Source organism: Macaca nemestrina, chromosome 6 (genome assembly GCF_043159975.1).
Source record: "Macaca nemestrina isolate mMacNem1 chromosome 6, mMacNem.hap1, whole genome shotgun sequence".
Lineage (NCBI taxonomy): Eukaryota > Metazoa > Chordata > Mammalia > Primates > Cercopithecidae > Macaca > Macaca nemestrina.
The window spans coordinates 127470269-127614447 of record NC_092130.1 but is presented as its reverse complement, the minus strand read 5'-3'; positions in this window follow the sequence as shown (position 1 = coordinate 127614447).

The window sequence follows — 144179 nt, the reverse complement described above, 5'->3', positions numbered from 1 at the left end:
AAATCATCTCACAGAGTTACAGCTTTCCCCTCAAGAAGCCTTTCGCTAAGACAGTTCTTGTGGAATGGGCAAAGTGATATTTGGAAGCCCATAGAGGGCTATGGTGAAAAAGGAAATATCCTCAGATGAAATCTGGAAAGAAGCTTTCTGAGAAACTGCTTAGTGTTCTGTTAATTCATCTCACAGAATTACATCTGTATTTCGTGGATCTCTTTGCTAGCCTTATTTCTGTGCAATCTGACAACAGATATTTTGCATACCTTTGAAGACTATAGGGCCAAAGGAAATATCCTCCGTTAACAAAGAGAAAGAAGCTTTCTGAGAAACTTCTTTGTGTTCTGTGAAATCAACTCACAGAGTTACAGCTTTCCCCTAAAGAAGCCTTTCGCTAAGACAGTTCTTGTGGAATTGGCAAAGTGATATTTGGAAGCCCATAGAGGGCTATGGTGAAAAAGGAAATATCCTCAGATGAAATCTGGAAAGAAGCTTTCTGAGAAACTGCTTAGTGTTCTGTTAATTCATCTCACAGAGTTACATCTTTATTTCGTGGATCTCTTTGCTGGCCTTATTTCTGTGGAATCTGAGAACAGATATTTCGGATCCCTTTGAAGACTATAGGGCCAAAGGAAATATCCTCCGATAACAAAGAGAAAGAAGCTTTGTGAGAAACTTCTTTGTGTTCTATGAAATCATCTCACAGAGTCAGAGCTTTCCCTTCAAGAAGCCTTTCGCTAAGACAGTTCTTGTGGAATTGGCAAATTGATATTTGGAAGCCCATAGAGGGCTATGGTGAAAAACGAAATATCCTCAGATGAAATCTGGAAAGAAGCTTTCTGAGAAACTGCTCTGTGATGTGTGACTTCCACTCAAAGAGTTTCATCTGTATTTCGTGGATCTCTTTGCTAGCCTCATTTCTGTGGAATCTGAGAACAGATATTTCGGATCCCTTTGAAGTCTAAAGGGCCAAAGGAAATATCCTCCGATAACAATGAGAAAGAAGCTTTCTGAGAAACTTCTTTGTGTTTTGCGAAATCATCTCACAGAGTTACAGCTTTCCCCTCAAGAAGCCTTTCGCTAAGACAGTTCTTGTGGAATAGCAAAGTGATATTTGGAAGCCCATAGAGGGCTATGGTGAAAAAGGAAATATCCTCAGATGAAATATGGAAAGAAGCTTTCTGAGAAACTGCTTAGTGTTCTGTTAATTCATCTCACAGAGTTCCATCTGTATTTCGTGGATCTCTTTGCTAGCCTTATTTCTGTGCAATCTGACAACAGATATTTTGCATAACTTTGAAGACTATAGGGCCAAAGGAAATATCCTCCGATAGCAAAGAGAAAGAAGCATTCTGAGAAACTGCTTAGTGTTCTGTTAATTCTTCTCACAGAGTTACATCTATATTTCGGGGATCTCTTTGCTGGCCTTATTTCTGTGGAATCTGAGAACAGATATTTCGGATCCCTTTGAAGGCTATAGGGCCAACGGAAATATCCTCCGATAACAAAGAGAAAGAATCTTTCTGAAAAACTTCTTTGTGTTCTGTGAAATCATCTCACAGAGTTACAGCTTTCCCCTCAAGAAGCCTTTCGCTAAGACAGTTCTTGTGGAATTGGCAAAGTGATATTTGGAAGCCCATAGAGGGCTATGGTGAAAAAGGAAATATCCTCAGATGAAATCTGGAAAGAAGCTTTGTGAGAAACTGCTCTGTGATGTGTGACTTCCACTCACAGAGTTATATCTGTATTCCGTGGATCTCTTTGCTAGCGTTATTTCTGTGGAATCTGAGAAGAGATATTTCGGATCCCTTTGGAGACTATAGGGCCAAAGGAAATATCCTCAGATAACTAAGAGAAAGAAGCTTTCTGAGAAACTTCTTTGTGTTCTGTGAAATCATCTCACAGAGTTACAGCTTTCCCTTCAAGAAGCCTTTCGCTAAGACAGTTCTTGTGAAATTGGCAAAGTGATATTTGGAAGCCCTTAGAGGGCTATGGTGAAACAGGAAATATCCTCAGATGAAATCTGGAAAGAAGCTTTCTGAGAAACTACTTAGTGTTCTGTTAATTCATCTCACAGAGTTACATCTGTATTTCGTGGATCTCTTTGCTAGCCTTATTTCTGTGCAATCTGAGAACAGATTTTTCAGATCCCTTTGAAGAGTATAGGGCCAAAGAAATATCCTCCGATAACAAAGAGAAAGAAGCTTTCTGAGAAACTTCTTTGTGTGCTATGAAATCATCTCACAGAGTTACAGCTTTCCCCTCAAGAAGCCTTTCGCTAAGACAGTTCTTGTGGAATTGGCAAAGTGATATTTGGAAGCCCATAGAGGGCTATGGTGAAAAACGAAATATCCTCAGATGAAATCTGGAGAGAAGCTTTCTGAGAAACTGCTCTGTGATGTGTGAATTCCACTCACAGATTTACATCTGTATTTCGTGGATCTCTTTGCTAGCCTTATTTCTGTGGAATCTGAGAACAGATATTTCGGATCCCTTTGAAGACTATAGGGCCAAAGGAAATATCCTCCGATAACAAAGAGAAAGAGACTTTCTGAGAAACTTCTTTGTGTTCTGTGAAATATTCTCACAGAATTACAGCTTTCCCCTCAAGAAGCCTTTCGCTAAGACAGTTCTTCTGGAATTGGCAAAGTGATATTTGGAAGCCCACAGAGGGCTATGGTGAAAAAGGAAATATCCTCTGATGAAATCTGGAAAGAAGCTTTCTGAGAAACTGCTTAGTGATCTGTTAATTCATCTCACAGAGTTTCATCTATATTTCGTGGATCTCTTTGCTAGCCTTGTTTCTGTGTAATCTGAGAACTGATATTTCGGATCCCTTTGAATACTATAGAGCCAAAGGAAATATCCTCCGATAACAAAGAGAAAGAAGCTTTCTGAGAAACTTCTTTGTGTTCTGTGAAATCATCTCACAGAGTTACAGCTTTCCCCTCAAGAAGCCTTTCGCTAAGACAGTTCTTGTGGAATTGGCAAAGTGATATTTGGAAGCCCATAGAGGGCTATGGTGAAAAAGGAAATATCCTCCGATGAAATCTGGACAGAAGCTTTCTGAGAAACTGCTTAGTGTTCTCTTAATTCATCTCACAGAGTTACATCTATATTTCGTGGATGTCTTTTCTAGCCTTATTTCTGTGGAATCTGAGAACAGATATTTCGGATCCCTTTGAAGACTATAGGGCCAAAAGAAATATCCTCCGATAACAAAGAGAAAGAAGCTTTCTGAGAAACTTCTTTGTGTTCTGTTAAATCATCTCACAGAGTTACAGCTTTCCCATCCAAGAAGCCTTTCGCTAACACAGTTCTTGTGGAATTGGCAAAGTGATATTTGGAAGCCCATAGAGGACTATGGTGAAAAAGGAAATATCCTCCGATGAAATCTGGAAAGAAGCTTTCTGAGAAACTGCTCTTTGATGTGTGACTTCCACTCACAGAGTTACATCTGTATTTCGTGGATCTCTTTGATAGCCTTATTTCTGGGGAATCTGAGAACAGATATTTAGGATCCCTTTGAAGACTATAGGGCCAAAGGAAATATCCTCCGATAACAAAGAGAAAGAAGCTTTCTGAGAAACTTCTTTGTGTTCTGTGAAATCATCTCACAGAGTTACAGCTTTCCCCTCAAGAAGCCTTTCGCTAAGACAGTTCTTGTGAAATTGGCAAAGTGATATTTGGAAGCCCATAGAGGGCTATGGTGAAAAAGGAAATATCCTCAGATGAAAACTGGAAAGAAGCTTTCTGAGAAACTGCTTAGTGTTCTGTTAATTCATCTCACAGAGTTACATCTGTATTTCCTGTATCTCTTTGCTAGCCTTATTTCTGTGGAATCTGAGAACAGATATTTAGGATCCCTTTGAAGACTATAGGGCCAAAGGAAATATCCTCCGATAACTAAGAGAAAGAAGCTTTCTGACAAACTTCTTTGTGTTCTGTGAAATCATCTCACAGAGTTACAGCTTTTCCCTCAAGAAGCCTTTCGCTAAGACAGTTCTTGTGGAATTGGCAAAGTGATATTTGGAAGCCCATATAGGGCTATGGTGAAAAAGGAAATATCCTCAGATGAAATCTGGAAAGAATCTTTCTGAGAAACTGCTCTGTGATGTGTGACTTCCACTCACAGAATTACATCTGTATTTCGTGGATCTCTTGGCTAGCCTTATTTCTGTGGAATCTGAGTACAGATATTTCGGATCCCTTTGAAGACTGTAGGGCCAAAGGAAATATCCTCCGATAACAAAGAGAAAGAAGCTTTCTGAGAAACTTCTTTGAGTTCTGTGAAATCATCTCACAGAGTTACAGCTTTCCCCTCAAGAAGCCTTTCGCTAAGACAGTTCTTGTGTAATTGGCAAAGTGATATTTGGAAGCCCATAGAGGGCTATGGTGAAAAAGGAAATATCCTCCGATGAAATCTGGAAAGAAGCTTTCTGAGAAACTGCTTAGTGTTCTGTTAATTCATCTCACAGAGTTACATCTATATTTCGTGGATCTCTTTGCTAGCCTTATTTCTGTGGAATCTGATAACAGATATTTCGGATCCCTTTGAAGACTATAGTGCCAAAGGAAATATCCTCCGATAACTAAGAGAAAGAAGCTTTCTGAGAAACTTCTTTGTGTTCTGTGAAATCATCTCACAGAGTTACAGCTTTCCCCTCAAGAAGCCTTTCGCTAAGACAGTTCTTGTGGAATTGGCAAAGTGATATTTGGAAGCCCATAGAGGGCTATGGTGAAAAAGGAAATATCCTCAGATGAAATCTGGAAAGAAGCTTTCTGAGAAACTGCTCTGTGATGTGTGACTTCCACTCAAAGAGTTTCATCTGTATTTCGTGGATCTCTTTGCTAGCCTCATTTCTGTGGAATCTGAGAACAGATATTTCGGATCCCTTTGAAGACTAAAGGGCCAAAGGAAATATCCTCCGATAACAATGAGAAAGAAGCTTTCTGAGAAACTTCTTTGTGTTTTGCGAAATCATCTCACAGAGTTACAGCTTTCCCCTCAAGAAGCCTTTCGCTAAGACAGTTCTTGTGGAATAGCAAAGTGATATTTGGAAGCCCATAGAGGGCTATGGTGAAAAAGGAAATATCCTCAGATGAAATATGGAAAGAAGCTTTCTGAGAAACTGCTTAGTGTTCTGTTAATTCATCTCACAGAGTTACATCTGTATTTCGTGGATCTCTTTGCTAGCCTTATTTCTGTGCAATCTGACAACAGATATTTTGCATACCTTTGAAGACTATAGGGCCAAAGGAAATATCCTCCGATAGCAAAGAGAAAGAAGCATTCTGAGAAACTGCTTAGTGTTCTGTTAATTCTTCTCACAGAGTTACATCTATATATCGGGGATCTCTTTGCTGGCCTTATTTCTGTGGAATCTGAGAACAGATATTTCGGATCCCTTTGAAGGCTATAGGGCCAAAGGAAATATCCTCCGATAACAAAGAGAAAGAATCTTTCTGAAAAACTTCTTTGTGTTCTGTGAAATCATCTCACAGAGTTACAGCTTTCCCCTCAAGAAGCCTTTCGCTAAGACAGTTCTTGTGGAATTGGCAAAGTGATATTTGGAAGCCCATAGAGGGCTATGGTGAAAAAGGAAATATCCTCAGATGAAATCTGGAAAGAAGCTTTGTGAGAAACTGCTCTGTGATGTGTGACTTCCACTCACAGAGTTATATCTGTATTCCGTGGATCTCTTTGCTAGCGTTATTTCTGTGGAATCTGAGAAGAGATATTTCGGATCCCTTTGGAGACTATAGGGCCAAAGGAAATATCCTCAGATAACTAAGAGAAAGAAGCTTTCTGAGAAACTTCTTTGTGTTCTGTGAAATCATCTCACAGAGTTACAGCTTTCCCTTCAAGAAGCCTTTCGCTAAGACAGTTCTTGTGAAATTGGCAAAGTGATATTTGGAAGCCCTTAGAGGGCTATGGTGAAACAGGAAATATCCTCAGATGAAATCTGGAAAGAAGCTTTCTGAGAAACTACTTAGTGTTCTGTTAATTCATCTCACAGAGTTACATCTGTATTTCGTGGATCTCTTTGCTAGCCTTATTTCTGTGCAATCTGAGAACAGATTTTTCAGATCCCTTTGAAGACTATAGGGCCAAAGAAATATCCTCCGATAACAAAGAGAAAGAAGCTTTCTGAGAAACTTCTTTGTGTGCTATGAAATCATCTCACAGAGTTACAGCTTTCCCCTCAAGAAGCCTTTCGCTAAGACAGTTCTTGTGGAATTGGCAAAGTGATATTTGGAAGCCCATAGAGGGCTATGGTGAAAAACGAAATATCCTCAGATGAAATCTGGAGAGAAGCTTTCTGAGAAACTGCTCTGTGATGTGTGAATTCCACTCACAGATTTACATCTGTATTTCGTGGATCTCTTTGCTAGCCTTATTTCTGTGGAATCTGAGAACAGATATTTCGGATCCCTTTGAAGACTATAGGGCCAAAGGAAATATCCTCCGATAACAAAGAGAAAGAGACTTTCTGAGAAACTTCTTTGTGTTCTGTGAAATATTCTCACAGAATTACAGCTTTCCCCTCAAGAAGCCTTTCGCTAAGACAGTTCTTCTGGAATTGGCAAAGTGATATTTGGAAGCCCACAGAGGGCTATGGTGAAAAAGGAAATATCCTCTGATGAAATCTGGAAAGAAGCTTTCTGAGAAACTGCTTAGTGATCTGTTAATTCATCTCACAGAGTTTCATCTATATTTCGTGGATCTCTTTGCTAGCCTTGTTTCTGTGTAATCTGAGAACTGATATTTCGGATCCCTTTGAATACTATAGAGCCAAAGGAAATATCCTCCGATAACAAAGAGAAAGAAGCTTTCTGAGAAACTTCTTTGTGTTCTGTGAAATCATCTCACAGAGTTACAGCTTTCCCCTCAAGAAGCCTTTCGCTAAGACAGTTCTTGTGGAATTGGCAAAGTGATATTTGGAAGCCCATAGAGGGCTATGGTGAAAAAGGAAATATCCTCCGATGAAATCTGGACAGAAGCTTTCTGAGAAACTGCTTAGTGTTCTCTTAATTCATCTCACAGAGTTACATCTATATTTCGTGGATGTCTTTTCTAGCCTTATTTCTGTGGAATCTGAGAACAGATATTTCGGATCCCTTTGAAGACTATAGGGCCAAAAGAAATATCCTCCGATAACAAAGAGAAAGAAGCTTTCTGAGAAACTTCTTTGTGTTCTGTTAAATCATCTCACAGAGTTACAGCTTTCCCATCAAAGAAGCCTTTCGCTAACATAGTTCTTGTGGAATTGGCAAAGTGATATTTGGAAGCCCATAGAGGGCTATGGTGAAAAAGGAAATATCCTCCGATGAAATCTGGAAAGAAGCTTTCTGAGAAACTGCTCTTTGATGTGTGACTTCCACTCACAGAGTTACATCTGTATTTCGTGGATCTCTTTGATAGCCTTATTTCTGGGGAATCTGAGAACAGATATTTCGGATCCCTTTGAAGACTACAGGGCCAAAGGAAATATCTTCCGATAACAAAGAGAAAGAAGCTTTTTGAGAAACTTCTTTGTGTTCTGTGAAATCATCTCACAGAGTTACAGCTTTCCCCTCAAGAAGCCTTTCGCTAAGACAGTTCTTGTGAAATTGGCAAAGTGATATTTGGAAGCCCATAGAGGGCTATGGTGAAAAAGGAAATATCCTCAGATGAAAACTGGAAAGAAGCTTTCTGAGAAACTGCTTAGTGTTCTGTTAATTCATCTCACAGAGTTACATCTATATTTCGTGGATCTCTTTGCTAGCCTTATTTCTGTGGAATCTGATAACAGATATTTCGGATCCCTTTGAAGACTATAGTGCCAAAGGAAATATCCTCCGATAACTAAGAGAAAGAAGCTTTCTGAGAAACTTCTTTGTGTTCTGTGAAATCATCTCACAGAGTTACAGCTTTCCCCTCAAGAAGCCTTTCGCTAAGACAGTTCTTGTGGAATTGGCAAAGTGATATTTGGAAGCCCATAGAGGGCTATGGTGAAAAAGGAAATATCCTCAGATGAAATCTGGAAAGAAGCTTTCTGAGAAACTGCTTAGTGTTCTGTTAATTCATCTCACATAGTTACATCTGTATTTCGTGGATCTCTTTGCTAGCCTTATTTCTGGGGAATCTGAGAACAGATATTTCGGATCCCTTTGAAGACTATAGGGCCAAAGGAAATATCCTCCGATAAAGAGAAAGAGCTTTGTGAGAAACTTCTTTGTGTTTTATGAAATCATCTCACAGAGTTACAGCTTTCCCTTCAAGAAGCCTTTCGCTAAGACAGTTCTTGTGGAATTGGCAAAGTGATATTTGGAAGCCCCTAGAGGGCTATGGTGAAAAAGGAAATATCCTCAGATGAAATCTGGAAAGAAGCTTTCTGAGAAACTGCTCTTTGATGTGTGACTTCCACTCACAGAGTTACATCTGTATTTCGTGGATCTCTTTGCTAGCCTTATTTCTGGGGAATCTGAGAACAGATATTTCGGATCCCTTTGAAGACTATAGGGCCAAAGGAAATATCTTCCTATAACAAAGAGAAAGAAGCTTTCTGAGAAACTTCTTTGTGTTCTGTGAAATCATCTCACAGAGTTACAGCTTTCCCCTCAAGAAGCCTTTCGCTAAGACAGTTCTTGTGGAATTGGCAAAGTGATATTTGGAAGCCCATAGAGGGCTATGGTGAAAAAGGAAATATCCTCAGATGAAAACTGGAAAGAAGATTTCTGAGAAACTGCTCTGTGATGTGTGACTTCCACTCAAAGAGTTACATCTGTATTTCGTGGATCTCCTTGCTAGCCTTATTTATGTGGAATCTGAGAACAGATATTTCGGATCCCTTTGAAGACTATAGAGCCAAAGGAAATATCCTCCGATAACTAAGAGAAAGAAGCTTTCTGAGAAACTTCTTTGTGTTCTGTGAAATCATCTCACAGAGTTACAGCTTTCCCCTCAAGAAGCCTTTTGCTAAGACAGTTCTTGTGGAATTGGCAAAGTGATATTTGGAAGCCCTTAGAGGGCTATGGTGAAAAAGGAAATATCCTCAGATGAATTCTGGAAAGAAGCTTTCTGAGAAACTGCTTAATGTTCTGTTAATTCATCTCACAGAGTTACATCTGTATTTCGTGGATCTCTTTGCTAGCTTTATTTCTGTGGAATCTGAGAACAGATATTTCGGATCCCTTTGAAGACAATAGGGCCAATGGAAATATCCTCCGATAACTAAGAGAAAGAAGCTTTCTGAGAAACTTCTTTGTGTTCTGTGAAATCATCTCACAGAGTTACAGCTTTCCCCTCAAGAAGCCTTTCAATAACACAGTTCTTGTGGAATTGGCAAAGTGATATTTCGAAGCCCATAGAGGGCTATGGTGAAAAAGGAAATATCCTCAGATGAAATCTGGAAAGAAGCTTTCTGAGAAACTGCTTAGTGTTCTGTTAATTCATCTCACAGACTTACATCTATATTTCGTGGATCTCTTTGCTAGCCTTATTTCTGTGGAATCTGAGAACAGATATTTCGGATCCCTTTGAAGACTATAGGGCCAAAGGAAATATCCTCCGATAACAAAGAGAAAGAAGCTTACTGAGAAACTTCTTTGTGTTCTGTGAAATCATCTCACAGAGTTACAGCTTTCCCCTCAAGAAGCCTTTCGCTGAGACAGTTCTTGTGGAATTTGCAAAGTGATACTTGGAAGCCATAGAGGGCTATGGTGAAAAAGGAAATATCCTCAGATGAAATCTGGAAAGAAGCTTTCTGAGAAACTGCTTAGTGTTCTGTTAATTCATCTCACAGAGTTACGTCTATATTTCCTGGATCTCTTTGCTAGTCTTATTTCTGTGGAATCTGAGAAGAGATGATTCGGATCCCTTTGAAGACTATAGGGCCAAAGGAAATATCCTCCGATAACTAAGAGAAAGAAGCTTTCTGACAAACTTCTTTGTGTTCTGTGAAATCATCTCACAGAGTTACAGCTTTCCCCTCAAGAAGCCTTTCGCTAAGACAGTTCTTGTGGAATTGGCAAAGTGATATTTGGAAGCCCATAGAGGGCTATGGTGAAAAAGGAAATATCCTCCGATGAAATCTGGAAAGAAGCTTTCTGAGAAACTGCTTAGTGTTCTGTTAATTCATCTCACATAGTTACATCTATATTTCGTGGATCTCTTTGCTAGCCTTTTTTCTGTGGAATCTGAGAACAGATATTTCGGATCCCTTTGAAGATTATAGGGTCAAAAGGAAATATCCTCCGATAACAAAGAGAAAGAAGCTTTCTGGGAAACTTCTTTCTGTTCTGTGAAATCATCTCACAGAGTTACAGCTTTCCCCTCAAGAAGCCTTTCGCTAAGACAGTTCTTTTGGAATTGGTAAAGTGATATTTGGAAGCCCATAGAGAGCTATGTTGAAAAAGGAAATATCCTCCGATGAAATCTGGAAAGAAGCTTTCTGAGAAACTGCTTAGTGTTCTGTTAATTCATCTCACAGAGTTACATCTGTATTTCCTGGATCTCTTTGCTAGCCTTATTTCTGTGGAATCTGAGAACAGATATTTCGGATCCCTTTGAAGGCTATAGGGCCAAAGGAAATATCCTTCGATAACTAAGAGAAAGAAGCTTTGTGAGAAACTTCTTTGAGTTCTGTGAAATCATCTCACAGAGTTACAGCTTCCCCTCAAGAAGAATTTCGCTAAGACAGTTCTTGTGGAATTGGCAAAGTGATATTTGGAAGCCCCTAGAGGGCTATGGTGAAAAAGGAAATATTCTCCGATGAAATCTGGAAAGAAGCTTTCTGGGAAACTGCTTAGTGTTCTGTTAATTCATCTCACAGAGTTACATCTTTATTTCGTGGATCTCTTTGCTGGCCTTATTTCTGTGGAATCTGAGAACAGATATTTCGGATCCCTTTGAAGACTATAGGGCCAAAGGAAATATCCTCCGATAACAAAGAGAAAGAAGGTTTCTGACAAACTTCTTTGTGTTCCCTGAAATCATCTCACAGAGTTACAGCTTTCCCCTCAAGAAGCCTTTCGCTAAGACAGTTCTTGTGGAATTGGCAAAGTGATATTTGGAAGCCCATAGAGGGCTATGGTGAAAAAGGAAATATCCTCAGATGAAATCTGGAAAGAAGCTTTCTGAGAAACTGCTTAGTGTTCTGTTAATTCATCTCACAGAGTTACATCTGTATTTCGTGGATCTCTTTGCTAGCTTTATTTCTGTGGAATCTGAGAACAGATATTTCGGATCCCTTTGAAGACAATAGGGCCAATGGAAATATCCTCCGATAACTAAGAGAAAGAAGCTTTCTGAGAAACTTCTTTGTGTTCTGTGAAATCATCTCACAGAGTTACAGCTTTCCCCTCAAGAAGCCTTTCGCTAACACAGTTCTTATGGAATTGGCAAAGTGATATTTCGAAGCCCATAGAGGGCTATGGTGAAAAAGGAAATATCCTCAGATGAAATCTGGAAAGAAGCTTTCTGAGAAACTGCTTAGTGTTCTGTTAATTCATCTCACAGACTTACATCTATATTTCGTGGATCTCTTTGCTAGCCTTATTTCTGTGGAATCTGAGAACAGATATTTCGGATCCCATAGAAGACTATAGGGCCAAAGGAAATATCCTCCGATAACAAAGAGAAAGAAGCTTTTTGAGAAACTTCTTTGTGTTCTGTGAAATCATCTCACAGAGTTACAGCTTTCCCCTCAAGAAGCCTTTCGCTAAGACAGTTCATGTGGAATTTGCAAAGTGATACTTGGAAGCCATAGAGGGCTATGGTGAAAAAGGAAATATCCTCAGATGAAATCTGGAAAGAAGCTTTCTGAGAAACTGCTTAGTGTTCTGTTAATTCATCTCACAGAGTTACATCTATATTTCCTGGATCTCTTTGCTAGTCTTATTTCTGTGGAATCTGAGAACAGATATTTCGGATCCCTTTGAAGACTAAAGGGCCAAAGGAAATATCCTCCGATAACAAAGAGAAAGAAGCTTTCTGAGAAACTTATTTGTGTTTTGGGAAATCATCTCACAGAGTTACAGCTTTCCCCTCAAGAAGCCTTTCGCTAAGACAGTTCTTGTGGAATGGGCAAAGTGATATTTGGAAGCCCATAGAGGGCTATGGTGAAAAAGGAAATATCCTCAGATGAAATCTGGAAAGAAGCTTTCTGAGAAACTGCTCTGTGATGTGTGACTTCCACTCACAGAGTTACATCTGTATTTCGTGGATCTCTTTGCTAGCCTTATTTCTGTGGAATCTGAGAAGAGATGTTTCGGATCCCTTTGAAGACTATAGGGCCAAAGGAAATATCCTCCGATAACAAAGAGAAAGAAGCTTTCTGAGAAACTTCTTTGTGTTCTGTGAAATCATCTCACAGAGTTACAGCTTTCCCCTCAAGAAGCCTTTCGCTAAGACAGTTCTTGTGGAATTTGCAAAGTGATACTTGGAAGCCATAGAGGGCTATGGTGAAAAAGGAAATATCCTCAGATGAAATCTGGAAAGAAGCTTTCTGAGAAACTGCTTAGTGTTCTGTTAATTCATCTCACAGAGTTACATCTATATTTCCTGGATCTCTTTGCTAGTCTTATTTCTGTGGAATCTGAGAAGAGATGATTCGGATCCCTTTGAAGACTATAGGGCCAAAGGAAATATCCTCCGATAACTAAGAGAAAGAAGCTTTCTGACAAACTTCTTTGTGTTCTGTGAAATCATCTCACAGAGTTACAGCTTTCCCCTCAAGAAGCCTTTCGCTAAGACAGTTCTTGTGGAATTGGCAAAGTGATATTTGGAAGCCCATAGAGGGCTATGGTGAAAAAGGAAATATCCTCCGATGAAATCTGGAAAGAAGCTTTCTGAGAAACTGCTTAGGGTTCTGTTAATTCATCTCACATAGTTACATCTATATTTCGTGGATCTCTTTGCTAGCCTTTTTTCTGTGGAATCTGAGAACAGATATTTCGGATCCCTTTGAAGACTATAGGGCCAAAGGAAATATCCTCCGATAACCAAGAGAAAGAAGCTTTCTGAGAAACTTCTTTCTGTTCTGTGAAATCATCTCACAGAGTTACAGCTTTCCCCTCAAGAAGCCTTTCGCTAAGACAGTTCTTTTGGAATTGGTAAAGTGATATTTGGAAGCCCATAGAGAGCTATGTTGAAAAAGGAAATATCCTCCGATGAAATCTGGAAAGAAGCTTTCTGAGAAACTGCTTAGTGTTCTGTTAATTCATCTCACAGAGTTACATCTGTATTTCGTGGATCTCTTTGCTAGCCTTATTTCTGTGGAATCTGAGAACAGATATTTCGGATCCCTTTGAAGACTATAGGGCCAAAGGAAATATCCTTCGATAACTAAGAGAAAGAAGCTTTGTGAGAAACTTCTTTGAGTTCTGTGAAATCATCTCACAGAGTTACAGCTTCCCCTCAAGAAGCCTTTCGCAAAGACAGTTCTTGTGGAATTGGCAAAGTGATATTTGGAAGCCCCTAGAGGGCTATGGTGAAAAAGGAAATATTCTCCGATGAAATCTGGAAAGAAGCTTTCTGAGAAACTGCTTAGTGTTCTGTTAATTCATCTCACAGAGTTACATCTTTATTTCGTGGATCTCTTTGCTGGCCTTATTTCTGTGGAATCTGAGAACAGATATTTCGGATACCTTTGAAGAATATAGGGCCAAAGGAAATATCCTCCGATAACCAAGAGAAAGAAGCTTTCTGAGAAACTTCTTTGTGTTCTGTGAAATCATCTCACAGACTTACAGCTTTCCCCTCAAGAAGCCTTTCGCTAAGACAGTTCTTGTGGAATTGGCAAAGTGATATTTGGAAGCCCATAGAGGGCTATGGTGAAAAAGGAAATATCCTCAGATGAAATCTGGAAAGAAGCTTTCTGAGAAACTGCTCTGTGATGTGTGACTTCCACTGACAGAGTTACATCTGTATTTCGTGGATCTCTTTGCTAGCCTTATTTCTGTGGAATCTGAGAAGAGATGTTTCGGATCCCTTTGAAGACTATAGGGCCAAAGGAAATATCCTTCGATAACTTAGAGAAAGAAGCTTTGTGAGAAACTTCTTTGAGTTCTGTGAAATCATCTCACAGAGATACAGCTTTCCCCTCAAGAAGCCTTTCGCTAAGACAGTTCTTGTGGAAATGGCAAAGTGATATTTGGAAGCCCATGGAGGGCTATGGTGAAAAAGGAAATATTCTCCGATGAAATCTGGAAAGAAGCTTTCTGAGAAACTGCTTAGTGTTCTCTTAATTCTTCTCACAGAGTTACATCTATATTTCGGGGATCTCTTTGCTGGCCTTATTTCTGTGGAATCTGATAACAGATATTTCGGATCCCTTTGAAGACTAAAGGGCCAAGGAAATATCCTCTGATAACAAAGAGAAAGAAGCTTTCTGAGAAACTTCTTTGTGTTTTGCGAAATCATCTCACAGAGTTACAGCTTTCCCCTCAAGAAGCCTTTCGCTAAGACAGTTCTTGTGGAATGGGGAAAGTGATATTTGGAAGCCCATAGAGGGCTATGGTGAAAAAGGAAATATCATCCGATGAAATCTGGAAAGAAGCTTTCTGAGAAACTGCTCTGTGATGTGTGACTTCCACTCACAGAGTTACATCTGTATTTCGTGGATCTCTTTGCTAGCGTTATTTCTGTGGAATGTGAGAGCAGATATTTCGGATCCCTTTGAAGACTATAGGGCCAAAGGAAATATCCATCGATAACTAAGAGAAAGAAGCTTTCTGAGAAACTTCTTTGTGTTCTGTGAAATCATCTCACAGAGTTACAGCTTTCCCCTCAAGAAGCCTTTCGCTAAGACAGTTCTTGTGGAATTGGTAAAGTGATATTTGGAAGCCCATAGAGGGCTATGGTGAAAAAGGAAATATCCTCCGATGAAATCTGGAAAGAAGCTTTCTGAGAAACTGCTTAGTGTTCTGTTAATTCATCTCACAAAGTTACATCGATATTTCGTGGATCTCTTTGCTACCCTTATTTCTGTGGAATCTGAGAACAGATATTTCGGATCCCTTTGAAGACTATAGAGCCAAAGGAAATATCCTCCGATAACTAAGAGAAAGAAGCTTTCTGAGAAACTTCTTTGTGTTCTGTGAAATCATCTCACAGAGTTACAGCTTTCCCCTCAAGAAGCCTTTCGCTAAGACAGTTCTTGTGGAATTGGCAAAGTGATATTTGGAAGCCCATAGAGGGCTATGGAGAAAAAGGAAATATCCTCCGATGAAATCTGGAAAGAAGCTTTCTGAGAAACTGCTTAGTGTTCTGTTAATTCATCTCACAAAGTTACATCTATATTTCGTGGATCTCTTTGCTAGCCTTATTTCTGTGGAATCTGATAACAGATATTTCGGATCCCTTTGAAGACTATAGGGCCAAAGGAAATATCCTCCGATAACAAAGAGAAAGAAGCTTTGTGAGAAACTTCCTTGTGTTCAATGAAATCATCTCACAGAGTTACAGCTTTCCCTTCAAGAAGCCTTTCCTTAAGACAGTTCTTGTGGAATTGGCAAAGTGATAGTTGGAAGCCCATAGAGGGCTATGGAGAAAAAGGAAATATCCTCAGATGAAATCTGGAAAGAAGCTTTCTGAGAAACTGCTTAGTGTTCTGTTAATTCATCTCACAGTGTTACATCTGTATTTCGTGGATCTCTTTGCTAGACTTATTTCTGTGGAATCTGAGAACAGATATTTCGGATCCCTTTGAAGACTATAGGGCCAAAGGAAATATCCTCCGATAACTAAGAGAAAGAAGCTTTCTGAGAAACTTCTTTGTGTTCTGTGAAATCATCTCACAGAGTTACAGCTTTCCCCTCAAGAAGCCTTTCGCTAAGACAGTTCTTGTGGAATTGGCAAAGTGATATTTGGAAGCCCATAGAGGGCTATGGTGAAAAAGGAAATATCCTCCGATGAAATCTGGAAAGAAGCTTTCTGAGAAACTGCTTAGTGTTCTGTTAATTCATCTCACAGAGTTACATCTATATTTCGTGGATCTCTTTGCTAGCCTTATTTCTGTGGAATCTGAGAACAGATATTTCGGATCCCTTTGAAGACTATAGGGCCAAAAGAAATATCCTCCGATAACAAAGAGAAAGAAGCTTTCTGAGAAACTTCTTTGTGTTCTGTGAAATCATCTCACAGAGTTACAGCTTTCCCCTCAAGAAGCCTTTCGTTAAGACAGTTATTGTGGAATTGGCAAAGTGATATTTGGAAGCCCATAGAGGGCTATGGTGAAAAAGGAAATATCCTCCGATGAAATCTGGAAAGAAGCTTTCTGAGAAACTGCTCTTTGATGTCTGACTTCCACTCACAGAGTTACATCTATATTTCGTGGATCTCTTTGCTAGCCTTATTTCTGGGGAATCTGAGAACAGCTATTTCGGATCCCTTTGAAGACTATACGGCCAAAGGAAATATCTTCCGATAACAAAGAGAAAGAAGCTTTCTGAGAAACTTCTTTGTGTTCTGTGAAATCATCTCAAAGAGTTACAGCTTTCCCCTCAAGAAGCCTTTCGCTAAGACAGTTCTTGTGTAATTGGCAAAGTGATATTTTGAAGCCCATAGAGGGCTATGGTGAAAAAGGAAATATCCTCAGATGAAATCTGGAAAGAAGCTTTCTGAGAAACTGCTCTGTGATGAGTGACTTCCACTCACAGAGTTACATCTGTATTTCGTGGATCTCTTTGCTAGCCTTATTTATGTGGAATCTGAGAACAGATATTTTGGATCCCTTTGAAGATTATAGGGCCAAAGGAAATATCCTCCGATAACTAAGAGAAAGAAGCTTTCTGACAAACTTCATTGTGTTCTGTGAAATCATCTCACAGAGTTACAGCTTTCCCCTCAAGAAGCCTTTCGCTAAGACAGTTCTTGTGGAATTGGCAAAGTGATATTTGGAAGCCCATAGAGGGCTATGGTGAAAAAGGAAATATCCTCCGATGAAATCTGGAAAGAAGCTTTCTGAGAAACTGCTTAGTGTTCTGTTAATTCATCTCACAGAGTTACATCTATATTTCGTGGATCTCTTTGCTAGCCTTATTTCTGTGGAATCTGAGAACAGATATTTCGGATCCCTTTGAAGACTATAGGGCCAAAGGAAATATCCTCCGATAACAAAGAGAAAGAAGCTTTCTGGGAAACTTCTTTGTGTTCTGTGAAATCATCTCACAGAGTTACAGCTTTCCCCTCAAGAAGCCTTTCGCTAAAACAGTTCTTGTGGAATTGGCAAAGTGATATTTGGAAGCCCATAGAGAGCTATGTTGAAAAAGGAAATATCCCCCAATAAATCTGGAAAGAAGCTTTCTGAGAAACTACTTAGTGTTCTGTTAATTCATTTCACAGAGTTACATCTGTATTTCGTGGATCTCTTTGCTAGCCTTATTCCTGTGGAATCTGAGAACAGATATTTCGGATCCCTTTGAAGACTATAGGGCCAAAGGAAATATCCTTCGATAACTAAGAGAAAGAAGCTTTGTGAGAAACTTCTTTGAGTTCTGTGAAATCATCTCACAGAGTTACAGCTTTTCCCTCAAGAAGCCTTTCGCTATGACAGTTCTTGTGTAATTGGCATAGTGATATTTGGAAGCCCATAGAGGGCTATCGTGTAAAAGAAAATATCCTCAGATGAAATCTGGAAAGAAGCTTTCTGAGAAACTGCTTAGTGTTCTGTGAATTCATCTCACAGAGTTACATCTGTATTTCGTGGATCTCTATGCTAGCCTTATTTCTGTGGAATCTGAGAACAGATATTTCGGATCCCTTTGAAGACTATAGGGCCAAAGGAAATATCCTCCGATAACAAAGAGAAAGAAGCTTTCTGAGAAACTTCTTTGTGTTTTGCGAAATCATCTCACAGAGTTACAGCTTTCCCCTCAAGAAGCCTTTCCGTAAGACAGTTCTTGTGGAATGGGCAAAGTGATATTTGGAAGCCCATAGAGGTCTATGGTGAAAAAGGAAATATCCTCAGATGAAATCTGGAAAGAAGCTTTCTGAGAAACTGCTTAGTGTTCTGTTAATTCATCTCACAGGGTTACATCTGTATTTCGTGGATCTCTTTGCTAGCCTTATTTCTGTGCAATCTGACGACAGATATTTTGCATACGTTTGAAGACTATAGGGCCAAAGGAAATATCCTCCGATAACAAAGAGAGAGAAGCTTTCTGAGAAACTTCTTTGTGTTCTGTGAAATCATCTCACAGAGTTTCAGCTTTCCCCTCAAGAACCCTTTCGCTAAGACAGTTCTTGTGGAAATGGCAAAGTGATATTTGGAAGCCCGTAGAGCGCTATGGTGAAAAAGGAAATATCCTCCGATGAAATGTGGAAAGAAGCTTTCTGAGAAACTGCTTAGTGTTCTGTTAATTCATCTCACAGAGTTACATCTGTATTTCGTGGATCTCTTTGCTAGCCTTATTTCTGTTGAATCTGAGAACAGATATTTCGGATCCCTTTGAAGACTACAGGGCCAAAGAAATATCCTCTGATAACAAAGAGAAAGAAGCCTTCTGAGAAACTTCTTTGTGTTCTGTGAAATCATCTCACAGAGTTACAGCTTTCCCCTCAAGAAGCCTTTCGCTAAGACAGTTCTTGTGGAAAGGGCAAAGTGATATTTGGAAGCCCATAGAGGGCTATGGTGAAAAAGGAAATATCCTCAGATGAAATCTGGAAAGAAGCTTTCTGAGAAACTGCTTAGTGTTCTGTTAATTCATCTCATAGAGTTACATCTGTATTTCGTGGATCTCTTTGCTAGCCTTATTTCTGTGCAATCTGACAACAGATATTTTACATACCTTTGAAGACTATAGGGCCAAAGGAAATATCCTCCGATAACAAAGAGAAAGAAGCTTTCTGAGAAACTTCTTTGTGTTCTGTGTAATCATCTCACAGAGTTACAGCTTTCCCCTCAAGAAAACTTTCGCTAAGACAGTTCTTGTGGAAATGGCAAAGTGATATTTGGAAGACCGTAGAGCGCTATGGTGAAAAAGGAAATATCCTCCGATGAAATGTGGAAAGAAGCTTTCTGAGAAACTGCTTAGTGTTGTGTTAATTCATCTCACAGAGTTACATCAGTATTTCGTGGATCTCTTTGCTAGCCTTATTTCTGTGGAATCTGAGAACAGATATTTCGGATCCCTTTGAAGACTATAGGGCCAAAGGAAATATCCTCCTATAACTAAGAGAAAGAAGCTTTCTGAGAAACTACTTTGTGTTCTGTGAAATCATCTCACAGAGTTACAGCTTTCCCCTCAAGAAGCCTTTCGCTAAGACAGTTCTTGTGGAATTGGCAAAGTGATATTTGGAAGCCCATAGAGGGCTATGGTGAAAAAGGAAATATCCTCAGATGAAATCTGGAAAGAGGCTTTCTGAGAAACTGCTCTGTGATGTGTGAATTCCACTCACAGAGTTACATCTGTATTTCGTGGATCTCTTTGCTAGCCTTATTTCTGTGGAATCTGAGAACAGATATTTCGGATCCCTTTGAAGACTATAGGGCCAAAGGGAATATCCTCCGATAACAAAGAGAAAACAGCTTTCTGAGAAACTTCTTTGTGTTCTGTGAAATCATCTCACAGAGTTACAGCTTTCCCCTCAAGAAGCCTTTCGCTAAGACAGTTCTTGTGGAATTGGCAAAGTGATATTTGGAAGCCCATAGAGGGCTATGGTGAAAAAGGAAATATCCTCCGATGAAATCTGGAAAGAAGCTTTCTGAGAAACTGCTTAGTGTTCTGTTATTTCATCTCACAGAGTTACATCTGTATTTCGTGGATCTCTTTGCTAGCCTTATTTCTGTGGAATCTGAGAACAGATATTTCGGATCCCTTTGAAGACTATAGGGCCAAAGGAAATATCCTCCGATAACAAAGAGAAAGAAGCTTTCTGAGAAACTTCTTTGTGTTCTGTGAAATCATCTCACAGAGTTACATCTTTCCCCTCAAGAAGCCTGTCGCTAAGACAGTTCTTGTGGAATTGGCAAAGTGATATTTGGAAGCCCTTAGAGGGCTATGGTGAAAAAGGAAATATCCTCAGATGAAATCTGGAAAGAAGCTTTCTGAGAAACTGCTCTGTGATGTGTGACTTCCACTCACAGAGTTATATCTGTATTTCGTGGATCTCTTTGCTAGCGTTATTTCTGTGGAATCTGAGAACAGATATTTCGGATCCCTTTGGAGACTGTAGGGCCAAAGGAAATATCCTCAGATAACTAAGAGGAAGAATCTTTCTGAGAAACTTCTTTGTGTTCTGTGAAATCATCTCACAGAGTTACAGCTTTCCCCTCAAGAAGCCTTTCGCTAAGACAGTTCTTGTGAAATTGGCAAAGTGATATTTGGAAGCCCATAGAGGGCTATGGTGAAATAGGAAATATCCTCCGATGAAATCTGGAAAGAAGCTTTCTGAGAAACTACTTAGTGTTCTGTTAATTCATCTCACAGAGTTACATCTGTATTTCGTGGATCTCTTTGCTAGCCTTATTTCTGTGGAATCTGAGAACACATATTTCGGATCCCTTTGAAGAGTATAGGGCCAAAGGAAATATCCTCCGATAACTAAGAGAAAGCTTTCTGAGAATCTTCTTTGTGTTCTGTGAAATCATCTCACAGAGTTACAGCTTTCCCCTCAAGAAGACTTTCGCTAACACAGTTCTTGTGGAATTGGCAAAGTGATATTTCGAATCCCCTAGAGGGCTATGGTGAAAAAGGAAATATCCTCAGATGAAATCTGGGAAGAAGCTTTCTGAGAAACTGCTTAGTGTTCTGTTAATTCATCTCACAGAGTTACATCTATATTTCGTGGATCTCTTTGCTAGACTTATTTCTGTGGAATCTGAGAACAGATATTTCGGATCCCTTTGAAGACTGTAGGGCCAAAGGAAATATCCTCCGATAACAAACAGAAAGAAGCTTTCTGAGAAACTTCTTTGTGTTCTATGAAATCATCTCACAGAGTTACAGATTTCCCCTCAAGAAGCCTTTCGCTATGACAGTTCTTGTGTAATTGGCGAAGTGATATTTGGAAGCCCATAGAGGGCTATGGTGAAAAAGGAAATATCCTCAGATGAAATCTGGAAAGAAGCTTTCTGAGAAACTGCTTAGTGTTCTGTGAATTCATCTCACAGAGTTACATCTGTATTTCGTGGATCTCTTTGCTAGCGTTATTTCTGTGGAATCTGAGAACAGATATTTCGGATCCCTTTGGAGACTATAGGGCCAAAGGAAATATCCTCAGATAACTAAGAGAAAGAAGCTTTCTGAGAAACTTCTTTGTGTTCTGTGAAATCATCTCACAGAGTTACAGCTTTCCCCTCAAGAAGCCTTTCTCTAAGACAGTTCTTGTGAAATTGGCAAAGTGATATTTGGAAGCCCATAGAGGGCTTTGGTGAAAAAGGAAATATCCTCAGATGAAATCTGGAAAGAAGCTTTATGAGAAACTGCTTAGTGTTCTGTTAATTCATCTCACAGAGTTACATCTGTATTTCGTGGATCTCTTTGCTAGCCTTATTTCTGTGCAATCTGAGAACAGATTTTTCAGATCCCTTTGAAGACTATAGGGCCAAAGGAAATATCCTCCGATAACAAAGAGAAAGAAGCTTTCTGAGAAACTTCTTTGTGTGCTATGAAATCATCTCACAGAGTTACAGCTTTCCCCTGAAGAAGCCTTTCGCTAAGACACTTCCTGTGGATTTGGCAAAGTGATATTTGGAAGCCCATAAAGGGCTATGGTGAAAAAGGAAATATCCTCAGATGAAATCTGGAAAGAAGATTTCTGAGAAACTGCTCTGTGATGTGTGAATTCCACTCACAGAGTTACATCGGTATTTCGTGGATCTCTTTGCTAGCCTTATTTCTGTGGAATCTGAGAACAGATATTTCGGATCCCTTTGAAGATTATAGGGCCAAAGGAAATATCCTCCGATAACTAAGAGAAAGAAGCTTTCTGACAAACTTCATTGTGTTCTGTGAAATCATCTCACAGAGTTACAGCTTTCCCCTCAAGAAGCCTTTCGCTAAGACAGTTCTTGTGGAATTGGCAAAGTGATATTTGGAAGCCCATAGAGGGCTATGGTGAAAAAGGAAATATCCTCCGATGAAATCTGGAAAGAAGCTTTCTGAGAAACTGCTTAGTGTTCTGTTAATTCATCTCACAGAGTTACATCTATATTTCGTGGATCTCTTTGCTAGCCTTATTTCTGTGTAATCTGAGAACAGATATTTCGGATCCCTTTGAAGACTATAGGGCCAAAGGAAATATCCTCCGATAACAAAGAGAAAGAAGCTTTCTGGGAAACTTCTTTGTGTTCTGTGAAATCATCTCACAGAGTTACAGCTTTCCCCTCAAGAAGCCTTTCGCTAAGACAGTTCTTCTGGAATTGGCAAAGTGATATTTGGAAGCCCACAGAGGGCTATGGTGAAAAAGGAAATATCCTCTGATGAAATCTGGAAAGAAGCTTTCTGAGAAACTGCTTAGTGATCTGTTAATTCATCTCACAGAGTTTCATCTATATTTCGTGGATCTCTTTGCTAGCCTTGTTTCTGTGTAATCTGAGAACTGATATTTCGGATCCCTTTGAATACTATAGAGCCAAAGGAAATATCCTCCGATAACAAAGAGAAAGAAGCTTTCTGAGAAACTTCTTTGTGTTCTGTGAAATCATCTCACAGAGTTACAGCTTTCCCCTCAAGAAGCCTTTCGCTAAGACAGTTCTTGTGGAATTGGCAAAGTGATATTTGGAAGCCCATAGAGGGCTATGGTGAAAAAGGAAATATCCTCCGATGAAATCTGGACAGAAGCTTTCTGAGAAACTGCTTAGTGTTCTCTTAATTCATCTCACAGAGTTACATCTATATTTCGTGGATGTCTTTTCTAGCCTTATTTCTGTGGAATCTGAGAACAGATATTTCGGATCCCTTTGAAGACTATAGGGCCAAAAGAAATATCCTCCGATAACAAAGAGAAAGAAGCTTTCTGAGAAACTTCTTTGTGTTCTGTTAAATCATCTCACAGAGTTACAGCTTTCCCATCAAAGAAGCCTTTCGCTAACATAGTTCTTGTGGAATTGGCAAAGTGATATTTGGAAGCCCATAGAGGGCTATGGTGAAAAAGGAAATATCCTCCGATGAAATCTGGAAAGAAGCTTTCTGAGAAACTGCTCTTTGATGTGTGACTTCCACTCACAGAGTTACATCTGTATTTCGTGGATCTCTTTGATAGCCTTATTTCTGGGGAATCTGAGAACAGATATTTCGGATCCCTTTGAAGACTACAGGGCCAAAGGAAATATCTTCCGATAACAAAGAGAAAGAAGCTTTCTGAGAAACTTCTTTGTGTTCTGTGAAATCATCTCACAGAGTTACAGCTTTCCCCTCAAGAAGCCTTTCGCTAAGACAGTTCTTGTGAAATTGGCAAAGTGATATTTGGAAGCCCATAGAGGGCTATGGTGAAAAAGGAAATATCCTCAGATGAAAACTGGAAAGAAGCTTTCTGAGAAACTGCTTAGTGTTCTGTTAATTCATCTCACAGAGTTACATCTATATTTCGTGGATCTCTTTGCTAGCCTTATTTCTGTGGAATCTGATAACAGATATTTCGGATCCCTTTGAAGACTATAGTGCCAAAGGAAATATCCTCCGATAACTAAGAGAAAGAAGCTTTCTGAGAAACTTCTTTGTGTTCTGTGAAATCATCTCACAGAGTTACAGCTTTCCCCTCAAGAAGCCTTTCGCTAAGACAGTTCTTGTGGAATTGGCAAAGTGATATTTGGAAGCCCATAGAGGGCTATGGTGAAAAAGGAAATATCCTCAGATGAAATCTGGAAAGAAGCTTTCTGAGAAACTGCTTAGTGTTCTGTTAATTCATCTCACATAGTTACATCTGTATTTCGTGGATCTCTTTGCTAGCCTTATTTCTGGGGAATCTGAGAACAGATATTTCGGATCCCTTTGAAGACTATAGGGCCAAAGGAAATATCCTCCGATAAAGAGAAAGAGCTTTGTGAGAAACTTCTTTGTGTTTTATGAAATCATCTCACAGAGTTACAGCTTTCCCTTCAAGAAGCCTTTCGCTGAGACAGTTCTTGTGGAATTGGCAAAGTGATATTTGGAAGCCCCTAGAGGGCTATGGTGAAAAAGGAAATATCCTCAGATGAAATCTGGAAAGAAGCTTTCTGAGAAACTGCTCTTTGATGTGTGACTTCCACTCACAGAGTTACATCTGTATTTCGTGGATCTCTTTGCTAGCCTTATTTCTGGGGAATCTGAGAACAGATATTTCGGATCCCTTTGAAGACTATAGGGCCAAAGGAAATATCTTCCTATAACAAAGAGAAAGAAGCTTTCTGAGAAACTTCTTTGTGTTCTGTGAAATCATCTCACAGAGTTACAACTTTCCCCTCAAGAAGCCTTTCGCTAAGACAGTTCTTGTGGAATTGGCAAAGTGATATTTGGAAGCCCATAGAGGGCTATGGTGAAAAAGGAAATATCCTCAGATGAAAACTGGAAAGAAGATTTCTGAGAAACTGCTCTGTGATGTGTGACTTCCACTCAAAGAGTTACATCTGTATTTCGTGGATCTCCTTGCTAGCCTTATTTATGTGGAATCTGAGAACAGATATTTCGGATCCCTTTGAAGACTATAGGGCCAAAGGAAATATCCTCCGATAACTAAGAGAAAGAAGCTTTCTGAGAAACTTCTTTGTGTTCTGTGAAATCATCTCACAGAGTTACAGCTTTCCCCTCAAGAAGCCTTTCGCTAAGACAGTTCTTGTGGAATTGGCAAAGTGATATTTGGAAGCCCTTAGAGGGCTATGGTGAAAAAGGAAATATCCTCAGATGAATTCTGGAAAGAAGCTTTCTGAGAAACTGCTTAGTGTTCTGTTAATTCATCTCACAGAGTTACATCTGTATTTCGTGGATCTCTTTGCTAGCTTTATTTCTGTGGAATCTGAGAACAGATATTTCGGATCCCTTTGAAGACAATAGGGCCAATGGAAATATCCTCCGATAACTAAGAGAAAGAAGCTTTCTGAGAAACTTCTTTGTGTTCTGTGAAATCATCTCACAGAGTTACAGCTTTCCCCTCAAGAAGCCTTTCAATAACACAGTTCTTGTGGAATTGGCAAAGTGATATTTCGAAGCCCATAGAGGGCTATGGTGAAAAAGGAAATATCCTCAGATGAAATCTGGAAAGAAGCTTTCTGAGAAACTGCTTAGTGTTCTGTTAATTCATCTCACAGACTTACATCTATATTTCGTGGATCTCTTTGCTAGCCTTATTTCTGTGGAATCTGAGAACAGATATTTCGGATCCCTTTGAAGACTATAGGGCCAAAGGAAATATCCTCCGATAACAAAGAGAAAGAAGCTTACTGAGAAACTTCTTTGTGTTCTGTGAAATCATCTCACAGAGTTACAGCTTTCCCCTCAAGAAGCCTTTCGCTAAGACAGTTCTTGTGGAATTTGCAAAGTGATACTTGGAAGCCATAGAGGGCTATGGTGAAAAAGGAAATATCCTCAGATGAAATCTGGAAAGAAGCTTTCTGAGAAACTGCTTAGTGTTCTGTTAATTCATCTCACAGAGTTACGTCTATATTTCCTGGATCTCTTTGCTAGTCTTATTTCTGTGGAATCTGAGAAGAGATGATTCGGATCCCTTTGAAGACTATAGGGCCAAAGGAAATATCCTCCGATAACTAAGAGAAAGAAGCTTTCTGACAAACTTCTTTGTGTTCTGTGAAATCATCTCACAGAGTTACAGCTTTCCCCTCAAGAAGCCTTTCCCTAAGACAGTTCTTGTGGAATTGGCAAAGTGATATTTGGAAGCCCATAGAGGGCTATGGTGAAAAAGGAAATATCCTCCGATGAAATCTGGAAAGAAGCTTTCTGAGAAACTGCTTAGTGTTCTGTTAATTCATCTCACATAGTTACATCTATATTTCGTGGATCTCTTTGCTAGCCTTTTTTCTGTGGAATCTGAGAACAGATATTTCGGATCCCTTTGAAGATTATAGGGTCAAAAGGAAATATCCTCCGATAACAAAGAGAAAGAAGCTTTCTGGGAAACTTCTTTCTGTTCTGTGAAATCATCTCACAGAGTTACAGCTTTCCCCTCAAGAAGCCTTTCGCTAAGACAGTTCTTTTGGAATTGGTAAAGTGATATTTGGAAGCCCATAGAGAGCTATGTTGAAAAAGGAAATATCCTCCGATGAAATCTGGAAAGAAGCTTTCTGAGAAACTGCTTAGTGTTCTGTTAATTCATCTCACAGAGTTACATCTGTATTTCCTGGATCTCTTTGCTAGCCTTATTTCTGTGGAATCTGAGAACAGATATTTCGGATCCCTTTGAAGGCTATAGGGCCAAAGGAAATATCCTTCGATAACTAAGAGAAAGAAGCTTTGTGAGAAACTTCTTTGAGTTCTGTGAAATCATCTCACAGAGTTACAGCTTCCCCTCAAGAAGCCTTTCGCTAAGACAGTTCTTGTGGAATTGGCAAAGTGATATTTGGAAGCCCCTAGAGGGCTATGGTGAAAAAGGAAATATTCTCCGATGAAATCTGGAAAGAAGCTTTCTGAGAAACTGCTTAGTGTTCTGTTAATTCATCTCACAGAGTTACATCTTTATTTCGTGGATCTCTTTGCTGGCCTTATTTCTGTGAAATCTGAGAACAGATATTTCGGATCCCTTTGAAGACTATAGGGCCAAAGGAAATATCCTCCGATAACAAAGAGAAAGAAGGTTTCTGACAAACTTCTTTGTGTTCCCTGAAATCATCTCACAGAGTTACAGCTTTCCCCTCAAGAAGCCTTTCGCTAAGACAGTTCTTGTGGAATTGGCAAAGTGATATTTGGAAGCCCATAGAGGGCTATGGTGAAAAAGGAAATATCCTCAGATGAAATCTGGAAAGAAGCTTTCTGAGAAACTGCTTAGTGTTCTGTTAATTCATCTCACAGAGTTACATCTGTATTTCGTGGATCTCTTTGCTAGCTTTATTTCTGTGGAATCTGAGAACAGATATTTCGGATCCCTTTGAAGACAATAGGGCCAATGGAAATATCCTCCGATAACTAAGAGAAAGAAGCTTTCTGAGAAACTTCTTTGTGTTCTGTGAAATCATCTCACAGAGTTACAGCTTTCCCCTCAAGAAGCCTTTCGCTAACACAGTTCTTATGGAATTGGCAAAGTGATATTTCGAAGCCCATAGAGGGCTATGGTGAAAAAGGAAATATCCTCAGATGAAATCTGGAAAGAAGCTTTCTGAGAAACTGCTTAGTGTTCTGTTAATTCATCTCACAGACTTACATCTATATTTCGTGGATCTCTTTGCTAGCCTTATTTCTGTGGAATCTGAGAACAGATATTTCGGATCCCATAGAAGACTATAGGGCCAAAGGAAATATCCTCCGATAACAAAGAGAAAGAAGCTTTTTGAGAAACTTCTTTGTGTTCTGTGAAATCATCTCACAGAGTTACAGCTTTCCCCTCAAGAAGCCTTTCGCTAAGACAGTTCATGTGGAATTTGCAAAGTGATACTTGGAAGCCATAGAGGGCTATGGTGAAAAAGGAAATATCCTCAGATGAAATCTGGAAAGAAGCTTTCTGAGAAACTGCTTAGTGTTCTGTTAATTCATCTCACAGAGTTACATCTATATTTCCTGGATCTCTTTGCTAGTCTTATTTCTGTGGAATCTGAGAACAGATATTTCGGATCCCTTTGAAGACTAAAGGGCCAAAGGAAATATCCTCCGATAACAAAGAGAAAGAAGCTTTCTGAGAAACTTATTTGTGTTTTGGGAAATCATCTCACAGAGTTACAGCTTTCCCCTCTAGAAGCCTTTCGCTAAGACAGTTCTTGTGGAATGGGCAAAGTGATATTTGGAAGCCCATAGACGGCTATGGTGAAAAAGGAAATATCCTCAGATGAAATCTGGAAAGAAGCTTTCTGAGAAACTGCTCTGTGATGTGTGACTTCCACTCACAGAGTTACATCTGTATTTCGTGGATCTCTTTGCTAGCCTTATTTCTGTGGAATCTGAGAAGAGATGTTTCGGATCCCTTTGAAGACTATAGGGCCAAAGGAAATATCCTCCGATAACAAAGAGAAAGAAGCTTTCTGAGAAACTTCTTTGTGTTCTGTGAAATCATCTCACAGAGTTACAGCTTTCCCCTCAAGAAGCCTTTCGCTAAGACAGTTCTTGTGGAATTTGCAAAGTGATACTTGGAAGCCATAGAGGGCTATGGTGAAAAAGGAAATATCCTCAGATGAAATCTGGAAAGAAGCTTTCTGAGAAACTGCTTAGTGTTCTGTTAATTCATCTCACAGAGTTACATCTATATTTCCTGGATCTCTTTGCTAGTCTTATTTCTGTGGAATCTGAGAAGAGATGATTCGGATCCCTTTGAAGACTATAGGGCCAAAGGAAATATCCTCCGATAACTAAGAGAAAGAAGCTTTCTGACAAACTTCTTTGTGTTCTGTGAAATCATCTCACAGAGTTACAGCTTTCCCCTCAAGAAGCCTTTCGCTAAGACAGTTCTTGTGGAATTGGCAAAGTGATATTTGGAAGCCCATAGAGGGCTATGGTGAAAAAGGAAATATCCTCCGATGAAATCTGGAAAGAAGCTTTCTGAGAAACTGCTTAGGGTTCTGTTAATTCATCTCACATAGTTACATCTATATTTCGTGGATCTCTTTGCTAGCCTTTTTTCTGTGGAATCTGAGAACAGATATTTCGGATCCCTTTGAAGATTATAGGGTCAAAAGGAAATATCCTCCGATAACAAAGAGAAAGAAGCTTTCTGGGAAACTTCTTTCTGTTCTGTGAAATCATCTCACAGAGTTACAGCTTTCCCCTCAAGAAGCCTTTCGCTAAGACAGTTCTTTTGGAATTGGTAAAGTGATATTTGGAAGCCCATAGAGAGCTATGTTGAAAAAGGAAATATCCTCCGATGAAATCTGGAAAGAAGCTTTCTGAGAAACTCCTTAGTGTTCTGTTAATTCATCTCACAGAGTTACATCTGTATTTCGTGGATCTCTTTGCTAGCCTTATTTCTGTTGGATCTGAGAACAGATATTTCGGATCCCTTTGAAGACTATAGGGCCAAAGGAAATATCCTTCGATAACTAAGAGAAAGAAGCTTTGTGAGAAACTTCTATGAGTTCTGTGAAATCATCTCACAGAGTTACAGCTTCCCCTCAAGAAGCCTTTCGCAAAGACAGTTCTTGTGGAATTGGCAAAGTGATATTTGGAAGCCCCTAGAGGGCTATGGTGAAAAAGGAAATATTCTCCGATGAAATCTGGAAAGAAGCTTTCTGAGAAACTGCTTAGTGTTCTGTTAATTCATCTCACAGAGTTACATCTTTATTTCGTGGATCTCTTTGCTGGCCTTATTTCTGTGGAATCTGAGAACAGATATTTCGGATACCTTTGAAGAATATAGGGCCAAAGGAAATATCCTCCGATAACCAAGAGAAAGAAGCTTTCTGAGAAACTTCTTTCTGTTCTGTGAAATCATCTCACAGAGTTACAGCTTTCCCCTCAAGAAGCCTTTCGCTAAGACAGTTCTTTTGGAATTGGTAAAGTGATATTTGGAAGCCCATAGAGAGCTATGTTGAAAAAGGAAATATCCTCCGATGAAATCTGGAAAGAAGCTTTCTGAGAAACTGCTTAGTGTTCTGTTAATTCATCTCACAGAGTTACATCTGTATTTCGTGGATCTCTTTGCTAGCCTTATTTCTGTGGAATCTGAGAACAGATATTTCGGATCCCTTTGAAGACTATAGGGCCAAAGGAAATATCCTTCGATAACTAAGAGAAAGAAGCTTTGTGAGAAACTTCTTTGAGTTCTGTGAAATCATCTCACAGAGTTACAGCTTCCCCTCAAGAAGCCTTTCGCAAAGACAGTTCTTGTGGAATTGGCAAAGTGATATTTGGAAGCCCCTAGAGGGCTATGGTGAAAAAGGAAATATTCTCCGATGAAATCTGGAAAGAAGCTTTCTGAGAAACTGCTTAGTGTTCTGTTAATTCATCTCACAGAGTTACATCTTTATTTCGTGGATCTCTTTGCTGGCCTTATTTCTGTGGAATCTGAGAACAGATATTTCGGATACCTTTGAAGAATATAGGGCCCAAGGAAATATCCTCCGATAACCAAGAGAAAGAAGCTTTCTGAGAAACTTCTTTCTGTTCTGTGAAATCATCTCACAGACTTACAGCTTTCCCCTCAAGAAGCCTTTCGCTAAGACAGTTCTTGTGGAATTGGCAAAGTGATATTTGGAAGCCCATAGAGGGCTATGGTGAAAAAGGAAATATCCTCAGATGAAATCTGGAAAGAAGCTTTCTGAGAAACTGCTCTGTGATGTGTGACTTCCACTGACAGAGTTACATCTGTATTTCGTGGATCTCTTTGCTAGCCTTATTTCTGTGGAATCTGAGAAGAGATGTTTCGGATCCCTTTGAAGACTATAGGGCCAAAGGAAATATCCTTCGATAACTTAGAGAAAGAAGCTTTGTGAGAAACTTCTTTGAGTTCTGTGAAATCATCTCACAGAGATACACCTTTCCCCTCAAGAAGCCTTTCGCTAAGACAGTTCTTGTGGAAATGGCAAAGTGATATTTGGAAGCCCATGGAGGGCTATGGTGAAAAAGGAAATATTCTCCGATGAAATCTGGAAAGAAGCTTTCTGAGAAACTGCTTAGTGTTCTCTTAATTCCTCTCACAGAGTTACATCTATATTTCGGGGATCTCTTTGCTGGCCTTATTTCTGTGGAATCTGATAACAGATATTTCGGATCCCTTTGAAGACTAAAGGGCCAAAGGAAATATCCTCTGATAACAAAGAGAAAGAAGCTTTCTGAGAAACTTCTTTGTGTTTTGCGAAATCATCTCACAGAGTTACAGCTTTCCCCTCAAGAAGCCTTTCGCTAAGACAGTTCTTGTGGAATGGGGAAAGTGATATTTGGAAGCCCATAGAGGGCTATGGTGAAAAAGGAAATATCATCCGATGAAATCTGGAAAGAAGCTTTCTGAGAAACTGCTCTGTGATGTGTGACTTCCACTCACAGAGTTACATCTGTATTTCGTGGATCTCTTTGCTAGCGTTATTTCTGTGGAATGTGAGAGCAGATATTTCGGATCCCTTTGAAGACTATAGAGCCAAAGGAAATATCCTCCGATAACTAAGAGAAAGAAGCTTTCTGAGAAACTTCTTTGTGTTCTGTGAAATCATCTCACAGAGTTACAGCTTTCCCCTCAAGAAGCCTTTCGCTAAGACAGTTCTTGTGGAATTGGCAAAGTGATATTTGGAAGCCCATAGAGGGCTATGGAGAAAAAGGAAATATCCTCCGATGAAATCTGGAAAGAAGCTTTCTGAGAAACTGCTTAGTGTTCTGTTAATTCATCTCACAAAGTTACATCTATATTTCGTGGATCTCTTTGCTAGCCTTATTTCTGTGGAATCTGATAACAGATATTTCGGATCCCTTTGAAGACTATAGGGCCAAATGAAATATCCTCCGATAACAAAGAGAAAGAAGCTTTGTGAGAAACTTCCTTGTGTTCAATGAAATCATCTCACAGAGTTACAGCTTTCCCTTCAAGAAGCCTTTCGCTAAGACAGTTCTTGTGGAATTGGCAAAGTGATATTTGGAAGCCCATAGAGGGCTATGGAGAAAAAGGAAATATCCTCAGATGAAATCTGGAAAGAAGCTTTCTGAGAAACTGCTTAGTGTTCTGTTAATTCATCTCACAGTGTTACATCTGTATTTCGTGGATCTCTTTGCTAGACTTATTTCTGTGGAATCTGAGAACAGATATTTCGGATCCCTTTGAAGACTATAGGGCCAAAGGAAATATCCTCCGATAACTAAGAGAAAGAAGCTTTCTGAGAAACTTCTTTGTGTTCTGTGAAATCATCTCACAGAGTTACAGCTTTCCCCTCAAGAAGCCTTTCGCTAAGACAGTTCTTGTGGAATTGGCAAAGTGATATTTGGAAGCCCATAGAGGGCTATGGTGAAAAAGGAAATATCCTCCGATGAAATCTGGAAAGAAGCTTTCTGAGAAACTGCTTAGTGTTCTGTTAATTCATCTCACAGAGTTACATCTATATTTCGTGGATCTCTTTGCTAGCCTTATTTCTGTGGAATCTGAGAACAGATATTTCGGATCCCTTTGAAGACTATAGGGCCAAAAGAAATATCCTCCGATAACAAAGAGAAAGAAGCTTTCTGAGAAACTTCTTTGTGTTCTGTGAAATCATCTCACAGAGTTACAGCTTTCCCCTCAAGAAGCCTTTCGTTAAGACAGTTATTGTGGAATTGGCAAAGTGATATTTGGAAGCCCATAGAGGGCTATGGTGAAAAAGGAAATATCCTCCGATGAAATCTGGAAAGAAGCTTTCTGAGAAACTGCTCTTTGATGTCTGACTTCCACTCACAGAGTTACATCTATATTTCGTGGATCTCTTTGCTAGCCTTATTTCTGGGGAATCTGAGAACAGCTATTTCGGATCCCTTTGAAGACTATACGGCCAAAGGAAATATCTTCCGATAACAAAGAGAAAGAAGCTTTCTGAGAAACTTCTTTGTGTTCTGTGAAATCATCTCAAAGAGTTACAGCTTTCCCCTCAAGAAGCCTTTCGCTAAGACAGTTCTTGTGTAATTGGCAAAGTGATATTTTGAAGCCCATAGAGGGCTATGGTGAAAAAGGAAATATCCTCAGATGAAATCTGGAAAGAAGCTTTCTGAGAAACTGCTCTGTGATGAGTGACTTCCACTCACAGAGTTACATCTGTATTTCGTGGATCTCTTTGCTAGCCTTATTTATGTGGAATCTGAGAACAGATATTTTGGATCCCTTTGAAGATTATAGGGCCAAAGGAAATATCCTCCGATAACTAAGAGAAAGAAGCTTTCTGACAAACTTCATTGTGTTCTGTGAAATCATCTCACAGAGTTACAGCTTTCCCCTCAAGAAGCCTTTCGCTAAGACAGTTCTTGTGGAATTGGCAAAGTGATATTTGGAAGCCCATAGAGGGCTATGGTGAAAAAGGAAATATCCTCCGATGAAATCTGGAAAGAAGCTTTCTGAGAAACTGCTTAGGGTTCTGTTAATTCATCTCACATAGTTACATCTATATTTCGTGGATCTCTTTGCTAGCCTTTTTTCTGTGGAATCTGAGAACAGATATTTCGGATCCCTTTGAAGATTATAGGGTCAAAAGGAAATATCCTCCGATAACAAAGAGAAAGAAGCTTTCTGGGAAACTTCTTTCTGTTCTGTGAAATCATCTCACAGAGTTACAGCTTTCCCCTCAAGAAGCCTTTCGCTAAGACAGTTCTTTTGGAATTGGTAAAGTGATATTTGGAAGCCCATAGAGAGCTATGTTGAAAAAGGAAATATCCTCCGATGAAATCTGGAAAGAAGCTTTCTGAGAAACTCCTTAGTGTTCTGTTAATTCATCTCACAGAGTTACATCTGTATTTCGTGGATCTCTTTGCTAGCCTTATTTCTGTTGGATCTGAGAACAGATATTTCGGATCCCTTTGAAGACTATAGGGCCAAAGGAAATATCCTTCGATAACTAAGAGAAAGAAGCTTTGTGAGAAACTTCTATGAGTTCTGTGAAATCATCTCACAGAGTTACAGCTTCCCCTCAAGAAGCCTTTCGCAAAGACAGTTCTTGTGGAATTGGCAAAGTGATATTTGGAAGCCCCTAGAGGGCTATGGTGAAAAAGGAAATATTCTCCGATGAAATCTGGAAAGAAGCTTTCTGAGAAACTGCTTAGTGTTCTGTTAATTCATCTCACAGAGTTACATCTTTATTTCGTGGATCTCTTTGCTGGCCTTATTTCTGTGGAATCTGAGAACAGATATTTCGGATACCTTTGAAGAATATAGGGCCAAAGGAAATATCCTCCGATAACCAAGAGAAAGAAGCTTTCTGAGAAACTTCTTTCTGTTCTGTGAAATCATCTCACAGAGTTACAGCTTTCCCCTCAAGAAGCCTTTCGCTAAGACAGTTCTTTTGGAATTGGTAAAGTGATATTTGGAAGCCCATAGAGAGCTATGTTGAAAAAGGAAATATCCTCCGATGAAATCTGGAAAGAAGCTTTCTGAGAAACTGCTTAGTGTTCTGTTAATTCATCTCACAGAGTTACATCTGTATTTCGTGGATCTCTTTGCTAGCCTTATTTCTGTGGAATCTGAGAACAGATATTTCGGATCCCTTTGAAGACTATAGGGCCAAAGGAAATATCCTTCGATAACTAAGAGAAAGAAGCTTTGTGAGAAACTTCTTTGAGTTCTGTGAAATCATCTCACAGAGTTACAGCTTCCCCTCAAGAAGCCTTTCGCAAAGACAGTTCTTGTGGAATTGGCAAAGTGATATTTGGAAGCCCCTAGAGGGCTATGGTGAAAAAGGAAATATTCTCCGATGAAATCTGGAAAGAAGCTTTCTGAGAAACTGCTTAGTGTTCTGTTAATTCATCTCACAGAGTTACATCTTTATTTCGTGGATCTCTTTGCTGGCCTTATTTCTGTGGAATCTGAGAACAGATATTTCGGATACCTTTGAAGAATATAGGGCCCAAGGAAATATCCTCCGATAACCAAGAGAAAGAAGCTTTCTGAGAAACTTCTTTCTGTTCTGTGAAATCATCTCACAGACTTACAGCTTTCCCCTCAAGAAGCCTTTCGCTAAGACAGTTCTTGTGGAATTGGCAAAGTGATATTTGGAAGCCCATAGAGGGCTATGGTGAAAAAGGAAATATCCTCAGATGAAATCTGGAAAGAAGCTTTCTGAGAAACTGCTCTGTGATGTGTGACTTCCACTGACAGAGTTACATCTGTATTTCGTGGATCTCTTTGCTAGCCTTATTTCTGTGGAATCTGAGAAGAGATGTTTCGGATCCCTTTGAAGACTATAGGGCCAAAGGAAATATCCTTCGATAACTTAGAGAAAGAAGCTTTGTGAGAAACTTCTTTGAGTTCTGTGAAATCATCTCACAGAGATACACCTTTCCCCTCAAGAAGCCTTTCGCTAAGACAGTTCTTGTGGAAATGGCAAAGTGATATTTGGAAGCCCATGGAGGGCTATGGTGAAAAAGGAAATATTCTCCGATGAAATCTGGAAAGAAGCTTTCTGAGAAACTGCTTAGTGTTCTCTTAATTCCTCTCACAGAGTTACATCTATATTTCGGGGATCTCTTTGCTGGCCTTATTTCTGTGGAATCTGATAACAGATATTTCGGATCCCTTGGAAGACTAAAGGGCCAAAGGAAATATCCTCTGATAACAAAGAGAAAGAAGCTTTCTGAGAAACTTCTTTGTGTTTTGCGAAATCATCTCACAGAGTTACAGCTTTCCCCTCAAGAAGCCTTTCGCTAAGACAGTTCTTGTGGAATGGGGAAAGTGATATTTGGAAGCCCATAGAGGGCTATGGTGAAAAAGGAAATATCATCCGATGAAATCTGGAAAGAAGCTTTCTGAGAAACTGCTCTGTGATGTGTGACTTCCACTCACAGAGTTACATCTGTATTTCGTGGATCTCTTTGCTAGCGTTATTTCTGTGGAATGTGAGAGCAGATATTTCGGATCCCTTTGAAGACTATAGAGCCAAAGGAAATATCCTCCGATAACTAAGAGAAAGAAGCTTTCTGAGAAACTTCTTTGTGTTCTGTGAAATCATCTCACAGAGTTACAGCTTTCCCCTCAAGAAGCCTTTCGCTAAGACAGTTCTTGTGGAATTGGCAAAGTGATATTTGGAAGCCCATAGAGGGCTATGGAGAAAAAGGAAATATCCTCCGATGAAATCTGGAAAGAAGCTTTCTGAGAAACTGCTTAGTGTTCTGTTAATTCATCTCACAAAGTTACATCTATATTTCGTGGATCTCTTTGCTAGCCTTATTTCTGTGGAATCTGATAACAGATATTTCGGATCCCTTTGAAGACTATAGGGCCAAATGAAATATCCTCCGATAACAAAGAGAAAGAAGCTTTGTGAGAAACTTCCTTGTGTTCAATGAAATCATCTCACAGAGTTACAGCTTTCCCTTCAAGAAGCCTTTCGCTAAGACAGTTCTTGTGGAATTGGCAAAGTGATATTTGGAAGCCCATAGAGGGCTATGGAGAAAAAGGAAATATCCTCAGATGAAATCTGGAAAGAAGCTTTCTGAGAAACTGCTTAGTGTTCTGTTAATTCATCTCACAGTGTTACATCTGTATTTCGTGGATCTCTTTGCTAGACTTATTTCTGTGGAATCTGAGAACAGATATTTCGGATCCCTTTGAAGACTATAGGGCCAAAGGAAATATCCTCCGATAACTAAGAGAAAGAAGCTTTCTGAGAAACTTCTTTGTGTTCTGTGAAATCATCTCACAGAGTTACAGCTTTCCCCTCAAGAAGCCTTTCGCTAAGACAGTTCTTGTGGAATTGGCAAAGTGATATTTGGAAGCCCATAGAGGGCTATGGTGAAAAAGGAAATATCCTCCGATGAAATCTGGAAAGAAGCTTTCTGAGAAACTGCTTAGTGTTCTGTTAATTCATCTCACAGAGTTACATCTATATTTCGTGGATCTCTTTGCTAGCCTTATTTCTGTGGAATCTGAGAACAGATATTTCGGATCCCTTTGAAGACTATAGGGCCAAAAGAAATATCCTCCGATAACAAAGAGAAAGAAGCTTTCTGAGAAACTTCTTTGTGTTCTGTGAAATCATCTCACAGAGTTACAGCTTTCCCCTCAAGAAGCCTTTCGTTAAGACAGTTATTGTGGAATTGGCAAAGTGATATTTGGAAGCCCATAGAGGGCTATGGTGAAAAAGGAAATATCCTCCGATGAAATCTGGAAAGAAGCTTTCTGAGAAACTGCTCTTTGATGTCTGACTTCCACTCACAGAGTTACATCTATATTTCGTGGATCTCTTTGCTAGCCTTATTTCTGGGGAATCTGAGAACAGCTATTTCGGATCCCTTTGAAGACTATACGGCCAAAGGAAATATCTTCCGATAACAAAGAGAAAGAAGCTTTCTGAGAAACTTCTTTGTGTTCTGTGAAATCATCTCAAAGAGTTACAGCTTTCCCCTCAAGAAGCCTTTCGCTAAGACAGTTCTTGTGTAATTGGCAAAGTGATATTTTGAAGCCCATAGAGGGCTATGGTGAAAAAGGAAATATCCTCAGATGAAATCTGGAAAGAAGCTTTCTGAGAAACTGCTCTGTGATGAGTGACTTCCACTCACAGAGTTACATCTGTATTTCGTGGATCTCTTTGCTAGCCTTATTTATGTGGAATCTGAGAACAGATATTTTGGATCCCTTTGAAGATTATAGGGCCAAAGGAAATATCCTCCGATAACTAAGAGAAAGAAGCTTTCTGACAAACTTCATTGTGTTCTGTGAAATCATCTCACAGAGTTACAGCTTTCCCCTCAAGAAGCCTTTCGCTAAGACAGTTCTTGTGGAATTGGCAAAGTGATATTTGGAAGCCCATAGAGGGCTATGGTGAAAAAGGAAATATCCTCCGATGAAATCTGGAAAGAAGCTTTCTGAGAAACTGCTTAGTGTTCTGTTAATTCATCTCACAGAGTTACATCTATATTTCGTGGATCTCTTTGCTAGCCTTATTTCTGTGGAATCTGAGAACAGATATTTCGGATCCCTTTGAAGACTATAGGGCCAAAGGAAATATCCTCCGATAACAAAGAGAAAGAAGCTTTCTGGGAAACTTCTTTGTGTTCTGTGAAATCATCTCACAGAGTTACAGCTTTCCCCTCAAGAAGCCTTTCGCTAAGACAGTTCTTGTGGAATTGGCAAAGTGATATTTGGAAGCCCATAGAGAGCTATGTTGAAAAAGGAAATATCCTCCGATGAAATCTGGAAAGAAGCTTTCTGAGAAACTACTTAGTGTTCTGTTAATTCATTTCACAGAGTTACATCTGTATTTCGTGGATCTCTTTGCTAGCCTTATTTCTGTGGAATCTGAGAACAGATATTTCGGATCCCTTTGAAGACTATAGGGCCAAAGGAAATATCCTTCGATAACTAAGAGAAAGAAGCTTTGTGAGAAACTTCTTTGAGTTCTGTGAAATCATCTCACAGAGTTACAGCTTTCCCCTCAAGAAGCCTTTCGCTATGACAGTTCTTGTGTAATTGGCAAAGTGATATTTGGAAGCCCATAGAGGGCTATCGTGTAAAAGAAAATATCCTCAGATGAAATCTGGAAAGAAGCTTTCTGAGAAACAGCTTAGTGTTCTGTGAATTCATCTCACAGAGTTACATCTGTATTTCGTGGATCTCTATGCTAGCCTTATTTCTGTGGAATCTGAGAACAGATATTTCGGATCCCTTTGAAGACTATAGGGCCAAAGGAAATATCCTCCGATAACAAAGGGAAAGAAGCTTTCTGAGAAACTTCTTTGTGTTTTGCGAAATCATCTCACAGAGTTACAGCTTTCCCCTCAAGAAGCCTTTCCGTAAGACAGTTCTTGTGGAATGGGCAAAGTGATATTTGGAAGCCCATAGAGGTCTATGGTGAAAAAGGAAATATCCTCAGATGAAATCTGGAAAGAAGCTTTCTGAGAAACTGCTTAGTGTTCTGTTAATTCATCTCACAGGGTTACATCTGTATTTCGTGGATCTCTTTGCTAGCCTTATTTCTGTGCAATCTGACGACAGATATTTTGCATACGTTTGAAGACTATAGGGCCAAAGGAAATATCCTCCGATAACAAAGAGAGAGAAGCTTTCTGAGAAACTTCTTTGTGTTCTGTGAAATCATCTCACAGAGTTTCAGCTTTCCCCTCAAGAACCCTTTCGCTAAGACAGTTCTTGTGGAAATGGCAAAGTGATATTTGGAAGCCCGTAGAGCGCTATGGTGAAAAAGGAAATATCCTCCGATGAAATGTGGAAAGAAGCTTTCTGAGAAACTGCTTAGTGTTCTGTTAATTCATCTCACAGAGTTACATCTGTATTTCGTGGATCTCTTTGCTAGCCTTATTTCTGTTGAATCTGAGAACAGATATTTCGGATCCCTTTGAAGACTACAGGGCCAAAGAAATATCCTCTGATAACAAAGAGAAAGAAGCCTTCTGAGAAACTTCTTTGTGTTCTGTGAAATCATCTCACAGAGTTACAGCTTTCCCCTCAAGAAGCCTTTCGCTAAGACAGTTCTTGTGGAATGGGCAAAGTGATATTTGGAAGCCCATAGAGGGCTATGGTGAAAAAGGAAATATCCTCAGATGAAATCTGGAAAGAAGCTTTCTGAGAAACTGCTTAGTGTTCTGTTAATTCATCTCATAGAGTTACATCTGTATTTCGTGGATCTCTTTGCTAGCCTTATTTCTGTGCAATCTGACAACAGATATTTTGCATACCTTTGAAGACTATAGGGCCAAAGGAAATATCCTCCGATAACAAAGAGAAAGAAGCTTTCTGAGAAACTTCTTTGTGTTCTGTGTAATCATCTCACAGAGTTACAGCTTTCCCCTCCAGAAAACTTTCGCTAAGACAGTTCTTGTGGAAATGGCAAAGTGATATTTGGAAGACCGTAGAGCGCTATGGTGAAAAAGGAAATATCCCCCGATGAAATGTGGAAAGAAGCTTTCTGAGAAACTGCTTAGTGTTGTGTTAATTCATCTCACAGAGTTACATCAGTATTTCGTGGATCTCTTTGCTAGCCTTATTTCTGTGGAATCTGAGAACAGATATTTCGGATCCCTTTGAAGACTATAGGGCCAAAGGAAATATCCTCCTATAACTAAGAGAAAGAAGCTTTCTGAGAAACTACTTTGTGTTCTGTGAAATCATCACACAGAGTTACAGCTTTCCCCTCAAGAAGCCTTTCGCTAAGACAGTTCTTGTGGAATTGGCAAAGTGATATTTGGAAGCCCATAGAGGGCTATGGTGAAAAAGGAAATATCCTCAGATGAAATCTGGAAAGAGGCTTTCTGAGAAACTGCTCTGTGATGTGTGAATTCCACTCACAGAGTTACATCTGTATTTCGTGGATCTCTTTGCTAGCCTTATTTCTGTGGAATCTGAGAACAGATATTTCGGATCCCTTTGAAGACTATAGGGCCAAAGGGAATATCCTCCGATAACAAAGAGAAAGAAGCTTTGTGAGAAACTTCTTTGAGTTCTGTGAAATCATCTCACAGAGTTACAGCTTTCCCCTCAAGAAGCCTTTCGCTATGACAGTTCTTGTGTAATTGGCAAAGTGATATTTGGAAGCCCAGAGAGGGCTATCGTGTAAAAGAAAATATCCTCAGATGAAATCTGGAAAGAAGCTTTCTGAGAAACAGCTTAGTGTTCTGTGAATTCATCTCACAGAGTTACATCTGTATTTCGTGGATCTCTTTGCTAGCCTTATTTCTGTGGAATCTGAGAACAGATATTTCGGATCCCTTTGAAGACTATAGGGCCAAAGGAAATATCCTCCGATAACAAAGAGAAAGAAGCTTTCTGAGAAACTTCTTTGTGTTTTGCGAAATCATCTCAGAGAGTTACAGCTTTCCCCTCAAGAAGCCTTTCCGTAAGACAGTTCTTGTGGAATGGGCAAAGTGATATTTGGAAGCCCATAGAGGTCTATGGTGAAAAAGGAAATATCCTCAGATGAAATCTGGAAAGAAGCTTTCTGAGAAACTGCTTAGTGTTCTGTTAATTCATCTCACAGGGTTACATCTGTATTTCGTGGATCTCTTTGCTAGACTTATTTCTGTGCAATCTGACGACAGATATTTTGCATACGTTTGAAGACTATAGGGCCAAAGGAAATATCCTCCGATAACAAAGAGAGAGAAGCTTTCTGAGAAACTTCTTTGTGTTCTGTGAAATCATCTCACAGAGTTTCAGCTTTCCCCTCAAGAACCCTTTCGCTAAGACAGTTCTTGTGGAAATGGCAAAGTGATATTTGGAAGCCCGTAGAGCGCTATGGTGAAAAAGGAAATATCCTCCGATGAAATGTGGAAAGAAGCTTTCTGAGAAACTGCTTAGTGTTCTGTTAATTCATCTCACAGAGTTACATCTGTATTTCGTGGATCTCTTTGCTAGCCTTATTTCTGTTGAATCTGAGAACAGATATTTCGGATCCCTTTGAAGACTACAGGGCCAAAGAAATATCCTCTGATAACAAAGAGAAAGAAGCCTTCTGAGAAACTTCTTTGTGTTCTGTGAAATCATCTCACAGAGTTACAGCTTTCCCCTCAAGAAGCCTTTCGCTAAGACAGTTCTTGTGGAATGGGCAAAGTGATATTTGGAAGCCCATAGAGGGCTATGGTGAAAAAGGAAATATCCTCAGATGAAATCTGGAAAGAAGCTTTCTGAGAAACTGCTTAGTGTTCTGTTAATTCATCTCATAGAGTTACATCTGTATTTCGTGGATCTCTTTGCTAGCCTTATTTCTGTGCAATCTGACAACAGATATTTTGCATACCTTTGAAGACTATAGGGCCAAAGGAAATATCCTCCGATAACAAAGAGAAAGAAGCTTTCTGAGAAACTTCTTTGTGTTCTGTGTAATCATCTCACAGAGTTACAGCTTTCCCCTCAAGAAAACTTTCGCTAAGACAGTTCTTGTGGAAATGGCAAAGTGATATTTGGAAGACCGTAGAGCGCTATGGTGAAAAAGGAAATATCCTCCGATGAAATGTGGAAAGAAGCTTTCTGAGAAACTGCTTAGTGTTCTGTTAATTCATCTCACAGAGTTACATCAGTATTTCGTGGATCTCTTTGCTAGCCTTATTTCTGTGGAATCTGAGAACAGATATTTCGGATCCCTTTGAAGACTATAGGGCCAAAGGAAATATCCTCCTATAACTAAGAGAAAGAAGCTTTCTGAGAAACTTCTTTGTGTTCTGTGAAATCATCTCACAGAGTTACAGCTTTCCCCTCAAGAAGCCTTTCGCTAAGACAGTTCTTGTGGAATTGGCAAAGTGATATTTGGAAGCCCATAGAGGGCTATGGTGAAAAAGGAAATATCCTCAGATGAAATCTGGAAAGAGGCTTTCTGAGAAACTGCTCTGTGATGTGTGAATTCCACTCACAGAGTTACATCTGTATTTCGTGGATCTCTTTGCTAGCCTTATTTCTGTGGAATCTGAGAACAGATATTTCGGATCCCTTTGAAGACTATAGGGCCAAAGGGAATATCCTCCGATAACAAAGAGAAAACAGCTTTCTGAGAAACTTCTTTGTGTTCTGTGAAATCATCTCACAGAGTTACAGCTTTCCCCTCAAGAAGCCTTTCGCTAAGACAGTTCTTGTGGAATTGGCAAAGTGATCTTTGGAAGCCCATAGAGGGCTATGGTGAAAAAGGAAATATCCTCAGATGAAATCTGGAAAGAAGCTTTCTGAGAAACTGCTTAGTGTTCTGTTATTTCATCTCACAGAGTTACATCTGTATTTCGTGGATCTCTTTGCTAGCCTTATTTCTGTGGAATCTGAGAACAGATATTTCGGATCCCTTTGAAGACTATAGGGCCAAAGGAAATATCCTCCGATAACAAAGAGAAAGAAGCTTTCTGAGAAACTTCTTTGTGTTCTGTGAAATCATCTCACAGAGTTACATCTTTCCCCTCAAGAAGCCTGTCGCTAAGACAGTTCTTGTGGAATTGGCAAAGTGATATTTGGAAGCCCTTAGAGGGCTATGGTGAAAAAGGAAATATCCTCAGATGAAATCTGGAAAGAAGCTTTCTGAGAAACTGCTCTGTGATGTGTGACTTCCACTCACAGAGTTATATCTGTATTTCGTGGATCTCTTTGCTAGCGTTATTTCTGTGGAATCTGAGAACAGATATTTCGGATCCCTTTGGAGACTGTAGGGCCAAAGGAAATATCCTCAGATAACTAAGAGGAAGAATCTTTCTGAGAAACTTCTTTGTGTTCTGTGAAATCATCTCACAGAGTTACAGCTTTCCCCTCAAGAAGCCTTTCGCTAAGACAGTTCTTGTGGAATTGGCAAAGTGATATTTGGAAGCCCATAGAGGGCTATGGTGAAATAGGAAATATCCTCCGATGAAATCTGGAAAGAAGATTTCTGAGAAACTACTTAGTGTTCTGTTAATTCATCTCACAGAGTTACATCTGTATTTCGTGGATCTCTTTGCTAGCCTTATTTCTGTGGAATCTGAGAACAGATATTTCGGATCCCTTTGAAGAGTATAGGGCCAAAGGAAATATCCTCCGATAACTAAGAGAAAGCTTTCTGAGAATCTTCTTTGTGTTCTGTGAAATCATCTCACAGAGTTACAGCTTTCCCCTCAAGAAGACTTTCGCTAACACAGTTCTTGTGGAATTGGCAAAGTGATATTTCGAATCCCCTAGAGGGCTATGGTGAAAAAGGAAATATCCTCAGATGAAATCTGGGAAGAAGCTTTCTGAGAAACTGCTTAGTGTTCTGTTAATTCATCTCACAGAGTTACATCTATATTTCGTGGATCTCTTTGCTAGACTTATTTCTGTGGAATCTGAGAACAGATATTTCGGATCCCTTTGAAGACTGTAGGGCCAAAGGAAATATCCTCCGATAACAAACAGAAAGAAGCTTTCTGAGAAACTTCTTTGTGTTCTATGAAATCATCTCACAGAGTTACAGATTTCCCCTCAAGAAGCCTTTCGCTATGACAGTTCTTGTGTAATTGGCGAAGTGATATTTGGAAGCCCATAGAGGGCTATGGTGAAAAAGGAAATATCCTCAGATGAAATCTGGAAAGAAGATTTCTGAGAAACTGCTCTGTGATGTGTGAATTCCACTCACAGAGTTACATCGGTATTTCGTGGATCTCTTTGCTAGCCTTATTTCTGTGGAATCTGAGAACAGATATTTTGGATCCCTTTGAAGACTATAGGGCCAAAGGAAATATCCTCCGATAACAAAGAGAAAGAAGCTTTCTGAGAAACTTCTTTGTGTTCTGTGAAATCATCTCACAGAGTTACAGCTTTCCCCTCAAGAAGCCTTTCGCTATGACAGTTCTTGTGGAATTTGCAAAGTGATATTTGGAAGCCCATAGAGGGCTATGGTGAAAAACGAAATATCCTCAGATGAAATCTGGAAAGAAGCTTTCTGAGAAACTGCTCTGTGATGTGTGACTTCCACTCACAGAGTTACATCTGTATTTCGTGGATCTCTTTGCTAGCCTCATTTCTGTGGAATCTGAGAACAGATATTTCGGATCCCTTTGAAGACTAAAGGGCCAAGGGAAATATCCTCCGATAACAAAGAGAAAGAAGCTTTCTGAGAAACGTCTTTGTGTTTTGCGAAATCATCTCACAGAGTTACAGCTTTCCCCTCAAGAAGCCTTTCGCTAAGACAGTTCTTGTGGAATGGGCAAAGTGATATTTGGAAGACCATAGAGGGCTATGGTGAAAAAGGAAATATCCTCAGATGAAATCTGGAAAGAAGCTTTCTGAGAAACTGCTTAGTGTTCTGTTAATTCATCTCACAGAATTACATCTGTGTTTCGTGGATCTCTTTGCTAGCCTTATTTCTGTGCAATCTGACAACAGATATTTTGCATACCTTTGAAGACTATAGGGCCAAAGGAAATATCCTCCGTTAACAAAGAGAAAGAAGCTTTCTGAGAAACTTCTTTGTGTTCTGTGAAATCAACTCACAGAGTTACAGCTTTCCCCTAAAGAAGCCTTTCGCTAAGACAGTTCTTGTGGAATTGGCAAAGTGATATTTGGAAGCCCATAGAGGGCTATGGTGAAAAAGGAAATATCCTCAGATGAAATCTGGAAAGAAGCTTTCTGAGAAACTGATTAGTGTTCTGTTAATTCATCTCACAGAGTTACATCTGTATTTCGTGGATCTCTTTGCTAGCCTTATTTCTGTGGAATCTGAGAACAGATATTTCGGATCCCTTTGAAGACTATAGGGCCAAAGGAAATATCCTCCGATAACAAAGAGAAAGAAGCTTTGTGAGAAACTTCTTTGTGTTCTATGAAATCATCTCACAGAGTTAGAGCTTTCCCTTCAAGAAGCCTTTCGCTAAGACAGTTCTTGTGGAATTGGCAAATTGATATTTGGAAGCCCATAGAGGGCTATGGTGAAAAACGAAATATCCTCAGATGAAATCTGGAAAGAAGCTTTCTGAGAAACTGCTCTGTGATGTGTGACTTCCACTCAAAGAGTTTCATCTGTATTTCGTGGATCTCTTTGCTAGCCTCATTTCTGTGGAATCTGAGAACAGATATTTCGGATCCCTTTGAAGACTAAAGGGCCAAAGGAAATATCCTCCGATAACAATGAGAAAGAAGCTTTCTGAGAAACTTCTTTGTGTTTTGCGAAATCATCTCACAGAGTTACAGCTTTCCCCTCAAGAAGCCTTTCGCTAAGACAGTTCTTGTGGAATAGCAAAGTGATATTTGGAAGCCCATAGAGGGCTATGGTGAAAAAGGAAATATCCTCAGATGAAATCTGGAAAGAAGCTTTCTGAGAAACTGCTTAGTGTTCTGTTAATTCATCTCACAGAGTTACATCTGTATTTCGTGGATCCCTTTGCTAGCCTTATTTCTGTGCAATCTGACAACAGATATTCTGCATACCTTTGAAGACTATAGGGCCAAAGGAAATATCCTCCGATAGCAAAGAGAAAGAAGCTTTCTGAGAAACTGCTTAGTGTTCTGTTAATTCTTCTCACAGAGTTACATCTATATTTCGGGGATCTCTTTGCTGGCCTTATTTCTGTGGAATCTGAGAACAGATATTTCGGATCCCTTTGAAGACTATAGGGCCAAAGGAAATATCCTCCGATAACTAAGAGAAAGAAGCTTCCTGAGAAACTTCTTTGTGTTCTGTGAAATCATCTCACAGAGTTACAGCTTTCCCCTCAAGAAGCCTTTCGCTAAGACAGTTCTTGTGGAAATGGCAAAGGGATATTTGGAAGCCATAGAGGGCTAAGGTAAAAAAGGAAATATCATCACATGAAATCTGGAAAGAAGCTTTCGGAGAAACTGCTCTGTGATGTGTGACTTCCACTCACAGAGTTACATCTGTATTTCGTGGATCTCTTTGCTAGCCTCATTTCTGTGGAATCTGAGAACAGATATTTCGGATCCCTTTGAAGACTAAAGGGCCAAAGGAAATATCCTCCGATAACAAAGAGAAAGAAGCTTTCTCAGAAACGTCTTTGTGTTTTGCGAAATCATCTCACAGAGTTACAGCTTTCCCCTCAAGAAGCCTTTCGCTAAGACAGTTCTTGTGGAATGGGCAAAGTGATATTTGGAAGCCCATAGAGGGCTATGGTGAAAAAGGAAATATCCTCAGATGAAATCTGGAAAGAAGCTTTCTGAGAAACTGCTTAGTGTTCTGTTAATTCATCTCACAGAATTACATCTGTATTTCGTGGATCTCTTTGCTAGCCTTATTTCTGTGCAATCTGACAACAGATATTTTGCATACCTTTGAAGACTATAGGGCCAAAGGAAATATCCTCCGTTAACAAAGAGAAAGAAGCTTTCTGAGAAACTTCTTTGTGTTCTGTGAAATCAACTCACAGAGTTACGGCTTTCCCCTAAAGAAGCCTTTCGCTAAGACAGTTCTTGTGGAATTGGCAAAGTGATATTTGGAAGCCCATAGAGGGCTATGGTGAAAAAGGAAATATCCTCAGATGAAATCTGGAAAGAAGCTTTCTGAGAAACTGCTCTGTGATGTGTGACTTCCACTCACAGAGTTATATCTGTATTACGTGGATCTCTTTGCTAGCGTTATTTCTGTGGAATCTGAGAACAGATATTTCGGATCCCTTTGGAGACTATAGGGCCAAAGGAAATATCCTCCGATAACTAAGAGAAAGAAACTTTCTGAGAAACTTCTTTGTGTTCTGTGAAATCATCTCACAGAGTTACAGCTTTCTCCTCAAGAAGCCTTTCGCTAAGACAGTTCTTGTGAAATTGGCAAAGTGATATTTGGAAGCCCTTAGAGGGCTATGGTGAAACAGGAAATATCCTCAGATGAAATCTGGAAAGAAGCTTTCTGAGAAACTACTTAGTGTTCTGTTAATTCATCTCACAGAGTTACATCTGTATTTCGTGGATCTCTTTGCTAGCCTTATTTCTGTGCAATCTGAGAACAGATTTTTCAGATCCCTTTGAAGACTATAGGGCCAAAGAAATATCCTCCGATAACAAAGAGAAAGAAGCTTTCTGAGAAACTTCTTTGTGTGCTATGAAATCATCTCACAGAGTTACAGCTTTCCCCTCAAGAAGCCTTTCGCCAAGACAGTTCTTGTGGAATTGGCAAAGTGATATTTGGAAGCCCATAGAGGGCTATGGTGAAAAACGAAATATCCTCAGATGAAATCTGGAAAGAAGCTTTCTGAGAAACTGCTCTGTGACGTGTGAATTCCACTCACAGATTTACATCTGTATTTCGTTGATCTCTTTGCTAGCCTTATTTCTGTGGAATGAGAACAGATATTTCGGATCCCTTTGAAGACTATAGGGCCAAAGGAAATATCCTCCGATAACAAAGAGAAAGAAGCTTTCTGAGAAACTTCTTTGTGTTCTGTGAAATCATCTCACAGAGTTACAGCTTTCCCCTCAAGAAGCCTTTCGCTAAGACAGATCTTGTGGAATAGGCAAAGTGATATTTGGAAGCCCATAGAGGGCTATGGTGAAAAAGGAAATATCCTCCGATGAAATCTGGAAAGAAGATTTCTGAGAAACTGCTCTGTGATGTGTCACTTCCACTCACAGAGTTACATCTGTATTTCGTGGATCTCTTTGCTAGCCTCATTTCTGTGGAATCTGAGAACAGATATTTCGGATCCCTTTGAAGACTATAGGGCCAAAGGAAATATCCTTCGATAACTAAGAGAAAGAAGATTTGTGAGAAACTTCTTTGAGTTCTGTGAAATCATCTCACAGAGTTACAGCTTTCCCCTCAAGAAGCCTTTCGCTAAGATATTTCTTGTGGAATTGGCAAAGTGATATTTGGAAACCCAGAGAGGGCTATGGTGAAAAAGGAAATATTCTCCGATGAATTCTGCGAAGAAGCTTTCTGAGAAACTGCTTAGTGTTCTGTTAATTCATCTCACAGAGTTACATCTATATTTCGTGGATCTCTTTGCTGTCCTTATTTCTGTGGAATCTGAGAACAGATATTTCGGATCCCTTTGAAGACTATAGGGCCAAAGGAAATATCCTCCGATAACAAAGAGAAAGAAGCTTTCTGAGAAACTTCTTTGTGTTCTGTGAAATCATCTCACAGAGTTACAGCTTTCCCCTCAAAAAGCCATTCGCTAAGACAGTTCTTGTGGAATTGGCAAAGTGATATTTGGAAGCCCTTAGAGGGCTATGGTGAAAACGGAAATATCCTCAGATGAAATCTGGAAAGAAGCTTTCTGAGAAACTGCTTAGTGTTCTGTTAATTCATCTCACAGAGTTACATCTGTATTTCGTGGATCTCTTTGCTAGCCTTATTTCTGTGCAATCTGACAACAGATATTTTGCATACCTTTGAAGACTATAGGGCCAAAGGAAATATCCTCCGATAGCAAAGAGAAAGAAGCTTTCTGAGAAACTGCTTAGTGTTCTGTTAATTCTTCTCACAGAGTTACATCTATATTTCGGGGATCTCTTTGCTGGCCTTATTTCTGTGGAATCTGAGAACAGATATTTCGGATCCCTTTGAAGACTATAGGGCCAAAGGAAATATCCTCCGATAACAAAGAGAAAGAACCTCCTGAGAAACTTCTTTGTGTTCTGTGAAATCATCTCACAGAGTTACAGCTTTCCCCTCAAGAAGCCTTTAGCTAAGACAGTTCTTGTGGAATTGGCAAAGGGATATTTGGAAGCCATAGAGGGCTAAGGTAAAAAAGGAAATATCATCACATGAAATCTGGAAAGAAGCTTTCGGAGAAACTGGTTAGTGTTCTGTTAATTCATCTCACAGAGTTACATCTGTATTTCGTGGATCTCTTTGCTAGCCTTATTTCTGTGGAATCTGAGAACAGATATTTCGGATCCCTTTGAAGACTATAGGGCCAAAGGAAATATCCTTCGATAACTAAGAGAAAGAAGCTTTCTGAGAAACTTCTTTGAGTTCTGTGAAATCATCTCACAGAGTTACAGATTTCCCCTCAAGAAGCCTTTCGCTAAGACAGTTCTTGTGGAATTGGCAAAGTGATATTTGGAAGCCCCTAGAGGGCTATGGTGAAAAAGGAAATATTCTCCGATGAAATCTGGAAAGAAGCTTTCTGAGAAACTGCTCTGTGATGTGTGACTTCCACTCACAGAGTTACATCTGTATTTCGATGATCTCTTTGCTAGCCTTATTTCTGTGGAATCTGAAAACAGATACTTCGGATCCCTTTGAAGTCTATAGGGCCAAAGGAAATATCCTCCGATAACAAAGAGAAAGAAGGTTTCTGAGAAACTTCTTTGTGTTCTGTGAAATCATCTCACAGAGTTACAGCTTTCCCCTCAAGAAGCCTTTCGCTAAGACAGTTCTTGTGGAATTGGCAAAGTGATATTTGGAAGCCATAGAGGGCTATGGTGAAAAAGGAAATATCCTCAGATGAAATCTGGTAAGGAGATTTCTGAGAAACTGCTTAGTGTTCTGTTAATTCATCTCACAGAGTTACATCTGTATTTCGTGGATCTCTTTGCTAGTCTTATTTCTGTTGAATCTGAGAACAGATATTTCGGATCCCTTTGAAGACTATAGGGCCAAAGGAAATATCCTCCGATAACAACGAGAAAGAAGCTTTGTGAGAAACTTCTTTGTGTTCTATGAAATCATCTCCCAGAGTTACAGCTTTCCCCTCAAGAAGCCTTTCGCTAAGACAGTTCTTGTGGAATTGGCAAAGTGATATTTGGAAGCCCATAGAGGGCTATGGTGAAAAAGGAAATATCCTCAGATGAAATCTGGAAAGAAGCTTTCTGAGAAACTGCTCTGTGATGTGTGACTTCCACTCACAGAGTTACATCTGTTTTTCGTGGATCTCTTTGCTAGCCTTATTTCTGTGGAATCTGAGAACAGATATTACGGATCCCTTTGAAGAATATAGGGCCAAAGGAAATATCCTTCGATAACTAAGAGAAAGAAGCTTTGTGAGAAACTTCTTTGAGTTCTGTGAAATCATCTCACAGAGTTACAGCTTTCCCCTCAAGAAGCCTTTCGCTAAGACAGTTCTTGTGGAATTGGCAAAGTGATATTTGGAGGCCCCTAGAGGGCTATGGTGAAAAAGGAAATATTCTCCGATGAAATCTGGAAAGAAGCTTTCTGAGAAACTGCTTTGTGTTCTGTTAATTCATCTCACGGAGTTACATCTATATTTCGTGGATCTCTTTGCTGTCCTTATTTCTGTGGAATCTGAGAACAGATATTTCGGATCCCTTTGAAGAATATAGGGCCAAAGGAAATATCCTCCGATAACAAAGAGAAACAAGCTTTGTGAGAAACTTCTTTGTGTTCTGTGAAATCATCTCACAGAGTTACAGCTTTCCCCTCAAGAAGCCTTTCGCTAAGACAGTTCTTGTGGAATTGGCAAAGTGATATTTGGAAGCCCTTAGAGGGCTATGGTGAAAAAGGAAATATCCTCAGATGAAATCTGGAAAGAAGCTTTCTGAGAAACTACTCTGTGATGTGTGACTTCCACTCACAGAGTTACGTCTGTATTTCGTGGATCTCTTTGCTAGCCTCATTTCTGTGGAATCTGAGAACAGTTATTTCGGATCCCTATGAAGACTATAGGGCCAAAGGAAATATCCTCCGATAACTAAGAGAAAGAAGCTTTCTGAGAAACTTCTTTGTGTTCTGTGAAATCATCTCACAGAGTTACAGCTTTCCCCTCAAGAAGCCTTTCGCTAAGACAGTTCTTCTGGAATTGGCAAAGTGATATTTGGAAGACCATAGAGGGCTATGGTGAAAAAGGAAATATCCTCCGATGAAATCTGGAAAGAAGCTTTCTGAGAAACTGCTTAGTGTTCTGTTAATTCATCTCACAGAGTTACATCTATATTTCGTGGATCTCTTTGCTAGCCATATTTCTGTGGAATCTGAGAACAGATATTTCGGATCCCTTTGAAGAGTATAGGACCAAAGGAAATATCCTCCGATAACAAAGAGAAAGATGCTTTCTGAGAAACTTCTTTGTGTTCTGTGAAATCATCTCACAGAGTTACAGCTTTCCCCTCAAGAAGCCTTTCGCTAAGACAGTTCTTGTGGAATTGGCAAAGTGATATTTGGAAGCCCATAGAGGGCTATGGTGAAAAAGGAAATATCCTCAGATGAAATCTGGAAAGAAGCTTTCTGAGAAACTGCTCTGTGATGTGTGACTTCCACTCACAGAGTTACATCTGTTTTTCGTGGATCTCTTTGCTAGCCTTATTTCTGTGGAATCTGAGATCAGATATTACGGATCCCTTTGAAGAATATAGGGCCAAAGGAAATATCCTTCGATAACTAAGAGAAAGAAGCTTTGTGAGAAACTTCTTTGAGTTCTGTGAAATCATCTCACAGAGTTACAGCTTTCCCCTCAAGAAGCCTTTCGCTAAGACAGTTCTTGTGGAATTGGCAAAGTGATATTTGGAAGCCCCTAGAGGGCTATGGTGAAAAAGGAAATATTCTCCGATGAAATCTGGAAAGAAGCTTTCTGAGAAACTGCTTTGTGTTCTGTTAATTCATCTCACGGAGTTACATCTATATTTCGTGGATCTCTTTGCTGTCCTTATTTCTGTGGAATCTGAGAACAGATATTTCGGATCCCTTTGAAGACAATAGGGCCAAAGGAAGTATACTCCGATAACAAAGAGAAAGAAGCTTTCTGAGAAACTTCTTTGTGTTCTGTGAAATCATCTCACAGAGTTACAGCTTTCCCCTCAAGAAGCCTTTCGCTAAGACAGTTCTTGTGGAATTGGCAAAGTGATATTTGGAAGCCCATAGAGGGCTATGGTGAAAAAGGAAATATCCTCAGTTGAAATCTGGAAAGAGGCTTTCTGAGAAACTGCTCTGTGATGTGTGACTTCCACTCACAGAGTTACATCTGTATTTCGTGGATCTCTTTGCTAGGCTTATTTCTGTGGAATCTGAGAACAGATATTTCGGATCCCTTTGAAGACTATAGGGCCAAAGGAAATATCCTTCGATAACTAAGAGAAAGAAGCTTTGTGAGAAACTTCTTTGAGTTCTGTGAAATCATCTCACAGAGTTACAGCTTTCCCCTCAAGAAGCCTTTCGCTAAGACAGTTCTTGTGGAATTGGCAAAGTGATATTTGGAAGCCCATAGAGGGCTATGGTGAAAAAGGAAATATTCTCCGATGAAATCTGGAAAGAAGGTTTCTGAGAAACTGCTTTGTGTTCTGTTAATTCATCTCACAGGGTTACATCTATATTTCGTGGATCTCTTTGCTGGCCTTATTTCTGTGGAATCTGAGAACAGATATTTCGTATCCCTTTGAAGACTATAGGGCCAAAGGAAATATCCTCCGATAACAAAGAGAAAGAAGCTTTGTGAGAAACTTCTTTGTGTTCTATGAAATCATCTCACAGAGTTAGAGCTTTCCCTTCAAGAAGCCTTTCGCTAAGACAGTTCTTGTGGAATTGGCAAATTGATATTTGGAAGCCCATAGGGGGCTATGGTGAAAAACGAAATATCCTCAGATGAAATCTGGAAAGAAGTTTTCTGAGAAACTGCTTAGTGTTCTGTTAATTCATCTCACAGAGTTACATCTGTATTTCGTGGATCTCTTTGCTAGCCTCATTTCTGTGGAATCTGAGAACAGATATTTCGGATCCCTTTGAAGACTATAGGGCCAAAGGAAATATCCTCCGATAACAAAGAGAAAGAAGCTTTGTGAGAAACTTCTTTGTGTTCTATGAAATCATCTCACAGAGTTAGAGCTTTCCCTTCAAGAAGCCTTTCGCTAAGACAGTTCTTGTGGAATTGGCAAATTGGTATTTGGAAGCCCATAGGGGGCTATGGTGAAAAACGAAATATCCTCAGATGAAATCTGGAAAGAAGCTTTCTGAGAAACTGCTCTGTGATGTGTGACTTCCACTCAAAGAGTTTCATCTGTATTTCGTGGATCTCTTTGCTAGCCTCATTTCTGTGGAATCTGAGAACAGATATTTCGGATCCCTTTGAAGACTAAAGGGCCAAAGGAAATATCCTCCGATAACAATAAGAAAGAAGCTTTCTGAGAAACTTCTTTGTGTTTTGCGAAATCATCTCACAGAGTTACAGCTTTCCCCTCAAGAAGCCTTTCGCTAAGACAGTTCTTGTGGAATAGCAAAGTGATATTTGGAAGCCCATAGAGGGCTATGGTGAAAAAGGAAATATCCTCAGATGAAATCTGGAAAGAAGCTTTCTGAGAAACTGCTTAGTGTTCTGTTAATTCATCTCACAGAGTTACATCTGTATTTCGTGGATCTCTTTGCTAGCCTTATTTCTGTGCAATCTGACAACAGATATTTTGCATACCTTTGAAGACTATAGGGCCAAAGGAAATATCCTCCGATAGCAAAGAGAAAGAAGCTTTCTGAGAAACTGCTTAGTGTTCTGTTAATTCTTCTCACAGAGTTACATCTATATTTCGGGGATCTCTTTGCTGGCCTTATTTCTGTGGAATCTGAGAACAGATATTTCGGATCCCTTTGAAGACTATAGGGCCAAAGGAAATATCCTCCGATAACAAAGAGAAAGAAGCTTCCTGAGAAACTTCTTTGTGTTCTGTGAAATCATCTCACAGAGTTACAGCTTTCCCCTCAAGAAGCCTTTCGCTAAGACAGTTCTTGTGGAATTGGCAAAGGGATATTTGGAAGCCATAGAGGGCTAAGGTAAAAAAGGAAATATCATCACATGAAATCTGGAAAGAAGCTTTCGGAGAAACTGCTTAGTGTTCTGTTAATTCATCTCACAGAGTTACATCTGTATTTCGTGGATCTCTTTGCTAGCCTTATTTCTGTGGAATCTGAGAACAGATATTTCGGATCCCTTTGAAGACTATAGGGCCAAAGGAAATATCCTTCGATAACTAAGAGAAAGAAGCTTTCTGAGAAACTTCTTTGAGTTCTGTGAAATCATCTCACAGAGTTACATCTATATTTCGGGGATCTCTTTGCTGGCCTTATTTCTGTGGAATCTGAGAACAGATATTTCGGATCCCTTTGAAGGCTATAGGGCCAAAGGAAATATCCTCCGATAACAAAGAGAAAGAATCTTTCTGAAAAATTTCTTTGTGTTCTGTGAAATCATCTCACAGAGTTACAGCTTTCCCCTCAAGAAGCCTTTCGATAAGACAGTTCTTGTGGAATTGGCAAAGTGATATTTGGAAGCCCTTAGAGGGCTATGGTGAAAAAGGAAATATCCTCAGATGAAATCTGGAAAGAAGCTTTCTGAGAAACTGCTCTGTGATGTGTGACTTCCACTCCCAGAGTTATATCTGTATTACGTGGATCTCTTTGCTAGCGTTATTTCTGTGGAATCTGAGAACAGATATTTCGGATCCCTTTGGAGACTATAGGGCCAAAGGAAATATCCTCAGATAACTAAGAGAAAGAAACTTTCTGAGAAACTTCTTTGTGTTCTGTGAAATCATCTCACAGAGTTACAGCTTTCTCCTCAAGAAGCCTTTCGCTAAGACAGTTCTTGTGAAATTGGCAAAGTGATATTTGGAAGCCCTTAGAGGGCTATGGTGAAACAGGAAATATCCTCAGATGAAATCTGGAAAGAAGCTTTCTGAGAAACTACTTAGTGTTCTGTTAATTCATCTCACAGAGTTACATCTGTATTTCGTGGATCTCTTTGCTAGCCTTATTTCTGTGCAATCTGAGAACAGATTTTTCAGATCCCTTTGAAGACTATAGGGCCAAAGAAATATCCTCCGATAACAAAGAGAAAGAAGCTTTCTGAGAAACTTCTTTGTGTGCTATGAAATCATCTCACAGAGTTACAGCTTTCCCCTCAAGAAGCCTTTCGCTAAGACAGTTCTTCTGGAATTGGCAAAGTGATATTTGGAAGCCCATAGAGGGCTATGGTGAAAAACGAAATATCCTCAGATGAAATCTGGAAAGAAGCTTTCTGAGAAACTGCTCTGTGATGTGTGAATTCCACTCACAGATTTACATCTGTATTTCGTTGATCTCTTTGCTAGCCTTATTTCTGTGGAATGAGAACAGATATTTCGGATCCCTTTGAAGACTATAGGGCCAAAGGAAATATCCTCCGATAACAAAGAGAAAGAAGCTTTCTGAGAAACTTCTTTGTGTTCTGTGAAATCATCTCACAGAGTTACAGCTTTCCCCTCAAGAAGCCTTTCGCTAAGACAGTTCTTGTGGAATTGGCAAAGTGATATTTGGAAGCCCATAGAGGGCTATGGTGAAAAAGGAAATATCCTCCGATGAAATCTGGAAAGAAGCTTTCTGAGAAACTGCTCTGTGATGTGTGACTTCCACTCACAGAGTTACATCTGTATTTCGTGGATCTCTTTGCTAGCCTCATTTCTGTGGAATCTGAGAACAGATATTTCGGATCCCTTTGAAGACTATAGGGCCAAAGGAAATATCCTTCGATAACTCAGAGAAAGAAGCTTTGTGAGAAACTTCTTTGAGTTCTGTGAAATCATCTCACAGAGTTACAGCTTTCCCCTCAAGAAGCCTTTCGCTAAGATAGTTCTTGTGGAATTGGCAAAGTGATATTTGGAAACCCAGAGAGGGCTATGGTGAAAAAGGAAATATTCTCCGATGAATTCTGCGAAGAAGATTTCTGAGAAACTGCTTAGTGTTCTGTTAATTCATCTCACAGAGTTACATCTATATTTCGTGAATCTCTTTGCTGGCCTTATTTCTGTGGAATCTGAGAACAGATATTTCGGATCCCTTTGAAGACTATAGGGCCAAAGGAAATATCCTCCGATAACAAAGAGAAAGAAGCTTTCTGAGAAACTTCTTTGTGTTCTGTGAAATCATCTCACAGAGTTACAGCTTTCCCCTCAAAAAGCCATTCGCTAAGACAGTTCTTGTGGAATTGGCAAAGTGATATTTGGAAGCCCTTAGAGGGCTATGGTGAAAACGGAAATATCCTCAGATGAAATCTGGAAAGAAGCTTTCTGAGAAACTGCTTAGTGTTCTGTTAATTCATCTCACAGAGTTACATCTGTATTTCGTGGATCTCTTTGCTAGCCTTATTTCTGTGCAATCTGACAACAGATATTTTGCATACCTTTGAAGACTATAGGGCCAAAGGAAATATCCTCCGATAGCAAAGAGAAAGAAGCTTTCTGAGAAACTTCTTTGTGTTCTGTGAAATCATCTCACGGAGTTACAGCTTTCCCCTCATGAAGCCTTTCGCTAAGACAGTTCTTGTGGAATTGGCAAAGGGATATTTGGAAGCCATAGAGGGCTAACGTAAAAAAGGAAATATCATCACATGAAATCTGGAAAGAAGCTTTCGGAGAAACTGCTCTGTGATGTGTGACTTCCACTCAGAGAGTTACATCTGTATTTCGTGGATCTCTTTGCTAGCCTCATTTCTGTGGAATCTGAGAACAGATATTTCGGATCCCTTTGAAGACTAAAGGGCCAAAGGAAATATCCTCCGATAACAAAGAGAAAGAAGCTTTCTGAGAAACGTCTTTGTGTTTTGCGAAATCATCTCACAGAGTTACAGCTTTCCCCTCAAGAAGCCTTTCGCTAAGACAGTTCTTGTGGAATGGGCAAAGTGATATTTGGAAACCCATAGAGGGCTATGGTGAAAAAGGAAATATCCTCAGATGAAATCTGGAAAGAAGCTTTCTGAGAAACTGCTTAGTGTTCTGTTAATTCATCTCACAGAATTACATCTGTATTTCGTGGATCTCTTTGCTAGCCTTATTTCTGTGCAATCTGACAACAGATAATTTGCATACCTTTGAAGACTATAGGGCCAAAGGAAATATCCTCCGTTAACAAAGAGAAAGAAGCTTTCTGAGAAACTTCTTTGTGTTCTGTGAAATCAACTCACAGAGTTACAGCTTTCCCCTAAAGAAGCCTTTCGCTAAGACAGTTCTTGTGGAATTGGCAAAGTGATATTTGGAAGCCCATAGAGGGCTATGGTGAAAAAGGAAATATCCTCAGATGAAATCTGGAAAGAAGCTTTCTGAGAAACTGCTTAGTGTTCTGTTAATTCATCTCACAGAGTTACATCTGTATTTCGTGGATCTCTTTGCTAGCCTTATTTCTGTGGAATCTGAGAACAGATATTTCGGATCCCTTTGAAGACTATAGGGCCAAAGGAAATATCGTCCGAAAACAAAGAGAAAGAAGCTTTGTGAGAAACTTCTTTGTGTTCTATGAAATCATCTCGCAGAGTTAGAGCTTTCCCTTCAAGAAGCCTTTCGCTAAGACAGTTCTTGTGGAATTGGCAAATTGATATTTGGAAGCCCATAGAGGGCTATGGTGAAAAACGAAATATCCTCAGATGAAATCTGGAAAGAAGCTTTCTGAGAAACTGCTCTGTGATGTGTGACTTCCACTCAAAGAGTTTCATCTGTATTTCGTGGATCTCTTTGCTAGCCTCATTTCTGTGGAATCTGAGAACAGATATTTCGGATCCCTTTGAAGTCTAAAGGGCCAAAGGAAATATCCTCCGATAACAATGAGAAAGAAGCTTTCTGAGAAACTTCTTTGTGTTTTGCGAAATCATCTCACAGAGTTACAGCTTTCCCCTCAAGAAGCCTTTCGCTAAGACAGTTCTTGTGGAATAGCAAAGTGATATTTGGAAGCCCATAGAGGGCTATGGTGAAAAAGGAAATATCCTCAGATGAAATCTGGAAAGAGGCTTTCTGAGAAACTGCTCTGTGATGTGCGACTTCCACTCACAGAGTTACATCTGCATTTCGTGGATCTCTTTGCTAGCCTTATTTCTGTGGAATCTGAAAACAGATATTTCGGATCCCTTTGAAGACTATAGGGCCAAAGGAAATACCTTCGATAACTAAGAGAAAGAAGCTTTGTGAGAAACTTCTTTGTGTTCTGTGAAATCATCTCACAGAGTTACAGCTTTCCCCTCAAGAAGCCTTTCGCTAAGACAGTTCTTGTGGAATTGGCAAAGTGATATTTGGAAGCCCATAGAGGGCTATGGTGAAAAACGAAATATCCTCAGATGAAATCTGGAAAGAAGCTTTCTGAGAAACTGCTCTGTGATGTGTGACTTCCACTCACAGAGTTACATCTGTATTTCGTGGATCTCTTTGCTAGCCTTATTTCTGTGGAATCTGAGAACAGATATTTCGGATCCCTTTGAAGACTATAGGGCCAAAGGAAATACCTTCGATAACTAAGAGAAAGAAGCTTTGTGAGAAACTTCTTTGAGTTCTGTGAAATCATCTCACAGAGTTACAGCTTTCCCCTCAAAAAGCCTTTCGCTAAGACAGTTCTTGTGGAATTGGCAAAGTGATATTTGGAAACCCATAGAGGGCTATGGTGAAAAAGGAAATATTCTCCGATGAAATCTGGAAAGAAGCTTTCTGAGAAACTGCTTAGTGTTCTGTTAATTCATCTCACAGAGTTACATCTATATTTCGTGGATCTCTTTGCTGGCCTTATTTCTGTGGAATCTGAGAACAGATATTTCGGATCCCTTTGAAGACTATAGGGCCAAAGGAAATATCCTCCGATAACAAAGAGAAAGAAGCTTTCTGAGAAACTTCTTTGTGTTCTGTGAAATCATCTCACAGAGTTACAGCTTTCCCCTCAAGAAGCCTTTCGCTAAGACAGTTCTTGTGGAATTGGCAAAGTGATATTTGGAAGCCATAGAGGGCTATGGTGAAAAAGGAAATATCCTCAGATGAAATCTGGTAAGGAGCTTTCTGAGAAACTGCTTAGTGTTCTGTTAATTCATCTCACAGAGTTACATCTGTATTTCGTGGATCTCTTTGCTAGCCTTATTTCTGTGCAATCTGAGAACAGATATTTCGGATCCCTTTGAAGACTATAGGGCCAAAGGAAATATCCTCCGATAACAAAGAGAAAGAAGCTTTGTGAGAAACTTCTTTGTGTTCTATGAAATCATCTCACAGAGTTACAGCTTTCCCCTCAAGAAGCCTTTCGCTAAGACAGTTCTTGTGGAATTGGCAAAGTGATATTTGGAAGCCCATAGAGGGCTATGGTGAAAAAGGAAATATCCTCAGATGAAATCTGGAAAGAAGCTTTCTGAGAAACTGCTCTGTGATGTGTGACTTCCACTCACAGAGTTACATCTGTATTTCGTGGATCTCTTTGCTAGCCTTATTTCTGTGGAATCTGAGAACAGATATTACGGATCCCTTTGAAGAATATAGGGCCAAAGGAAATATCCTTCGATAACTAAGAGAAAGAAGCTTTGTGAGAAACTTCTTTGAGTTCTGTGAAATCATCTCACAGAGTTACAGCTTTCCCCTCAAGAAGCCTTTCGCTAAGACAGTTCTTGTGGAATTGGCAAAGTGATATTTGGAAGCCCCTAGAGGGCTATGGTGAAAAAGGAAATATTCTCCGATGAAATCTGGAAAGAAGCTTTCTGAGAAACTGCTTTGTGTTCTGTTAATTCATCTCACGGAGTTACATCTATATTTCGTGGATCTCTTTGCTGTCCTTATTTCTGTGGAATCTGAGAACAGATATTTCGGATCCCTTTGAAGATTATAGGGCCAAAGGAAATATCCTCCGATAACAAAGAGAAACAAGCTTTGTGAGAAACTTCTTTGTGTTCTGTGAAATCATCTCACAGAGTTACAGCTTTCCCCTCAAGAAGCCTTTCGCTAAGACAGTTCTTGTGGAATTGGCAAAGTGATATTTGGAAACCCAGAGAGGGCTATGGTGAAAAAGGAAATATTCTCCGATGAATTCTGCGAAGAAGCTTTCTGAGAAACTGCTTAGTGTTCTGTTAATTCATCTCACAGATTTACATCTATATTTCGTGGATCTCTTTGCTGGCCTTATTTCTGTGGAATCTGAGAACAGATATTTCGGATCCCTTTGAAGACTATAGGGCCAAAGGAAATATCCTCCGATAACAAAGAGAAAGAAGCTTTCTGAGAAACTTCTTTGTGTTCTGTGAAGTCATCTCACAGAGTTACAGCTTTCCCCTCAAAAAGCCATTCGCTAAGACAGTTCTTGTGGAATTGGCAAAGTGATATTTGGAAGCCCTTAGAGGGCTATGGTGAAAACGGAAATATCCTCTGATGAAATCTGGAAAGAAGCTTTCTGAGAAACTGCTTAGTGTTCTGTTAATTCATCTCACAGAGATACATCTGTATTTCGTGGATCTGTTTGCTAGCCTTATTTCTGTGCAATCTGACAACAGATATTTTGCATACCTTTGAAGACTATAGGGCCAAAGGAAATATCCTCCGATAGCAAAGAGAAAGAAGCTTTCTGAGAAACTGTTTAGTGTTCTGTTAATTCTTCTCACAGAGTTACATCTATATTTCGGGGATCTCTTTGCTGGCCTTATTTCTGTGGAATCTGAGAACAGATATTTCGGATCCCTTTGAAGACTATAGGGCCAAAGGAAATATCCTCCGATAACAAAGAGAAAGAAGCTTCCTGAGAAACTTCTTTGTGTTCTGTGAAATCATCTCACAGAGTTACAGCTTTCCCCTCAAGAAGCCTTTCGCTAAGACAGTTCTTGTGGAAATGGCAAAGGGATATTTGGAAGCCATAGAGGGCTAAGGTAAAAAAGGAAATATCATCACATGAAATCTGGAAAGAAGCTTTCGGAGAAACTGCTCTGTGATGTGTGACTTCCACTCACAGAGTTACATCTGTATTTCGTGGATCTCTTTGCTAGCCTCATTTCTGTGGAATCTGAGAACAGATATTTCGGATCCCTTTGAAGACTAAAGGGCCAAAGGAAATATCCTCCGATAACAAAGAGAAAGAAGCTTTCTGAGAAACGTCTTTGTGTTTTGCGAAATCATCTCACAGAGTTACAGCTTTCCCCTCAAGAAGCCTTTCGCTAAGACAGTTCTTGTGGAATGGGCAAAGTGATATTTGGAAGCCCATAGAGGGCTATGGTGAAAAAGGAAATATCCTCAGATGAAATCTGGAAAGAAGCTTTCTGAGAAACTGCTTAGTGTTCTGTTAATTCATCTCACAGAATTACATCTGTATTTCGTGGATCTCTTTGCTAGCCTTATTTCTGTGCAATCTGACAACAGATATTTTGCATACCTTTGAAGACTATAGGGCCAAAGGAAATATCCTCCGATAACAAAGAGAAAGAAGCTTTCTGAGAAACTTCTTTGTGTTCTGTGAAATCAACTCACAGAGTTACAGCTTTCCCCTAAAGAAGCCTTTCGCTAAGACAGTTCTTGTGGAATTGGCAAAGTGATATTTGGAAGCCCATAGAGGGCTATGGTGAAAAAGGAAATATCCTCAGATGAAATCTGGAAAGAAGTTTTCTGAGAAACTGCTTAGTGTTCTGTTAATTCATCTCACAGAGTTACATCTGTATTTCGTGGATCTCTTTGCTAGCCTTATTTCTGTGGAATCTGAGAACAGATATTTCGGATCCCTTTGAAGACTATAGGGCCAAAGGAAATATCCTCCGATAACAAAGAGAAAGAAGCTTTGTGAGAAACTTCTTTGTGTTCTATGAAAACATCTCACAGAGTTAGAGCTTTCCCTTCAAGAAGCCTTTCGCTAAGACAGTTCTTGTGGAATTGGCAAATTGATATTTGGATGCCCATAGGGGGCTATGGTGAAAAACGAAATATCCTCAGATGAAATCTGGAAAGAAGTTTTCTGAGAAACTGCTTAGTGTTCTGTTAATTCATCTCACAGAGTTACATCTGTATTTCGTGGATCTCTTTGCTAGCCTCATTTCTGTGGAATCTGAGAACAGATATTTCGGATCCCTTTGAAGACTAAAGGGCCAAAGGAAATATCCTCCGATAACAATAAGAAAGAAGCTTTCTGAGAAACTTCTTTGTGTTTTCCGAAATCATCTCACAGAGTTACAGCTTTCCCCTCAAGAAGCCTTTCGCTAAGACAGTTCTTGTGGAATAGCAAAGTGATATTTGGAAGCCCTTAGAGGGCTATGGTGAAAAAGGAAATATCCTCAGATGAAATCTGGAAAGAAGCTTTCTGAGAAACTGCTTAGTGTTCTGTTAATTCATCTCACAGAGTTACATCTGTATTTCGTGGATCTCTTTGCTAGCCTTATTTCTGTGCAATCTGACAACAGATATTTTGCATACCTTTGAAGACTATAGGGCCAAAGGAAATATCCTCCGATAGCAAAGAGAAAGAAGCTTTCTGAGAAACTGCTCAGTGTTCTGTTAATTCTTCTCACAGAGTTACATCTATATTTCGGGGATCTCTTTGCTGGCCTTATTTCTGTGGAATCTGAGAACAGATATTTCGGATCCCTTTGAAGGCTATAGGGCCAAAGGAAATATCCTCCGATAACAAAGAGAAAGAATCTTTCTGAAAAACTTCTTTGTGTTCTGTGAAATCATCTCACAGAGTTACAGCTTTCCCCTCAAGAAGCCTTTCGCTAAGACAGTTCTTGTGGAATTGGCAAAGTGATATTTGGAAGCCCTTAGAGGGCTATGGTGAAAAAGGAAATATCCTCAGATGAAATCTGGAAAGAAGCTTTCTGAGAAACTGCTCTGTGATGTGTGACTTCCACTCCCAGAGTTATATCTGTATTTCGTGGATCTCTTTGCTAGCGTTATTTCTGTGGAATCTGTGAACAGATATTTCGGATCCCTTTGGAGACTATAGGGCCAAAGGAAATATCCTCAGATAACTAAGAGAAAGAAGCTTTCTGAGAAACTTCTTTGTGTTCTGTGAAATCATCTCACAGAGTTACAGCTTTCCCCTCAAGAAGCCTTTCGCTAAGACAGTTCTTGTGGAATTGGCAAAGTGATATTTGGAAGCCCATAGAGGGCTATGGTGAAAAACGAAATATCCTCAGATGAAATCTGGAAAGAAGCTTTCTGAGAAACTGCTCTGTGATGTGTGAATTCCACTCACAGATTTACATCTGTATTTCGTTGATCTCTTTGCTAGCCTTATTTCTGTGGAATGAGAACAGATATTTCGGATCCCTTTGAAGACTATAGGGCCAAAGGAAATATCCTCCGATAACAAAGAGAAAGAAGCTTTCTGAGAAACTTCTTTGTGTTCTGTGAAATCATCTCACAGAGTTACAGCTTTCCCCTCAAGAAGCCTTTCGCTAAGACAGATCTTGTGGAATAGGCAAAGTGATATTTGGAAGCCCATAGAGGGCTATGGTGAAAAAGGAAATATCCTCCGATGAAATCTGGAAAGAAGCTTTCTGAGAAACTGCTCTGTGATGTGTGACTTCCACTCACAGAATTACATCTGTATTTCGTGGATCTCTTTGCTAGCCTCATTTCTGTGGAATCTGAGAACAGATATTTCGGATCCCTTTGAAGACTATAGGGCCAAAGAAATATCCTCCGATAACAAAGAGAAAGAAGCTTTCTGAGAAACTTCTTTTTGTTCTGTGAAATCATCTCACAGAGTTACAGCTTTCCCCTCAAAAAGCCATTCGCTAAGACAGTTCTTGTGGAATTGGCAAAGTGATATTTGGAAGCCCTTAGAGGGCTATGGTGAAAACGGAAATATCCTCAGATGAAATCTGGAAAGAAGCTTTCTGAGAAACTGCTTAGTGTTCTGTTAATTCATCTCACAGAGTTACATCTGTATTTCGTGGATCTCTTTGCTAGCCTTATTTCTGTGCAATCTGACAACAGATATTTTGCATAACTTTGAAGACTATAGGGCCAAAGGAAATATCCTCCGATAGCAAAGAGAAAGAAGCTTTCTGAGAAACTGCTTAGTGTTCTGTTAATTCTTCTCACAGAGTTACATCTATATTTCGGGGATCTCTTTGCTGGCCTTATTTCTGTGGAATCTGAGAACAGATATTTCGGATCCCTTTGAAGACTATAGGGCCAAAGGAAATATCCTCCAATAACAAAGAGAAAGAAGCTTCCTGAGAAACTTCTTTGTGTTCTGTGAAATCATCTCACAGAGTTACAGCTTTCCCCTCAAGAAGCCTTTCGCTAAGACACTTCTTGTGGAATTGGCAAAGGGATATTTGGAAGCCATAGAGGGCTAAGGTAAAAAAGGAAATATCATCACATGAAATCTGGAAAGAAGCTTTCGGAGAAACTGGTTAGTGTTCTGTTAATTCATCTCACAGAGTTACATCTGTATTTCGTGGATCTCTTTGCTAGCCTTATTTCTGTGGAATCTGAGAACAGATATTTCGGATCCCTTTGAAGACTATAGGGCCAAAGGAAATATCCTTCGATAACTAAGAGAAAGAAGCTTTCTGAGAAACTTCTTTGAGTTCTGTGAAATCATCTCACAGAGTTACAGATTTCCCCTCAAGAAGCCTTTCGCTAAGACAGTTCTTGTGGAATTGGCAAAGTGATATTTGGAAGCCCCTAGAGGGCTATGGTGAAAAAGGAAATATTCTCCGATGAAATCTGGAAAGAAGCTTTCTGAGAAACTGCTCTGTGATGTGTGACTTCCACTCACAGAGTTACATCTGTATTTCGATGATCTCTTTGCTAGCCTTATTTCTGTGGAATCTGAAAACAGATACTTCGGATCCCTTTGAAGTCTATAGGGCCAAAGGAAATATCCTCCGATAACAAAGAGAAAGAAGGTTTCTGAGAAACTTCTTTGTGTTCTGTGAAATCATCTCACAGAGTTACAGCTTTCCCCTCAAGAAGCCTTTCGCTAAGACAGTTCTTGTGGAATTAGCAAAGTGATATTTGGAAGCCCATAGAGGGCTATGGTGAAAAAGGAAATATCCTCAGATGAAATCTTGAAAGAGGCTTTCTGAGAAACTGCTCTGTGATGTGCGACTTCCACTCACAGAGTTACCTCTGTATTTCCTGGATCTCTTTGCTAGCGATATTTCTGTGGAATCTGAGAAAAGATATTTCGGATCCCTTTGAAGACTATAGGGCCAAAGGAAATATCCTCCGATAACTAAGAGAAAGAAGCTTTCTGAGAAACTTCTTTGTGTTCTGTGAAATCATCTCACAGAGTTACAGCTTTTCCCTCAAGAAGCCTTTCGCTAAGACAGTTCTTGTGGAATTGGCAAAGTGATATTTGGAAGCCCATAGAGCGCTACGGTGAAAAACGAAATATCCTCAGATGAAATCTGGAAAGAAGCTTTCTGAGAAACTGCTCTGTGATGTGTGACTTCCACTCACAGAGTTACATTTGTATTTCGTGGATCTCTTTGCTAGCCTTATTTCTGTGGAATCTGAGAACAGATATTTCGGATCCCTTTGAAGACTATAGGGCCAAAGGAAATACCTTCGATAACTAAGAGAAAGAAGCTTTGTGAGAAACTTCTTTGAGTTCTGTGAAATCATCTCACAGAGTTACAGCTTTCCCCTCAAGAAGCCTTTCGCTAAGACAGTTCTTGTGGAATTGGCAAAGTGATATTTGGAAACCCATAGAGGGCTATGGTGAAAAAGGAAATATTCTCCGATGAAATCTGGAAAGAAGCTTTCTGAGAAACTGCTTAGTGTTCTGTTAATTCATCTCACAGAGTTACATCTATATTTCGTGGATCTCTTTGCTGGCCTTATTTCTGTGGAATCTGAGAACAGATATTTCGGATCCCTTTGAAGACTATAGGGCCAAAGGAAATATCCTCCGATAACAAAGAGAAAGAAGCTTTCTGAGAAACTTCTTTGTGTTCTGTGAAATCATCTCACAGAGTTACAGCTTTCCCCTCAAGAAGCCTTTCGCTAAGACAGTTCTTGTGGAATTGGCAAAGTGATATTTGGAAGCCATAGAGGGCTATGGTGAAAAAGGAAATATCCTCAGATGAAATCTGGTAAGGAGCTTTCTGAGAAACTGCTTAGTGTTCTGTTAATTCATCTCACAGAGTTACATCTGTATTTCGTGGATCTCTTTGCTAGTCTTATTTCTGTGGAATCTGAGAACAGATATTTCGGATCCCTTTGAAGACTAGGGCCAAAGGAAATATCCTCCGATAACAAAGAGAAAGAAGCTTTGTGAGAAACTTCTTTGTGTTCTATGAAATCATCTCACAGAGTTACAGCTTTCCCCTCAAGAAGCCTTTCGCTAAGACAGTTCTTGTGGAATTGGCAAAGTGATATTTGGAAGCCCATAGAGGGCTATGGTGAAAAAGGAAATATCCTCAGATGAAATCTGGAAAGAAGCTTTCTGAGAAACTGCTCTGTGATGTGTGACTTCCACTCACAGAGTTACATCTGTTTTTCGTGGATCTCTTTGCTAGCCTTATTTCTGTGGAATCTGAGAACAGATATTACGGATCCCTTTGAAGAATATAGGGCCAAAGGAAATATCCTTCGATAACTAAGAGAAAGAAGCTTTGTGAGAAACTTCTTTGAGTTCTGTGAAATCATCTCACAGAGTTACAGCTTTCCCCTCAAGAAGCCTTTCGCTAAGACAGTTCTTGTGGAATTGGCAAAGTGATATTTGGAGGCCCCTAGAGGGCTATGGTGAAAAAGGAAATATTCTCCGATGAATTCTGGAAAGAAGCTTTCTGAGAAACTGCTTTGTGTTCTGTTAATTCATCTCACGGAGTTACATCTATATTTCGTGGATCTCTTTGCTGTCCTTATTTCTGTGGAATCTGAGAACAGATATTTCGGATCCCTTTGAAGAATATAGGGCCAAAGGAAATATCCTCCGATAACAAAGAGAAAGAAGCTTTCTGAGAAACTTCTTTGTGTTCTGTGAAATCATCTCACAGAGTTACAGCTTTCCCCTCAAGAAGCCTTTCGCTAAGACAGTTCTTGTGGAATTGGCAAAGTGATATTTGGAAGCCCATAGAGGGCTATGGTGAAAAAGGAAATATCCTCAGATGAAATCTGGAAAGAAGCTTTCTGAGAAACTACTCTGTGATGTGTGACTTCCACTCACAGAGTTACGTCTGTATTTCGTGGATCTCTTTGCTAGCCTCATTTCTGTGGAATCTGAGAACAGTTATTTCGGATCCCTATGAAGACTATAGGGCCAAAGCAAATATCCTCCGATAACTAAGAGAAAGAAGCTTTCTGAGAAACTTCTTTGTGTTCTGTGAAATCATCTCACAGAGTTACAGCTTTCCCCTCAAGAAGCCTTTCGCTAAGACAGTTCTTCTGGAATTGGCAAAGTGATATTTGGAAGACCATAGAGGGCTATGGTGAAAAAGGAAATATCCTCCGATGAAATCTGGAAAGAACCTTTCTGAGAAACTGCTTAGTGTTCTGTTAATTCATCTCACAGAGTTACATCTATATTTCGTGGATCTCTTTGCTAGCCATATTTCTGTGGAATCTGAGAACAGATATTTCGGATCCCTTTGAAGAGTATAGGACCAAAGGAAATATCCTCCGATAACAAAGAGAAAGAAGCTTTCTGAGAAACTTCTTTGTGTTCTGTGAAATCATCTCACAGAGTTACAGCTTTCCCCTCAAGAAGCCTTTCGCTAAGACAGTTCTTGTGGAATTGGCAAAGTGATATTTGGAAGCCCATAGAGGGCTATGGTGAAAAAGGAAATATCCTCAGATGAAATCTGGAAAGAAGCTTTCTGAGAAACTGCTCTGTGATGTGTGACTTCCACTCACCGAGTTACATCTGTTTTTCGTGGATCTCTTTGCTAGCCTTATTTCTGTGGAATCTGAGATCAGATATTACGGATCCCTTTGAAGAATATAGGGCCAAAGGAAATATCCTTCGATAACTAAGAGAAAGAAGCTTTGTGAGAAACTTCTTTGAGTTCTGTGAAATCATCTCACAGAGTTACAGCTTTCCCCTCAAGAAGCCTTTCGCTAAGACAGTTCTTGTGGAATTGGCAAAGTGATATTTGGAAGCCCCTAGAGGGCTATGGTGAAAAAGGAAATATTCTCCGATGAAATCTGGAAAGAAGCTTTCTGAGAAACTGCTTTGTGTTCTGTTAATTCATCTCACGGAGTTGCATCTATATTTCGTGGATCTCTTTGCTGTCCTTATTTCTGTGGAATCTGAGAACAGGTATTTCGGATCCCTTTGAAGAATATAGGGCCAAAGGAAATATCCTCCGATAACAAAGAGAAAGAAGCTTTGTGAGAAACTTCTTTGTGTTCTATGAAATCATCTCACAGAGTTAGAGCTTTCCTTTCAAGAAGCCTTTCGCTAAGACAGTTCTTGTGGAATTGGCAAATTGATATTTGGAAGCCCATAGGGGGCTATGGTGAAAAACGAAATATCCTCAGATGAAATCTGGAAAGAAGCTTTCTGAGAAACTGCTCTGTGATGTGTGACGTCCACTCAAAGAGTTTCATCTGTATTTCGTGGATCTCTTTGCTAGCCTCATTTCTGTGGAATCTGAGAACAGATATTTCGGATCCCTTTGAAGACTAAAGGGCCAAAGGAAATATCCTCCGATAACAATAAGAAAGTAGCTTTCTGAGAAACTTCTTTGTGTTTTGCGAAATCATCTCACAGAGTTACAGCTTTCCCCTCAAGAAGCCTTTCGCTAAGACAGTTCTTGTGGAATAGCAAAGTGATATTTGGAAGCCCATAGAGGGCTATGGTGAAAAAGGAAATATCCTCAGATGAAATCAGGAAAGAAGCTTTCTGAGAAACTGCTTAGTGTTCTGTTAATTCATCTCACAGAGTTACATCTGTATTTCGTGGATCTCTTTGCTAGCCTTATTTCTGTGCAATCTGACAACAGATATTTTGCATACCTTTGAAGACTATAGGGCCAAAGGAAATATCCTCCGATAGCAAAGAGAAAGAAGCTTTCTGAGAAACTGCTTAGTGTTCTGTTAATTCTTCTCACAGAGTTACATCTATATTTCGGGGATCTCTTTGCTGGCCTTATTTCTGTGGAATCTGAGAACAGATATTTCGGATCCCTTTGAAGGCTATAGGGCCAAAGGAAATATCCTCCGATAACAAAGAGAAAGAATCTTTCTGAAAAACTTCTTTGTGTTCTGTGAAATCATTTCACAGAGTTACAGCTTTCCCCTCAAGAAGCCTTTCGCTAAGACAGTTCTTGTGGAATTGGCAAAGTGATATTTGGAAGCCCTTAGAGGGCTATGGTGAAAAAGGAAATATCCTCAGATGAAATCTGGAAAGAAGCTTTCTGAGAAACTACTCTGTGATGTGTGACTTCCACTCACAGAGTTACGTCTGTATTTCGTGGATCTCTTTGCTAGCCTCATTTCTGTGGAATCTGAGAACAGTTATTTCGGATCCCTTTGAAGACTATAGGGCCAAAGGAAATATACTCCGATAACAAAGAGAAAGAGGCTTTCTGAGAAACTTCTTTGTGTTCTGTGAAATCATCTCACAGAGTTACAGCTTTCCCCTCAAGAAGCCTTTCGCTAAGACAGTTCTTGTGGAATTGGCAAAGTGATATTTGGAAGCCCATAGAGGGCTATGGTGAAAAAGGAAATATCCTCAGTTGAAATCTGGAAAGAGGCTTTCTGAGAAACTGCTCTGTGATGTGTGACTTCCACTCACAGAGTTACATCTGTATTTCGTGGATCTCTTTGCTAGGCTTATTTCTGTGGAATCTGAGAACAGATATTTCGGATCCCTTTGAAGACTATAGGGCCAAAGGAAATATCCTTCGATAACTAAGAGAAAGAAGCTTTGTGAGAAACTTCTTTGAGTTCTGTGAAATCATCTCACAGAGTTACAGCTTTCCCCTCAAGAAGCCTTTCGCTAAGACAGTTCTTGTGGAATTGGCAAAGTGATATTTGGAAGCCCATAGAGGGCTATGGTGAAAAAGGAAATATTCTCCGATGAAATCTGGAAAGAAGGTTTCTGAGAAACTGCTTAGTGTTCTGTTAATTCATCTCACAGAGTTACATCTGTATTTCGTGGATCTCTTTGCTAGCCTCATTTCTGTGGAATCTGAGAACAGATATTTCGGATCCCTTTGAAGACTATAGGGCCAAAGGAAATATCCTCCGATAACAAAGAGAAAGAAGCTTTGTGAGAAACTTCTTTGTCTTCTATGAAATCATCTCACAGAGTTAGAGCTTTCCCTTCAAGAAGCCTTTCGCTAAGACAGTTCTTGTGGAATTGGCAAATTGATATTTGGAAGCCCATAGGGGGCTATGGTGAAAAACGAAATATCCTCAGATGAAATCTGGAAAGAAGCTTTCTGAGAAACTGCTCTGTGATGTGTGACTTCCACTCAAAGAGTTTCATCTGTATTTCGTGGATCTCTTTGCTAGTCTCATTTCTGTGGAAGCTGAGAACAGATATTTCGGATCCCTTTGAAGACTAAAGGGCCAAAGGAAATATCCTCCGATAACAATAAGAAAGAAGCTTTCTGAGAAACTTCTTTGTGTTTTGCGAAATCATCTCACAGAGTTACAGCTTTCCCCTCAAGAAGCCTTTCGCTAAGACAGTTCTTGTGGAATAGCAAAGTGATATTTGGAAGCCCATAGAGGGCTATGGTGAAAAAGGAAATATCCTCAGATGAAATCTGGAAAGAAGCTTTCTGAGAAACTGCTTAGTGTTCTGTTAATTCATCTCACAGAGTTACATCTGTATTTCGTGGATCTCTTTGCTAGCCTTATTTCTGTGCAATCTGACAACAGATATTTTGCATACCCTTGAAGACTATAGGGCCAAAGGAAATATCCTCCGATAGCAAAGAGAAAGAAGCTTTCTGAGAAACCGCTTAGTGTTCTGTTAATTCTTCTCACAGAGTTACATCTATATTTCGGGGATCTCTTTGCTGGCCTTATTTCTGTGGAATCTGAGAACAGATATTTCGGATCCCTTTGAAGGCTATAGGGCCAAAGGAAATATCCTCCGATAACAAAGAGAAAGAATCTTTCTGAAAAACTTCTTTGTGTTCTGTGAAATCATCTCACAGAGTTACAGCTTTCCCCTCAAGAAGCCTTTCGCTAAGACAGTTCTTGTGGAATTGGCAAAGTGATATTTGGAAGCCCTTAGAGGGCTATGGTGAAAAAGGAAATATCCTCAGATGAAATCTGGAAAGAAGCTTTCTGAGAAACTGCTCTGTGATGTGTGACTTCCACTCACAGAGTTATATCTGTATTTCGTGGATCTCTTTGCTAGCGTTATTTCTGTGGAATCTGAGAACAGATATTTCGGATCCCTTTGGAGACTATAGGACCAAAGGAAATATCCTCAGATAACTAAGAGAAAGAAGCTTTCTGAGAAACTTCTTTGTGTTCTGTGAAATCATCTCACAGAGTTACAGCTTTCCCCTCAAGAAGCCTTTCGCTAAGACAGTTCTTGTGAAATTAGCAAAGTGATATTTGGAAGCCCTTAGAGGGCTATGGTGAAACAGGAAATATCCTCAGATGAAATCTGGAAAGAAGCTTTCTGAGAAACTACTTAGTGTTCTGTTAATTCATCTCACAGAGTTACATCTGTATTTCGTGGATCTCTTTGCTAGCCTTATTTCTGTGCAATCTGAGAACAGATTTTTCAGATCCCTTTGAAGACTATGGGGCCAAAGAAATATCCTCCGATAACAAAGAGAAAGAAGCTTTCTGAGAAACTTCTTTGTCTCCTATTAAATCATCTCACAGAGTTACAGCTTTCCCCTCAAGAAGCCTTTCGCTAAGACAGTTTTTGTGGAATTGGCAAAGTGATATTTGGAAGCCCATAGAGGGCTATGGTGAAAAACGAAATATCCTCAGATGAAATCTGGAAAGAAGTTTCTGAGAAACTGCTCTGTGATGTGTGAATTCCACTCACAGATTTACATCTGTATTTCGTTGATCTCTTTGCTAGCCTTATTTCTGTGGAATGAGAACAGATATTTCGGATCCCTTTGAAGACTATAGGGCCAAAGGAAATATCCTCCGATAACAAAGAGAAAGAAGCTTTCTGAGAAACTTCTTTGTGTTCTGTGAAATCATCTCACAGAGTTACAGCTTTCCCCTCAAGAAGCCTTTCGGTAAGACAGATCTTGTGGAATAGGCAAAGTGATATTTGGAAGCCCATAGAGGGCTAGGTGAAAAAGGAAATATCCTCCGATGAAATCTGGAAAGAAGCTTTCTGAGAAACTGCTCTGTGATGTGTGACTTCCACTCACAGAGTTACATCTGTATTTCGTGGATCTCTTTGCTAGCCTCATTTCTGTGGAATCTGAGAACAGATATTTCGGATCCCTTTGAAGACTATAGGGCCAAAGGAAATATCCTTCGATAACTAAGAGAAAGAATCTTTGTGAGAAACTTCTTTGAGTTCTGTGAAATCATCTCACAGAGTTACAGCTTTCCCCTCAAGAAGCCTTTCGCTAAGATAGTTCTTGTGGAATTGGCAAAGTGATATTTGGAAACCCAGAGAGGGCTATGGTGAAAAAGGAAATATTCTCCGATGAATTCTGCGAAGAAGCTTTCTGAGAAACTGCTTAGTGTTCTGTTAATTCATCTCACAGAGTTACATCTATATTTCGTGTATCTCTTTGCTGTCCTTATTTCTGTGGAATCTGAAAACAGATATTTCGGATCCCTTTGAAGACTATAGGGCCAAAGGAAATATCCTCCGATAACAAAGAGAAAGAAGCTTTCTGAGAAACTTCTTTGTGTTCTGTGAAATCATCTCACAGAGTTACAGCTTTCCCCTCAAAAAGCCATTCGCTAAGACAGTTCTTGTGGAATTGGCAAAGTGATATTTGGAAGCCCTTAGAGGGCTATGGTGAAAACGGAAATATCCTCAGATGAAATCTGGAAAGAAGCTTTCTGAGAAACTGCTTAGTGTTCTGTTAATTCATCTCACAGAGTTACATCTGTATTTCGTGGATCTCTTTGCTAGCCTTATTTCTGTGCAATCTGACAACAGATATTTTGCATACCTTTGAAGACTATAGGGCCAAAGGAAATATCCTCCGATAGCAAAGAGAAAGAAGCTTTCTGAGAAACTGCTTAGTGTTCTGTTAATTCTTCTCACAGAGTTACATCTATATTTCGGGGATCTCTTTGCTGGCCTTATTTCTGTGGAATCTGAGAACAGATATTTCGGATCCCTTTGAAGACTATAGGGCCAAAGGAAATATCCTCCGATAACAAAGAGAAAGAAGCTTCCTGAGAAACTTCTTTGTGTTCTGTGAAATCATCTCACAGAGTTACAGCTTTCCCCTCAAGAAGCCTTTCGCTAAGACAGTTCTTGTGGAATTGGCAAAGGGATATTTGGAAGCCATAGAGGGCTAAGGTAAAAAAGGAAATATCATCACATGAAATCTGGAAAGAAGCTTTCGGAGAAACTGCTTAGTGTTCTGTTAATTCATCTCACAGAGTTACATCTGTATTTCGTGGATCTCTTTGCTAGCCTTATTTCTGTGGAATCTGAGAACAGATATTTCGGATCCCTTTGAAGACTATAGGGCCAAAGGAAATATCCTCCGATAACTAAGAGAAAGAAGCTTTCTGAGAAACTTCTTTGAGTTCTGTGAAATCATCTCACAGAGTTACAGATTTCCCCTCAAGAAGCCTTTCGCTAAGACAGTTCTTGTGGAATTGGCAAAGTGATATTTGGAAGCCCCTAGAGGGCTATGGTGAAAAAAGAAATATTCTCCGATGAAATCTGGAAAGAAGCTTTCTGAGAAACTGCTCTGTGATGTGTGACTTCCACTCACAGAGTTACATCTGTATTTCGATGATCTCTTTGCTAGCCTTATTTCTGTGGAATCTGAAAACAGATACTTCGGATCCCTTTGAAGTCTATAGGGCCAAAGGAAATATTCTCCGATAACAAAGAGAAAGAAGGTTTCTGAGAAACTTCTTTGTGTTCTGTGAAATCATCTCACAGAGTTACAGCTTTCCCCTCAAGAAGCCTTTCGCTAAGACAGTTCTTGTGGAATTAGCAAAGTGATATTTGGAAGCCCATAGAGGGCTATGGTGAAAAAGGAAATATCCTCAGATGAAATCTGGAAAGAGGCTTTCTGAGAAACTGCTCTGTGATGTGCGACTTCCACTCACAGAGTTACATCTGTATTTCGTGGATCTCTTTGCTAGCCTTATTTCTGTGGAATCTGAGAACAGATATTTCGGATCCCTTTGAAGACTATAGGGCCAAAGGAAATATCCTCCGATAACAAAGAGAAAGAAGCTTTGTGAGAAACTTCTTTATGTTCTATGAAATCATCTCACAGAGTTAGAGCTTTCCCTTCAAGAAGCCTTTCGCTAAGACAGTTCTTGTGGAATTGGCAAAGTGATATTTGGAAGCCCATAGAGGGCTATGGTAAAAAAGGAAATATCCTCAGATGAAATCTGGAAAGAAGCTTTCTGAGAAACTGCTTAGTGTTCTGTTAATTCATCTCACAGAGTTACATCTGTATTTCCTGGATCTCTTTGCTAGCGTTATTTCTGTGGAATCTGAGAAAAGATATTTCGGATCCCTTTGAAGACTATAGGGCCAAAGGAAATATCCTCCGATAACTAAGAGAAAGAAGCTTTCTGAGAAACTTCTTTGTGTTCTGTGATATCATCTCACAGAGTTACAGCTTTCCCCTCAAGAAGCCTTTCGCTAAGACAGTTCTTTTGGAATTGGCAAAGTGATATTTGGAAGACCATAGAGGGCTATGGTGAAAAAGGAAATATCCTCCGATGAAATCTGGAAAGAAGCTTTCTGAGAAACTGCTTAGTGTTCTGTTAATTCATCTCACAGAGTTACATCTATATTTCGTGGATCTCTTTGCTAGCCTTATTTCTGTGGAATCTGAGAACAGATATTTCGGATCCCTTTGAAGAGTATAGGACCAAAGGAAATATCCTCCGATAACAAAGAGAAAGAAGCTTTCTGAGAAACTTCTTTGTGTTCTGTGAAATCATCTCACAGAGTTACAGCTTTTCCCTCAAGAAGCCTTTCGCTAAGACAGTTCTTGTGGAATTGGCAAAGTGATATTGGAAGCCCATAAAGGGCTATGGTGAAAAACGAAATATCCTCAGATGAAATCTGGAAAGAAGCTTTCTGAGAAACTGCTCTGTGATGTGTGACTTCCATTCACAGAGTTACATCTGTATTTCGTGGATCTCTTTGCTAGCCTTATTTCTGTGGAATCTGAGAACAGATATTTCGGATCCCTTTGAAGACTATAGGGCCAAAGGAAATAACTTCGATAACTAAGAGAAAGAAGATTTGTGAGAAACTTCTTTGAGTTCTGTGAAATCATCTCACAGAGTTACAGCTTTCCCCTCAAGAAGCCTTTCGCTAAGACAGTTCTTGTGGAATTGGCAAAGTGATATTTGGAAACCCATAGAGGGCTATGGTTAAAAAGGAAATATTCTCCGATGAAATCTGGAAAGAAGCTTTCTGAGAAACTGCTTAGTGTTCTGTTAATTCATCTCACAGAGTTACATCTATATTTCGTGGATCTCTTTGCTGGCCTTATTTCTGTGGAATCTGAGAACAGATATTTCGGATCCCTTTGAAGACTATAGGGCCAAAGGAAATATCCTCTGATAACAAAGAGAAAGAAGCTTTCTGAGAAACTTCTTTGTGTTCTGTGAAATCATCTCACAGAGTTACAGCTTTCCCCTCAAGAAGCCTTTCGCTAAGACAGTTCTTGTGGAATTGGCAAAGTGATATTTGGAAGCCATAGAGGGCTATGGTGAAAAAGGAAATATCCTCAGATGAAATCTGGTAAGGAGCTTTCTGAGAAACTGCTTAGTGTTCTGTTAATTCATCTCACAGAGTTACATCTGTATTTCGTGGATCTCTTTGCTAGCCTTATTTCTGTGGAATCTGAGAACAGATATTTCGGATCCCTTTGAAGACTATAGGGCCAAAGGAAATATCCTCCGATAACTAAAAAAAGAAGCTTCTGAGAAACTGCTTAGTGTTCTGTTAATTCTTCTCACAGAGTTACATCTATATTTCGGGGATCTCTTTGCTGGCCTTATTTCTGTGGAATCTGAGAACAGATATTTCGGATCCCTTTGAAGACTATAGGGCCAAAGGAAATATCCTCCAATAACAAAGAGAAAGAAGCTTCCTGAGAAACTTCTTTGTGTTCTGTGAAATCATCTCACAGAGTTACAGCTTTCCCCTCAAGAAGCCTTTCGCTAAGACACTTCTTGTGGAATTGGCAAAGGGATATTTGGAAGCCATAGAGGGCTAAGGTAAAAAAGGAAATATCATCACATGAAATCTGGAAAGAAGCTTTCGGAGAAACTGGTTAGTGTTCTGTTAATTCATCTCACAGAGTTACATCTGTATTTCGTGGATCTCTTTGCTAGCCTTATTTCTGTGGAATCTGAGAACAGATATTTCGGATCCCTTTGAAGACTATAGGGCCAAAGGAAATATCCTTCGATAACTAAGAGAAAGAAGCTTTCTGAGAAACTTCTTTGAGTTCTGTGAAATCATCTCACAGAGTTACAGATTTCCCCTCAAGAAGCCTTTCGCTAAGACAGTTCTTGTGGAATTGGCAAAGTGATATTTGGAAGCCCCTAGAGGGCTATGGTGAAAAAGGAAATATTCTCCGATGAAATCTGGAAAGAAGCTTTCTGAGAAACTGCTCTGTGATGTGTGACTTCCACTCACAGAGTTACATCTGTATTTCGATGATCTCTTTGCTAGCCTTATTTCTGTGGAATCTGAAAACAGATACTTCGGATCCCTTTGAAGTCTATAGGGCCAAAGGAAATATCCTCCGATAACAAAGAGAAAGAAGGTTTCTGAGAAACTTCTTTGTGTTCTGTGAAATCATCTCACAGAGTTACAGCTTTCCCCTCAAGAAGCCTTTCGCTAAGACAGTTCTTGTGGAATTAGCAAAGTGATATTTGGAAGCCCATAGAGGGCTATGGTGAAAAAGGAAATATCCTCAGATGAAATCTTGAAAGAGGCTTTCTGAGAAACTGCTCTGTGATGTGCGACTTCCACTCACAGAGTTACCTCTGTATTTCCTGGATCTCTTTGCTAGCGATATTTCTGTGGAATCTGAGAAAAGATATTTCGGATCCCTTTGAAGACTATAGGGCCAAAGGAAATATCCTCCGATAACTAAGAGAAAGAAGCTTTCTGAGAAACTTCTTTGTGTTCTGTGAAATCATCTCACAGAGTTACAGCTTTTCCCTCAAGAAGCCTTTCGCTAAGACAGTTCTTGTGGAATTGGCAAAGTGATATTTGGAAGCCCATAGAGCGCTACGGTGAAAAACGAAATATCCTCAGATGAAATCTGGAAAGAAGCTTTCTGAGAAACTGCTCTGTGATGTGTGACTTCCACTCACAGAGTTACATTTGTATTTCGTGGATCTCTTTGCTAGCCTTATTTCTGTGGAATCTGAGAACAGATATTTCGGATCCCTTTGAAGACTATAGGGCCAAAGGAAATACCTTCGATAACTAAGAGAAAGAAGCTTTGTGAGAAACTTCTTTGAGTTCTGTGAAATCATCTCACAGAGTTACAGCTTTCCCCTCAAGAAGCCTTTCGCTAAGACAGTTCTTGTGGAATTGGCAAAGTGATATTTGGAAACCCATAGAGGGCTATGGTGAAAAAGGAAATATTCTCCGATGAAATCTGGAAAGAAGCTTTCTGAGAAACTGCTTAGTGTTCTGTTAATTCATCTCACAGAGTTACATCTATATTTCGTGGATCTCTTTGCTGGCCTTATTTCTGTGGAATCTGAGAACAGATATTTCGGATCCCTTTGAAGACTATAGGGCCAAAGGAAATATCCTCCGATAACAAAGAGAAAGAAGCTTTCTGAGAAACTTCTTTGTGTTCTGTGAAATCATCTCACAGAGTTACAGCTTTCCCCTCAAGAAGCCTTTCGCTAAGACAGTTCTTGTGGAATTGGCAAAGTGATATTTGGAAGCCATAGAGGGCTATGGTGAAAAAGGAAATATCCTCAGATGAAATCTGGTAAGGAGCTTTCTGAGAAACTGCTTAGTGTTCTGTTAATTCATCTCACAGAGTTACATCTGTATTTCGTGGATCTCTTTGCTAGTCTTATTTCTGTGGAATCTGAGAACAGATATTTCGGATCCCTTTGAAGACTAGGGCCAAAGGAAATATCCTCCGATAACAAAGAGAAAGAAGCTTTGTGAGAAACTTCTTTGTGTTCTATGAAATCATCTCACAGAGTTACAGCTTTCCCCTCAAGAAGCCTTTCGCTAAGACAGTTCTTGTGGAATTGGCAAAGTGATATTTGGAAGCCCATAGAGGGCTATGGTGAAAAAGGAAATATCCTCAGATGAAATCTGGAAAGAAGCTTTCTGAGAAACTGCTCTGTGATGTGTGACTTCCACTCACAGAGTTACATCTGTTTTTCGTGGATCTCTTTGCTAGCCTTATTTCTGTGGAATCTGAGAACAGATATTACGGATCCCTTTGAAGAATATAGGGCCAAAGGAAATATCCTTCGATAACTAAGAGAAAGAAGCTTTGTGAGAAACTTCTTTGAGTTCTGTGAAATCATCTCACAGAGTTACAGCTTTCCCCTCAAGAAGCCTTTCGCTAAGACAGTTCTTGTGGAATTGGCAAAGTGATATTTGGAGGCCCCTAGAGGGCTATGGTGAAAAAGGAAATATTCTCCGATGAATTCTGGAAAGAAGCTTTCTGAGAAACTGCTTTGTGTTCTGTTAATTCATCTCACGGAGTTACATCTATATTTCGTGGATCTCTTTGCTGTCCTTATTTCTGTGGAATCTGAGAACAGATATTTCGGATCCCTTTGAAGAATATAGGGCCAAAGGAAATATCCTCCGATAACAAAGAGAAAGAAGCTTTCTGAGAAACTTCTTTGTGTTCTGTGAAATCATCTCACAGAGTTACAGCTTTCCCCTCAAGAAGCCTTTCGCTAAGACAGTTCTTGTGGAATTGGCAAAGTGATATTTGGAAGCCCATAGAGGGCTATGGTGAAAAAGGAAATATCCTCAGATGAAATCTGGAAAGAAGCTTTCTGAGAAACTACTCTGTGATGTGTGACTTCCACTCACAGAGTTACGTCTGTATTTCGTGGATCTCTTTGCTAGCCTCATTTCTGTGGAATCTGAGAACAGTTATTTCGGATCCCTATGAAGACTATAGGGCCAAAGGAAATATCCTCCGATAACTAAGAGAAAGAAGCTTTCTGAGAAACTTCTTTGTGTTCTGTGAAATCATCTCACAGAGTTACAGCTTTCCCCTCAAGAAGCCTTTCGCTAAGACAGTTCTTCTGGAATTGGCAAAGTGATATTTGGAAGACCATAGAGGGCTATGGTGAAAAAGGAAATATCCTCCGATGAAATCTGGAAAGAACCTTTCTGAGAAACTGCTTAGTGTTCTGTTAATTCATCTCACAGAGTTACATCTATATTTCGTGGATCTCTTTGCTAGCCATATTTCTGTGGAATCTGAGAACAGATATTTCGGATCCCTTTGAAGAGTATAGGACCAAAGGAAATATCCTCCGATAACAAAGAGAAAGAAGCTTTCTGAGAAACTTCTTTGTGTTCTGTGAAATCATCTCACAGAGTTACAGCTTTCCCCTCAAGAAGCCTTTCGCTAAGACAGTTCTTGTGGAATTGGCAAAGTGATATTTGGAAGCCCATAGAGGGCTATGGTGAAAAAGGAAATATCCTCAGATGAAATCTGGAAAGAAGCTTTCTGAGAAACTGCTCTGTGATGTGTGACTTCCACTCACCGAGTTACATCTGTTTTTCGTGGATCTCTTTGCTAGCCTTATTTCTGTGGAATCTGAGATCAGATATTACGGATCCCTTTGAAGAATATAGGGCCAAAGGAAATATCCTTCGATAACTAAGAGAAAGAAGCTTTGTGAGAAACTTCTTTGAGTTCTGTGAAATCATCTCACAGAGTTACAGCTTTCCCCTCAAGAAGCCTTTCGCTAAGACAGTTCTTGTGGAATTGGCAAAGTGATATTTGGAAGCCCCTAGAGGGCTATGGTGAAAAAGGAAATATTCTCCGATGAAATCTGGAAAGAAGCTTTCTGAGAAACTGCTTTGTGTTCTGTTAATTCATCTCACGGAGTTGCATCTATATTTCGTGGATCTCTTTGCTGTCCTTATTTCTGTGGAATCTGAGAACAGGTATTTCGGATCCCTTTGAAGAATATAGGGCCAAAGGAAATATCCTCCGATAACAAAGAGAAAGAAGCTTTGTGAGAAACTTCTTTGTGTTCTATGAAATCATCTCACAGAGTTAGAGCTTTCCTTTCAAGAAGCCTTTCGCTAAGACAGTTCTTGTGGAATTGGCAAATTGATATTTGGAAGCCCATAGGGGGCTATGGTGAAAAACGAAATATCCTCAGATGAAATCTGGAAAGAAGCTTTCTGAGAAACTGCTCTGTGATGTGTGACGTCCACTCAAAGAGTTTCATCTGTATTTCGTGGATCTCTTTGCTAGCCTCATTTCTGTGGAATCTGAGAACAGATATTTCGGATCCCTTTGAAGACTAAAGGGCCAAAGGAAATATCCTCCGATAACAATAAGAAAGTAGCTTTCTGAGAAACTTCTTTGTGTTTTGCGAAATCATCTCACAGAGTTACAGCTTTCCCCTCAAGAAGCCTTTCGCTAAGACAGTTCTTGTGGAATAGCAAAGTGATATTTGGAAGCCCATAGAGGGCTATGGTGAAAAAGGAAATATCCTCAGATGAAATCAGGAAAGAAGCTTTCTGAGAAACTGCTTAGTGTTCTGTTAATTCATCTCACAGAGTTACATCTGTATTTCGTGGATCTCTTTGCTAGCCTTATTTCTGTGCAATCTGACAACAGATATTTTGCATACCTTTGAAGACTATAGGGCCAAAGGAAATATCCTCCGATAGCAAAGAGAAAGAAGCTTTCTGAGAAACTGCTTAGTGTTCTGTTAATTCTTCTCACAGAGTTACATCTATATTTCGGGGATCTCTTTGCTGGCCTTATTTCTGTGGAATCTGAGAACAGATATTTCGGATCCCTTTGAAGGCTATAGGGCCAAAGGAAATATCCTCCGATAACAAAGAGAAAGAATCTTTCTGAAAAACTTCTTTGTGTTCTGTGAAATCATTTCACAGAGTTACAGCTTTCCCCTCAAGAAGCCTTTCGCTAAGACAGTTCTTGTGGAATTGGCAAAGTGATATTTGGAAGCCCTTAGAGGGCTATGGTGAAAAAGGAAATATCCTCAGATGAAATCTGGAAAGAAGCTTTCTGAGAAACTACTCTGTGATGTGTGACTTCCACTCACAGAGTTACGTCTGTATTTCGTGGATCTCTTTGCTAGCCTCATTTCTGTGGAATCTGAGAACAGTTATTTCGGATCCCTTTGAAGACTATAGGGCCAAAGGAAATATACTCCGATAACAAAGAGAAAGAGGCTTTCTGAGAAACTTCTTTGTGTTCTGTGAAATCATCTCACAGAGTTACAGCTTTCCCCTCAAGAAGCCTTTCGCTAAGACAGTTCTTGTGGAATTGGCAAAGTGATATTTGGAAGCCCATAGAGGGCTATGGTGAAAAAGGAAATATCCTCAGTTGAAATCTGGAAAGAGGCTTTCTGAGAAACTGCTCTGTGATGTGTGACTTCCACTCACAGAGTTACATCTGTATTTCGTGGATCTCTTTGCTAGGCTTATTTCTGTGGAATCTGAGAACAGATATTTCGGATCCCTTTGAAGACTATAGGGCCAAAGGAAATATCCTTCGATAACTAAGAGAAAGAAGCTTTGTGAGAAACTTCTTTGAGTTCTGTGAAATCATCTCACAGAGTTACAGCTTTCCCCTCAAGAAGCCTTTCGCTAAGACAGTTCTTGTGGAATTGGCAAAGTGATATTTGGAAGCCCATAGAGGGCTATGGTGAAAAAGGAAATATTCTCCGATGAAATCTGGAAAGAAGGTTTCTGAGAAACTGCTTAGTGTTCTGTTAATTCATCTCACAGAGTTACATCTGTATTTCGTGGATCTCTTTGCTAGCCTCATTTCTGTGGAATCTGAGAACAGATATTTCGGATCCCTTTGAAGACTATAGGGCCAAAGGAAATATCCTCCGATAACAAAGAGAAAGAAGCTTTGTGAGAAACTTCTTTGTCTTCTATGAAATCATCTCACAGAGTTAGAGCTTTCCCTTCAAGAAGCCTTTCGCTAAGACAGTTCTTGTGGAATTGGCAAATTGATATTTGGAAGCCCATAGGGGGCTATGGTGAAAAACGAAATATCCTCAGATGAAATCTGGAAAGAAGCTTTCTGAGAAACTGCTCTGTGATGTGTGACTTCCACTCAAAGAGTTTCATCTGTATTTCGTGGATCTCTTTGCTAGTCTCATTTCTGTGGAAGCTGAGAACAGATATTTCGGATCCCTTTGAAGACTAAAGGGCCAAAGGAAATATCCTCCGATAACAATAAGAAAGAAGCTTTCTGAGAAACTTCTTTGTGTTTTGCGAAATCATCTCACAGAGTTACAGCTTTCCCCTCAAGAAGCCTTTCGCTAAGACAGTTCTTGTGGAATAGCAAAGTGATATTTGGAAGCCCATAGAGGGCTATGGTGAAAAAGGAAATATCCTCAGATGAAATCTGGAAAGAAGCTTTCTGAGAAACTGCTTAGTGTTCTGTTAATTCATCTCACAGAGTTACATCTGTATTTCGTGGATCTCTTTGCTAGCCTTATTTCTGTGCAATCTGACAACAGATATTTTGCATACCCTTGAAGACTATAGGGCCAAAGGAAATATCCTCCGATAGCAAAGAGAAAGAAGCTTTCTGAGAAACCGCTTAGTGTTCTGTTAATTCTTCTCACAGAGTTACATCTATATTTCGGGGATCTCTTTGCTGGCCTTATTTCTGTGGAATCTGAGAACAGATATTTCGGATCCCTTTGAAGGCTATAGGGCCAAAGGAAATATCCTCCGATAACAAAGAGAAAGAATCTTTCTGAAAAACTTCTTTGTGTTCTGTGAAATCATCTCACAGAGTTACAGCTTTCCCCTCAAGAAGCCTTTCGCTAAGACAGTTCTTGTGGAATTGGCAAAGTGATATTTGGAAGCCCTTAGAGGGCTATGGTGAAAAAGGAAATATCCTCAGATGAAATCTGGAAAGAAGCTTTCTGAGAAACTGCTCTGTGATGTGTGACTTCCACTCACAGAGTTATATCTGTATTTCGTGGATCTCTTTGCTAGCGTTATTTCTGTGGAATCTGAGAACAGATATTTCGGATCCCTTTGGAGACTATAGGACCAAAGGAAATATCCTCAGATAACTAAGAGAAAGAAGCTTTCTGAGAAACTTCTTTGTGTTCTGTGAAATCATCTCACAGAGTTACAGCTTTCCCCTCAAGAAGCCTTTCGCTAAGACAGTTCTTGTGAAATTAGCAAAGTGATATTTGGAAGCCCTTAGAGGGCTATGGTGAAACAGGAAATATCCTCAGATGAAATCTGGAAAGAAGCTTTCTGAGAAACTACTTAGTGTTCTGTTAATTCATCTCACAGAGTTACATCTGTATTTCGTGGATCTCTTTGCTAGCCTTATTTCTGTGCAATCTGAGAACAGATTTTTCAGATCCCTTTGAAGACTATGGGGCCAAAGAAATATCCTCCGATAACAAAGAGAAAGAAGCTTTCTGAGAAACTTCTTTGTCTCCTATTAAATCATCTCACAGAGTTACAGCTTTCCCCTCAAGAAGCCTTTCGCTAAGACAGTTTTTGTGGAATTGGCAAAGTGATATTTGGAAGCCCATAGAGGGCTATGGTGAAAAACGAAATATCCTCAGATGAAATCTGGAAAGAAGTTTCTGAGAAACTGCTCTGTGATGTGTGAATTCCACTCACAGATTTACATCTGTATTTCGTTGATCTCTTTGCTAGCCTTATTTCTGTGGAATGAGAACAGATATTTCGGATCCCTTTGAAGACTATAGGGCCAAAGGAAATATCCTCCGATAACAAAGAGAAAGAAGCTTTCTGAGAAACTTCTTTGTGTTCTGTGAAATCATCTCACAGAGTTACAGCTTTCCCCTCAAGAAGCCTTTCGCTAAGACAGATCTTGTGGAATAGGCAAAGTGATATTTGGAAGCCCATAGAGGGCTAGGTGAAAAAGGAAATATCCTCCGATGAAATCTGGAAAGAAGCTTTCTGAGAAACTGCTCTGTGATGTGTGACTTCCACTCACAGAGTTACATCTGTATTTCGTGGATCTCTTTGCTAGCCTCATTTCTGTGGAATCTGAGAACAGATATTTCGGATCCCTTTGAAGACTATAGGGCCAAAGGAAATATCCTTCGATAACTAAGAGAAAGAATCTTTGTGAGAAACTTCTTTGAGTTCTGTGAAATCATCTCACAGAGTTACAGCTTTCCCCTCAAGAAGCCTTTCGCTAAGATAGTTCTTGTGGAATTGGCAAAGTGATATTTGGAAACCCAGAGAGGGCTATGGTGAAAAAGGAAATATTCTCCGATGAATTCTGCGAAGAAGCTTTCTGAGAAACTGCTTAGTGTTCTGTTAATTCATCTCACAGAGTTACATCTATATTTCGTGTATCTCTTTGCTGTCCTTATTTCTGTGGAATCTGAAAACAGATATTTCGGATCCCTTTGAAGACTATAGGGCCAAAGGAAATATCCTCCGATAACAAAGAGAAAGAAGCTTTCTGAGAAACTTCTTTGTGTTCTGTGAAATCATCTCACAGAGTTACAGCTTTCCCCTCAAAAAGCCATTCGCTAAGACAGTTCTTGTGGAATTGGCAAAGTGATATTTGGAAGCCCTTAGAGGGCTATGGTGAAAACGGAAATATCCTCAGATGAAATCTGGAAAGAAGCTTTCTGAGAAACTGCTTAGTGTTCTGTTAATTCATCTCACAGAGTTACATCTGTATTTCGTGGATCTCTTTGCTAGCCTTATTTCTGTGCAATCTGACAACAGATATTTTGCATACCTTTGAAGACTATAGGGCCAAAGGAAATATCCTCCGATAGCAAAGAGAAAGAAGCTTTCTGAGAAACTGCTTAGTGTTCTGTTAATTCTTCTCACAGAGTTACATCTATATTTCGGGGATCTCTTTGCTGGCCTTATTTCTGTGGAATCTGAGAACAGATATTTCGGATCCCTTTGAAGACTATAGGGCCAAAGGAAATATCCTCCGATAACAAAGAGAAAGAAGCTTCCTGAGAAACTTCTTTGTGTTCTGTGAAATCATCTCACAGAGTTACAGCTTTCCCCTCAAGAAGCCTTTCGCTAAGACAGTTCTTGTGGAATTGGCAAAGGGATATTTGGAAGCCATAGAGGGCTAAGGTAAAAAAGGAAATATCATCACATGAAATCTGGAAAGAAGCTTTCGGAGAAACTGCTTAGTGTTCTGTTAATTCATCTCACAGAGTTACATCTGTATTTCGTGGATCTCTTTGCTAGCCTTATTTCTGTGGAATCTGAGAACAGATATTTCGGATCCCTTTGAAGACTATAGGGCCAAAGGAAATATCCTCCGATAACTAAGAGAAAGAAGCTTTCTGAGAAACTTCTTTGAGTTCTGTGAAATCATCTCACAGAGTTACAGATTTCCCCTCAAGAAGCCTTTCGCTAAGACAGTTCTTGTGGAATTGGCAAAGTGATATTTGGAAGCCCCTAGAGGGCTATGGTGAAAAAAGAAATATTCTCCGATGAAATCTGTAAAGAAGCTTTCTGAGAAACTGCTCTGTGATGTGTGACTTCCACTCACAGAGTTACATCTGTATTTCGATGATCTCTTTGCTAGCCTTATTTCTGTGGAATCTGAAAACAGATACTTCGGATCCCTTTGAAGTCTATAGGGCCAAAGGAAATATTCTCCGATAACAAAGAGAAAGAAGGTTTCTGAGAAACTTCTTTGTGTTCTGTGAAATCATCTCACAGAGTTACAGCTTTCCCCTCAAGAAGCCTTTCGCTAAGACAGTTCTTGTGGAATTAGCAAAGTGATATTTGGAAGCCCATAGAGGGCTATGGTGAAAAAGGAAATATCCTCAGATGAAATCTGGAAAGAGGCTTTCTGAGAAACTGCTCTGTGATGTGCGACTTCCACTCACAGAGTTACATCTGTATTTCGTGGATCTCTTTGCTAGCCTTATTTCTGTGGAATCTGAGAACAGATATTTCGGATCCCTTTGAAGACTATAGGGCCAAAGGAAATATCCTCCGATAACAAAGAGAAAGAAGCTTTGTGAGAAACTTCTTTATGTTCTATGAAATCATCTCACAGAGTTAGAGCTTTCCCTTCAAGAAGCCTTTCGCTAAGACAGTTCTTGTGGAATTGGCAAAGTGATATTTGGAAGCCCATAGAGGGCTATGGTAAAAAAGGAAATATCCTCAGATGAAATCTGGAAAGAAGCTTTCTGAGAAACTGCTTAGTGTTCTGTTAATTCATCTCACAGAGTTACATCTGTATTTCCTGGATCTCTTTGCTAGCGTTATTTCTGTGGAATCTGAGAAAAGATATTTCGGATCCCTTTGAAGACTATAGGGCCAAAGGAAATATCCTCCGATAACTAAGAGAAAGAAGCTTTCTGAGAAACTTCTTTGTGTTCTGTGATATCATCTCACAGAGTTACAGCTTTCCCCTCAAGAAGCCTTTCGCTAAGACAGTTCTTTTGGAATTGGCAAAGTGATATTTGGAAGACCATAGAGGGCTATGGTGAAAAAGGAAATATCCTCCGATGAAATCTGGAAAGAAGCTTTCTGAGAAACTGCTTAGTGTTCTGTTAATTCATCTCACAGAGTTACATCTATATTTCGTGGATCTCTTTGCTAGCCTTATTTCTGTGGAATCTGAGAACAGATATTTCGGATCCCTTTGAAGAGTATAGGACCAAAGGAAATATCCTCCGATAACAAAGAGAAAGAAGCTTTCTGAGAAACTTCTTTGTGTTCTGTGAAATCATCTCACAGAGTTACAGCTTTTCCCTCAAGAAGCCTTTCGCTAAGACAGTTCTTGTGGAATTGGCAAAGTGATATTGGAAGCCCATAAAGGGCTATGGTGAAAAACGAAATATCCTCAGATGAAATCTGGAAAGAAGCTTTCTGAGAAACTGCTCTGTGATGTGTGACTTCCATTCACAGAGTTACATCTGTATTTCGTGGATCTCTTTGCTAGCCTTATTTCTGTGGAATCTGAGAACAGATATTTCGGATCCCTTTGAAGACTATAGGGCCAAAGGAAAAAACTTCGATAACTAAGAGAAAGAAGATTTGTGAGAAACTTCTTTGAGTTCTGTGAAATCATCTCACAGAGTTACAGCTTTCCCCTCAAGAAGCCTTTCGCTAAGACAGTTCTTGTGGAATTGGCAAAGTGATATTTGGAAACCCATAGAGGGCTATGGTTAAAAAGGAAATATTCTCCGATGAAATCTGGAAAGAAGCTTTCTGAGAAACTGCTTAGTGTTCTGTTAATTCATCTCACAGAGTTACATCTATATTTCGTGGATCTCTTTGCTGGCCTTATTTCTGTGGAATCTGAGAACAGATATTTCGGATCCCTTTGAAGACTATAGGGCCAAAGGAAATATCCTCTGATAACAAAGAGAAAGAAGCTTTCTGAGAAACTTCTTTGTGTTCTGTGAAATCATCTCACAGAGTTACAGCTTTCCCCTCAAGAAGCCTTTCGCTAAGACAGTTCTTGTGGAATTGGCAAAGTGATATTTGGAAGCCATAGAGGGCTATGGTGAAAAAGGAAATATCCTCAGATGAAATCTGGTAAGGAGCTTTCTGAGAAACTGCTTAGTGTTCTGTTAATTCATCTCACAGAGTTACATCTGTATTTCGTGGATCTCTTTGCTAGCCTTATTTCTGTGGAATCTGAGAACAGATATTTCGGATCCCTTTGAAGACTATAGGGCCAAAGGAAATATCCTCCGATAACAAAGAGAAAGAAGCTTTGTGAGAAACTTCTTTGTGTTCTATGAAATCATCTCACAGAGTTACAGCTTTCCCCTCAAGAAGCCTTTCGCTAAGACAGTTCTTGTGGAATTGGCAAAGTGATATTTGGAAGCCCATAGAGGGCTATGGTGAAAAAGGAAATATCCTCGGATGAAATCTGGAAAGAAGCTTTCTGAGAAACTGCTCTGTGATGTGTGACTTCCACTCACAGAGTTACATCTGTTTTTCGTGGATCTCTTTGCTAGCCTTATTTCTGTGGAATCTGAGAACAGATATTACGGATCCCTTTGAAGAATATAGGGCCAAAGGAAATATCCTTCGATAACTAAGAGAAAGAAGCTTTGTGAGAAACTTCTTTGAGTTCTGTGAAATCATCTCACAGAGTTACAGCTTTCCCCTCAAGAAGCCTTTCGCTAAGACAGTTCTTGTGGAATTGGCAAAGTGATATTTGGAAGCCCCTAGAGGGCTATGGTGAAAAAGGAAATATTCTCCGATGAAATCTGGAAAGAAGCTTTCTGAGAAACTGCTTAGTGTTCTGTTAATTCATCTCACGGAGTTACATCTATATTTCGTGGATCTCTTTGCTAGCCTTATTTCTGTGGAATCTGAGAAGAGATATTTCGGATCCCTTTGAAGAATATAGGGCCAAAGGAAATATCCTCCGATAACAAAGAGAAACAAGCTTTGTGAGAAACTTCTTTGTGTTCTGTGAAATCATCTCACAGAGTTACAGCTTTCCCCTCAAGAAGCCTTTCGCTAAGACAGTTCTTGTGGAATTGGCAAAGTGATATTTGGAAGCCCATAGAGGGCTATGGTGAAAAAGGAAATATCCTCAGATGAAATCTGAAAAGAAGCTTTCTGAGAAACTACTCTGTGATGTGTGACTTCCACTCACAGAGTTACGTCTGTATTTCGTGGATCTCTTTGCTAGCCTCATTTCTGTGGAATCTGAGAACAGTTATTTCGGATCCCTTTGAAGACTATAGGGCCAAAGGAAATATCCTCCGATAACTAAGAGAAAGAAGCTTTTTGAGAAACTTCTTTGTGTTCTGTGAAATCATCTCACAGAGTTACAGCTTTCCCCTCAAGAAGCCTTTCGCTAAGACAGTTCTTCTGGAATTGGCAAAGTGATATTTGGAAGACCATAGAGGGAATGGTGAAAAAGGAAATATCCTCCGATGAAATCTGGAAAGAAGCTTTCTGAGAAAGTGCTTAGTGTTCTGTTAATTCATCTCACAGAGTTACATCTATATTTCGTGGATCTCTTTGCTAGCCTTATTTCTGTGGAATCTGAGAACAGATATTTCGGATCCCTTTGAAGAGTATAGGACCAAAGGAAATATCCTCCGATAACAAAGAGAAAGAAGCTTTCTGAGAAACTTCTTTGTGTTCTGTGAAATCATCTCACAGAGTTACAGCTTTCCCCTCAAGAAGCCTTTCGCTAAGACAGTTCTTGTGGAATTGGCAAAGTGATATTTGGAAGCCCATAGAGGGCTATGGTGAAAAACGAAATATCCTCAGATGAAATCTGGAAAGAAGCTTTCTGAGAAACTGCTCTGTGATGTGTGACTTCCACTCACAGAGTTACATCTGTATTTCGTGGATCTCTTTGCTAGCCTTATTTCTGTGGAATCTGAGAACAGATATTTCGGATCCCTTTGAAGACTATAGGGCCAAAGGAAATACCTTCGATAACTAAGAGAAAGAAGCTTTGTGAGAAACTTCTTTGAGTTCTGTGAAATCATCTCACAGAGTTACAGCTTTCCCCTCAAGAAGCCTTTCGCTAAGACTGTTCTTGTGGAATTGGCAAAGTGATATTTGGAAACCCATAGAGGGCTATGGTGAAAAAGGAAATATTCTCCGATGAAATCTGGAAAGAAGCTTTCTGAGAAACTGCTTAGTGTTCTGTTAATTCATCTCACAGAGTTACATCTATATTTCGTGGATCTCTTTGCTGGCCTTATTTCTGTGGAATCTGAGAACAGATATTTCGGATCCCTTTGAAGACTATAGGGCCAAAGGAAATATCCTCCGATAACAAAGAGAAAGAAGCTTTCTGAGAAACTTCTTTGTGTTCTGTGAAATCATCTCACAGAGTTACAGCTTTCCCCTCAAGAAGCCTTTCGCTAAGACAGTTCTTGTGGAATTGGCAAAGTGATATTTGGAAGCCATAGAGGGCTATGGTGAAAAAGGAAATATCCTCAGATGAAATCTGGTAAGGAGCTTTCTGAGAAACTGCTTAGTGTTCTGTTAATTCATCTCACAGAGTTACATCTGTATTTCGTGGATCTCTTTGCTAGCCTTATTTCTGTGGAATCTGAGAACAGATATTTCGGATCCCTTTGAAGACTATAGGGCCAAAGGAAATATCCTCCGATAACAAAGAGAAAGAAGCTTTGTGAGAAACTTCTTTGTGTTCTATGAAATCATCTCACAGAGTTACAGCTTTCCCCTCTAGAAGCCTTTCGCTAAGACAGTTCTTGTGGAATTGGCAAAGTGATATTTGGAAGCCCATAGAGGGCTATGGTGAAAAAGGAAATATCCTCAGATGAAATCTGGAAAGAAGCTTTCTGAGAAACTGCTCTGTGATGTGTGACTTCCACTCACAGAGTTACATCTGTTTTTCGTGGATCTCTTTGCTAGCCTTATTTCTGTGGAATCTGAGAACAGATATTACGGATCCCTTTGAAGAATATAGGGCCAAAGGAAATATCCTTCGATAACTAAGAGAAAGAAGCTTTGTGAGAAACTTCTTTGAGTTCTGTGAAATCATCTCACAGAGTTACAGCTTTCCCCTCAAGAAGCCTTTCGCTAAGACAGTTCTTGTGGAATTGGCAAAGTGATATTTGGAAGCCCCTAGAGGGCTATGGTGAAAAAGGAAATATTCTCCGATGAAATCTGGAAAGAAGCTTTCTGAGAAACTGCTTAGTGTTCTGTTAATTCATCTCACGGAGTTACATCTATATTTCGTGGATCTCTTTGCTGTCCTTATTTCTGTGGAATCTGAGAACAGATATTTCGGATCCCTTTGAAGAATATAGGGCCAAAGGAAATATCCTCCGATAACAAAGAGAAACAAGCTTTGTGAGAAACTTCTTTGTGTTCTGTGAAATCATCTCACAGAGTTACAGCTTTCCCCTCAAGAAGCCTTTCGCTAAGACAGTTCTTGTGGAATTGGCACAGTGATATTTGGAAGCCCATAGAGGGGTATGGTGAAAAAGGAAATATCCTCAGATGAATTCTGGAAAGAAGCTTTCTGAGAAACTACTCTGTGATGTGTGACTTCCACTCACAGAGTTACGTCTGTATTTCGTGGATCTCTTTGCTAGCCTCATTTCTGTGGAATCTGAGAACAGTTATTTCGGATCCCTTTGAAGACTATAGGGCCAAAGGAAATATCCTCCGATAACTAAGAGAAAGAAGCTTTCTGAGAAACTTCTTTGTGTTCTGTGAAATCATCTCACAGAGTTACAGCTTTCCCCTCAAGAAGCCTTTCGCTAAGACAGTTCTTGTGGAATTGGCAAAGTGATATTTGGAACCCCTAGAGGGCTATGGTGAAAAAGGAAATATCCTCAGATGAAATCTGGAAAGAAGCTTTCTGAGAAACTGCTTAGTGTTCTGTGAATTCATCTCACAGAGTTACATCTGTATTTCGTGGATCTCTTTGCTAGCCTTATTTCATTGGAATTGAGAACAGATATTTCGGATCCTTTTGAAGACTATAGGGCCAAAGGAAATATCCTCCGATAACAAAGAGAAAGAGGCTTTCTGAGAAACTTCTTTGTGTTCTGTGAAATCATCTCACAGAGTTACAGCTTTCCCCTCAAGAAGCCTTTCGCTAAGACAGTTCTTGTGGAATTGGCAAAGTGATATTTGGAAGCCCATAGAGGGCTATGGTGAAAAAGGAAATATCCTCTGTTGAAATCTGGAAAGAGGCTTTCTGAGAAACTTCTCTGTGATGTGTGACTTCCACTCACAGAGTTACATCTGTATTTCGTGGATCTCTTTGCTAGGCTTATTTCTGTGGAATCTGAGAACAGATATTTCGGATCCCTTTGAAGACTATAGGGCCAAAGGAAATATCCTTCGATAACTAAGAGAAAGAAGCTTTGTGAGAAACTTCTTTGAGTTCTGTGAAATCATCTCACAGAGTTACAGCTTTCCCCTCAAGAAGCCTTTCGCTAAGACAGTTCTTGTGGAATTGGCAAAGTGATATTTGAAAGCCCATAGAGGGCTATGGTGAAAAAGGAAATATTCTCCGATGAAATCTGGAAAGAAGGTTTCTGAGAAACTGCTTTGTGTTCTGTTAATTCATCTCACAGGGTTACATCTATATTTCGTGGATCTCTTTGCTGGCCTTATTTCTGTGGAATCTGAGAACAGATATTTCGGATCCCTTTGAAGACTATAGGGCCAAAAGAAATATCCTCCGATAACAAAGAGAAAGAAGCTTTCTGAGAAACTTCTTTGTGTTCTGTGAAATCATCTCACAGAGTTACAGCTTTCCCCTCAAGAAGCCTTTCGCTAAGACAGTTCTTGTGGAATTGGCAAAGTGATATTTGGAAGCCCTTAAAGGGTTATGGTGAAAAAGGAAATATCCTCAGAGGAAATCTGGAAAGAAGCTTTCTGAGAAACTGCTTAGTGTTCTGTTAATTCATCTCACAGAGTTACATCTGTATTTCGTGGATCTCTTTGCTAGCCTTATTTCTGTGGAATCTGAGAACAGATATTTCGGATCCCTTTGAAGACTATAGGGCCAAAGGAAATATCCTCCGATAACAAAGAGAAAGAGGCTTTCTGAGAAACTTCTTTGTGTTCTGTGAAATCATCTCACAGAGTTACAGCTTTCCCTTCAAGTAGCCTTTCGCTGAGACATTTCTTGTGGAATTGGCAAAGTGATATTTGGAAGCCCATAGAGGGCTATGGTGAAAACGGAAATATCCTCATATGAAATCTGGAAAGAAGCTTTCTGAGAAACTGCTCTGTGATGTGTGACTTCCACTCACAGAGTTACATCTGTATTTCGTGGATCTCTTTGCTAGCCTTATTTCTGTGGAATCTGAGAACAGATATTTCGGATGCCCTTGAAGAGTATAGGGCCAAAGGAAATATCCTCCGATAACAAAGAGAAAGAAGCTTTCTGAGAAACTTCTTTGTGTTCGGTGAAATCATCTCACAGAGTTACAGCTTTCCCCTCAAGAAGCCTTTCGCTAAGACAGTTCTTGTGGAATTGGCAAAGTGATATTTGGAAGCCCATAGAGGGCTATGGTGAAAAACGAAATATCCTCAGATGAAATCTGGAAAGAAGCTTTCTGAGAAACTGCTCTGTGATGTGTGACTTCCACTCACAGAGTTACATCTGTATTTCGTTGATCTCTTTGCTAGCCTTATTTCTGTGGAATCTGAGAACAGATATTTCGGATCCCTTTGAAGACAATAGGGCCAAAGGAAATATCCTCCGATAACAAAGAGAAAGAAGCTTTCTGAGAAACTTCTTTGTGTTCTATGAAATCATCTCACAGAGTTACAGTTTTCCCCTCAAGAAGCCTTTCGCTATGACAGTTCTTGTGTAATTGGCAAAGTGATATTTGGAAGCCCATAGAGGGCTATGGTGAAAAAGGAAATATCCTCAGATGAAATCTGGAAAGAAGCTTTCTGAGAAACTGCTTAGTGTTCTGTGAATTCATCTCACAGAGTTACATCTGTATTTCGTGGATCTCTTTGCTAGCCTTATTTCTGTGGAATCTGAGAACAGATATTTCGGATCCCTTTGAAGACAAAAGGGCCAAAGGAAATATCCTCCGATAACAAAGAGAAAGAAGCTTTCTGAGAAACCTCTTTGTGTTTTGCGAAATCATCTCACAGAGTTACAGCTTTCCCCTCAAGAAGCCTTTCGCTAAGACAGTTCTTGTGGAATTGGCAAAGTGATATTTGGAAGCCCATAGAGGGCTATGGTGAAAAAGGAAATATCCTCAGATGAAATCTGGAAAGAAGCTTACTGAGAAACTGCTCTGTGATGTGTGACTTCCACTCACAGAGTTACATCTGTGTTTCGTGGATCTCTTTGCTAGCCTCATTTCTGTGGAGTCTGAGAACAGTTATTTCGGATCCCTTTGAAGACTATAGGGCCAAAGGAAATATCCTCCGATAACTAAGAGAAAGAAGCTTTCTGAGAAACTTCTTTGTGTTCTGTGAAATCATCTCACAGAGTTACAGCTTTCCCCTCAAGAAGCCTTTCGCTAAGACAGTTCATGTGGAATTGCCAAAGTGATATTTGGAAGCCCATAGAGGGCTATGGTGAAAAAGGAAATATCCTCAGATGAAACCTGGAAAGAAGATTTCTGAGAAAATGTTCTGTGATGTGTGACTTCCACTCACAGAGTTACATCTGCATTTCGTGGATCTCTTTGCTAGCCTTATTTCTGTGGAATCTGAGAACAGATATTTCGGATCCCTTTGAAGACTGTAGGGCCAAAGGAAATATCTCCGATAACTAAGAGAAAGAAACTTTCTGAGAAACTTCTTTGTGTTCTGAGAAATCATCTCACAGAGGTACAGCTTTCCCCTCAAGAAGCCTTTCGCTAAGACAGTTCTTGTGGAATGGGCAAAGTGATATTTGGAAGCCCATAGAGGGCTATGGTGAAAAAGTAAATATCCTCAGATGAAATCTGGAAAGAAGCTTTCTGAGAAACTGCTTAGTGTTCTCTTAATTCATCTCACAGAGTTACATCCTTAGTTCGTGGATCTCTTTGCTAGCCTTATTTCTGTGGAATCTGAGAACAGATATTTCGGATCCCTTTGAAGACTATAGGGCCAAAGGAAATATCCTCCGATAACAAAGAGAAAGAAGCTTTCTGAGAAACTTCTTTGTGTTCTGTGAAAACATCTCCAGAGTTACAGCTTTCCCCTCAAGAAGCCTTTCGCTAAGACAGTTCTTGTGGAATTGGCAAAGTGATATTTGGAAGCCCATAGAGGGCTATGCTGAAAAAGGAAATATCCTCAGATGAAATCTGGAAAGAAGCTTTCTGAGAAACTGCTTAGCGTTCTGTTAATTCATCTCGCAGAGTTACATCTGTATTTCGTGGATCTCCTTACTAGCCTTATTTCTGGGGAATCTGAGAACAGATATTTCGGATCCCTTTGAAGACTATAGGGCCAAATGAAACATCCTCCGATAACAAAGAGAAAGAAGCTTTCTGAGAAACTTCTATGTGTTCCGTGAAATCATCTCACAGAGTTACAGCTTTCCCCTCAAGAAGCCTTTCGCTAAGACAGTTCTTGTGCAATTGGCAAAGTGATATTTGGAAGCCCATAGAGGGCTATGGTGAAAAAGGAAATATCCTCAGATGAAATCGGGAAAGAAGCTTTCTGAGAAACTGCTTAGTGTTCTGTTAATTCATCTCACAGAGTTACATCTGTAGTTCGTGGATGTCTTTGCTAGCCTTATTTCTGTGGAATCTGAGAACAGATATTTCGGATCCCTTTGAAGACTATAGGGCCAAAGGAAATATCCTCCGATAACAAAGAGAAAGAAGCTTTCTGAGAAACTTCTTTGTGTTCTGTGAAATCATCTCACAGAGTTACAGCTTTCCCCTCAAGAAGCCTTTCGCTAAGACAGTTCTTGTGCAATTGGCAAAGTGATATTTGGAAGCCCATAGAGGGCTATGGTGAAAAAGGAAATATCCTCAGATGAAATCGGGAAAGAAGCTTTCTGAGAAACTGCTTAATGTCTGTTAATTCATCTCACAGAGTTACATCTGTAGTTCGTGGATCTCTTTGCTAGCCTTATTTCTGTGGAATCTGAGAACAGATATTACGGATCCCTTTGAAGTCTATAGGGTCAAAGGAAATATCCTCCGATAACTAAGAGAAAGAAGCTTTCTGAGAAACTTCTTTGTGTTCTGTGAAATCATCTCACAGATTTACAACTTTCCCCTCAAGAAGCCTTTCGCTAAGACAGTTCTTGTGGAATGGGCAAAGTGATATTTGGAAGCCCATAGAGGGCTATGGTGAAAAAGTAAATATCCTCAGATGAAATCTGAAAAGAAGCTTTCTGAGAAACTGCTTAGTGTTCTGTTAATTCATCTCACAGAGTTACATCTGTATTTCGTGGATCTCTTTGCTAGCCTTATTTCTGTGCAATCTGAGAAGAGATATTTTGCTTACCTTTGAAGACTATAGGGCCAAAGGAAATATCCTCCGATAACAAAGAGAAAGAAGCTTTCTGAGAAACTTCTTTGTGTTCTGTGAAATCATCTCACAGAGTTACAGCTTTCCCCTCAAGAAGCCTTTTGCTAAGACAGTTCTTGTGGAATTGGCAAAGTGATATTTGGAAGCCCTTAGAGGGCTATGGTGAAAAAGGAAATATCCTCAGATGAAATCTGGTAAGAAGCTTTCTGAGAAACTGCTTAGTGTTCTGTTAATTCATCTCACAGAGTTACATCTGTATTTCGTGGATCTCTTTGCTAGCCTTATTTCTGTGGAATCTGAGAACAGATATTTCGGATCCCTTTGAAGACTATAGGGCCAAAGGAAATATCCTCCGATAACAAAGAGAAAGAAGCTTTCTTAGAAACTTCTTTGTGTTCTATGAAATCATCTCACAGAGTTACAGTTTTCCCCTCAAGAAGCCTTTCGCTATGACAGTTCTTGTGTAATTGGCAAAGTGATATTTGAAGCCAATAGAGGGCTATGGTGAAAAAGGAAATATCCTCAGATGAAATCTGGAAAGAAGCTTTCTGAGAAACTGCTTAGTATTCTGTGAATTCATCTCACAGAGTTACATCTGTATTTCGTGGATCTCTTTGCTAGCCTTATTTCTGTGGAATCTGAGAACAGATATTTCGGATCCCTTTGAAGACTATAGGGCCAAAGGAAATATCCTCCGATAACAAAGAGAAAGAAGCTTCCTGAGAAACTTCTTTGTGTTCTGTGAAATCATCTCACAGAGTTACAGCTTTCCCCTCAAGAAGCCTTTCGCTAACACAGTTCTTGTGGAATTGGCAAAGGGATATTTGGAAGCCATAGAGGGCTAAAGTAAAAAAGGAAATATCATCACATGAAATCTGGAAAGAAGCTTTCGGAGAAACTGCTTAGTGTTCTGTTAATTCATTTCACAGGGTTACATCTGTATTTCGTGGATCTCTTTGCTAGCCTTATTTCTGTGGAATCTGAGAACAGATATTTCGGATCCCTTTGAAGACTAAAGGGCCAAAGGAAATATCCTCCGATAATAAAGAGAAAGAAGCTTTCTGAGAAACTTCTTTGAGTTCTGTGAAATCATCTCACAGAGTTACAGATTTCCCCTCAAGAAGCCTTTCGCTAAGACAGTTCTTGTGGAATTGGCAAAGTGATATTTGGAAGCCCCTAGAGGGCTATGGTGAAAAAGGAAATATTCTCCGATGAAATCTGGAGAGAAGCTTTCTGAGAAACTGCTCTGTGATGTGTGAGTTCCACTCACAGAGTTACATCTGTATTTCGATGATCTCTTTGCTAGCCTTATTTCTGTGGAATCTGAAAACAGATACTTCGGATCCCTTTGAAGTCTATAGGGCCAAAGGAAACATCCTCCGATAACAAAGAGAAAGAAGGTTTCTGAGAAACTTCTTTGTGTTCTGTGAAATCATCTCACTTAGTTACAGCTTTCCCCTCAAGAAGCCTTTCGCTAAGACAGTTCTTGTGGAATTAGCAAAGTGATATTTGGAAGCCCATAGAGGGCTATGGTGAAAAAGGAAATATCCTCAGATGAAATCTGGAAAGAGGCTTTCTGAGAAACTGCTCTGTGATGTGTGACTTCCACTCACAGAGTTACATCTGTATTTCGTGGATCTCTTTGCTAGCCTTATTTCTGTGGAATCTGAGAACAGATATTTCGGATCCCTTTGAAGACTATAGGGCCAAAGGAAATATCCTCCGATAACAAAGAGAAAGAAGCTTTGTGAGAAACTTCTTTATGTTCTATGAAATCATCTCACAGAGTTAGAGCTTTCCCTTCAAGAAGCCTTTCGCTAAGACAGTTCTTGTGGAATTGGCAAAGTGATATTTGGAAGCCCATAGAGGGCTATGGTAAAAAAGGAAATATCCTCAGATGAAATCTGGAAAGAAGCTTTCTGAGAAACTGCTTAGTGTTCTGTTAATTCATCTCACAGAGTTACATCTATATTTCGTGCATCTCTTTGCTAGCCTTATTTCTGTGGAATCTGAGAACAGATATTTCGGATCCCTTTGAAGAATATAGGGCCAAAGGAAATATCCTCCGATAACAAAGAGAAACAAGCTTTGTGAGAAACTTCTTTGTGTTCTGTGAAATCATCTCACAGAGTTACAGCTTTCCCCTCAAGAAGCCTTTCGCTAATACAGTTCTTGTGGAATTGGCAAAGTTATATTTGGAAGCCCATAGAGGGCTATGGTGAAAAAGGAAATATCCTCAGATGAAATCTGGAAAGAACCTTTCTGAGAAACTACTCTGTGATGTGTGACTTCCACTCACAGAGTTACGTCTGTATTTCGTGGATCTCTTTGCTAGCCTCATTTCTGTGGAATCTGAGAACAGTTATTTCGGATCCCTTTGAAGACTATAGGTCCAAAGGAAATATCCTCCGATAACTAAGAGAAAGAAGCTTTCTGAGAAACTTCTTTGTGTTCTGTGAAATCATCTCACAGAGTTACAGCTTTCCCCTCAAGAAGCCTTTCGCTAAGACAGTTCTTGTGGAATTGGCAAAGTGATATTTGGAACACCTAGAGGGCTATGGTGAAAAAGGAAATATCCTCAGATGAAATCTGGAAAGAAGCTTTCTGAGAAACTGCTTAGTGTTCTGTTAATTCATCTCACAGAGTTACATCTGTATTTCGTGGATCTCTTTGCTAGCCTTATTTCTGTGGAATCTGAGAACAGATATTTCGGATTCCTTTGAAGTCTATAGGGCCAAAGGAAATATCCTCCGATAACAAAGAGAAAGAAGGTTTCTGAGAAACTTCTTTGTGTTCTGTGAAATCATCTCACAGAGTTACAGCTTTCCCCTCAAGAAGTCTTTCGCTAAGACAGTTCTTGTGGAATTGGCAAAGTGATATTTGGAAGCCCATAGAGGACTATGGTGAAAAAGGAAATAACCTCAGATGAAATCTGGAAAGAGGCTTTCTGAGAAACTGCTCTGTGATGTGTGACTTCCACTCACAGAGTTACATCTGTATTTCGTGGATCTCTTTGCTAGCCTTATTTCTGTGGAATCTGAGAACAGATATTTCGGATCCCTTTGAAGACTATAGGGCCAAAGGAAATATCCTTCGATAACTAAGAGAAAGAAGCTTTGTGAGAAACTTCTTTGAGTTCTGTGAAATCATCTCACAGAGTTACAGCTTTCCCCTCAAGAAGCCTTTCGCTAAGACAGTTCTTGTGGAATTGGCAAAGTGATATTTGGAAGCCCATAGAGGGCTATGGTGAAAAAGGAAATATTCTCCGATGAAATCTGGAAAGAAGCTTTCTGAGAAACTGCTTAGGTTTCTGTTAATTCATCTCACAGAATTACATCTATATTTCGTGGATCTCTTTGCTAGCCTTGTTTCTGTGGAATCTGAGAACAGATATTTCGGATCCCTTTGAAGACTATAGGGCCAAAGGAAATATCCTCCGATAACTAAGAGAAAGAAGCTTTCTGAGAAACTTCTTTGTGTTCTGTGAAATCATCTCACAGAGTTACAGCTTTCCCCTCAAGAAGCCTTTCGCTAAGACAGTTCTTGTGCAATTGGCAAAGTGATATTTGGAAGCCCTTAGAGGGCTATGGAGAAAAAGGAAATATCCTCCTATGAAATCTGGAAAGAAGCTTTCTGAGAAACCGCTTAGTGTTCTGTTAATTAATCTCACAGAGTTACATCTGTATTTCGTGGATCTCTTTGCTAGCCTTATTTCTGTGGAATCTGAGAACAGATATTTCGGATCCCTTTGAAGAGTATAGGGCCAAAGGAAATATCCTCCGATAACAAAGAAAAAGAAGCTTTCTGAGAAACTTCTTGGTGTTCTGTGAAATCATCTCACAGAGTTACAGCTTTCCCCTCAAGAAGCCTTTCGCTAAGACAGTTCTTGTGGAATTGGCAAAGTGATATTTGGAAGCCCATAGAGGGCTATGGTGAAAAACGAAATATCCTCAGATGAAATCTGGAAAGAAGCTTTCTGAGAAACTGCTTAGTGTTCTCTTAATTCATCTCACAGAGTTACATCTGTAGTTCGTGGATCTCTTTGCTAGCCTTATTTCTGTGGAATCTGAGAACAGATATTTCGGATCCCTTTGAAGACTATAGGGCCAAAGGAAATATCCTCCGATAACAAAGAGAAAGAAGCTTTCTGAGAAACTTCTTTGTGTTCTGTGAAACCATCTCCAGAGTTACAGCTTTCCCCTCAAGAAGCCTTTCGCTAAGACAGTTCTTGTGGAATTGGCAAAGTGATATTTGGAAGCCCATAGAGGGCTATGCTGAAAAAGGAAATATCCTCAGATGAAATCTGGAAAGAAGCTTTCTGAGAAACTGCTTAGTGTTCTGTTAATTCATCTCACAGAGTTACATCTGTATTTCGTGGATCTCCTTGCTAGCCTTATTTCTGGGTAATCTGAGAACAGATATTTCGGATCCCTTTGAAGACTATAGGGCCAAATGAAATATCCTCCGATAACAAAGAGAAAGAAGCTTTCTGAGAAACTTCTATGTGTTCCGTGAAATCATCTCACAGAGTTACAGCTTTCCCCTCAAGAAGCCTTTCGCTAAGACAGTTCTTGTGCAATTGGCAAAGTGATATTTGGAAGCCCATAGAGGGCTATGGTGAAAAAGGAAATATCCTCAGATGAAATCGGGAAAGAAGCTTTCTGAGAAACTGCTTAGTGTTCTGTTAATTCATCTCACAGAGTTACATCTGTAGTTCGTGGATGTCTTTGCTAGCCTTATTTCTGTGGAATCTGAGAACAGATATTTCGGATCCCTTTGAAGACTAAAGGGCCAAAGGAAATATCCTCCGATAACAAAGAGAAAGAAGCTTTCTGAGAAACTTCTTTGTGTTCTGTGAAATCATCTCACAGAGTTACAGCTTTCCCCTCAAGAAGCCTTTCGCTAAGACAGTTCTTGTGCAATTGGCAAAGTGATATTTGGAAGCCCATAGAGGGCTATGGTGAAAAAGGAAATATCCTCAGATGAAATCGGGAAAGAAGCTTTCTGAGAAACTGCTTAATGTTCTGTTAATTCATCTCACAGAGTTACATATGTAGTTCGTGGATCTCTTTGCTAGCCTTATTTCTGTGGAATCTGAGAACAGATATTACGGATCCCTTTGAAGACTATAGGGCCAAAGGAAATATCCTCCGATAACTAAGAGAAAGAAGCTTTCTGAGAAACTTCTTTGTGTTCTGTGAAATCATCTCACAGAGTTACAGCTTTCCCCTCAAGAAGCCTTTCGCTAAGACAGTTCTTGTGGAATGGGCAAAGTGATATTTGGAAGCCCATAGAGGGCTATGGTGAAAAAGTAAATATCCTCAGATGAAATCTGGAAAGAAGCTTTCTGAGAAACTGCTTAGTGTTCTGTTAATTCATCTCACAGAGTTACATCTGTATTTCGTGGATCTCTTTGCTAGCCTTATTTCTGTGCAATCTGAGAACAGATATTTTGCTTACCTTTGAAGACTATAGGGCCAAAGGAAATATCCTCCGATAACAAAGAGAAAGAAGCTTTCTGAGAAACTTCTTTGTGTTCTGTGAAATCATCTAACAGAGTTACAGCTTTCCCCTCAAGAAGCCTTTTGGTAAGACAGTTCTTGTGGAATTGGCAAAGTGATATTTGGAAGCCCTTAGAGGGCTATGGTGAAAAAGGAAATATCCTCAGATGAAATCTGGTAAGAAGCTTTCTGAGAAACTGCTTAGTGTTCTGTTAATTCATCTCACAGAGTTACATCTGTATTTCGTGGATCTCTTTGCTAGCCTTATTTCTGTGGAATCTGAGAACAGATATTTCGGATCCCTTTGAAGACTATAGGGCCAAAGGAAATATCCTCCGATAACAAAGAGAAAGAAGCTTTCTTAGAAACTTCTTTGTGTTCTATGAAATCATCTCACAGAGTTACAGTTTTCCCCTCAAGAAGCCTTTCGCTATGACAGTTCTTGTGTAATTGGCAAAGTGATATTTGAAGCCAATAGAGGGCTATGGTGAAAAAGTAAATATCCTCAGATGAAATCTGGAAAGAAGCTTTCTGATAAACTGCTTAGTATTCTATGAATTCATCTCACAGAGTTACATCTGTATTTCGTGGATCTCTTTGCTAGCCTTATTTCTGTGGAATCTGAGAACAGATATTTCGGATCCCTTTGAAGACTAAAGGGCCAAAGGAAATATCCTCCGATAATAAAGAGAAAGAAGCTTTCTGAGAAATCTCTTTGTGTTTTCCGAAATCATCTCACAGAGTTACAGCTTTCCCCTCAAGAAGCCTTTCGCTAAGACAGTTCTTGTGGAATTGGCAAAGTGATATTTGGAAGCCCATAGAGGGCTATGGTGAAAAAGGAAATATCCTCAGATGAAATCTGGAAAGAAGCTTACTGAGAAACTGCTCTGTGATGTGTGACTTCCACTCACAGAGTTACATCTGTGTTTCGTGGATCTCTTTGCTAGCCTCATTTCTGTGGAATCTGAGAACAGTTATTTCGGATCCCTTTGAAGACTATAGGGCCATAGGAAATATCCTCCGATAACTAAGAGAAAGAAGCTTTCTGAGAAACTTCTTTGTGTTCTGTGAAATCATCTCACAGAGTTACAGCTTTCCCCTCAAGAAGCCTTTCGCTAAGACAGTTCATGTGGAATTGGCAAAGTGATATTTGGAAGCCCATAGAGGGCTATGGTGAAAAAGGAAATATCCTCAGATGAAACCTGGAAAGAAGATTTCTGAGAAAATGTTCTGTGATGTGTGACTTCCACTCACAGAGTTACATCTGCATTTCGTGGATCTCTTTGCTAGCCTTATTTCTGTGGAATCTGAGAACAGATATTTCGGATCCCTTTGAAGACTATCAGGCCAAAGGAAATATCCTCCGATAACTAAGAGAAAGAAGCTTTCTGAGAAACTTCTTTGTGTTCTGTGAAATCATCTCACAGAGTTACAGCTTTCCCCTCAAGAAGCCTTTCGCTAAGACAGTTCTTGTGGAATTGGCAAAGTGATATTTGGAAGCCCATAGAGGGCTATGGTGAAAAAGGAAATATCCTCAGATGAAATCGGGAAAGAAGCTTTCTGAGAAACTGCTTAATGTTCTGTTAATTCATCTCACAGAGTTACATCTGTAGTTCGTGGATCTCTTTGCTAGCCTTATTTCTGTGCAATCTGAGAACAGATATTTTGCTTACCTTTGAAGACTATAGGGCCAAAGGAAATATCCTCCGATAACAAAGAGAAAGAAGCTTTCTGAGAAACTTCTTTGTGTTCTGTGTTATCATCTCACAGAGTTACAGCTTTCCCCTCAAGAAGCCTTTCGCTAAGACAGTTCATGTGGAAATGGCAAAGTGATATTTGGAAGCCCATAGAGGGCTATGGTGAAAAAGGAAATATCCTCAGATGAAATCTGGAAAGAAGCTTTCTGAGAAACTGCTTAGTGTTCTGGTAATTCATCTCACAGAGTTACATCTGTATTTCGTTGATCTCTTGGCTAGCCTTATTTCTGTGGAATCTGAGAACAGATATTTCGGATCCCTTTGAAGACTAAAGGGCCAAAGGAAATATCCTCCGATAACAAAGAGAAAGAAGCTTTCTGAGAAACTTCTTTGTGTTCTGTGAAATCATCTCACAGAGTTACAGCTTTCCCCTCAAGAAGCCTTTCGCTAAGACAGTTCTTGTGGAATTGGCAAAGTGATATTTGGAAGCCCTTAGAGGGCTATGGTGCAAAAGGAAATATCCTCAGATGAAATCTGGAAAGAAGCTTTCTGAGAAACTGCTTAGTGTTCTGTGAATTCATCTCACAGAGTTACATCTGTATTTCGTGGATCTCTTTGCTAGCCTTATTTCTGTGGAATCTGAGAACAGATATTTCGGATCCCTTTGAAGACTAAAGGGCCAAAGGAAATATCCTCCGATAACAAAGAGAAAGAAGCTTTCTGAGAAAGCTCTTTGTGTTTTGCGAAGTCATCTCACAGAGTTACAGCTTTCCCCTCAAGAAGCCTTTCGCTAAGACAGTTCTTGTGGAATTGGCAAAGTGATATTTGGAAGCCCATAGAGGGCTATGGTGAAAAAGGAAATATCCTCAGATGAAATCGGGAAAGAAGCTTTCTGAGAAACTGCTTAGTGTTCTGTTAATTCATCTCACAGAGTTACATCTGTATTTCGTGGATGTCTTTGCTAGCCTTATTTCTGTGGAATCTGAGAACAGATATTTCGGATCCCTTTGAAGACTATAGGGCCAAAGGAAATATCCTCCGATAACAAAGAGAAAGAAGCTTTCTGAGAAACTTCTTTGTGTTCTGTGAAATCATCTCACAGAGTTACAGCTTTCCCCTCAAGAAGCCTTTCGCTAAGACAGTTCTTGTGCAATTGGCAAAGTGATATTTGGAAGCCCATAGAGGGCTATGGTGAAAAAGGAAATATCCTCAGATGAAATCGGGAAAGAAGCTTTCTGAGAAACTGCTTAATGTTCTCTTAATTCACCTCACAGAGTTACATCTGTAGTTCGTGGATCTCTTTGCTAGCCTTATTTCTGTGGAATCTGAGAACAGATATTACGGATCCCTTTGAAGACTATAGGGCCAAAGGAAATATCCTCCGATAACTAAGAGAAAGAAGCTTTCTGAGAATCTTCTTTGTGTTCTGTGAAATCATCTCACAGAGTTACAGCTTTCCCCTCTAGAAGCCTTTCGCTAAGACAGTTCTTGTGGAATGGGCAAAGTGATATTTGGAAGCCCATAGAGGGCTATGGTGAAAAAGGAAATATCCTCAGATGAAATCTGGAAAGAAGCTTTCTGAGAAACAGCTTAGTGTTCTGTTAATTCATCTCACAGAGTTACATCTGTATTTCGTTGATCTCTTGGCTAGCCTTATTTCTGTGGAATCTGAGAACAGATATTTCGGATCCCTTTGAAGACTAAAGGGCCAAAGGAAATATCCTCCGATAACAAAGAGAAAGAAGCTTTCTGAGAAACTTCTTTGTGTTCTGTGAAATCATCTCACAGAGTTACAGCTTTCCCCTCAAGAAGCCTTTCGCTAAGACAGTTCTTGTGGAATTGGCAAAGTGATATTTGGAAGCCCTTAGAGGGCTATGGTGAAAAAGGAAATATCCTCAGATGAAATCTGGTAAGAAGCTTTCTGAGAAACTGCTTAGTGTTCTGTTAATTCATCTCACAGAGTTACATCTGTATTTCGTGGATCTCTTTGCTAGCCTTATTTCTGTGGAATCTGAGAACAGATATTTCGGATCCCTTTGAAGACTATAGGGCCAAAGGAAATATCCTCCGATAACAAAGAGAAAGAAGCTTTCTGAGAAACTTCTTTGTGTTCTATGAAATCATCTCACAGAGTTACAGTTTTCCCCTCAAGAAGCCTTTCGCTATGACAGTTCTTGTGTAATTGGCAAAGTGATATTTGGAAGCCAATAGAGGGCTATGGTGAAAAAGGAAATATCCTCAGATGAAATCGGGAAAGAAGCTTTCTGAGAAACTGCTTAGTGTTCTGTGAATTCATCTCACAGAGTTACATCTGTATTTCGTGGATCTCTTTGCTAGCCTTATTTCTGTGGAATCTGAGAACAGATATTTCGGATCCCTTTGAAGACTAAAGGGCCAAAGGAAATATCCTCCGATAACAAAGAGAAAGAAGCTTTCTGAGAAACCTCTTTGTGTTTTGCGAAGTCATCTCACAGAGTTACAGCTTTCCCCTCAAGAAGCCTTTCGCTAAGACAGTTCTTGTGGAATTGGCAAAGTGATATTTGGAAGCCCATAGAGGGCTATGGTGAAAAAGGAAATATCCTCAGATGAAATCTGGAAAGAAGCTTACTGAGAAACTGCTCTGTGATGTGTGACTTCCACTCACAGAGTTACATCTGTGTTTCGTGGATCTCTTTGCTAGCCTCATTTCTGTGGAATCTGAGAACAGTTATTTCGGATCCCTTTGAAGACTATAGGGCCAAAGGAAATATCCTCCGATAACTAAGAGAAAGAAGCTTTCTGAGAAACTTCTTTGTGTTCTGTGAAATCATCTCACAGAGTTACAGCTTTCCCCTCAAGAAGCCTTTCGCTAAGACAGTTCATGTGGAATTGGCAAAGTGATATTTGGAAGCCCATAGAGGGGTATGGTGAAAAAGGAAATATCCTCAGATGAAACCTGGAAAGAAGATTTCTGAGAAAATGTTCTGTGATGTGTGACTTCCACTCACAGAGTTACATCTGCATTTCGTGGATCTCTTTGCTAGCCTTATTTCTGTGGAATCTGAGAACAGATATTTCGGATCCCTTTGAAGACTATCAGGCCAAAGGAAATATCCTCCGATAACTAAGAGAAAGAAGCTTTCTGAGAAACTTCTTTGTGTTCTGTGAAATCATCTCCAGAGTTACAGCTTTCCCCTCAAGAAGCCTTTCGCTAAGACAGTTCTTGTGGAATTGGCAAAGTGATATTTGGAAGCCCATAGAGGGCCATGGTGAAAAAGGAAATATCCTCAGATGAAATCTGGAAAGAAGCTTTCTGAGAAACTGCTTAGTGTTCTGTGAATTCATCTCACAGAGTTACATCTGTATTTCGTGGATCTCCTTGCTAGCCTTATTTCTGGGGAATCTGAGAACAGATATTTCGGATCCCTTTGAAGACTATAGGGCCAAAGGAAATATCCTCCGATAACAAAGAGAAAGAAGCTTTCTGAGAAACTTCTTTGTGTTCTGTGAAATCATCTCACAGAGTTACAGCTTTCCCCTCAAGAAGCCTTTCGCTAAGACAGTTCATGTGGAAATGGCAAAGTGATATTTGGAAGCCCATAGAGGGCTATGGTGAAAAAGGAAATATCCTCAGATGAAATCTGGAAAGAAGCTTTCTGAGAAACAGCTTAGTGTTCTGTTAATTCATCTCACAGAGTTACATCTGTATTTCGTGGATCTCTTTGCTAGCCTTATTTCTGTGGAATCTGAGAACAGATATTTCGGATCCCTTTGAAGACTATAGGGCCAAAGGAAATATCCTCCGATAACAAAGAGAAAGAAGCTTTCTGAGAAACTTCTTTGTGTTCTATGAAATCATCTCACAGAGTTACAGTTTTCCCCTCAAGAAGCCTGTCGCTACGACAGTTCTTGTGTAATTGGCAAAGTGATATTTGGAAGCCAATAGACGGCTATGGTGAAAAAGGAAATATCCTCAGATGAAATCTGGAAAGAAGCTTTCTGAGAAACTGCTTAGTGTTCTGTGAATTCATCTCACAGAGTTACATCTGTATTTCGTGGATCTCTTTGCTAGCCTTATTTCTGTGGAATCTGAGAACAGATATTTCGGATCCCTTTGAAGACTAAAGGGCCAAAGGAAATATCCTCCGATAACAAAGAGAAAGAAGCTTTCTGAGAAACCTCTTTGTGTTTTGCGAAGTCATCTCACAGAGTTACAGCTTTCCCCTCAAGAAGCCTTTCGCTAAGACAGTTCTTGTGGAATTCGCAAAGTGATATTTGGAAGCCCATAGAGGGCTATGGTGAAAAAGGAAATATCCTCAGATGAAATCTGGAAAGAAGCTTACTGAGAAACTGCTCTGTGATGTGTGACTTCCACTCACAGAGTTACATCTGTGTTTCGTGGATCTCTTTGCTAGCCTCATTTCTGTGGAATCTGAGAACAGTTATTTCGGATCCCTTTGAAGACTATAGGGCCATAGGAAATATCCTCCGATAACTAAGAGAAAGAAGCTTTCTGAGAAACTTCTTTGTGTTCTGTGAAATCATCTCACAGAGTTACAGCTTTCCCCTCAAGAAGCCTTTCGCTAAGACAGTTCATGTGGAATTGGCAAAGTGATATTTGGAAGCCCATAGAGGGCTATGGTGAAAAAGGAAATATCCTCAGATGAAACCTGGAAAGAAGATTTCTGAGAAAATGTTCTGTGATGTGTGACTTCCACTCACAGAGTTACATCTGCATTTCGTGGATCTCTTTGCTAGCCTTATTTCTGTGGAATCTGAGAACAGATATTTCGGATCCCTTTGAAGACTATCAGGCCAAAGGAAATATCCTCCGATAACTAAGAGAAAGAAGCTTTCTGAGAAACTTCTTTGTGTTCTGTGAAATCATCTCACAGAGTTACAGCTTTCCCCTCAAGAAGCCTTTCGCTAAGACAGTTCTTGTGGAATTGGCAAAGTGATATTTGGAAGCCCATAGAGGGCTATGGTGAAAAAGGAAATATCCTCAGATGAAATCGGGAAAGAAGCTTTCTGAGAAACTGCTTAATGTTCTGTTAATTCATCTCACAGAGTTACATCTGTAGTTCGTGGATCTCTTTGCTAGCCTTATTTCTGTGGAATCTGAGAACAGATATTACGGATCCCTTTGAAGACTATAGGGCCAAAGGAAATATCCTCCGATAACTAAGAGAAAGAAGGTTTCTGAGAAACTTCTTTGTGTTCTGTGAAATCATCTCACAGAGTTACAGCTTTCCCCTCAAGAAGCCTTTCGCTAAGACAGTTCTTGTGGAATGGGCAAAGTGATATTTGGAAGCCCATAGAGGGCTATGGTGAAAAAGTAAATATCCTCAGATGAAATCTGGAAAGAAGTTTTCTGAGAAACTGCTTAGTGTTCTGTTAATTCATCTCACAGAGTTACATCTGTATTTCGTGGATCTCTTTGCTAGCCTTATTTCTGTGCAATCTGAGAACAGATATTTTGCTTACCTTTGAAGACTATAGGGCCAAAGGAAATATCCTCCGATAACAAAGAGAAAGAAGCTTTCTGAGAAACTTCTTTGTGTTCTGTGTTATCATCTCACAGAGTTACAGCTTTCCCCTCAAGAAGCCTTTCGCTAAGACAGTTCATGTGGAAATGGCAAAGTGATATTTGGAAGCCCATAGAGGGCTATGGTGAAAAAGGAAATATCCTCAGATGAAATCTGGAAAGAAGCTTTCTGAGAAACTGCTTAGTGTTCTGGTAATTCATCTCACAGAGTTACATCTGTATTTCGTTGATCTCTTGGCTAGCCTTATTTCTGTGGAATCTGAGAACAGATATTTCGGATCCCTTTGAAGACTAAAGGGCCAAAGGAAATATCCTCCGATAACAAAGAGAAAGAAGCTTTCTGAGAAACTTCTTTGTGTTCTGTGAAATCATCTCACAGAGTTACAGCTTTCCCCTCAAGAAGCCTTTCGCTAAGACAGTTCTTGTGGAATTGGCAAAGTGATATTTGGAAGCCCTTAGAGGGCTATGGTGAAAAAGGAAATATCCTCAGATGAAATCTGGAAAGAAGCTTTCTGAGAAACTGCTTAGTGTTCTGTGAATTCATCTCACAGAGTTACATCTGTATTTCGTGGATCTCTTTGCTAGCCTTATTTCTGTGGAATCTGAGAACAGATATTTCGGATCCCTTTGAAGACTAAAGGGCCAAAGGAAATATCCTCCGATAACAAAGAGAAAGAAGCTTTCTGAGAAAGCTCTTTGTGTTTTGCGAAGTCATCTCACAGAGTTACAGCTTTCCCCTCAAGAAGCCTTTCGCTAAGACAGTTCTTGTGGAATTGGCAAAGTGATATTTGGAAGCCCATAGAGGGCTATGGTGAAAAAGGAAATATCCTCAGATGAAATCGGGAAAGAAGCTTTCTGAGAAACTGCTTAGTGTTCTGTTAATTCATCTCACAGAGTTACATCTGTATTTCGTGGATGTCTTTGCTAGCCTTATTTCTGTGGAATCTGAGAACAGATATTTCGGATCCCTTTGAAGACTATAGGGCCAAAGGAAATATCCTCCGATAACAAAGAGAAAGAAGCTTTCTGAGAAACTTCTTTGTGTTCTGTGAAATCATCTCACAGAGTTACAGCTTTCCCCTCAAGAAGCCTTTCGCTAAGACAGTTCTTGTGCAATTGGCAAAGTGATATTTGGAAGCCCATAGAGGGCTATGGTGAAAAAGGAAATATCCTCAGATGAAATCGGGAAAGAAGCTTTCTGAGAAACTGCTTAATGTTCTCTTAATTCACCTCACAGAGTTACATCTGTAGTTCGTGGATCTCTTTGCTAGCCTTATTTCTGTGGAATCTGAGAACAGATATTACGGATCCCTTTGAAGACTATAGGGCCAAAGGAAATATCCTCCGATAACTAAGAGAAAGAAGCTTTCTGAGAATCTTCTTTGTGTTCTGTGAAATCATCTCACAGAGTTACAGCTTTCCCCTCAAGAAGCCTTTCGCTAAGACAGTTCTTGTGGAATGGGCAAAGTGATATTTGGAAGCCCATAGAGGGCTATGGTGAAAAAGGAAATATCCTCAGATGAAATCTGGAAAGAAGCTTTCTGAGAAACTGCTTAGTGTTCTGTTAATTCATCTCACAGAGTTACATCTGTATTTCGTTGATCTCTTGGCTAGCCTTATTTCTGTGGAATCTGAGAACAGATATTTCGGATCCCTTTGAAGACTAAAGGGCCAAAGGAAATATCCTCCGATAACAAAGAGAAAGAAGATTTCTGAGAAACTTCTTTGTGTTCTGTGAAATCATCTCACAGAGTTACAGTTTTCCCCTCAAGAAGCCTTTCGCTAAGACAGTTCTTGTGGAATTGGCAAAGTGATATTTGGAAGCCCTTAGAGGGCTATGGTGAAAAAGGAAATATCCTCAGATGAAATCTGGTAAGAAGCTTTCTGAGAAACTGCTTAGTGTTCTGTTAATTCATCTCACAGAGTTACATCTGTATTTCGTGGATCTCTTTGCTAGCCTTATTTCTGTGGAATCTGAGAACAGATATTTCGGATCCCTTTGAAGACTATAGGGCCAAAGGAAATATCCTCCGATAACAAAGAGAAAGAAGCTTTCTGAGAAACTTCTTTGTGTTCTATGAAATCATCTCACAGAGTTACAGTTTTCCCCTCAAGAAGCCTTTCGCTATGACAGTTCTTGTGTAATTGGCAAAGTGATATTTGGAAGCCAATAGAGGGCTATGGTGAAAAAGGAAATATCCTCAGATGAAATCGGGAAAGAAGCTTTCTGAGAAACTGCTTAGTGTTCTGTGAATTCATCTCACAGAGTTACATCTGTATTTCGTGGATCTCTTTGCTAGCCTTATTTCTGTGGAATCTGAGAACAGATATTTCGGATCCCTTTGAAGACTAAAGGGCCAAAGGAAATATCCTCCGATAACAAAGAGAAAGAAGCTTTCTGAGAAACCTCTTTGTGTTTTGCGAAGTCATCTCACAGAGTTACAGCTTTCCCCTCAAGAAGCCTTTCGCTAAGACAGTTCTTGTGGAATTGGCAAAGTGATATTTGGAAGCCCATAGAGGGCTATGGTGAAAAAGGAAATATCCTCAGATGAAATCTGGAAAGAAGCTTACTGAGAAACTGCTCTGTGATGTGTGACTTCCACTCACAGAGTTACATCTGTGTTTCGTGGATCTCTTTGCTAGCCTCATTTCTGTGGAATCTGAGAACAGTTATTTCGGATCCCTTTGAAGACTATAGGGCCAAAGGAAATATCCTCCGATAACTAAGAGAAAGAAGCTTTCTGAGAAACTTCTTTGTGTTCTGTGAAATCATCTCACAGAGTTACAGCTTTCCCCTCAAGAAGCCTTTCGCTAAGACAGTTCATGTGGAATTGGCAAAGTGATATTTGGAAGCCCATAGAGGGCTATGGTGAAAAAGGAAATATCCTCAGATGAAACCTGGAAAGAAGATTTCTGAGAAAATGTTCTGTGATGTGTGACTTCCACTCACAGAGTTACATCTGCATTTCGTGGATCTCTTTGCTAGCCTTATTTCTGTGGAATCTGAGAACAGATATTTCGGATCCCTTTGAAGACTATCAGGCCAAAGGAAATATCCTCCGATAACTAAGAGAAAGAAGCTTTCTGAGAAACTTCTTTGTGTTCTGTGAAATCATCTCCAGAGTTACAGCTTTCCCCTCAAGAAGCCTTTCGCTAAGACAGTTCTTGTGGAATTGGCAAAGTGATATTTGGAAGCCCATAGAGGGCCATGGTGAAAAAGGAAATATCCTCAGATGAAATCTGGAAAGAAGCTTTCTGAGAAACTGCTTAGTGTTCTGTGAATTCATCTCACAGAGTTACATCTGTATTTCGTGGATCTCCTTGCTAGCCTTATTTCTGGGGAATCTGAGAACAGATATTTCGGATCCCTTTGAAGACTATAGGGCCAAAGGAAATATCCTCCGATAACAAAGAGAAAGAAGCTTTCTGAGAAACTTCTTTGTGTTCTGTGAAATCATCTCACAGAGTTACAGCTTTCCCCTCAAGAAGCCTTTCGCTAAGACAGTTCATGTGGAAATGGCAAAGTGATATTTGGAAGCCCATAGAGGGCTATGGTGAAAAAGGAAATATCCTCAGATGAAATCTGGAAAGAAGCTTTCTGAGAAACAGCTTAGTGTTCTGTTAATTCATCTCACAGAGTTACATCTGTATTTCGTGGATCTCTTTGCTAGCCTTATTTCTGTGGAATCTGAGAACAGATATTTCGGATCCCTTTGAAGACTATAGGGCCAAAGGAAATATCCTCCGATAACAAAGAGAAAGAAGCTTTCTGAGAAACTTCTTTGTGTTCTATGAAATCATCTCACAGAGTTACAGTTTTCCCCTCAAGAAGCCTGTCGCTACGACAGTTCTTGTGTAATTGGCAAAGTGATATTTGGAAGCCAATAGACGGCTATGGTGAAAAAGGAAATATCCTCAGATGAAATCTGGAAAGAAGCTTTCTGAGAAACTGCTTAGTGTTCTGTGAATTCATCTCACAGAGTTACATCTGTATTTCGTGGATCTCTTTGCTAGCCTTATTTCTGTGGAATCTGAGAACAGATATTTCGGATCCCTTTGAAGACTAAAGGGCCAAAGGAAATATCCTCCGATAACAAAGAGAAAGAAGCTTTCTGAGAAACCTCTTTGTGTTTTGCGAAGTCATCTCACAGAGTTACAGCTTTCCCCTCAAGAAGCCTTTCGCTAAGACAGTTCTTGTGGAATTCGCAAAGTGATATTTGGAAGCCCATAGAGGGCTATGGTGAAAAAGGAAATATCCTCAGATGAAATCTGGAAAGAAGCTTACTGAGAAACTGCTCTGTGATGTGTGACTTCCACTCACAGAGTTACATCTGTGTTTCGTGGATCTCTTTGCTAGCCTCATTTCTGTGGAATCTGAGAACAGTTATTTCGGATCCCTATGAAGACTATAGGGCCAAAGGAAATATCCTCCGATAACTAAGAGAAAGAAGCTTTCTGAGAAACTTCTTTGTGTTCTGTGAAATCATCTCACAGAGTTACAGCTTTCCCCTCAAGAAGCCTTTCGCTAAGACAGTTCATGTGGAATTGGCAAAGTGATATTTGGAAGCCCATAGAGGGCTATGGTGAAAAAGGAAATATCCTCAGATGAAACCTGGAAAGAAGATTTCTGAGAAAATGTTCTGTGATGTGTGACTTCCACTCACAGAGTTACATCTGCATTTCGTGGATCTCTTTGCTAGCCTTATTTCTGTGGAATCTGAGAACAGATATTTCGGATCCATTTGAAGACTATCAGGCCAAAGGAAATATCCTCCGATAACTAAGAGAAAGAAGCTTTCTGAGAAACTTCTTTGTGTTCTGTGAAATCATCTCCAGAGTTACAGCTTTCCCCTCAAGAAGCCTTTCGCTAAGACAGTTCTTGTGGAATTGGCAAAGTGATATTTGGAAGCCCATAGAGGGCTATGGTGACAAAGGAAATATCCTCAGATGAAATCTGGAAAGAAGCTTTCTGAGAAACTGCTTAGTGTTCTGTTAATTCATCTCACAGCGTTACATCTGTATTTCGTGGATCTCCTTGCTAGCCTTATTTCTGGGGAATCTGAGAACAGATATTTCGGATCCCTTTGAAGACTATAGGGCCAAATGAAATATCCTCCGATAACAAAGAGAAAGAAGCTTTCTGAGAAACTTCTATGTGTTCTGTGAAATCATCTCACAGAGTTACAGCTTTCCCCTCAAGAAGCCTTTCGCTACGACAGTTCTTGTGCAATTGGCAAAGTGATATTTGGAAGCCCATAGAGGGCTATGGTGAAAAAGGAAATATCCTCAGATGAAATCGGGAAAGAAGCTTTCTGAGAAACTGCTTAGTGTTCTGTTAATTCATCTCACAGAGTTACATCTGTATTTCGTGGATGTCTTTGCTAGCCTTATTTCTGTGGAATCTGAGAACAGATATTTCGGATCCCTTTGAAGACTATAGTGCCAAAGGAAATATCCTCCGATAACAAAGAGAAAGAAGCTTTCTGAGAAACTTCTTTGTGTTCTGTGAAATCATCTCACAGAGTTACAGCTTTCCCCTCAAGAAGCCTTTCGCTAAGACAGTTCTTGTGCAATTGGCAAAGTGATATTTGGAAGCCCATAGAGGGCTATGGTGAAAAAGGAAATATCCTCAGATGAAAACGGGAAAGAAGCTTTCTGAGAAACAGCTTAATGTTCTGTTAATTCATCTCACAGAGTTACATCTGTAGTTCGTGGATCTCTTTGCTAGCCTTATTTCTGTGGAATCTGAGAACAGATATTACGGATCCCTTTGAAGACTATAGGGCCAAAGGAAATATCCTCCGATAACTAAGAGAAAGAAGCTTTCTGAGAAACTTCTTTGTGTTCTGTGTTATCATCTCACAGAGTTACAGCTTTCCCCTCAAGAAGCCTTTCGCTAAGACAGTTCTTGTGGAATGGGCGAAGTGATATTTGGAAGCCCATAGAGGGCTATGGTGAAAAAGGAAATATCCTCAGATGAAATCTGGAAAGAAGCTTTCTGAGAAACAGCTTAGTGTTCTGTTAATTCATCTCACAGAGTTACATCTGTATTTCGTTGATCTCTTGGCTAGCCTTATTTCTGTGGAATCTGAGAACAGATATTTCGGATCCCTTTGAAGACTAAAGGGCCAAAGGAAATATCCTCCGATAACAAAGAGAAAGAAGCTTTCTGAGAAACTTCTTTGTGTTCTGTGAAATCATCTCACAGAGTTACAGCTTTCCCCTCAAGAAGCCTTTCGCTAAGACAGTTCTTGTTGCATTGGCAAAGTGATATTTGGAAGCCCTTAGAGGGCTATGGTGAAAAAGGAAATATCCTCAGATGAAATCTGGTAAGAAGCTTTCTGAGAAACTGCTTAGTGTTCTGTTAATTCATCTCACAGAGTTACATCTGTATTTCGTGGATCTCTTTGCTAGCCTTATTTCTGTGGAATCTGAGAACAGATATTTCGGATCCCTTTGAAGACTATAGGGCCAAAGGAAATATCCTCCGATAACAAAGAGAAAGAAGCTTTCTGAGAAACTTCTTTGTGTTCTATGAAATCATCTCACAGAGTTACAGCTTTCCCCTCAAGAAGCCTTTCGCTATGACAGTTCTTGTGTAATTGGCAAAGTGATATTTGGAAGCCCATAGAGGGCTATGGTGAAAAAGGAAATATCCTCAGATGAAATCTGGAAAGAAGCTTTCTGAGAAACTGCTTAGTGTTCTGTGAATTCATCTCACAGAGTTACATCTGTATTTCGTGGATCTCTTTGGTAGCCTTATTTCTGAAGAATCTGAGAACAGATATTTCGGATCCCTTTGAAGACTAAAGGGACAAAGGAAATATCCTCCGATAACAAAGAGAAAGAAGCTTTCTGAGAAAGCTCTTTGTGTTTTGCGAAGTCATCTCACAGAGTTACAGCTTTCCCCTCAAGAAGCCTTTCGCTAAGACAGTTCTTGTGGAATTGGCAAAGTGATATTTGGAAGCCCATAGAGGGCTATGGTGAAAAAGGAAATATCCTCAGATGAAATCTGGAAAGAAGCTTACTGAGAAACTGCTCTGTGATGTGTGACTTCCACTCACAGAGTTACATCTGTGTTTCGTGGATCTCTTTGCTAGCCTCATTTCTGTGGAATCTGAGAACAGTTATTTCGGATCCCTTTGAAGACTATAGGGCCAAAGGAAATATCCTCCGATAACTAAGAGAAAGAAGCTTTCTGAGAAACTTCTTTGTGTTCTGTGAAATCATCTCACAGAGTTACAGCTTTCCCCTCAAGAAGCCTTTCGCTAAGACAGTTCATGTGGAATTGGCAAAGTGATATTTGGAAGCCCATAGAGGGCTATGGTGAAAAAGGAAATATCCTCAGATGAAACCTGGAAAGAAGATTTCTGAGAAAATGTTCTGTGATGTGTGACTTCCACTCACAGAGTTACATCTGCATTTCGTGGATCTCTTTGCTAGCCTTATTTCTGGGGAATCTGAGAACAGATATTTCGGATCCCTTTGAAGACTATCAGGCCAAAGGAAATATCCTCCGATAACAAAGAGAAAGAAGCTTTCTGAGAAACTTCTTTGTGTTCTGTGAAATCATCTCCAGAGTTACAGCTTTCCCCTCAAGAAGCCTTTCGCTAAGATAGTTCTTGTGGAATTGGCAAAGTGATATTTGGAAGCCCATAGAGGGCTATGGTGAAAAAGGAAATATCCTCAGATGAAATCTGGAAAGAAGCTTTCTGAGAAACTGCTTAGTGTTCTGTTAATTCATCTCACAGAGTTACATCTGTATTTCGTGGATCTCCTTGCTAGCCTTATTTCTGGGGAATCTGAGAACAGATATTTCGGATCCCTTTGAAGACTATAGGGCCAAATGAAATATCCTCCGATAACAAAGAGAAAGAAGCTTTCTGAGAAACTTCTATGTGTTCTGTGAAATCATCTCACAGAGTTACAGCTTTCCCCTCAAGAAGCCTTTCGCTACGACAGTTCTTGTGCAATTGGCAAAGTGATATTTGGAAGCCCATAGAGGGCTATGGTGAAAAAGGAAATATCCTCAGATGAAATCGGGAAAGAAGCTTTCTGAGAAACTGCTTAGTGTTCTGTTAATTCATCTCACAGAGTTACATCTGTATTTCGTGGATGTCTTTGCTAGCCTTATTTCTGTGGAATCTGAGAACAGATATTTCGGATCCCTTTGAAGACTATAGGGCCAAAGGAAATATCCTCCGATAACAAAGAGAAAGAAGCTTTCTGAGAAACTTCTTTGTGTTCTGTGAAATCATCTCACAGAGTTACAGCTTTCCCCTCAAGAAGCCTTTCGCTAAGACAGTTCTTGTGCAATTGGCAAAGTGATATTTGGAAGCCCATAGAGGGCTATGGTGAAAAAGGAAATATCCTCAGATGAAATCGGGAAAGAAGCTTTCTGAGAAACTGCTTAATGTTCTGTTAATTCATCTCACAGAGTTACATCTGTAGTTCGTGGATCTCTTTGCTAGCCTTATTTCTGTGGAATCTGAGAACAGATATTACGGATCCCTTTGAAGACTATAGGGCCAAAGGAAATATCCTCCGATAACTAAGAGAAAGAAGCTTTCTGAGAAACTTCTTTGTGTTCTGTGTTATCATCTCACAGAGTTACAGCTTTCCCCTCAAGAAGCCTTTCGCTAAGACAGTTCTTGTGGAATGGGCAAAGTGATATTTGGAAGGCCATAGAGGGCTATGGTGAAAAAGGAAATATCCTCAGATGAAATCTGGAAAGAAGCTTTCTGAGAAACAGCTTAGTGTTCTGTTAATTCATCTCACAGAGTTACATCTGTATTTCGTGTATCTCTTGGCTAGCCTTATTTCTGTGGAATCTGAGAACAGATATTTCGGATCCCTTTGAAGACTAAAAGGCCAAAGGAAATATCCTCCGATAACAAAGAGAAAGAAGCTTTCTGAGAAACTTCTTTGTGTTCTGTGAAATCATCTCACAGAGTTACAGCTTTCCCCTCAAGAAGCCTTTCGCTAAGACAGTTCTTGTGGAATTGGCAAAGTGATATTTGGAAGCCCTTAGAGGGCTATGGTGAAAAAGGAAATATCCTCAGATGAAATCTGGTAAGAAGCTTTCTGAGAAACTGCTTAGTGTTCTGTTAATTCATCTCACAGAGTTACATCTGTATTTCGTGTATCTCTTTGCTAGCCTTATTTCTGTGGAATCTGAGAACAGATATTTCGGATCCCTTTGAAGACTATAGGGCCAAAGGAAATATCCTCCGATAACAAAGAGAAAGAAGCTTTCTGAGAAACTTCTTTGTGTTCTGTGAAATCATCTCACAGAGTTACAGCTTTCCCCTCAAGAAGCCTTTCGCTAAGACAGTTCTTTTGCAATTGGGAAAGTGATATTTGGAAGCCCATAGAGGGCTATGGTGAAAAAGGAAATATCCTCAGATGAAATCGGGAAAGAAGCTTTCTGAGAAACTGCTTAATGTTCTGTTAATTCATCTCACAGACTTACATCTGTAGTTCGTGGATCTCTTTGTTAGCCTTATTTCTGTGGAATCTGAGAACAGATATTACGGATCCCTTTGAAGACTATAGGGCCAAAGGAAATATCCTCCGATAACTAAGAGAAAGAAGCTTTCTGAGAAACTTCTTTGTGTTCTGTGTTATCATCTCACAGAGTTACAGCTTTCCCCTCAAGAAGCCTTTCGCTAAGACAGTTCTTGTGGAATGGGCAAAGTGATATTTGGAAGCCCATAGCGGGCTATGGTGAAAAAGGAAATATCCTCAGATGAAATCTGGAAAGAAGCTTTCTGAGAAACAGCTTAGTGTTCTGTTAATTCATCTCACAGAGTTACATCTGTATTTCGTTGATCTCTTGGCTAGCCTTATTTCTGTGGAATCTGAGAACAGATATTTCGGATCCCTTTGAAGACTAAAGGGCCAAAGGAAATATCCTCCGATAACAAAGAGAAAGAAGCTTTCTGAGAAACTTCTTTGTGTTCTGTGAAATCATCTCACAGAGTTACAGCTTTCCCCTCAAGAAGCCTTTCGCTAAGACACTTCTTGTGGAATTGGCAAAGTGATATTTGGAAGCCCTTAGAGGGCTATGGTGAAAAAGGAAATATCCTCAGATGAAATCTGGTAAGAAGCTTTCTGAGAAACTGCTTAGTGTTCTGTTAATTCATCTCACAGAGTTATATCTGTATTTCGTGGATCTCTTTGCTAGCCTTATTTCTGTGGAATCTGAGAACAGATATTTCGGATCCCTTTGAAGACTATAGGGCCAAAGGAAATATCCTCCGATAACAAAGAGAAAGAAGCTTTCTGAGAAACTTCTTTGTGTTCTATGAAATCATCTCACAGAGTTACAGCTTTCCCCTCAAGAAGCCTTTCGCTATGACAGTTCTTGTGTAATTGGCAAAGTGATATTTGGAAGCCAATAGAGGGCTATGGTGAAAAAGGAAATATCCTCAGATGAAATCTGGAAAGAAGCCTTCTGAGAAACTGCTTAGTGTTCTGTGAATTCATCTCACAGAGTTACATCTGTATTTCGTGGATCTCTTTGCTAGCCTTATTTCTGTGGAATCTGAGAACAGATATTTCGGATCCCTTTGAAGACTAAAGGGCCAAAGGAAATATCCTCCGATAACAAAGAGAAAGAAGCTTTCTGAGAAACCTCTTTGTGTTTTGCGAAGTCATCTCACAGAGTTACAGCTTTCCCCTCAAGAAGCCTTTCGCTAAGACAGTTCTTGTGGAATTGGCAAAGTGATATTTGGAAGCCCATAGAGGGCTATGGTGAAAAAGGAAATATCCTCAGATGAAATCTGGAAAGAAGCTTACTGAGAAACTGCTCTGTGATGTGTGACTTCCACTCACAGAGATACATCTGTGTTTCGTGGATCTCTTTGCTAGCCTCATTTCTGTGGAATCTGAGAACAGTTATTTCGGATCCCTTTGAAGACTATAGGGCCAAAGGAAATATCCTCCGATAACTAAGAGAAAGAAGCTTTCTGAGAAACTTCTTTGTGTTCTGTGAAATCATCTCACAGAGTTACAGCTTTCCCCTCAAGAAGCCTTTCGCTAAGACAGTTCATGTGGAATTGGCAAAGTGATATTTGGAAGCCCATAGAGGGCTATGGTGAAAAAGGAAATATCCTCAGATGAAACCTGGAAAGAAGATTTCAGAGAAAATGTTCTGTGATGTGTGACTTCCACTCACAGAGTTACATCTGCATTTCGTGGATCTCTTTGCTAGCCTTATTTCTGGGGAATCTGAGAACAGATATTTCGGATCCCTTTGAAGACTATCAGGCCAAAGGAAATATCCTCCGATAACTAAGAGAAAGAAGCTTTCTGAGAAACTTCTTTGTGTTCTGTGAAATCATCTCCAGAGTTACAGCTTTCCCCTCAAGAAGCCTTTCGCTAAGACAGTTCTTGTGGAATTGGCAAAGTGATATTTGGAAGCCCATAGAGGGCTATGGTGAAAAAGGAAATATCCTCAGATGAAATCTGGAAAGAAGCTTTCTGAGAAACTGCTTAGTGTTCTGTTAATTCATCTCACAGAGTTACATCTGTATTTCGTGGATCTCCTTGCTAGCCTTATTTCTGGGGAATCTGAGAACAGATATTTCGGATCCCTTTGAAGACTATAGGGCCAAATGAAATATCCTCCGATAACAAAGAGAAAGAAGCTTTCTGAGAAACTTCTATGTGTTCTGTGAAATCATCTCACAGAGTTACAGCTTTCCCCTCAAGAAGCCTTTCGCTACGACAGTTCTTGTGCAATTGGCAAAGTGATATTTGGAAGCCCATAGAGGGCTATGGTGAAAAAGGAAATATCCTCAGATGAAATCGGGAAAGAAGCTTTCTGAGAAACTGCTTAGTGTTCTGTTAATTCATCTCACAGAGTTACATCTGTATTTCGTGGATGTCTTTGCTAGCCTTATTTCTGTGGAATCTGAGAACAGATATTTCGGATCCCTTTGAAGACTATAGGGCCAAAGGAAATATCCTCCGATAACTAAGAGAAAGAAGCTTTCTGAGAAACTTCTTTGTGTTCTGTGAAATCATCTCACAGAGTTACAGCTTTCCCCTCAAGAAGCCTTTCGCTAAGACAGTTCTTGTGGAATGGGCAAAGTGATATTTGGAAGCCCATAGAGGGCTATGGTGAAAAAGTAAATATCCTCAGATGAAATCTGGAAAGAAGCTTTCTGAGAAACTGCTTAGTGTTCTGTTAATTCATCTCACAGAGTTACACATGTATTTCGTGGATCTCTTTGCTAGCCTTATTTCTGTGCAATCTGAGAACAGATATTTTTCTTACCTTGGAAGACTATAGGGCCAAAGGAAATATCCTCCGATAACAAAGAGAAAGAAGCTTTCTGAGAAACTTCTTTGTGTTCTGTGAAATCATCTCACAGAGTTACAGCTTTCCCCTCAAGAAGCCTTTTGCTAAGACAGTTCTTGTGGAATTGGCAAAGTGATATTTGGAAGCCCTTAGAGGGCTATGGTGAAAAAGGAAATATCCTCAGATGAAATCTGGTAAGGAGCTTTCTGAGAAACTGCTTAGTGTTCTGTGAATTCATCTCACAGAGTTACATCTGTATTTCGTGGATCTCTTTGCTAGCCTTATTTCTGTGGAATCTGAGAACAGATATTTCGGATCCCTTTGAAGACTAAAGGGCCAAAGGAAATATCCTCCGATAACAAAGAGAAAGAAGCTTTCTGAGAAACCTCTTTGTGTTTTGCGAAGTCATCTCACAGAGTTACAGCTTTCTCCTCAAGAAGCCTTTCGCTAAGACAGTTCTTTTGGAATTGGCAAAGTGATATTTGGAAGCCCATAGAGGGCTATGGTGAAAAAGGATATATCCTCAGATGAAATCTGGAAAGAAGCTTATTGAGAAACTGCTCTGTGATGTGTGACTTCCACTCACAGAGTTACATCTGTGTTTCGTGGATCTCTTTGCTAGCCTCATTTCTGTGGAATCTGAGAACAGTTATTTCGGATCCCTTTGAAGACTATAGGGCCAAAGGAAATATCCTCCGATTACTAAGAGAAAGAAGCTTTCTGAGAAACTTCTTTGTGTTCTGTGAAATCATCTCACAGAGTAACAGCTTTCCCCTCAAGAAGCCTTTCGCTAAGACAGTTCATGTGGAATTGGCAAAGTGATATTTGGAAGCCCATAGAGGGCTATGGTGAAAAAGGAAATATCCTCAGATGAAACCTGGAAAGAAGATTTCTGAGAAAATGTTCTGTGAGGTGTGACTTCCACTCACAGAGTTACATCTGCATTTCGTGGAACTCTTTGCTAGCCTTATTTCTGTGTAATCTGAGAACAGATATTTCGGATCCCTTTGAAGACTATCAGGCCAAAGGAAATATCCTCCGATAACTAAGAGAAAGAAGCTTTCTGAGAAACTTCTTTGTGTTCTGTGAAATCATCTCACAGAGTTACAGCTTTCCTCTCAAGAAGCCTTTCGCTAAGACAGTTCTTGTGCAATTGGCAAAGTGGTATTTGGAAGCCCATAGAGGGCTATGGTGAAAAAGTAAATATCCTCAGATGAAATCTGGAAAGAAGCTTTCTGAGAAACTGCTTAGTGTTCTGTTAATTCATCTCACAGAGTTACATCTGTATTTCGTGGATCTCTTTGCTAGCCTTATTTCTGTGCAATCTGAGAACAGATATTTTCCTTACCTTTGAAGACTATAGGGCCAAAGGAAATATCCTCCGATAACAAAGAGAAAAAAGCTTTCTGAGAAACTTCTTTGTGTTCTGTGTTATCATCTCACAGAGTTACAGCTTTCCCCTCAAGAAGCCTTTCGCTAAGACAGTTCATGTGGAAATGGCAAAGTGATATTTGGAAGCCCATAGAGGGCTATGGTGAAAAAGGAAATATCCTCAGATGATCTGGAAAGAAGCTTTCTGAGAAACTGCTTAGTGTTCTGTTAATTCATCTCACAGAGTTACATCTGTATTTCGTGGATCTCTTTACTAGCCTTATTTCTGTGGAATCTGAGAACAGATATTTCGGATCCCTTTGAAGACTAAAGGGCCAAAGGAAATATCCTCTGATAACAAAGAGAAAGAAGCTTTCTGAGAAACCTCTTTGTGTTTTGCGAAATCATCTCACAGAGTTGCAGCTTTCCCCTCAAGAAGCCTTTCGCTAAGACAGTTCTTGTGGAATTGGCAAAGTGATATTTGGAAGCCCATAGAGGGCTATGGTGAAAAAGGAAATATCCTCAGATGAAATCTGGAAAGAAGCTTACTGAGAAACTGCTCTGTGATGTGTGACTTCCACTCACAGAGTTACATCTGTGTTTCGTGGATCTCTTTGCTAGCCTCATTTCTGTGGAATCTGAGAACAGTTATTTCGGATCCCTTTGAAGACTATAGGGCCAAAGGAAATATCCTCCGATAACTAAGAGAAAGAAGCTTTCTGAGAAACTTCTTTGTGTTCTGTGAAATCATCTCACAGAGTTACAGCTTTCCCCTCAAGAAGCCTTTCGCTAAGACAGTTCATGTGGAAGTGGCAAAGTGATATTTGGAAGCCCATAGAGGGCTATGGTGAAAAAGGAAATATCCTCAGATGAAACCTGGAAAGAAGATTTCTGAGAAAATGTTCTGTGATGTGTGACTTCCACTCACAGAGTGACATCTGCATTTCGTGGATCTCTTTGCTAGCCTTATTTCTGTGGAATCTGAGAACAGATATTTCGGATCCCTTTGAAGACTATCAGGCCAAAGGAAATATCCTCCGATAACTAAGAGAAAGAAGCTTTCTGAGAAACTTCTTTGTGTTCTGTGAAATCATCTCCAGAGTTACAGCTTTCCCCTCAAGAAGCCTTTCGCTAAGACAGTTCTTGTGGAATGGGCAAAGTGATATTTGGAAGCCCATAGAGGGCTATGGTGAAAAAGGAAATATCCTCAGAGGAAATCGGGAAAGAAGCTTTCTGAGAAACTGCTTAGTGTTCTGTTAATTCAACTCACAGAGTTACATCTGTAGTTCGTGGATCTCTTTGCTAGCCTTATTTCTGTGGAATCTGAGAACAGATATTTCGGATCCCTTTGAAGACTATAGGGCCAAAGGAAATATCCTCCGATAACAAAGAGAAAGAAGATTTCTGAGAAACTTCTTTGTGTTCTGTGAAATCATCTCACAGAGTTACAGCTTTCCCCTCAAGAAGCCTTTCGCTAAGAGAGTTCTTGTGCAATTGGCAAAGTGATATTTGGAAGCCCATAGAGGGCTATGGTGAAAAAGGAAATATCCTCAGATGAAATCGGGAAAGAAGCTTTCTGAGAAACTGCTTAATGTTCTGTTAATTCATCTCACAGAGTTACATCTGTAGTTCGTGGATCTCTTTGCTAGCCTTATTTCTGTGGAATCTGAGAACAGATATTACGGATCCCTTTGAAGACTATAGGGCCAAAGGAAATATCCTCCGATAACTAAGAGAAAGAAGCTTTCTGAGAAACTTCTTTGTGTTCTGTGAAATCATCTCACAGAGTTACAGCTTTCCCCTCAAGAAGCCTTTCGCTAAGACAGTTCTTGTGCAATTGGCAAAGTGATATTTGGAAGCCCATAGAGGGCTATGGTGAAAAAGTAAATATCCTCAGATGAAATCTGGAAAGAAGTTTTCTGAGAAACTGCTTAGTGTTCTGTTAATTCATCTCACAGAGTTACATCTGTATTTCGTGGATCTCTTTGCTAGCCTTATTTCTGTGCAATCTGAGAACAGATATTTTGCTTACCTTTGAAGACTATAGGGCCAAAGGAAATATCCTCCGATAACAAAGAGAAAAAAGCTTTCTGAGAAACTTCTTTGTGTTCTGTGTTATCATCTCACAGAGTTACAGCTTTCCCCTCAAGAAGCCTTTCGCTAAGACAGTTCATGTGGAAATGGCAAAGTGATATTTGGAAGCCCATAGAGGGCTATGGTGAAAAAGGAAATATCCTCAGATGATCTGGAAAGAAGCTTTCTGAGAAACTGCTTAGTGTTCTGTTAATTCATCTCACAGAGTTACATCTGTATTTCGTTGATCTCTTGGCTAGCCTTATTTCTGTGGAATCTGAGAACAGATATTTCGGATCCCTTTGAAGACTAAAGGGCCAAAGGAAATATCCTCCGATAACAAAGAGAAAGAAGCTTTCTGAGAAACTTCTTGGTGTTCTGTGAAATCATCTCACAGAGTTACAGCTTTCCCCTCAAGAAGCCTTTCGCTAAGACAGTTCTTGTGGAATTGGCAAAGTGATATTTGGAAGCCCTTAGAGGGCTATGGTGAAAAAGGAAATATCCTCAGATGAAATCTGGTAAGAAGCTTTCTGAGAAACTGCTTAGTGTTCTGTTAATTCATCTCACAGAGTTACATCTGTATTTCGTGGATCTCTTTACTAGCCTTATTTCTGTGGAATCTGAGAACAGATATTTCGGATCCCTTTGAAGACTATAGGGCCAAAGGAAATATCCTCCGATAACAAAGAGAAAGAAGCTTTCTGAGAAACTTCTTTGTGTTCTATGAAATCATCTCACAGAGTTACAGTTTTCCCCTCAAGAAGCCTTTCGCTATGACAGTTCTTGTGTAATTGGCAAAGTGATATTTGGAAGCCCTTAGAGGGCTATGGTGAAAAAGGAAATATCCTCAGATGAAATCTGGTAAGAAGCTTTCTGAGAAACTGCTTAGTGTTCTGTTAATTCATCTCACAGAGTTACATCTGTATTTCGTGGATCTCTTTACTAGCCTTATTTCTGTGGAATCTGAGAACAGATATTTCGGATCCCTTTGAAGACTAAAGGGCCAAAGGAAATATCCACCGATAACAAAGAGAAAGAAGCTTTCTGAGAAACCTCTTTGTGTTTTGCGAAATCATCTCACAGAGTTACAGCTTTCACCACAAGAAGCCTTTCGCTAAGACAGTTCTTGTGGAATTGGCAAAGTGATATTTGGAAGCCCATAGAGGGCTATGGTGAAAAAGGAAATATCCTCAGAATAAATCTGGAAAGAAGCTTACTGAGAAACTGCTCTGTGATGTGTGACTTCCACTCACAGAGTTACATCTGTGTTTCGTGGATCTCTTTGCTAGCCTCATTTCTGTGGAATCTGAGAACAGTTATTTCGGATCCCTTTGAAGACTATAGGGCCAAAGGAAATATCCTCCGATAACTAAGAGAAAGAAGCTTTCCGAGAAACTTCTTTGTGTTCTGTGAAATCATCTCACAGAGTTACAGCTTTCCCCTCAAGAAGCCTTTCGCTAAGACAGTTCATGTGGAAGTGGCAAAGTGATATTTGGAAGCCCATAGAGGGCTATGGTGAAAAAGGAAATATCCTCAGATGAAACCTGGAAAGAAGATTTCTGAGAAAATGTTCTGTGATGTGTGACTTCCACTCACAGAGTTACATCTGCATTTCGTGGATCTCTTTGCTAGCCTTATTTCTGTGGAATCTGAGAACAGATATTTCGGATCCCTTTGAAGACTATCAGGCCAAAGGAAATATCCTCCGATAACTAAGAGAAAGAAGCTTTCTGAGAAACTTCTTTGTGTTCTGTGAAATCATCTCCAGAGTTACAGCTTTCCCCTCAAGAAGCCTTTCGCTAAGACAGTTCTTGTGGAATTGGCAAAGTGATATTTGGAAGCCCATAGAGGGCTATGGTGAAAAAGGAAATATCCTCAGAGGAAATCGGGAAAGAAGCTTTCTGAGAAACTGCTTAGTGTTCTGTTAATTCATCTCACAGAGTTACATCTGTAGTTCGTGGATCTCTTTGCTAGCCTTATTTCGGTGGAATCTGAGAACAGATATTTCGGATCCCTTTGAAGACTATAGGGCCAAAGGAAATATCCTCCGATAACTAAGAGAAAGAAGCTTTCTGAGAAACTTCTTTGTGTTCTGTGAAATCATCTCAAAGAGGTACAGCTTTCCGTTCAAGAAGCCTATCGCTAAGACAGTTCTTGTGGAAAGGGCAAAGTGATATTTGGAAGCCCATAGAGGGCTATGGTGAAAAAGTAAATATCCTCAGATGAAATCTGGAAAGAAGCTTTCTGAGAAACTGCTTAGTGTTCTCTTAATTCATGTCACAGAGTTACATCTGTAGTTCGTGGATCTCTTTGCTAGCCTTATTTCTGTGGAATCTGAGAACAGATATTTCGGATCCCTTTGAAGACTATAGGGCCAAAGGAAACATCCTCCGATAACTAAGAGAAAGAAGCTTTCTGAGAAACTTCTTTGTTTTCTGTGAAATCATCTCCAGAGTTACAGCTTTCCCCTCAAGAAGCCTTTCGCTAAGGCAGTTCTTGTGGAATTGGCAAAGTGATATTTGGAAGCCCTTAGAGGGCTATGGTGAAAAAGGAAATATCCTCAGATGAAATCTGGTAAGAAGCTTTCTGAGAAACTGCTTAGTGTTCTGTTAATTCATCTCACAGAGTTACTACTGTATTTCGTGGATCTCTTTGCTAGCCTTATTTCTGTGGAATCTGAGAACAGATATTTCGGATCCCTTTGAAGACTATAGGGCCAAAGGAAATATCCTCCGATAACAAAGAGAAAGAAGCTTTCTGAGAAACTTCTTTGTGTTCTATGAAATCATCTCACAGAGTTACAGTTTTCCCCTCAAGAAGCCTTTCGCTATGACAGTTCTTGTGTAATTGGCAAAGTGGTATTTGGAAGCCAATAGAGGGCTATGGTGAAAAAGAAATATCCTCAGATGAAATCTGGAAAGAAGCTTTCTGAGAAACTGCTTAGTGTTCTGTGAATTCATCTCACAGAGTTACATCTGTATTTCGTGGATCTCTTTGCTAGCCTTATTTCTGTGGAATCTGAGAACAGATATTTCGGATCCCTTTGAAGACTAAAGGGCCAAAGGAAATATCCTCCGATAACAAAGAGAAAGAAGCTTTCTGAGAAACCTCTTTGTGTTTTGCGAAGTCATCTCACAGAGTTACAGCTTTCCCCTCAAGAAGCCTTTCGCTAAGACAGTTCTTGTGGAATTGGCAAAGTGATATTTGGAAGCCCATAGAGGGCTATGGTGAAAAAGGAAATATCCTCAGATGAAATCTGGAAAGAAGCTTACTGAGAAACTGCTCTGTGATGTGTGACTTCCACTCACAGAGTTACAACTGTGTTTCGTGGATCTCTTTGCTAGCCTCATTTCTGTGGAATCTGAGAACAGTTATTTCGGATCCCTTTGAAGACTATAGGGCCAAAGGAAATATCCTCCGATAACTAAGAGAAAGAAGCTTTCTGAGAAACTTCTTTGTGTTCTGTGAAATCATCTCACAGAGTTACAGCTTTCCCCTCAAGAAGCCTTTCGCTAAGACAGTTCATGTAGAATTGGCAAAGTGATATTTGGAAGCCCATAGAGGGCTATGGTGAAAAAGGAAATATCCTCAGATGAAACCTGGAAAGAAGATTTCTGAGAAAATGTTCTGTGATGTGTGACTTCCAGTCACAGAGTTACATCTGCATTTCGTGGATCTCTTTGCTAGCCTTATTTCTGTGGAATCTGAGAACAGATATTTCGGATCCCTTTGAAGACTATCAGGCCAAAGGAAATATCCTCCGATAACTAAGAGAAAGAAGCTTTCTGAGAAACTTCTTTGTGTTCTGTGAAATCATCTCCAGAGTTACAGCTTTCCCCTCAAGAAGCCTTTCGCTAAGACAGTTCTTGTGGAATTGGCAAAGTGATATTTGGAAGCCCATAGAGGGCTATGGTGAAAAACGAAATATCCTCAGATGAAATCTGGAAAGAAGCTTTCTGAGAAACTGCTTAGTGTTCTGTTAATTCATCTCACAGAGTTACATCTGTATTTCGTGGATCTCCTTGCTAGCCTTATTTCTGGGGAATCTGAGAACAGATATTTCGGATCCCTTTGAAGGCTATAGGGCCAAATGAAATATCCTCCGATAACAAAGAGAAAGAAGCTTTCTGAGAAACTTCTATGTGTTCTGTGAAATCATCTCACAGAGTTACAGCTTTCCCCTCAAGAAGCCTTTCGCTACGACAGTTCTTGTGCAATTGGCAAAGTGATATTTGGAAGCCCATAGAGGGCTATGGTGAAAAAGGAAATATCCTCAGATGAAATCGGGAAAGAAGCTTTCTGAGAAACTGCTTAGTGTTCTGTTAATTCATCTCACAGAGTTACATCTGTATTTCGTGGATGTCTTTGCTAGCCTTATTTCTGTGGAATCTGAGAACAGATATTTCGGATCCCTTTGAAGACTATAGGGCCAAAGGAAATATCCTCCGATAACAAAGAGAAAGAAGATTTCTGAGAAACTTCTTTGTGTTCTGTGTTATCATCTCACAGAGTTACAGCTTTCCCCTCAAGAAGCCTTTCGCTAAGACAGTTCATGTGGAAATGGCAAAGTGATATTTGGAAGCCCATAGAGGGCTATGGTGAAAAAGGAAATATCCTCAGATGATCTGGAAAGAAGCTTTCTGAGAAACTGCTTAGTGTTCTGTTAATTCATCTCACAGAGTTACATCTGTATTTCGTGGATCTCTTTACTAGCCTTATTTCTGTTGAATCTGAGAACAGATATTTCGGATCCCTTTGAAGACTAAAGGGCCAAAGGAAATATCCTCTGATAACAAAGAGAAAGAAGCTTTCTGAGAAACCTCTTTGTGTTTTGCGAAATCATCTCACAGAGTTGCAGCTTTCCCCTCAAGAAGCCTTTCGCTAAGACAGTTCTTGTGGAATTGGCAAAGTGATATTTGGAAGCCCATAGAGGGCTATGGTGAAAAAGGAAATATCCTCAGATGAAATCTGGAAAGAAGCTTACTGAGAAACTGCTCTGTGATGTGTGAATTCCACTCACAGAGTTACATCTGTGTTTCGTGGATCTCTTTGCTAGCCTCATTTCTGTGGAATCTGAGAACAGTTATTTCGGATCCCTTTGAAGACTATAGGGCCAAAGGAAATATCCTCCGATAACTAAGAGAAAGAAGCTTTCTGAGAAACTTCTTTGTGTTCTGTGAAATCATCTCACAGAGTTACAGCTTTCCCCTCAAGAAGCCTTTCGCTAAGACAGTTCATGTGGAAGTGGCAAAGTGATATTTGGAAGCCCATAGAGGGCTATGGTGAAAAAGGAAATATCCTCAGATGAAACCTGGAAAGAAGATTTCTGAGAAAATGTTCTGTGATGTGTGACTTCCACTCACAGAGTTACATCTGCATTTCGTGGATCTCTTTGCTAGCCTTATTTCTGTGGAATCTGAGAACAGATATTTCGGATCCCTTTGAAGACTATCAGGCCAAAGGAAATATCCTCCGATAACAAAGAGAAAGAAGCTTTCTGAGAAACTTCTTTGTGTTCTGTGAAATCATCTCACAGAGTTACAGCTTTCCCCTCAAGAAGCCTTTCGCTAAGAAAGTTCTAGTGGAATTGGCAATGTGATATTTGGATGCCCTTAGAGGGCTATGGTGAAAAAGGAAATATCCTCCGATGAAATCTGGAAAGAAGCTTTCTGAGAAACTGCTTAGTGTTCTGTTAATTCATCTCACAGAGTTACATCTGTATTTCGTGGATCTCTTTGCTAGCCTTATTTCTGGGGAATCTTAGAACAGATATTTCGGATCCCTTTGAAGACTATAGGGCCAAAGGAAATATCTTAAGATAACAAAGAGAAAGAAGCTTTCTTAGAAACTTCTTTGTGTTCTGTGAAATCATCTCACAGAGTTACAGCTTTCCCCCCAAGAAGTCTTTAGCTAAGACAGTTCTTGTGGAATTGGCAAAGTGATATTTGGAAGCCCATAGTGGGCTATGGTGAAAAAGGAAATATCCTCAGATGAAATCTGGAAAGATTTCTGAGAAACTGCTTAGTGTTCTGTTAATTCATCTCACAGAGTTACATCTGTATTTCGTGGATCTCTTGGCTAGCCTTATTTCTGTGGAATCTGAGAACAGATATTTCGGATCCCTTTGAAGACTATAGGGCCAAAGGAAATATCCTCCCAAAAGTAAGAGAAAGACGCTTTCTGAGAAACTTCTTTGTGTTCTGTGAAATCATCTCACAGAGTTACAGCTTTCCCCTCAAGAAGCCTTTCGCTAAGAAAGTTCTAGTGGAATTGGCAATGTGATATTTGGAAGCCCTTAGAGGGCTATGGTGAAAAAGGAAATATCCTCCGATGAAATCTGGAAAGAAGCTTTCTGAGAAACTGCTTAGTGTTCTGTTAATTCATCTCACAGAGTTACATCTGTATTTCGTGGATCTCTTTGCTAGCCTTATTTCTGGGGAATCTGAGAACAGATATTTCGGATCCCTTTGAAGACTATAGGGCCAAAGGAAATATCTTAAGATAACAAAGAGAAAGAAGCTTTCTGAGAAACTTCTTTGTGTTCTGTGAAATCATCTCACAGAGTTACAGCTTTCCCCCCAAGAAGTCTTTAGCTAAGACAGTTCTTGTGGAATTGGCAAAGTGATATTTGGAAGCCCATAGTGGGCTATGGTGAAAAAGGAAATATCCTCAGATGAAATCTGGAAAGATTTCTGAGAAACTGCTTAGTGTTCTGTTAATTCATCTCACAGAGTTACATCTGTATTTCGTGGATCTCTTGGCTAGCCTTATTTCTGTGGAATCTGAGAACAGATATTTCGGATCCCTTTGAAGACTATAGGGCCAAAGGAAATATCCTCCCAAAACTAAGAGAAAGACGCTTTCTGAGAAACTTCTTTGTGTTCTGTGAAATCATCTCACAGAGTTACAGCTTTCCCCTCAAGAAGCCTTTGGCTAAGACAGTTCTTGTGGAATTGGCAAAGTGATATTTGGAAGATCATAGAGTGCTACGGTGAAAAAGGAAATATCCTCAGATGAAATCGGGAAAGAAGCTTTCTGAGAAACTTCTTAGTGTTCTGTTAATTCATCTCACAGAGTGACATTTGTATTTCGTGGATCTCTTCGCTACAATTATTTCTGTGGAATATGAGAACAGATACTTCGGATCCCTTTGAAGACTATAGGGCCAAAGGAAATATCCTCCGATAACAAAGAGAAAGAAGCTTTCTGAGAAACTTCTTTGTGTTCTGTGAATTCATCTCACAGAGTTACAGCTTTCACCTCAAGAAGCCTTTCGCTACGACAGTTCTTGTGGAATTGGCAAAGTGATATTTGGAAGCCCATAGAGGGCTAAGGTGAAAAAGGAAATATCCTCAGATGAAATCTGGAAAGAAGCTTTCTGAGAAACTGCTTAGTGTTCTGTTAATTCATCTCACAGAGTTACATTTGTATTTCGTGGATCTCTTTGCTAGCCTTATTTCTGTGGAATCTGAGAACAGATATTTCGGATCCCTTTGAAGAATATGGGGCCAAAGGAAATATCCTCCGATAACAAAGAGAAAGAAGCTTTCTGAGAAACTTCTTTGTGTTTTGTAAATCATCTCACAGAGTTACAGCTTTCCCCTCAAGAAGCCTTTCGCTAAGACAGTTCTTGTGGAATTGGCAAAGTGATATTTGGAAACCCATAGAGGGCTATGGTGAAAAAGGAAATATCCTCAGATGAAATATGGAAAGAAGCTTTCTGAGAAACTGCTTAGTGTTCTGTTAATTCATCTCACAGAGTTATATCTGTATTACGTTGATCTCTTTGCTAGCCTTATTTCTGTGCAATCTGAGAACAGATATTTCGGATCCCTTTGAAGACTATAGGGTCAAAGGAAATATCCTCCGATAACAAAGAGAAAGAAGATTTCTGAGAAACTTCTTTGTGTTCTGTGAAATCATCTCACAGAGTTACAGCTTTCTCCTCAAGAAGCCTTTTGCTAAGACAGTTCTTGTGGAATTGGCAAAATGATATTTGGAAGCCCATAGAGGGCTATGGTGAAAAAGGAAATATCCCACAATGAAATCTGGAAAGAAGCTTTCTGAGAAACTGCTCTGTGATATGTGACTTCCACTCACAGAATTACATCTGTATTTCGTGGATCTCTTTGCTAGCCTTATTTCTGTGGAATCTGAGAACAGATATTTCGGATCCCTTTAAAGACTACAGGGCCAAAGGAAATATCCTCCTATAACTAAGAGAAAGAAGCTTTCTGAGAAACTTCTTTGTGTTCTGTGAAATCATCTCACAGAGTTACAGCTTTCCCCTCAAGAAGCCTTTCTCTAAGACAGTTCTTGTGGAATTGGCAAAGTGATATTTGGAAGCCCATAGAGGGCTATGGTGAAAAAGGAAATATTCTCAGATGAAATCTTGAAAAAAGCTTTCTGAGAAACTGCTTACTGTTATGTTAATTCATCTCATAGAGTTACATCTGTATTTCGTGGATCTCTTTGCTAGCCTTATTTCTGTGGAATCTGAGAACAGATATTTCGGATCCCTATGAAGACTATAGGGCCAAAGGAAATATCTTCCTATAACTAAGAGAAAGAAGCTTTCTGAGAAACTTCTTTATGTTCTCTGAATTCATATCACAGAATTACAGCTTTCCTCTCAAGAAGCCTTTTGCTAAAACAGTTCTTGTGGAATTGGCAAAGTGATATTTGGAAGCCCTTAGAGGGCTATGGTGAAAAAGGAAATATCCTCCGATGAAATCTGGAAAGAAGCTTTCTGAGAAACTGCTTAGTGTTCTGTTAATTCATCTCACAGAGTTACATCTATATTTCGTGTATCTCTTTGCTTGCCTTTTTTCTGTGGAATATGAGAACAGATATTTCGAATCCCTTTGAAGACTATAGGGCCAAAGGAAATATCCTCCGATAACAAAGAGAAAGAAGCTTTCTGAGAAACTTCTTTGTGTTCTGTGAAATCATCTCACAGAGTTACAGCTTTCCCCTCAAGAAGTCTTTCGCTAAGACAGTTCTTGTGGAATTGGCAAAGTGATATTAGGAAGCCCAAAGAGGGCTATGTTGAAAAAGGAAATATCCTCATATGAAATCTGGAAAGATTTCTGAGAAATTGCTTAGTGTTCTGTTAATTCTTCTCACAGAGTTACATCTGTATTTCTTGGATCTCTTGGCTAGCCTTATTTCTGTGGAATCTGAGAACAGATATTTCGGATCCCTTTGAAGACTATAGGGCCAAAGGAAATATCCTCCGATAACTAAGAGAAAGACGCTTTCTGAGAAACTTCTTTGTGTTCTGTGAAATCATCTCACAGAGTTACAGCTTTCCGCTCAAGAAGCCTTTCGCTAAGACAGTTCTTGTGGAATTGGTAAAGTGATATTTGGAAGCCCCTAGAGGGCTATGGTGAAAAAGGAAATATCCTCAGATGAAATCTGGAAAGAAGCTTTCTGAGAAACTACTTAGTGTTCTGTTAATTCATCTCACAGAGTTACATCTGTATTTCGTGGATCTCTTTGCTAGCCTTAGTTCTGGGGAATCTGAGAACAGATATTTCGGATCCCTTTGAAGACTATAGGAGCAAGGAAATATCCTCTGATAACAAAGAGAAAGAAGCTTTCTGAGAAACTTCTTTGTGTTCTGTGAAATTATCTCACAGAGTTACAGCTTTCCCCTCAAGAAGCCTTTCGCTAAGACAGGTCTTGTGGAATTGGCAAAGTGATATTTGGAAGCCCATTGGGGGCTATGTTGAAAAAGGAAATATCCTCCGATGAAATCTGGAAAGAAGCTTTCTGAGAAACTGCTCTCTGATGTGTGACTCCCACTCACAGAGCTACAGCTGTATTTTGTGGATCTCTTTGATAGTCTTATTTCTGGGGAATCTGAGAACAGATATTTCGGATCCCTTTGAAGACTATAGGGCCATAGGAAATATCCTCCGATAACAAAGAGAAAGAAGCTTTCTGAGAAACTTCTTCGTGTTCTATGAAATCATCTGACAGAGTTACAGCTTTCCCCTCAAGAAGCCTTTTGCTAAGACAGTTCTTCTGGAACTGGCAAAGTGATATTTGGTAGCCCATAGAGGGCTATGGTGAAAAAGGAAATATCCTCAGATGAAATCTGGAAAGAAGCTTTCTAAGAAACTAGTCTGTGATGTGTGACTTCCACTCACAGAGTTACATCTGTATTTCGTGGATCTCTTTGCTAGTCTTATTTCTGTGGAATCTGAGAACAGATATTTCGGATCCCTTTGAAGACTATAGGGCCAAATTAAATATTCTCCGATAACTAAGAGAAAGAAGCTTTCTGAGAAACTTCTTTGTGTTCTGTGAAATCATCTCACAGAGTTACAGCTTTCCCCTCAAGAAGCCTTTCTCTAAGAGAGTTCTTGTGGAATTGGCAAAGTGATATTTGGAAGCCCATAGAGGGCTATGGTGAAAAAGGAAATATCCTCAGATTAAATCTGGAAAAAAGCTTTCTGAGAAACTGCTTACTGTTCTGTTAATTCATCTCACAGTGTTACATCTGTATTTCGTGGATCTCTTTGCTAGCCTTATTTCTGGGGAATCTGAGAACAGATATTTCGGATCCCTATGAAGACTATAGGGCCAAAGGAAATATCTTCCGATAACTAAGAGAAAGAAGCTTTCTGAGAAACTTCTTTGTGTTCTGTGAAATCATCTCACAGAGGTACAGCTTTCCCCTCAAGAAGCCTTTTGCTAAGACAGTTCTTGTGGAATTGGCAAAGTGATATTTGGAAGCCCTTAGAGGGCTATGGTGAAAAAGGAAGTATCCTCCGATGAAATCTGGAAAGAAGCTTTCTTTGAAACTGCTTAGTGTTCTGTTAATTCATCTCACAGAGTTACATCTATATTTCGTGGATCTCTTTGCTTGCCTTTTTTCTATGGAATCTGAGAACAGATATTTCGGATCCCTTTGAAGACTATAGGGCCAAAGGAAATATCCTCCGATAACAAAGAGAAAGAAGCTTTCTGAGAAACTTCTTTGTGTTCTGTGAAATCATCTCACAGAGTTACAGCTTTCCCCTCAAGAAGCCTTTCGCTAAGACAGTTCTTGTGCAATTGGCAAAGTGATATTTGGAAGCCCATAGAGGGCTATGGTGAAAAAGGAAATATCCTCAGATGAAATCGGGAAAGAAGCTTTCTGAGAAACTGCTCTGTGATGTGTGACTTCCACTCACAGAGTTACATCTGTATTTCGTGGATCTCTTTGCTAGCCTTATTTCTGTCAAATCTGAGAACAGATATTTCGGATCCCTTTGAAGACTATAGGGCCAAAGGAAATATAGCCCGATAACAATGAGAAAGAAGCTTTGTGAGAAACTTCTTCGTGTTCTATGAAATCATCTCACAGAGTTACAGCTTTCCCTTCAAGAAGCCTTTCGCTAAGACAGTTCTTGTGGAATTGGCAAAGTGATATTTGGAAGCCCATAGAGGGCTATGTTGAAAAAGGAAATATCCTCAGATGAAATCTGGAAAGATTTCTGAGAAACTGCTTAGTGTTCTGTTAATTCATCTCACAGAGTTACATCTGTATTTCGTGGATCTCTTGGCTAGCCTTATTTCTGTGGAATCTGAGAACAGATATTTCGGATCCCTTTGAAGACTATAGGGCCAAAGGAAATATCCTCCGATAACTAAGAGAAAGACGCTTTCTGAGAAACTTCTTTGTGTTCTGTGAAATCATCTCACAGAGTTACAGCTTTCCCCTCAAGAAGCCTTTCGCTAACAAAGTTCTTGTGGAATTGGCAATGTGATATTTTGAAGCCCTTAGAGGGCTATGGTGAAAAAGGAAATATCCTCCGATGAAATCTGGAAAGAAGCTTTCTGAGAAACTGCTTAGTGGTCTGTTAATTCATCTCACAGAGTTACATCTGTATTTCGTGGATCTCTTTGCTAGCCTTATTTCTGGGGAATCTGAGAACAGATATTTCGGATCCCTTTGAAGACTATAGGGCCAAAGGAAATATCTTAAGATAACAAAGAGAAAGAAGCTTTCTGAGAAACTTCTTTGTGTTCTGTGAAATCATCTCACAGAGTTACAGCTTTCCCCCCAAGAAGTCTTTAGCTAAGACAGTTCTTGTGGAATTGGCAAAGTGATATTTGGAAGCCCATAGTGGGCTATGGTGAAAAAGGAAATATCCTCAGATGAAATCTGGAAAGAAGCTTTCTGAGAAACTGCTCTGTGATGTGTGATTTCCACTCACAGAATTACATCTGTATTTCGTGGATCTCTTGGCTAGCCTTATTTCTGTGGAATCTGAGAACAGATATTTCGGATCCCTTTGAAGACTATAGGGCCAAAGGAAATATCCTCCGATAACTAAGAGAAAGACGCTTTCTGAGAAACTTCTTTGTGTTCTGTGAAATCATCTCACAGAGTTACAGCTTTCCCCTCAAGAAGCCTTTCGCTAACAAAGTTCTTGTGGAATTGGCAATGTGATATTTTGAAGCCCTTAGAGGGCTATGGTGAAAAAGGAAATATCCTCCGATGAAATCTGGAAAGAAGCTTTCTGAGAAACTGCTTAGTGGTCTGTTAATTCATCTCACAGAGTTACATCTGTATTTCGTGGATCTCTTTGCTAGCCTTATTTCTGGGGAATCTGAGAACAGATATTTCGGATCCCTTTGAAGACTATAGGGCCAAAGGAAATATCTTAAGATAACAAAGAGAAAGAAGCTTTCTGAGAAACTTCTTTGTGTTCTGTGAAATCATCTCACAGAGTTACAGCTTTCCCCCCAAGAAGTCTTTAGCTAAGACAGTTCTTGTGGAATTGGCAAAGTGATATTTGGAAGCCCATAGTGGGCTATGGTGAAAAAGGAAATATCCTCAGATGAAATCTGGAAAGAAGCTTTCTGAGAAACTGCTCTGTGATGTGTGATTTCCACTCACAGAATTACATCTGTATTTCGTGGATCTCTTTGCTAGCCTTATTTCTGTGGAATCTGAGAACAGATATTTCGGATCCCTTTGAAGACTATAGGGCCAAAGGAAATATCTTAAGATAACAAAGAGAAAGAAGCTTTCTGAGAAACTTCTTTGTGTTCTGTGAAATCATCTCACAGAGTTACAGCTTTCCCCTCAAGAAGCCTTTCGCTAAGACAGTTCTTGTGGAATTGGCAAAGTGATATTTGGAAGCCCATAGAGGGCTATGGTGAAAAAGGAAATATCCTCAGATGAAATCTGGAAAAAAGCTTTCTGAGAAACTGCTTAGTGTTCTGTTAATTCATCTCACAGAGTTACATCTGTATTTCGTGGATCTCTTTGCTAGCCTTATTTCTGGGGAATCTGAGAAGAGATATTTCGGATCTCTATGAAGACTATAGGGCCAAAGGAAATATCCTCCGATAACTAAGAGAAAGAAGCTTTCTGAGAAACTTCTTTGTGTTCTGTGAAATCATATCACAGAGGTACAGCTTTCCCCTCAAGAAGCCTTTTGCTAAGACAGTTCTTGTGGAATTGGCAAAGTGATATTTGGAAGCCCTTAGAGGGCTATGGTGAAAAAGGAAATATCCTCCGATGAAATCTGGAAAGAAGCTCTCTGAGAAACTGCTTAGTGTTCTGTTAATTCATCTCACAGAGTTACATCTATATTTCCTGGATCCCTTTGCTAGACTTATATCTGTGGAATCTGAGAAGAGATATTTCGGATCCCTTTGAAGAATATGGGGCCAAAGTAAATATCCTCCGATAACAAAGAGAAAGAAGCTTTCTGAGAAACTTCTTTGTGTTTTGTAAATCATCTCACAGATTTACAGTTTCCCCTCAAGAAGCCTTTCGCTAAGACAGTTCTTGTGGAATTGGCAAAGTGATATTTGGAAACCCACAGAGGGCTATGGTGAAAAAGGAAATATCCTCAGATGAAATATGGAAAGAAGCTTTCTGAGAAACTGCTTAGTGTTCTGTTAATTCATCTCACTGGGTTATATCTGTATTACGTTGATCTCTTTGCTAGCCTTATTTCTGTGCAACCTGAGAACAGATATTTCGGATCCCTTTGAAGACTATAGGGCCAAAGGAAATATCCTCCGATAACAAAGAGAAAGAAGCTTTCTGAGAAACTTCTTTGTGTTCTGTGAAATCATCTCACCGAGTTACAGCATTCCCCTCAAGAAGCCTTTCGCTAAGACAGTTCTTGTGGAATTGGCAAAATGATATTTGGAAGCCCTTAGAGGGCTATGGTGAAAAAGGAAATATCCTCCGATGAAATCTGGAAAGAAGCTTTCTGAGAAACTGCTCTGTGATGTGTTACTTCCACTCACAGAGTTACATCTGTATTTCGTGGATCTCTTTGCTAGCCTTATTTCTGTGGAATCTGAGAACAGATATTTCGGATCCCTTTGAAGACAATAGGGCCAAAGGAAATATCCTCCTATAACTAAGAGAAAGAAGCTTTCTGAGAAACTTCTTTGTGTTCTGTGAAATCATCTCACAGAGTTACAGCTTTCCCCTCAAGAAGCCTTTCGCTAAGACAGTTCTTGTGGAATTGGAAAAGTGATATTTAGAAGCCCGTAGAGGGCTAGGGTGAAAAAGGAAATATCCTCCGATGAAATCTGGAAAGAAGCTTTCTGAGAAACTGCTTAGTGTTCTGTTAATTCATCTCACAGAGTTACATCGATATTTCGTGGGTCTCTTTGCTAGCCTTATTTCTGTTCAATCTGAGAACAGATATTTCGGATCCCTTTGAAGACTATAGGGCCAAAGGAAATATCCTCCGATAACAAAGAGAAAGAATCTTTCTGAGAAACTTCTTTGTGTTCTTTGAAATCATCTCACAGAGTTACAGCTTTCCCCTCAAGAAGTCTTTCGCTAAGACAGTTCTTGTGGAATTGGCAAAGTGATATTTGGAAGCCCAAAGAAGGCTATGGTGAAAAAGGAAATATCCTCCGATGAAATCTGGAAAGAAGCTTTGTGAGAAACTGCTTAGTGTTCTGTTAATTCATCTCACAGAGTTACATCTATATTTCCTGGATCTCTTTGCTAGTCTTATTTCTGTGCAATCTGAGAACAGATATTTCGGATGCCTTTGAAGACTATAGGGTCAAAGGAAATATCCTCCGATAACAAAGAGAAAGAAGATTTCTGAGAAACTTCTTTGTGTTGTGTGAAATCATCTCACAGAGTTACAGCTTTCCCCTCAAGAAGCCTTTTGCTAAGACAGTTCTTGTGGTATTGGCAAAATGATATTTGGAAGCCCATAGAGGGCTATGGTGAAAAAGGAAATATCCCCCAATGAAATCTGGAATGAAGCTTTCTGAGAAACTGCTCTGTGATGTGTGATTTCCACTCACAGAGTTACAAATGTATTTCGTGGATCTCTTTGCTAGCCTTATTTCTGTGGAATCTGAGAACAGATATTTCGGATCCCTTTAAAGATTATAGGGCCAAAGGAAATATCCTCCTATAACTAAGAGATAGAAGCTTTCTGAGAAACTTCTTTGTATTCTGTGAAATCATCTCACAGAGTTACAGCTTTCCCCTCAAGAAGTCTTTCGCTAAGACAGTTCTTGTGGAATTGGCAAAGTGATATTTGGAAGCCCATAGAGGGCTATGTTGAAAAAGGAAATATCCTCATATGAAATCTGGAAAGATTTCTGAGAAATTGCTTAGTGTTCTGTTAATTCTTCTCACAGAGTTACATCTCTATTTCGTGGATCTCTTGGCTAGCCTTATTTCTATGGAATCTGAGAACAGATATTTCGGATCCCTTTGAAGACTATAGGGCCAAAGGAAATATCCTCCGATAACTAAGAGATAGACGCTTTCTGAGAAACTTCTTTGTGTTCTGTGAAATCATCTCACAGAGTTACAGCTTTCCCCTCAAGAAGCCTTTCGCTAAGACAGTTCTTGTGGAATTGGCAATGTGATATTTGGAAGCCCTTAGAGGGCTATGGTGAAAAAGGAAATATCCTCCGATGAAATCTGGAAAGAAGCTTTCTGAGAAACTGCTTAGTGTTCTGTTAATTCATCTCACAGAGTTACATCTATATTTCGTGGATCTCTTTGCTAGCCTTATTTCTGTGGAATCTGAGAACAGATATTTCGGATCCCTTTGAAGACGTTAGGGCCAAAGGAAATATCCTCCGAAAACAAAGAGAAAGAAGCTTTCTGAGAAACTTCTTTGTGTTCTGTGAAATCATCTCACAGAGTTACAGCTTTCCCCTCAAGAAGCCTTTCGCTAAGACAGTTCTTTTGGAATTGGCAATGTGATATTTGGAAACCCATAGAGGGCTAAGGTGAAAAAGGAAATATCCTCAGATGAAATCTGGAAAGAAGCTTTCTGAGAAACTTCTTAGTGTTCTGTTAATTCATCTCACAGAGTTACATCTGTATTTCGTGGATCTCTTTGCTAGCCTTATTTCTGGGGAATCTGAGAACAGATATTTCGGATCCCTTTGAAGACTATAGGGCCATAGGAAATATCCTCCGATAACAAAGAGAAGAAGCTTTCTGAGAAACTTCTTTGTGTTCTGTGAAATCATCTCACAGAGTTACAGCTTTCCCCTCAAGAAGCCTTTAGCTAAGACAGTTCTTGTGGAATTGGCAAAGTGATATTTGGAAGCCCATAGAGGGCTATGGTGAAAAAGGAAATATCCTCAGATGAAATCTGGAAAGAAACTTTCTGAGAAACTGCTCTGTGATGTGAGACTTCCACTCACAGAATTACATCTCTATTTCGTGGATCTCTTTGCTTGCCTTATTTCTGTGGAATCTGAGAACAGATATTTCGGATCCCTTTGAAGACTATAGGGCCAAGGGAAATATCCTCCGATAACTAAGAGAAAGAAGCTTTCTGAGAAACTTCTTTGTGTTCTGTGAAATCATCTCACAGAGTTACAGATTTCCCCTCAAGAAGCCTTTCGCTAAGACAGTTCTTGTGGAATTGGCAAAGTGATATTTGGAAGCCCATAGAGGGCTATGGTGAAAAAGGAAATATCCTCCGATTAAATCTGGAAAGAAGGTTTCTGAGAAACTGCTTAGTGTTCTGTTATTTCATATCACAGAGTTACATCAATATTTCGTGGATCTCTTGGCTAGCCTTATTTCTGTGGAATCTGAGAACAGATATTTCGGATCCCTTTGAAGACTATAGGGCCAAAGGAAATATCCTCCGATAACAAAGAGAAAGAAGCTTTCTGAGAAACTTCTTTGTGTTCTGTGAAATTATCTCACAGAGTAACAGCTTTCCCCTCAAGAAGCCTTTCGCTAAGACAGTTCTTGTGGAATTGGCGAAGTGATATTTGGAAGCCCTTATAGGGCTATGGTGAAAAAGGTAATATCCTCCGATGAAATCTGGAAAGAAGCTTTCTGAGAAACTACTTAGCGTTCTGTTAATTCATCTCACAGAGTTACATCTATATTTCGTGGATCTCTTTGCTATCCTTATTTCTGTGGAATCTGAGAACAGATATTTCGGATCCCTTTGAGGACTATAGGGCCAAAGGAAATATCCTCCGATAACAAAGAGAAAGAAGCTTTCTGAGAAACTTCTTTGTGTTCTGTGAAATCATCTCACAGAGTTACAGCTTTCCCCTCAAGAAGCCTTTGGCTAAGACAGTTCTTGTGGAATTGGCAAAGTGATATTTGGAAGATCATAGAGTGCTACGGTGAAAAAGGAAATATCCTCAGATGAAATCGGGAAAGAAGCTTTCTGAGAAACTGCTTAGTGTTCTGTTAATTCATCTCACAGAGTGACATTTGCATTTCGTGGATCTCTTCGCTACCCTTATTTCTGTGGAATATGAGAACAGATACTTCGGATCCCTTTGAAGACTATAGGGCCAAAGGAAATATCCTCCGATAACAAAGAGAAAGAAGCTTTCTGAGAAACTTCTTTGTGTTCTGTGAAATCATCTCACAGAATTACAGCTTTCCCCTCAAGAAGCCTTTCGCTACGACAGTTCTTGTGGAATTGGCAAAGTGATATTTGGAAGCCCATAGAGGGCTAAGGTGAAAAAGGAAATATCCTCAGATGAAATCTGGAAAGAAGCTTTCTGAGAAACTGCTTAGTGTTCTGTTAATTCATCTCACAGAGTTACATTTGTATTTCGTGGATCTCTTTGCTAGCCTTATTTCTGTGGAATCTGAGAACAGATATTTCGGATCCCTTTGAAGACTATGGGGCCAAAGGAAATATCCTCCGATAACAAAGAGAAAGAAGCTTTCTGAGAAACTTCTTTGTGTTTTGTAAATCATCTCACAGAGTTACAGCTTTCCCCTCAAGAAGCCTTTCGCTAAGACAGTTCTTGTGGAATTGCCAAAGTGATATTTGGAAGCCAATAGAGGGCTATGGTGAAAAAGGAAATATCCTCAGATGAAATCTGGAAAGAAGCTTTCTGAGAAACTGCTTAGTGTTCTGTTAATTCATCTCACAGAGTTATATCTGTATTAGGTTGATCTCTTTGCTAGCCTTATTTCTGTGCAATTTGAGAACAGATATTTCGGATCCCTTTGAAGACTATAGGGCCAAAGGAAATATCCTCCTATAACTAAGAGAAAGAAGCTTTCTGAGAAACTTCTTTGTGTTCTGTGAAATCATATCACAGAGTTACAGCTTTCCCCGCAAGAAGACTTTCGCTAAGACAGTTCTTGTGGAATTGGCAAAGTGATATTTAGAAGCCCGTAGAGGGCTAGGGTGAAAAAGGAAATATCCTCCGATGAAATCTGGAAAGAAGCTTTCTGAGAAACGGCTTAGTGTTCTGTTAATTCATCTCACAGAGTTACTTCTATATTTCTTGGATCACTTTGCTAGCCTTATTTCTGTGGAATCTGAGAACAGATATTTCGGATCCCTTTGAAGACTATAGGGCCAAAGGAAATATCCTCCGATAACAAAGAGAAAGAATCTTTCTGGGAAACTTCTTTGTGTTCTGTGAAATCATCTCACAGAGTTACAGCTTTCCCCTCAAGAAGTCTTTCGCTAAGACAGTTCTTGTGGAATTGGCAAAGTCATATTTGGAAGCCCAAAGAGGGCTATGGTGAAAAAGGAAATATCCTCCGATGAAATCTGGAAAGAAGCTTTTTGAGAAACTGCTTAGTGTTCTGTTAATTCATCTCACAGAGTTACATCTGTATTTCGTGGATCTCTTTGCTAGCCTTATTTCTGGGGAATCTGAGAACAGATATTTCGGATCCCTTTGAAGACTATAGGGCCAAAGGAAATATCTTAAGATAACAAAGAGAAAGAAGCTTTCTGAGAAACTTCTTTGTGTTCTGTGAAATCATCTCACAGAGTTACAGCTTTCCCCCCAAGAAGTCTTTAGCTAAGACAGTTCTTGTGGAATTGGCAAAGTGATATTTGGAAGCCCATAGAGGGCTATGGTGAAAAAGGAAATATCCTCAGATGAAATCTGGAAAGAAGTTATCTGAGAAACTGCTCTGTGATGTGTGATTTCCACTCACAGAATTACATCTGTATTTCGTGGATCTCTTTGCTAGCCTTATTTCTGTGGAATATGAGAACAGATACTTCGGATCCCTTTGAAGACTATAGGGCCAAAGGAAATATCCTCCGATAACAAAGAGATAGAAGCTTTCTGAGAAACTTCTTTGTGTTCTGTGAATTCATCTCACAGAGTTACAGCTTTCACCTCCAGAAGCCTTTGGCTACGACAGTTCTTGTGGAATTGGCAAAGTGATATTTGGAAGCCCATAGAGGGCTAAGGTGAAAAAGGAAATATCCTCAGATGAAATCTGGAAAGAAGCTTTCTGAGAAACTGCTTAGTGTTCTGTTAATTCATCTCACAGAGTTACATTTGTATTTCGTGGATCTCTTTGCTAGCCTTATTTCTGTGGAATCTGAGAACAGATATTTCGGATCCCTT